General features: G+C 33.6%; 5 protein-coding genes, 3 long non-coding RNA genes and 3 other non-coding genes across 13 annotated transcripts; 5 read left to right on the top strand and 6 right to left on the bottom strand.

The window, feature by feature from the left end:
- Nucleotides 1-940: 940 nt before the first annotated feature.
- On the bottom strand, nucleotides 941-6,707 carry LOC144855580 (putative G-protein coupled receptor 85). Of its 2 annotated transcripts, XR_013614839.1 has the most exons (3): nucleotides 6,568-6,707; nucleotides 1,133-6,032; nucleotides 1,079-1,101 (listed from the first exon to the last, which is right to left on the bottom strand). XR_013614839.1 is itself a non-coding variant. In XM_078713478.1 (2 exons), exon 2 carries the CDS (start codon nucleotides 5,856-5,858, stop codon nucleotides 4,692-4,694), a length of 1,167 nt encoding a protein of 388 aa, XP_078569604.1. In that variant the 5' UTR covers nucleotides 5,859-6,032; nucleotides 6,568-6,707; the 3' UTR covers nucleotides 941-4,691. The 2 variants fall into 2 exon arrangements, 1 of the variants encoding a protein (XP_078569604.1); XM_078713478.1 differs by having other exon boundaries at nucleotides 941-6,032.
- A 3,736-nt stretch (nucleotides 6,708-10,443) lies between these two features.
- On the top strand, nucleotides 10,444-14,566 carry LOC144855313 (eukaryotic translation initiation factor 4E type 3-like). Its single transcript, XM_078713133.1, has 7 exons — nucleotides 10,444-10,964; nucleotides 11,504-11,576; nucleotides 11,693-11,787; nucleotides 12,110-12,170; nucleotides 12,521-12,587; nucleotides 13,035-13,190; nucleotides 13,832-14,566. Exons 1-7 carry the CDS (start codon nucleotides 10,735-10,737, stop codon nucleotides 13,873-13,875), a joined length of 726 nt encoding a protein of 241 aa, XP_078569259.1. The 5' UTR covers nucleotides 10,444-10,734; the 3' UTR covers nucleotides 13,876-14,566.
- A 1,709-nt stretch (nucleotides 14,567-16,275) lies between these two features.
- Nucleotides 16,276-17,660, top strand: LOC144855947 (uncharacterized). The gene has a single exon (XM_078713909.1). It carries the CDS (start codon nucleotides 16,504-16,506, stop codon nucleotides 17,347-17,349), a length of 846 nt encoding a protein of 281 aa, XP_078570035.1. The 5' UTR covers nucleotides 16,276-16,503; the 3' UTR covers nucleotides 17,350-17,660.
- A 4,300-nt stretch (nucleotides 17,661-21,960) lies between these two features.
- On the top strand, nucleotides 21,961-24,753 carry LOC144855680 (uncharacterized). The gene is made up of 3 exons (XR_013614850.1): nucleotides 21,961-23,339; nucleotides 23,662-23,726; nucleotides 23,864-24,753. It is a non-coding gene; the product is annotated as an uncharacterized LOC144855680 (long non-coding RNA).
- A 20,197-nt stretch (nucleotides 24,754-44,950) lies between these two features.
- Nucleotides 44,951-103,154, bottom strand: LOC144855527 (A disintegrin and metalloproteinase with thrombospondin motifs 9-like). Its single transcript, XM_078713416.1, has 37 exons — nucleotides 102,899-103,154; nucleotides 102,052-102,407; nucleotides 100,676-100,835; nucleotides 81,327-81,441; nucleotides 79,915-80,083; nucleotides 78,619-78,702; nucleotides 77,217-77,329; nucleotides 72,970-73,010; nucleotides 72,078-72,183; nucleotides 67,659-67,817; nucleotides 64,872-65,010; nucleotides 64,340-64,441; nucleotides 63,873-64,082; nucleotides 63,500-63,617; nucleotides 63,119-63,255; nucleotides 62,699-62,816; nucleotides 62,332-62,439; nucleotides 61,821-61,987; nucleotides 61,525-61,648; nucleotides 60,617-60,740; nucleotides 59,954-60,167; nucleotides 58,264-58,425; nucleotides 57,927-58,091; nucleotides 57,305-57,517; nucleotides 57,036-57,203; nucleotides 56,603-56,794; nucleotides 56,294-56,437; nucleotides 55,671-55,841; nucleotides 51,594-51,758; nucleotides 50,689-50,856; nucleotides 49,787-49,972; nucleotides 49,113-49,301; nucleotides 48,728-48,869; nucleotides 48,381-48,564; nucleotides 48,036-48,172; nucleotides 47,605-47,795; nucleotides 44,951-47,154 (listed from the first exon to the last, which is right to left on the bottom strand). Exons 1-37 carry the CDS (start codon nucleotides 102,984-102,986, stop codon nucleotides 47,071-47,073), a joined length of 5,613 nt encoding a protein of 1,870 aa, XP_078569542.1. The 5' UTR covers nucleotides 102,987-103,154; the 3' UTR covers nucleotides 44,951-47,070.
- Nucleotides 103,155-104,830: 1,676 nt separating this feature from the next.
- On the bottom strand, nucleotides 104,831-104,902 carry Trnap-ugg (transfer RNA proline (anticodon UGG)). Its single transcript has one exon. It is a non-coding gene; the product is annotated as a tRNA-Pro (tRNA).
- Nucleotides 104,903-105,342: 440 nt separating this feature from the next.
- On the bottom strand, nucleotides 105,343-105,414 carry Trnap-agg (transfer RNA proline (anticodon AGG)). The gene has a single exon. It is a non-coding gene; the product is annotated as a tRNA-Pro (tRNA).
- A 452-nt stretch (nucleotides 105,415-105,866) lies between these two features.
- On the top strand, nucleotides 105,867-105,938 carry Trnap-ugg (transfer RNA proline (anticodon UGG)). Its single transcript has one exon. It is a non-coding gene; the product is annotated as a tRNA-Pro (tRNA).
- Nucleotides 105,939-106,563: 625 nt separating this feature from the next.
- LOC144855528 (regulator of nonsense transcripts 2-like) lies at nucleotides 106,564-128,252 on the bottom strand. Of its 2 annotated transcripts, none has more exons than XM_078713418.1 (34): nucleotides 127,321-128,252; nucleotides 125,361-126,507; nucleotides 125,129-125,200; nucleotides 124,943-125,027; nucleotides 124,664-124,740; nucleotides 124,205-124,453; nucleotides 123,839-123,886; nucleotides 123,351-123,520; nucleotides 122,737-122,911; nucleotides 122,542-122,634; nucleotides 122,228-122,267; nucleotides 121,942-122,096; nucleotides 121,625-121,700; nucleotides 121,314-121,409; nucleotides 121,088-121,203; nucleotides 120,666-120,751; nucleotides 120,421-120,529; nucleotides 120,070-120,127; nucleotides 119,913-119,968; nucleotides 119,557-119,673; nucleotides 119,256-119,357; nucleotides 118,801-118,926; nucleotides 118,485-118,646; nucleotides 118,076-118,214; nucleotides 117,711-117,847; nucleotides 117,416-117,602; nucleotides 117,119-117,199; nucleotides 116,704-116,828; nucleotides 116,531-116,593; nucleotides 116,221-116,316; nucleotides 115,705-115,944; nucleotides 115,300-115,378; nucleotides 108,665-108,794; nucleotides 106,564-107,539 (listed from the first exon to the last, which is right to left on the bottom strand). In XM_078713418.1, the coding sequence occupies exons 2-34, from the start codon at nucleotides 126,423-126,425 to the stop codon at nucleotides 107,530-107,532; spliced, it is 4,620 nt and encodes a 1,539-aa protein (XP_078569544.1). In that variant the 5' UTR covers nucleotides 126,426-126,507; nucleotides 127,321-128,252; the 3' UTR covers nucleotides 106,564-107,529. The 2 variants fall into 2 exon arrangements, with proteins under 2 accessions (XP_078569544.1, XP_078569543.1); XM_078713417.1 differs by lacking the exon at nucleotides 127,321-128,252 and adding an exon at nucleotides 126,869-127,047.
- Nucleotides 127,450-129,237, top strand: LOC144855535 (uncharacterized). Its single transcript, XR_013614829.1, has 3 exons — nucleotides 127,450-127,536; nucleotides 127,893-127,946; nucleotides 129,145-129,237. It is a non-coding gene; the product is annotated as an uncharacterized LOC144855535 (long non-coding RNA).
- On the bottom strand, nucleotides 128,538-130,353 carry LOC144855536 (uncharacterized). Its single transcript, XR_013614831.1, has 2 exons — nucleotides 130,092-130,353; nucleotides 128,538-129,061 (listed from the first exon to the last, which is right to left on the bottom strand). It is a non-coding gene; the product is annotated as an uncharacterized LOC144855536 (long non-coding RNA).
- Nucleotides 130,354-135,472: the final 5,119 nt, after the last annotated feature.

Below are 135,472 nucleotides of genomic sequence, written 5' to 3'. Positions count from 1 at the left end.
AATTCGCCTAGTGGAAACTAGGCTTTAGGTTACGTTACCGAACCAGCTGAACATTGCAGTTATTACATTATCGTTGAATTATTCAACAATAGGCCTAGAAGGACGCTATGATTATAAATATTTGAAGCCCTTGAATCATGGTTATTCCCCACAAGTCACAAATTACACCACAATAAAAATACCGGTGCGTTTAAACGCTGATGAAACTATACTGTACCTATGCGACGCGCGTGTGCACGTTGCGTTGACATCAAAGCATGGTTAGCTGGATATAATGATAATACCTTTGATTATTATGAATATTTTTCTGGGGTGTTTGATAGAATATTATCATTGTCTATATTAACCTTTTGAAGGTTTTGATAGAGAGATAGGAGGACGAGAAGGTCAACACTTCTTGCTGGTTGTGTTATTCATTGTACTAGTAACAATACGTTCAATAAAATAAACAGGCACTTATGAATTGACATAATGGAACCACACACATACAGTGTAAAGTGTGAAGAACGTATCTTCTTCCTGCTGCCTATGTACCACCATTGAGCAGCATAAAACACAGTCATGTTCAGTCAATATGTAATGTTATAGTGCTACACTTTCTTATTTGCGATAGAATGAATACATAAGTCAGGACATACGTTTTACATAATTATAGCCTAAATTATAAATACCACGACCTAGTAATTAGTTCGTCCATGATTATACTAATTACGTAATAAAGTAGCTGTTGATATTTGTAGGCCTTCTGTAACTTGCATAGGTGTTGATAAATAGGATGAATCCCCATTTATTAAGATATATATTACTGTCTTTTACAATATTTATTTGATCATTACGGGGCGCAGATTCGTGTAGTGTATCGGATGGCGCCCCGTACGAGTTCATGTTCTAGAGGAGTCGGTTAAACTGAAACAAAAACAATGAGACAACAACAATCTAATCACTTTTCATTTAAATAACATTTTAATTTATCATTTCACATATAACATCTTTGCATTGACATAAGATTTTATATACAAACATTGCTTAGTCTTTAATATAATAACTCCGACAGTTGCACACGGGACACAACGGACAATGTTGTAGTCTCTGGGACCAGACCTTGATTATTGTTGTAGTCTCTGGACAAAACCTTGATTGAGAAAATGGAAGAACATGTACTAATCGAGACAGAAAGTAATCTAATGTATTAAGCTCTGTCTACACTATCAAACTTTATGTGATTTGTGATGTGCCTATATATGGGCATGATAATGTCATCACTACCATATTTGGGCACATATTTTTGTCAAAGTAGTTTGATAGTGTAGACAAAGCTTTAGTCCTAAACTGTCATTAAATGCATTATACAGATCTATGCAAACAAACACATGAATGTTTGAGTACGGTAAACACTGGTGCGTTGATAGTCGATTTGTAGGCCTACAGTCATAGTACACACAAGCAAACAAGATATGCATATTATTCCCCTGGTTACAATTGCGATCAATATAACTGTTTCTGTTCTATTGTAGTATTGACACGGAAGTAATTATAAATGTAGCCTTATGCTTGTATAATGTGATGCATAATTATATAAATGCAGGCCCAGATATGGAGTAGTAATCAGTAGAGATTATAGTTTACCAACGGTTGTTATAAAGGCCTACATTATATCTAAACCCACGCAGGCTCGCAATGTGCATTACCTACAAATGAACGCTCAATATTTGTGTTATTATCATCACACTCCATTTTGCGTGAATACTAAAAGCGTTAAGTTATTACTTCAACCATGGAAGAATGATCTAAATAATTCATCCATGGTTCAATCCTATAGGCAATATTCAGTGACGTCACTACGAAAATACACAATATCGACGCGCGCGTTCAAATCCTCGTACCATTTTTATCACAGTTTGAACGCGCGTGTGAAATATCCTACGGTACTGTATATTTTCACGGTGTCAGAATTATTTTAGTGTCAAATACTATGGCATAGACCTGTATATATACATTTAACATTCAAGGTATTGTAGGCCCATTAGGTGCCACGTGCAACAGCTTCGGATTGGAGTCGCCATCCAATATCAGCCAATAAATAAAAAAAAACCTCTTAAGTTAGCATAATAATATTAATTACACATACATAATATGTTTACTCAACTGCACCAAAAATGTTGTAAAAAATATATAAATTATTATAATAAATACATCTGTTTCCTACCATTAGCAATAATGGCTCTTGCTACTACTTATCATAATATCATTGAATAATTCCTTTTTAACCTATTTTATTTAATAATTAATATAAAATGTGTCATTTATCCTTGACACAACAAAGCGCTCGCACAAAACCGTACCATTATCATCAAGTTTTGAACGCGCTCCTCCTAACATTTTATGCCGTTTCGTTGAATTTTAATTTGGCAGACATGATCGCTAATTTATTAAATGCGCCACAGAACAATGATGAAAGTAAAACCGTATTGCTCATGCCATTATAAATATGATGGTACAGCTTGCTAGCGTTTGCTTGCCATAATAGTCTTGCTTTATTAGGCCTACATTAAACAATACAATTCTGACGATGATCAAAAGGTAGCTAACATTATTATAAAGTACATACTGTTTGTTGGACTTACGACATATCACGCATGTCACAATCATTTTCATTTTTTGATTTTTTCAATAACAAAATCATGTGTAATTAGGGCGTGTAACAATTGTGATATTTGTTTAAATAAATATCTAAGTATTTGTGTATGGCCTATTTATGGATGTTTACACCCGAACAAGTCCTGTTAACAGTTGAACACATGATTTATTCCAGTTCAGCAATCGTATTTTGTTTGTCTGCTGTATAGGATGATACTTTCATATTATCTATTTGGACGTTCTTCGTGTTTTATTCATTCTGTGAATACTAACAGTATTAGCATGATCAAACCATATATAAAGAAAAGATGAAGACCCTACCCTTAAGCTCTGTCTACACTGTCAAAAGCGTGATGTGCCAATATGGTAGTGATATGCTCAAATATAGTAGTGATATGTCCATATTTGTGCACATCTTTTGTTTGTCACATAAAGTTTGATATTGTAGACAGAGTTTAAGGAATGAAGGGTCAATTATCAAGATAGAAGGAAATTATTTTAAACTATATAAGACCGTATGCATTCATTACAATGTTAGTTTCAATTTAGTAGGCGCATGGATACCTACGGTGTTGCGTTTGTCAGGAGAAATAAATTATTCTAAAGAAATTAAGCGGATGTATACCGACGTATGTTCTAAAATTGAACTTAGTATGACCCTAGTTGAATTATCACATTTCTTCCTATAGTAACAAAGAGCCTTTCTTCCAATCAGGCGGACTATTATTTCCATGAATTATTTTCATCAACATCATTCTTAAAAAATGACGTCAATTTTTTTGATTTAGTGACATGACTAAATTTTTAAAATAAAAACAATTACAGACTCTATGAGAGATCAGAGGAATGCAATAAAAATGTATTATCCAACTACAATATGACTCAGACTAGCTAGCTACCTTTGACTCAAAGAATATATTATTATTAGTGGATTCATGGAGAAGAAATAATGTTCGCTATGTAACCATTGAGGTATACCCCCGTGGTGTAAAGTGTAACCATTGAGGTATACCCCCATGGTGTGGGTGTAACCATTGAGGTATACCCCCATGGTGTGGGTGTAACCATTGGGGTATACTTCTATGGTTTAATGTGTAACCATTGTGATATACCTCCATGGTATAAAGTGTAACCAAGAAAATATACCTCCATGATGTAAAGTGTAACCATTGAGGTATACCTCCAATGGTGTAAGATACCATCGGGAAATTTACGCGATCGTACCATACCATACCATACCAAAGGTACCGGTATATCATTTCATCAACATGTGAACGCGCGCGTTTTCTGGGCGGTAGGTCTAACATTAACAATGGCTTGTAGCGATATTATACGGTATTACAATGTTAAAAGATAATAGGTTGATCGAATGAAAAGGATCGGAAGATATTTCTTTTGTATGAAGCGTTTCCTGTATTGTCAACGTTTAGATTTGATTGCCGACACATGATGTACATGCACGTTATTTCCTCGTATGGTGGTATGTTGATATAATAACATTGTTATGGACGAATTTATCGATTTCGTCTACAAATATAATTTCGTCAAATTATAATTAATTGCAAGCTATTCATAATAAATGCAAGATTAATAGCGTTTAGCCAATTCACAAAAAAAAAAATACATTTTTCATTTTCTGCCTTCGTATTATTTCCATGACAACGCAGTAATGATGTCACTGTAAACACATCTTAAAATGACAGTAGTAACACGACACGAGGCAAATGATGCGTCTCGTACAAAATAAATTAAAGATTTAGAATTATTACACTGATTTAAAATAGTATTTTTTTTTAAACTTGATATTTTTTTTCATTTATTGGTAGGTTTACAAATTTAATTTGCAGCTATCTATTGGTTGGATGGATACACTGAACAATTTAAAAAATATTCTACTTTTGCTACGCAATGTTTTTACAATGGACTAGTATAATTTCTTCAAGCACTTATTGCAAAATTGTTATTCAGGAGCTAGACCTACAGAAAAAAACTCCAGTAGGCCCGTAATGATTAGTATCTTACTTATTATCTTCATCATCATCTTCTTCTTCCCATCATATAGTTTCGCTATTAATTTCCTCTTGATTCTCAGCTTTTTTGCAAATTACAAAATCGTTTAAAACTGTTCGAACTTCCTTACTAAATAAGACTGATAAGACAGGGACAATGGTGGTTTGGAGACACGTCAACCACGTCGACACTCCAATAAAAATCTGCGGTACGTCACCGGTTCGTTTACTAGTTCTACAAAAACAGCACACAATGTATGGAATCCAAAGAACAACATATGTAACGGATATCAGACACATTAGCTTGGTTGATGCTTCCTCTTTGTGGAAATTCCTTATCTGACTATTTCCCGGATGTCTTCTTCCCGTTGCCGCAGCCATTGGTGTACCTTGTCCTTGTCTAATTCCTAGGCTAGCAGATGTTGCTAGAATCTGGCTGGTAGTAGCTGCACCAGGACCGTAAAAGGTCCAATTATTAGATATTGCTGGGACATATTGCACGGGGGTCATTCGTCTATGTGCGTGCATATAACAGAATATTTTCAGATATGCTACGAGTAAAAACGAAGCTAATGTTGAAAACACGATGACGTAGCCTATAGCGTCTTTACGCGTGTGGATGCTGTATTTCAGATTACATTGGTGTTCATTCTCCACATAGCCATACAAGTCACTGTTAAACACTGGAGGGAAGGCCATAGATACACTTAGTGCCCACATAAACAAAACGCACAGAAGTCCGGTCAATCCACGTATTTTCCGACGGTGAAATTTATGGAAACGTAAAACCATGTAACGTTCTATACTGATGAGTAACAGACTGTATAGAGATCCAAACGTCAAGTAGACGTTAAAGAATGATATAACCTCGCATAGAGAGTTGCTATGAACCCATGTTCGATCGTGTAGTACAGACGAGATGAGGAACGGCAAACAAAGACCAGCTCGAATTGTATCAGCAACGGATAAATTCAACAAAAAGAAAAACGGATGTCTTTTTAATCGTTTGTCAATCGCTACAAGCAAACAAAGCATACCGTTACCGCATACACTGATTACTATTATTATCACCATAGAAACGATCCAGGAATATCTACGAAGCGCGTGCCAATCATGATGAGGTTCATCATTAAACGATATTCCAATATCGTCTGCGCTCAAAGATACACTTGCGGATGTGTTATTATCTGATATATTTCCTTCTGTAGACATGTTCAATTTCACTCCAATTAATATTTAATAGAAAATATATAATTTATTTATAGTTGCACTACGTCGATCTTATGTGTGTATACTCTGTGACCGTCTTAGTATAAATGAGGCAAGGATAGGCTTTGCTGGGATATAATATCCGCCGCACTGGTACACTCCTCTTTTCAGCATTTCCTGTCGGGAAATAAACAAAACAATATCATTTGTCACCCGCATTTAATATATTAATGCGGGCTTCCCGATTCCCTTTAGACCAATTAAATTCTGCTTTCCTTCGTTTCCGCTGCTATCGTAGGAAAACACACTCACATCTGGCCCCGCATGTTAACACCGATCTCTACATGGTTTCATGCCTAAATGAATGAACACAAAGGCCTTTTCGATGTCTGAATCTAAACAAAGGCTATATTCCTAACCAGCAAGGCCATTGTCATATTCCTCGTAATACGAAATAAATTATCTTATTCTAACAGTTGAACAAATTACAGTAAATTTATTTTACATGTGGACACGATGTTAATATAGTACACCAGAGGAGAGTATAATTAAATACATCCTCGTTGAAAGATAAAGCCCTGTCGATATATAGCTCCGACTACTCAACCAATCCTAGGCTCCTGTTTTTACACAATCATAATTACATTTAGATAGCAGAAAATATGCATAGGTAATGGGCACTAACGAATCGACAAAATAAGAACATACTTACGAATAAATGAAGAGTTAAGTCACTACATTGTGCGTGTTTCTTCTATAACTCTTTGCTGCTCGCAGTATATTATTATATATACACACATAGAAGTATAACACAACGTCGGAAGTGTTCTCAGTCTGTTTGCTGAGCGCTCTTTGTCGTTCGCACCAATCCAAAACATAATGTCAATCAAATTCTTTGTATGACCCGATCGACTGCATCGCGCATGTGCAGTTATGAAGATTAATTTTATAGGCAACAACAGATTTGAGAAGATGAATTTACTTAATATATTCATCTATCAAAGTGGACAATATCCAATCCTCATTTTCATGAATTAAACATAATATTTATATCTGAAATACATCGATATTACAAATACGTGGCCATCATAACGCAATACGTGTGTGACGAACAACCCGACGAAAGGCATATTATCATTCACGCGTGCGCGTATACTAGGTATTGCCTTTGTACGCCGCTTGCGTACGTACATTTTAATTATATACCGTATCAGTGTTGTGAAATACGTGAAAAGCCCTCTGTTCAAATATTCTATACGATTCATCAGGCCATGTATTTTGTACTACGTATTCGTTGTATGCATCATGTAGAGTCGGACGAGGTACCAATTTAGGCGAATTGGTGGAGGTAGTTACATTACTACCCGCTAGTCATAATATATTTTCTGAGGCCTAGCAACAGTATTAATACATTACTGAATGCTGTAGGTTATTATGTAAAATTATGTTTATTGTTTTTTTGTTATGAATACAGTAGCTGTAGACGTCGTGTACGTGGCTTTTCAAGGCTACCATCATTACCTGTTTGATCAAATCTTCCCTTTGTGTTTCACAATACATGTACCACCACATTCAGCAATCGAAGATAAACAATAGACCTGCTGTATTCCCTATAGACAAACACTGCCAAGACCTAGAGATTCGTTAAATATAACACTTTATGGTAGGAATAATGAATGTTGCGTTAGAACTTAATTATAGAAAGCCAACCATAGTTATACGTGTTAATCAATGGCACGAAATGATTTAACTATTATATATACCGAGTTGTTTAATTATTTTATCACCATATGACCACAAAACAGTACGCTAAGGGTCCCCACCCGACAGTGATGGGTCCCCACCCGACAGTGATGGGTCCCCACCCGACAGTGATGGGTCCCCACCCGACAGTGATGGGTACCCTATGTCATGTTCTGGCTGTTATTTATTATGTTTGTGTACTGTTTTTTATTTATTTATTTATTTGTTGACCATACACCTTTGAATCAGTGGCACTAACAGTATGCGGTGCGGTCCAAGAAACAACACAGAACAGAACATATTGAAAAATAAAAAGACATTAATAACTAAACTAAAACTTTTTTTTTTATTGTTTTGAGACGATGAAATGAAATGAAAAATGTTGATTCTTCTTATACACAATTTCGAAATTACGGTTATACAAAGGTAATTCGAAACAAAAAATAAAATAATTGAAGTATAAATTATCCGGCAACATTTACGATTTTATTTTAAAAACTTGGTGTTAGTGCTAGGTTGTCGGAGTTTCTCGACGTTGTTTCTGGAGTGTCTCCGGAGATCCCTGCGAAGTTTGATGTAAAAGGAGGGAGTAGTATACAATTAAATGTACAAAACAACCATACTTACTTTATTAGAGGAAAGGCCCACTGATTTTTGCATTAAAACGTTTATTATTTACGTAAGGTCAGGATAATGATTTTAAAATATTAATTACCGAGTTGCGTTTTGTTTTTGATTATTCTATCAGCATGTCGACAAAATGTTCGCGACGGTATACAGAGGTAATTCGAAAAAAGAAAATAAATAATGGAAGTATATTAAGCCTCTCCGTGATTAACTGTACCGTAGTCATTTAGGCCAGGGAGATTACATCTCCCTGGTTAGGCCTACTTACTTTCGAGGAAAGGTGGACGCATTGGGCTTTGACATTAAGACGGTTTATTAAATGAAATCGTTTTTTCGCTGTTATGTCTTATTTGCTACGTAAACGTGCGGGTCTTTGATATTTATATTTATTTTGAAAAAGTTTTAAAACAACACGTCTATATAGAAACTGAAAGAAGCTTGCTTTAAGAAGAGGGCGCTCTATCAAAATCTTGTTAAATATAAGGAACTGTTTTAAGTAAATGTATAAAATTCCAATTTGTTTGGGCATTCATGTACAGTATACGTATATAGTAATTAATATACTTTTGTGTGACAAATATTAATGATGAATATATATGTATACTTTATTTAAATCAATTATATTGATATATTGGAAAAAGAACAAAACCAAAAAGAAATATATAAGGTGATAAGTACATTTTTATTGAATTTTCAAAGTGTAAAAATGCGTAAAAAACATTCAAAATTAAATGAACATATCGTGAAAGATATCAATAAATTTTAGAACGAATTTAATTTGCCTTATTTAAATCATATAATAGTAACAGTTTCTTGCTCAAATATAATCCCACCATACCTAATTTAGGCCCAGTCAGATGGGCACAACCAATAACCTCATGTACCATCATATCTTTGTTAACTGATTTTATCATAAAACTATTAAACATTCTGAATTTTCGAACTTACAACATAAAATATTCGATTATAATAATATATACAGCACTTTAATTTCTCATAAACTATTCTGTGTACAATCATTGTTTAATTTCTCATAAACTATTCTGTGTACAATCATTGTTCAAAATCAACATAAAATCCTTTTTGGAATTGGAAGCATTTCAGGATTAATAACAACAATGTTAAACATTATATATTGAATGAACTTAATTTACTTAAGTACTGTACTTAAGTTTTATCAATAACAAAATCTGTATTGTTGTTTATAAAACAATATGTTTATCATTTTAAAAAAACCTGTTGATATCATTTGATAGATAAATACTTTGATAATTTACAAATCACATTTAATTATAAAAATATCTGTAATGAAATGTATTTAATTTGTATCAGTAACATTAACAAAATTTACAGGTTATGAATTTTATTTGATCTAAAGTTCTTTATGTTAACAGCCACTATAGTTTTCATCCAGGGGTTTCTTTCTTCTTCTCTTTTTCTGTGCTTCTTTCTTCAGCCTTCAGCCTTCTTAACAATTTATTTATCCACATCTGTAAGTAGTAACAAGACATGAAGCCATCCATTGTTAGTCACGTCTAAGTTCCGTCTAAAAACATCCAAAAGGGTTTTTCCTCCATCTTGACAACAAATCAAATGCTCTTTTATTTTAACAGATTCCATCGCTCTGTCACAAGTACGAAGAGGTAGGCCATAAAATAACATGTTTTATTCTGTTTGATTTTTAATCACATCCAATACTGTACTTATATGCCGCCTATATAGGCCCTCTAGTATTATACATATATGTATTATATAGGCCTAGAGACTGACTCTGTTTAAAATAGTTTCTGGTGTTGATTGTTTTCCATACGTACGACGATTTGTAAAGTTAAACACACTAAATCATTAATCTTAAAAAGGAATGTGGCTAAGCCCTAAGCCACTAAGAAAAGCTACTGGCTGGTCTCTCCAGTCACATGCTTTTGAGTAAACATACCGCCTGATCAACAGTCAAAGTTCGAACAATAATTGACCTATGTAGGCCTAGCTCCTACGATTGTCCGGCTCTCTTCCTTGCGTAACAGCCTAAACATGCACATATTCCTAAAATTCCAAATATAAGGCCAAATATCAGTGCAATAGCATCTCCCGCATCAAATGCCGATACTACAGGCAAACAAGTTGCTATTAAAATAGCTATAATTTGTACAAATAGAGAAGACATTTTAAAACCCTGTTTTCCAACAGACTTTACGATAACAGCAACGATCTTTTTGGACCCGGAAGTATAACAAATATCATGTGAGTGAACGACACGTGACTGACCTTTGCGGACTCGACCATTTTTTGTTTTTTCATGACCTAAATAAAAAAAAGTATCAAAAAGTAAAAATTACAAAAGCAAGAACATACAGAGAGTTAGGCCCAGATTTCTTTCTATTTACAATGATAGATAATAATTGATTGCGATTGATTGTAAAATATACGTGGTAATATATTCAATGAAATATCCGTTAGGATCCATGTAGGCCTAGCCTAGGCCCTAGTAGAAATGGAATAGCCTACGTGTATGATAATTGATGACGTGTATTGTTTTTATCACGTGACCAATGAACTTGATCGTTGCTGTTTTGACACCGAAAAAATGGCGGAGTGTGAGAGTAAATATCCTAGCTCTTTAGCAGCCTCAATAAACCAGTTAGACGAATCTGAGCTTACTTCAGAAACAATATCAGAAGTAAAAAGCACAGAGGAAACTGGTGTTCCACTAAATACGCCATGGACGTTTTGGGTAGATCGGTAAGTGACAGCTGAATTTCTAGGCCTAGGCTAGCTAAAGCTCCTAGGAGTAGAGTTCTCAGTTTAGGAAGGTTACTTGTGTCACTGTCAATAATGCAGTGGGTCAAAAAAAAACAAACAATTGATGGACTGGTTGAGGTGGTGGTGCTAGGCTAAGCCCAATGAATGATTTAAGACAAACGTATTACGATCAAATTAAATGCTTAAAATCCTTTTTTAATTGTTGACTTTTGTTTGTGTAATATTAATAAATAAAAATTATAAATTCTATCAAATCTTTAGATGTGTTAGTTAGTGTTGCCCCCCAAAAAACAAATAATTAACTTTGAATAGAACATTTCATATCTTAATAAAGTTAAATTAATCACTTCTGTTGAAAATAAAATAATGTTTTCACTTAATATATTTATAGAAAGACAAAATCATTTGTCAGGTAAATAATTTATTTTCAGATCCAATTTGTTGTATAATTGACATTAAATGGACATATTCAACCAACACAATTTAACAATTTCTTGTTTTATTTCATTGTTTTGTAGATCTGTACCAGGGACAACAGCCGCTGAGTATGAAGCAGAACTCAGAAAAATCTATACATTTCACACAGTTGAGGTAAATTAATAATACCATTTAAGTCTAATTTGAATACATTTTTATTGTATATAATACACAAAATATGAAAGAAATAATGCTTTTTCATGATCGATAATATTTTTTACTTTATTCAGGGTTTTTGGAAAGTATTTAATAATATACCAGATGCCAGTCACCTAGCAACAAGATGCAGTTATCACTTGATGAGAGGGATAAATAAACCAATTTGGTAAATAATTATTTCATTATTTATGATACTATACATGAAGGATGTAATTGTTCTTGAAGAAGAGGTGGTGTGGGTGGTAGACGGAACATCCACCTTTAAATGATTCCACCCTGGAGCCTAAAGTTTATGGTCGGCCTAATTTCAATAGAGCATCCACCCATGGCTACCTAAAAAATACTCTTTTGATTTCATCCTTGGTGAAAAGGAAGGTGACATTTGAATTGTGTATAACCCATAGTAGAATGTTCTAATGTACAACGTAATGGTTCTCTCTTTAGTCTATATTATTTAGTGTCATATTATTATTATTATTTTGTTACAGGGAGGAACCTTGTAATGCACATGGCGGAGACTGGAAACTAAAAGTACCAAAGAATTATAGTGTAAGTTTTATCAATTCTCTCTGACTGATTCACTTTCCTTATAGTACAGTTGTTATTATTATTTACAAATAGCCTATTAATAATAATAAATAAGAATAACTAAGAAAGATATATAATATATTATAAAATGATATTGAAATGTTTACTTGCATTATTTAAGCTCTGTCTACACTATCAAATGTTGTGTGACAAAGACATGTGATGTGGCCATATATGATGTCATATCACTACCATATTTGGACACATCACACTTTTTTTGTCAAACTATTTTGATAGTGTAGACAGAGCTCTATACTTGTACAACAACATCCAGTTTATAATATTAATCAAAACATTAAATCATTTTTTAGTCAATAGTTTGGAAAGAAGTATTACTAGCAGCAATAGGTGAACAGTTTGCAGACTGTTTTGCAAAAGGTAAAATATTTATCAGTTAATTCAAGATATTCTGAGCAGTTAAGACAGTGGAAATGTAATTACTTAGCCTAAACAGCAGCTCACTGGCTCCATGGTTCTGGTTGTAGAACGAGTCATGGTTTCAGTGGAAGAACAAGTATTTTCGGATAAACATTATAAACCAAAGGTCCAGTGTACACACTGTGCACTTGAAAGTAGGGGGTTACCCCGGTGTAAGATAAGATAATAAGATTTATAAAGCGCACATATCCACAAAGTGCTTAAGGCGCACTAGTGTGTGTGCTCAAGGTGTACTAGTATATCACAGCCACTGATCATAACTGGGCCCTCTGGGAGACCAGTCTTTGACTGACCCAGTATAAATAATAACAAACAAACCTGCCACAGCCTGTAATTCTCAAGAGTGTATTGAATGGATTACCCATTTGCTATTATTATATTTAATAGGGGATGATATATGTGGAGTGAGTATCAGTAGGAGGGGAATGGAAGATGTTATTCAAATATGGAATGCAAGTACTTTACTACACGAACAATCCACTGTCATTGAGAAAATAATGAAACTATTACCAGATGTACAGTTTAAAACAGTATTTTATAAATGTAAGTTTCTGTATATTCAAGTTCACTGTATTTATCAGCATTTTTCTCTTATGATGTTAACATAATGGCCGAGTGGGTAATACAGGAGTACTGTACCACAGCCATAGTATCAGCAGCAAAGTACTAACAACCCTACCAGTGAGATCACTTTGTTGCCGAAACCACAATTGAACATTTATTTCAACCAAAAAATCAATATATAACCAAAAACAAAATATAATTTGGTTGAGGTACGACATAGACACTCAAACAAGTCTGTCACCCCTCCTAATAGAAACAATCCACACCAAAAAAAGAATTGTATTAAGTATACGTACACGTGTTAATGGACACTATGGCACTGAACAGCGCAATATCAAATATAAATCTAAACATCCCTTTAATATTCTATGTTGTAAAATGTGTTACAATCTTGTGGGAGTTTGCTAAAAGTATTAAAGAAGAGTTGTTTGAATTTGGATTTTAATGTTGAAAATGTTTTTGCAGATGTTGTTGTGATATCTACAATTGTGGTTGCATAACATTTGGCCATGTATTTTAATAGTGCAGCTATGTCGCAATAAAATGAAAAGAAACTCTCTTTCTCACTTTAATATATTGATATTGCATAATAATTTTAATAATGATTTATATTTTCTCAGCTCATCAACAACACACAGCCTTTGAAGGAGGAGCCAAAAAGTGATTCTGCCCCCTGTAGTCAGTTATGGGATAAATTCAAAAAGAGAGCTGTATGGTAGTGTTGCAGGTCAGTGTGTTTGTGACCCATGTGGAATGTGCAATTAATGTATGTTATATTTAAGACATACAGCTCAGATTTGAAAAAATTAATATTTAAAAGAGTTGCTAGAGCTGCCGAGGCAACTTTCATGGAATTTGTGAAAATACTATTTTTTTTAATGCTAAAACATAGTACTTTTTACATGGCTCAGTATACTATAGGTAAAGCACGGAGGTATAAAAATAATTGTATACCTCCATAGGTAAAGCAATGAATGTTTGGACCAATGAAGTGGTAGTTTGTGATGTCTTGATTTTAAGGTGCTAATTTTAAACGCTGATGTGTTAGGGATGGGCTTCTTTTATAGTGTTTCAGTGTGTTAAATGCTGACGGGTTAGAGAGGCTTCTTTTATAATGTGTCAATTTTGTTAAAAGGGGGTGGGTTAGGGGTGGGCTTCTTTTGTAGTGTTATGTGTGCTGCCATGCAGATTTTAAAATCATAGTTTTAAGTGATTTGCTTTGTATATTGAGAGTACTTACTGATTTATTGGTAAGCCTACTAAACACAGTTGCACCATTGTTTACCACTAGTTGTTACATGCCATGTGTGTTAGTGCCGCCACAACACCAACCTGGTTCCTTGATGCCCAATGTAGTAATATGGTTCGTTGTGAGGTTATAGTATGACAATTTTAAGGGGTCTTTTTTCCTTGTTGACCGAGGTCCCCCTAAATTTGTTTAATTGAAATAAAAAAGATAGGACATAGGTACAGAACTTAATTTAACCATTTAAACCCCTTTCCTTATATCACAATCTTGGATCCTCCACTGGTTATGTCAGCTTACCATGTCTGGCCAAAAACAAAGACTTGTTCAGAACTTAAAATCTGTTAAAACACACATGTATTTTTTTACATTTATCATTCTTTAATCAACTTATTTAAGTATATTTTACAGTATTGTATTAATTTTCATTTAGTATTTTTATTTTATTTTGTTTCCCTATTCAAATAAGTAATTATGGACAATAAAAAATTAAATTAACTAAATCAATTTAGTAGTTGAATTAAAAGAAATTAATTGTAAATTTAAAGAACTAAATAACAATGAACTCATTTGCCTCCTATAGTAATTTTAGTATAAGGTGTTTAAGCAATAAATGATTCATATACACAGTATAGTTTATATTGAATTTAAAGACGTTTCTGGTTACCATAAATGTAATGACTTAAGATGGGCTTACAATGACCACACTAATAACCTGGTAGTTACCCAGACCGTACAGAACCCTGCTGTGACAGATTTCATGTGAATCGTACCACTTTTCCATGATTAGTAGATCATGGCTTGGTACAAACGTTGTAGATGTACCCTAGTAGTCCTCGAGCATTAAACCATTACAAAACGCCGTCTTAATATTTTGTTGTGTGTGCCATTTTAGTGCGCAAATTTTAAACAATTTGTACAATTGAGGCAAAATCCGTTTTAAGGATTATTTTTGTTTGCAGTAATTTTAGAGCTATGCAAAATGCTTGTGTAAATAGACACCTATCTAATAAAATTGTCATTGTAAATTTTATTGTACATTTAGAAAATTCATATTTTATGTGTAAATTAAGCTACTTAAATTTCGATCTTGCCTCTAATATACACCACTAAGTGTTAATTATTGTAAATAATTGTAGTTTCTCAACTCAACTATCTTTTATTTGTTTATTTAGGATTGGTTACTATTAGAAGTAAAGTAAACTGGGTTACTACTAAAAGTATTGGGTAATGTTGTCACACATCACATGTTGTTCCTTGGGGTCAAATTATCCTACAGTTAAGACATTCTCTCCTAAATTAAATGCATAAATACCTTATCCATAGAGTATTGCTCCCAATTATTACCTTGTATTGTGAATCATGGTATTTAGATGCAATGTCAAGGATTGATATGGATATGAGTCTCTCTAGATAGTTTAAACTCTATAGATTGAAGATTTCAATTTTACAAAAGGTGCTGAATGAATACTGTACTGTATTAAGTTAGCCATTCAAACATCGTCTTATTCTTTGTTATTTCTTATCTAATTTACTTCTTGTACAAGACTGTAAACAAAGGGTAACATTTCAAAATTAAATTATACATCAATACTTTTTAAATGTTTTTGAATTGTTGATCTGTTGTTTTTACAAATTGCGAGTTATCATGTTTCCCATAGAGATATCTGATAAAGCTAGAGGGTGAATGTTAGGATTCTTGCGTGTATGTGCATCCGTCCGTCAAGTGTATCTGTGCGTTTCGTAAGTACCTGTAATCTAGGTGAAAGGGATCCAATAGGTAAACATCATGTATCAAAGTCTACGATTGGACAAACTCTCACCTAGTTTACTCACCTTTTTGACCCCTTTATTTGAAGGTCGAATGATAACACAAATATTATATTACAGATTACCTTTTCTACACTTGTACATAAAGTACCACACCCCACTATAATAGTACAGTTATTCTTTGAAACTTGAAAAAGCAAGAACAACTGGTAGAACACCGACGGTATCTGCTGCGATCAACATTTGGAAGACTTAGAATCATTGTGCTGTTAAAAAATGTCTTCTGCTACATCTTCTCCTCAGTCTGTGCGTGTCATCCTTTGGTCTGCACCTCGCTGTATGTCAACCGCTTTCACTCGATCCATAATGACCTGTGAAGAAGCAGAAGTGTTCCATGAGAATTTCGCCGCTGCCTATTTCTTAGGTCCTGAAAGATCTGACCGGTTCGGCAAGTTGTCATCCAGTCCATGTCTTTCACCGTATCATACTTACAACTATGTAAAGGCAATGCTGCAAGAGAACTTGTCTCCTGGCAAGCAATTTGTGTTTGTAAAGGACTTTCCATTTGCCTTGCAAAAGATGTACGATAAGATACCAGAGGGCTTTGTGCATACGTTACTCATTCGTAACCCAACGAAGGTGTTTATGTCTATACGAGAAAGATACAACACTTGTTGGAGAAGAATTCGTTTTGGAACCGAAATACAGACGTACCAGCCTGAGTGTCATCTTTTCTTTGAAGAACTTTGGAACGTATACAACCATTTAAAAAATAATCTTAAGAAACCTGTTCTTGTTATTGATGTTGATGACTTCTTAAAAGACCCGGACGCCATGATGCAACAGTATTGTCAGTTTACTGGCATTCCGTTTAGAAGGTCAATGTTGTCGTGGAAACAGCGCGGAATATTTGAAATGGATTGGACTTGTAGTAAGTCGTTGAACTACCTGGCTTGGTGGTTTGGTTGGTATGATAACGCATTAAATAGTGACGGCTTCCACAAATCAAAAAGAAAAAGCACAATCCCAGACGTATCTATGCTGCCACCAGATATTAGACAAGTTGTTGAAGTTAGTGAACCGTATTACAACCTTCTATATAACGAAAGACTAACCATTTGAAAACAAGAATGTAACACATCATCAGTGACATTATATATATATCGATATTAGGTCTACTATGCTTTTATCTTTCTGTATTTTTATATGTTATAATTTTTCTTTACTTTTAAACTTGTAACTGGACCATTTGGAAAGCAGTACTGCGTTACTGAAAATGCAATCCAAAAAGAAGAATAAATAAGTAAAATAAAATATCACTACTAATGAAGATGTCCATGTATTCCATTAAACAATTCAAACAATATTGGCCAAAACACAAAAAATTAAAACATAGGTAGTACAAGCATCATATTATTAGTAATAACAAGAAAGAAGAACCAGTTAATTATAATGTAATTGAATTAGTACTGCATAATAAATTGAGTGTTGTTAGTAATGAACTATCTTGCCGTAGTATATGTATATATTGTGTTATTCTATAGAGTCGTAGTATAATAATATAATGGGTGAATTTTAACCATGTTGTCATATAATTTTGTCTGCACGTATTACGCACCTCACGCATGGGCAAGCGGTAATCGTAAAAAGTGGCGGTGAACTTGAACCTTTGTAACGTTTTGTTGTATATGATCGGGCGCGATGTTATTAGTACAATGGTGGGTAGACTTAAGTAAGTATGTAGGCCTATCGTAATGTTAATAAATCCGTACAAAGGGACACGGACAAGCAACTGCGTACTTATCACTAGTAACTGTACACGTTTCGGGTGCAAGTTGTACCCTGATATTGAATATTGAGTTTGAAGGAAGAATTTTTAGTAGGCCTAATAATCTGTTGTCCTCCTCTGAATGTATTGTGACGCGCGTAGTGATTGTATGATGATGAATGATGCGGATTGTTACAGAGGGTACCGCCCCATAACTATTGTTATTAGTAAAAACATTTGACTTAGATGTGTGGATGGTTATTAGCGAGGCGACGCATCCACAATTTAATATAGTTTATTATTTATTACATCATGACCGGCCAAATGTAAATGTATTCAATACTCTAAGAAGAAGAGTAGTGTGTAACGTAGCAACATAATATCTATAGTGTATTTCCTACCGCACGTGGATATTCAAGAATACCGCGTCGGGTTGATCATCGATGCACACGTGACAATGACAACAAAACATGGAATATTATTGAACAAGTACGTCTTCGATAACATACTTAAAGCATGAAATCTCGTGAACCTAATAATGTTTTAAAGGTAAGACATTGTTGTTTACAACTGAGTGATTATATGCTTTTATGAAAGCCTAGTAGTAAACTAGGCATATACTAGCCTGGTGCGCTACGAGACCCATGCTATGAACCAAGGAAGAGGTTTTATTAAAAACTTTTAAACTTTATTAAATATACTCTGAACAGGGTCTACTTTGTACATTCATTTAAAATATCATTTGGTAAAACTTGGGGAATGAGTATTATTGACATTCCTTTCCACAATAAAAATACTATTTGTTTTGTCAAACAAATAAATTAATAAATAAAAATAATAACGAGAGCCAGCATGATAATTAAGAGATTGCCGTGGGATTGTCATTATTAGGCACCTCTTCTCTCCCCCTCGCTCTTGGAAAAATTATTGGACACATAAGTTGAATGTGATGAGTAGTAATGGATAACATTGGCCTACAAAATGGCTGTTCGTTAAAAACACTGTCGTTTATCAACACACGCACACACACACCTTGCAAACAAAAATGCCGCACAATTAAAATAGTTGCATATATTAGCGAAGGATCCAATGAAATCGCGAACAATTCAGTTTTTGAATGGCCGCGTGACGTGCACCTGTACTTCATTCACCGGTCTACTGTAGCGGAACGGGTTTTGCAGTGTGGGTAAGTAACAGAACATCATTTTGTACATTTTGATAAATTATATTAATCTAAATAGTCCACTTTTTAATTTTAATAGTCTATATTCACTCTCTGAATCGAATTAAGAATATATTGAAGCCTCTAACCACCTCTATTACTAATAGTAGGCTACACTTCCAGTAGCTAGGCATATTGCTTGTTTTGGAATTCACTCTGTTTGGTCGCCCGTCTTCGTCGGCGGTTATAACAATTCCAGTTATTTGATATCTTATTATAAAAGTTGTATATTGAATGAAATGGTGGACAATTTAGACGCCATTTTGACCACCATTTAATCCAAGAGGCGAATAATTATCAATTTCCGGAATGGGGAGAATCACTCTACTACATTATCAAACTAGTTTGACAAAAAAAAGTGTGATGTGCCCAAATATGGTAGTGATACTGATATTCTAAGTTTTGTAGTGATCATCATGTGGTCCATGAGCACATCACATTTTTTGTCACATAAAGTTTGATATTGTAGGCAGAGCTTTACCAAATTACATGTAGGCCTATTTAAACATTATTTAGATTTTAAGTGAATCCATTATTTTGATGATTAAGTAATTCTTAAGCCACAGTCACACGTGTTCGGTACACTAACAATAAATATTCTTTTTAAGGGTAATCAATGTATTTTTGTCTTTCCAGAGATTGAAGATAATTGTTTTTCTTTAGCAAATTTAGACTTTGTAACTTTTAAAAACTCAAAATATAAACGCAGCGTGACTTGAATGGCTTCCGTGCCCTTTTTTCAGTTTCCAATCATTTAGTTAACATTACCACAACCTACAAAGTAATAGCCGGCCTAACATTCATCAATCATGACGTCATCTAATAATATTGGTTTGTTTTTTTTCAGGTTCAGAAGAGGTGCACCGCGCGCGTTCATTCTTTTTATTCACATTTTTACATAATATAATAATTATTAACAAACTCAAAGGGGTATGGAAGCCATCAATCTTAAATAAATGATCATTTTTTAGCGTAAATTAAAAACATTAACCTACTACATTGAGTGATTATTTTATTCTTGTTTGTGTCTACGTCATCGTAGTCTACGTCAGCGTACGTCATCGTAGTCTACGTCATCGTAATACTGTACAGCATAAACGATACAGAGACTAAAACACGATAATGTCGAGGTAAGGTATTTATGTTTTTTGATTTTACGTGATTTTCTTTTAATACCTTTCGATAAATAACTATTATAAGAACGCATTTATAAAGTTAGTATTGCGTTACCCTACTTGCAGGTCTATTTACTAGTCGCGTGCAACGCGATTCTACAGCTCACTATGTCGGTCGGTCGGTTGGTTGGTTGTTGGGTCGGTTCGTCGGTCGGTCGGTTGGTTGTTCGGTCGGTTTGTTGGTCGGTAAACACTAACTTGAGCACGCGACTGCAGCCATGTATATGACCTTGTTTTAATAACTGTTAAACGTTTAAAATAAACATAACTGGACCATACAAATATTATTTCCATTTACTGACGAAATTCTACGTAGGCCTAAATCCATTTGATGATGGTGCAAATAAAATTATATTTCATAATTTCCAACCTCAACCAGTTATCATAATGTGCAAATAATAATTGTATATTCTTTTTCAGATTAATCAAATGTATTTTTATTTTTTCAGATTATGGGGTTTTTCTACTTTTTTTTTTCGAGATTTCCTTTTTTTTTATCCTTCAATAAATAACTTATAAAAACGCTATTATAAATTGTCATTATTGGTTACCTTACTTGTAGGCCTATTTATTTTATTAATCGGTAACCGTTTAAAAGAAACATAACTGGACCCATTTTTTATTGTACCATCTATATATTATTTCCATTTACGTAGGCCTAAATCTATTTGATGATGGTGCAAATAAGATTACTGTAATTCTGTTTCATAATTACCAACACAGCCAGTTATCATGTGCAACTAACAATATTTATTCTTTTTTAGGTTAATCAAATGTATTTTTATCTTTTCAGAGATTGGAGTTTTTCTATTTTTCTTTTTATACCTTTAAATAAATAACTTAGTATTGGTTACCTTACTTGTAGGCCAATTTATTTAATAACTGGTATCCGTTTCAAAGAAACACCCATTTTGATTGTACCATACATATTATTTCCATTTACGTAGGCCTAAATCCATTTGATGATGGTATGAATAAAATGAATTCTATTCCATAATTTCCAACCCAACCCAGTTAATATCATAATGTGCAACTAACAATATTTACTCTTTTTCAGGTTAATCAAATGTATTTTTATATTTTCAGAGATTGGAGTTTTTCTATTTTGTTTTGGAGATTTTCTTTTTATATTTGTCAATAAATAACTTAGTATTGGTTACCTTACTTGTAGGCCTATTTATTTTAATAACTGGTAACCATTTAAAAGAAGCATCCATTAATCGTACTATAAATATTATTTCCATTTACGTAGGCCTAAATTCATTTGATGATGGTGTAAATAAAATTAATTCTATTTCATACTTTCTTACTTTTTATCTTTTCAGAAATTGAGTTTTTCTATTTTTCTTTTGTAGATTTCCTTTTTTTATCTTTCAATAAATAACTTATAAAAACACTATTATAAATTTACAATTGTCATGTAGTACAGTATCGGTTACCTTACTTGTAGGCCTATTTATTTTGATAATCGGTAACCGTTTAAAAGAAACATAACTGAACCCACCTAACAATGTTTTTTTTCAGGTTAATCAAAAAATGTATTTTTATCTTTTCAGAGATTGGAGTTTTGCTTTCGGAGATTTTCTTTTATCTTTCAATAAATAACTTATAAAAACGCTATTATAAATTTACAATTCTCATTTAGTATTGGTTATCTTACTTGTAGACCTATTTATTTTAATAAACGGAAACCGTTTAAAGAAACGCAACTGGACCCATTTTGATTGTACCATAACAAATATTATTTCCATTTATGTAGAAATTCTACGTAGCCCTAAATCTATTTGATGATGGTGCAAATAACATTAATTATATTTCATAATTTACAACCCAAACCAGTTATCATAATGTGCAACTAACAATATTTATTCTTTTTCAGGTTAATCAAATGTATTTTTATCTTTTCAGAGATTGGAGTTTTTCTATTTTTCTTTTGGAGATTTTCTTTTTAAATCTTTAAATAAATAACTTAGTATTGGTTACCTTACTTGTAGGCCTATTTATTTAATAACTGGTATCCGTTTAAAAGAAACACAAAAGATTGTACCATAAATATTATTTCCATTTACGTAGGCCTAAATCCATTTGATGATGGTATAAATAAAATGAATTCTATTCCATAATTTCCAACCCAACCCAGTTAATATCATAATGTGCAACTAACAATATTTATTCTTTTTCAGGTTAATCAAATGTATTTTTATATTTTCAGAGATTGGAGTTTTTCTTTTGGAGATATTCTTTTTATACCTTTAAATAAATAACTTATAAAAATGCAATTATACATTTTCATAGTATTAGTTACCTTACTTGTAGGCATATTTATTTTAATCTGGTAACCATTTAAAAGAAACATAACTGGACCCACCTAACAATATTTTATGTTTCAGGTTAATCAAATGTATTTTTATTTTTTCAGAGAGTGGCGTTTTGCTTTCGGCAATTTTCTTTTTTATCTTTCAATAAATAACTTATGAAAACGCTATTATAAATTTACAATTCTCATATAGTATTGGTTACCTTACTTGTAGGCCTATTTATTTAACTGGTAACCATTTAAAAGAAGCACCCATTTTAATCGTACCATAAATATTATTATCATTTACGTAGGCCTAAATCCATTTGATGATGGTGTAAATAAAATTAATTCTATTTCATACTTCCTACCCAAACCAGTTACCATAATGTGCGAATAAAAATATTTATTCTTTTTCAGGTTATCAAATGTATTTTTATCTTTTCAGACTTTTGGAGATTTTCTTTTTTTATCTTTCAATAAATAACTTATAAAAACGTTATTATAAATTTACATTTAGTATTGGTTACCTTATTTTAATAATCGGTAACCGTTTAAAAGAATCAAATGTATTTTTATTTTTTCAGAGATTGGAGATATTTTTTGTACAAATAGAATTTTACGTTTTCACGTAAATACATTATATCATAGGTAGGTATGTCGTATTAAACATTTAATATCCTGCAAAATATGGTATCAAACTAAGACAATATAGAATGACTGTAATAATCTTTGTTTTGTTTCGATTGGTACGTATGCCCAAGACCAACAATTAAATATCCCTGTATTCTAATATTATTTTGTACAGATTACAGATCAGATTACGTATAACTATCTAGAGTATGCCAATACTATATATTTGTTTATATGCCTATTTCTAACCTCAACAGTGACGGAAGCCTCTTACTAAATTAAAAAATCTAAGCAATGTTTAAAATGTAATTTTCAGAATTTCTTTTTGTTTTTTTCCTAGACTGAGTAATGAACGTAGTGTATGCCATCGTTGTATAAAAACTGTATCAAATACATCACGTAAATGTAAGTCCAATAATGTAGAGTCCATTGTTATAACAACAATTTTGCTTTTAATATTTTTGTGACATTTGTGATCTACAATACATAGAAAATGTGGACATTAGGCATATAATTGCTGTATTTTATTATATTTTGTAGAGATTGGGAACGCGCGACAAGAACCGAACAACGCGCGACAAGAACCGAACAACGCGCGACAAGAACCGAACAACGCGCGACAAGAACCGAACAACGCGCAACATGAACCGAACAACGCGCGACATGAACCGGACAACACGCGACAAGAACCGCACGACAAGAACCGCACAACGCACGACAAGAACCGGTAAAAGTACGAGAACCGGACAAAATACGAGACAGCATTGACGGTCAACGAGGCAGACGATGACAAATATATTGTGTTGTGAAATAAAAATGTATCTTATTTTAATCGAAGTAAACACTTTAAAATGTCCATAATTCATCAATACAACTATGCTAACTCTCTTAACCATTTTTCTTCATTTTTTCTAATTCACTAGTTCGTTTGTACTACTTGTTGTTTGTTGGCTTTCATGTAATGGTATCCCTCTTTTATTTTACATCCCTCTCTCCATACCCCCTTTCTTAGCTTGTGGGTAAGGTATGTAAGTAGACTAGATATGGAAATAAGTCCTATGTATGCAAGTTTAAGTAGGTCATGTATGTAAGTAGATCATGTATATAAGTCCTATGTAAGTAAGTTCAGGTATGCAAGTCCTATGTAAGTAAGTCCAGGTATGTAAGTAGGTCATATAATTAAGTCCAGGTATTTAAGTAGGTCATGTATGTAAGTTCTATGTAAGTAAGTCCAGGTAAAGTAGGAGATGATACCATTACATGTCTGCTTATTGTTTAAACTTGTGTGTTACCAGCTAATATTTTACTATCATTTCACTTTATATCTTCTTCATATTAACAGCACTGTAATATTGATAACTATTATAATACCTATTAATCAGGAAAACTAAAAACATAAATATATTTATACTTGTTGATTGATATTATTATGAATAAATATAATCCAATATCATTATACATACTTTATGCCTATTGCTGTTTTTATTTATTAATAAATTAAACATTAATTCTAAAATTATTTATTATATATATATTTTTCTAAATGCTTTCCATTTATAATTGAGATTAAATTGTTGACAATGTTGACGGTGAAGGTTGAAGTTTGTTCAAAAATTGATTTATAAATCAACGTTGTAAAATCACAATATTATTATCATTATTTCATATTTGTAAATTATTTAATAAAAATATCCAATGTGAATGACTGGTAAAAGTTGTCCATTTGTTTAGAACCCAAATTATTTCATATTATAAATAAAGAACCAATTTTAAAAAGTGTCCTTGCTTATTATAGAATTGAACATTATTGTAAGGCCGGTTTGTTTTATTGTATGTACCTCAATTTACCTCTATGTAATATCACATTACATTTATTACTACAGGTAGTAGAGTATTTCCAGAAACTGAAAAGAGCGGTAAATTAAAATATAAGAGCCCTTTTAGTATATAGCGCCTAATATAATGTTTCTAAGTGCTTTACACAAACAAAAATGATCCATAAAATATCCCAACGATAAAAAAGGAAGAAAAGCAGAGCACTTTGAATCTCGCCGAAACAAGTATTCAAAAAGAAGGAAAGAGATGTTGATTAACCACTAAAAAATCGATTGATGTTGCCTCTTTAATTATTATTCCAAAGACGAGCAGATGAAAAGATCTGTTGCCATAGAAGAAAATAATAATACATTCTAATAACTCGTTCATAAACACTTGCTAACGTCAATAAAATAATTCATCTTTTATTGAAATCTCAATTGAGAATTGAATTGTGGTTTTTTCCTTTCATCATCAAAATCATTTAAATCAATGTATCAATGCATACAAAGAAGACAATAACATTGAACACTTTGCAATCCAAAATATTATTTAAATTATTTAAAGAATATTATAGACAATCATCGACATTATTCACGTATAAATTCATACACTTATTTGATTGATTATTTTAAAATGTAAACATCAATTAAGTTTAAAATTAATTAATATCAAGATAAAATAATCATAAATTAAAAGTTCGGAAGCTTGTTTTGTCTTCACAATGAGGCATTCATTCTATTTAAAATGATTAATTGAACGTTTATTTACAGATGATTTTTTCGACGTAGTTAAAGTAACTAATTTAACGTATATTTATGTCTAAATGATGCGATGTTTAACTATAATTTAATATCGTTATTGTCATTATATTACTTTAGTAGTTAATACAAATTAAAAAATAATCCGTTTTTCTGTAATGATATTATGATCACTCTAAATCAAACGCTACAGACAACCGCTTGTACATAATTCTATTCTTATTAAGTAAGTTTTAAAGATCACTTTAAAATCACTGGTTACGATGCTTTATTATTATGTTAAATTCAATCTATTACAAATTAATTTTTCACTATGTCGTTTTAAAGCGAAAATAAATATCGCTCCCGTGCTTTCTGTGTATAGGCCTAGTCAATTCCGGTAAAATTAAATTCTGAATGTATATTTTATTTATACAAGTCTACTAAACAGTTCACACTATTTATTTTATATTTAAAAATGATAAAAATATTAAATTATTCACAATTTGAGTTTATATTTTTCCATGTTTTACCATTTACATGGCGATTTAAATCCATGTACGTTTCGACGCCTGTCCGATTAAAATCGCGCGCTTCCATCATCACCAAGTCCATCTCGTCAGGTACCAGCACAGCTCTCGAACCACCAACCACTACAGCAAACCTACGTACGTCTGACTCTCCGAGCCACATAACAACTTACTGGAAGTCTAAGTTAATTTGTACCCGATAAACATAAGCATCAATCGTTTGACGAATTTTGCCTTCCATTATACTGAATCAATACCTTATTTGACGAATTTTGCCTTCCATAATACTGAATCAATACTTTATTTGACGAATTTTGCCTTCCATAATACTGAATCAATACCTTGTTTCGACGAATTTTGTCTTCCATAATACTGAATCAATACTTTATTTGACGAATTTTGCCTTCCATAATACTGAATCAATACTTTATTTGACGAATTTTGCCTTCCATAATACTGAATCAATACCTTGTTTTGACGAATTTTGCCTTCCATAATACTGAATCAATACTTTATTTTACGAATTGTCTTTTTAAAATGTTTCAAAGAATATACTGTTAGAATTAAGTATAAATTAAATAAAATATTTTCCGTTTTTCAGTGATATTGTACAAAAAACGAATCTTGCATCTTCAAGTGAAATCCAAGAAACATCATTTCTTTTATTTGTCTCCCGATACAAAATGAAAAAAAAACACCAATACATATTTTGTTTATTTTGTTATTTATAAATAACAAATCGAATCGAAATCGAGTCAAAAACAAAACAATGTTTTGCGCAGATAAGAAAATGATTCCATTACAGACCTTTTTTATTTTACCTATCAATTACTGTTTTTACCGAATTTTGTAATGATAAAATAAGATCTTTTGTTTGTTTTGCATTTGTGTGTTTATTTTCTATTATTGAAAGAGTTAATTGTAATGTCAGCAGTCGACCGGTCGACAAGGGATACAAGGCTGGAATTGAAGCGATATCACATTAATATTACACCGGTAATGATGATCGTAATGGTATAGTATTTTCTGCAGCAGCACATGCATATTCAAGATTGCCGCGTCACGTCTGGGAATAGCTCATTTAAATATCAATGCATCACTGCACACAATAACAACAAACATGGAATAATAATTGGCTCTGCACGTCGTCGACAACAGAAATTTAAGGACATTTGCTAGCGTAAATTCTTAGGACGTGAAACAATGATGTTTTAAAGGTAAGCAATAGTTTTAAACAATATAGATTTAGATGTTATTAATAAAAGCCCGGTAGTTGGCTAGGCCTAGCATCGAGTCAAACTAGCCTCAACTCCTCCCAATAGGAAGCACGTGGTTGATATAGCTTAATATTGGGGTAACAAATTGGTATTAATACGGATTTATTTGGAGATTAAACATTGTTTAATTAGACTAACATCTTCTTTAGCAATCTGTCTTTATTTAAGAAGTTTTTTGAGTAGATTTAATGTGTGGATTGCAATTAAATCTCATCAATAAATTAATTTTTAAAGTTTCATATTTCCATAATGCAAAATGGTTTTTAATTGGTACAGTTAACTTATTGCTACAGGTACAGGTAAATTCGTGCAGGAAACTTAATTACATTGTAGGGTAGAGGGAACTGAATCGGTACGGGTCACCTAAGCCACTTTATTTGTACTGCACAGGCAATTAACTATTATTATTATTATTATTATTATTATTATTATTATTATAATTATAATTATTGTTGGTCACATTGAGGCTAGCATTGTGAATTTCATTTAAACAGGGCCCTATTATTAATTCGTACACGTAGTGTTACGGGTAATAGTACAGCTTAATTGGTAAACGTTGTCTTTATTAGTACAGGAGCTAACTTGGTACAACCAACTTTATTAGTACAAGCTTTATTAGTACAGCTTAGTTGATATAGGAGCTTAATTGTTACGGATAGCTCAATTGAGTTCAGGTTTTTAGTACAGCTTAATTGGTGGTAGTGGTACTGCAGGTCTCATCCGTAATTCGTACACGTAGTGATCATACAGATGAATTTGTACAGGGGCTTCATTGGTATAGGTACTCATTGGGTACACTCAACTTTATTGGTACATGAGCTTTGGTACAGGCACCTTCATTGGGTACAAGCAACTTTATTAGTACAAGATCTTAATTGAGTTCAGGCAACTTTATTAGTACAGGAGCTTTATTGGTACAGGTACCTTCGTTGGGTACAAGCAACTTTATTAGTACAGGAGATTTATTGGTACAGGTACCTTCATTGGGTACACGCAACTTTATTAGTACAGGAGCTTTGGTACAGGTACCTTCGTTGAGTACACGCAACTTTATTAGTACAGGAGCTTTGGTACAGGTACCTTCATTGGGTACAAGCAACTTTATTACTACAGGAGCTTTATTGGTACAGGTACCTTCATTGGGTACACGCAACTAATTATGATATTATCATTAACGTTTGGTCTCAGGTACCTTCGTTGAGTACAAGCAACGTTTTTAGTACAGCTTAATTGGTGGTAGTAGTACTGCAGGTTTCATCGGTAATTCGTACACGTAGTGATCATGAATTTGTACAGGGGCTTCATTGGTATAGGTACTCATTGGGTACACTCAACTTTATTGGTACATGAGCTTTGGTACAGGCACCTTGGGTACAAGCAACTTTATTAGTACAGGATCTTAATTGAGTTCAGGCAACTTTATTAGTACAGGAGCTTTATTGGTACAGGTACCTTCATTGGGTACACTCAACTAATTACGATATTATCATTAACGTTTGGTCTCAGGTACCTTCGTTGAGTACAAGCAACGTTTTTAGTACAGCTTAATTGGTGGTAGTAGTACTGCAGGTTTCATCCGTAATTCGTACACGTAATGATCATACAGATGAATTTGTACAGGGGCTTCATTGGTATAGGTACTCATTGGGTACACTCAACTTTATTGTACATGAACTTTGGTACAGGCACCTTGGGTACAAGCAACTTTATTAGTACAGGATCTTAATTGAGTTCAGGCAACTTTATTAGTACAGGATATTTTTAAGAAACTATGTATTAAATAATTTTATGAGCATCTTTTTAACTTGGATTTTTAAGCATAATTTTGTATTTTTAATGTATGGTTCTCACATTTTAGTATTTTTAGACTGTTTAATTTTAGCAATTTTTAAGAAACTATGTATTATATAATTATGTATATTGTTATGTTTTATGCTGGACCTTTTGAAAAACAACAATGTCTCCTTTGTGGGACAACGTTGATATTGTCATCCAGTAGAAATATGTTTATAAATAAATAAATAAAAATTTATTGGTACAGGTACCTTCATTGGGTACACGCAACTTTATTAGTACAGGAGCTTTGGTACAGGTACCTTCGTTGGGTACACGCAACTTTATTAGTACAGGAGCTTTGGTACAGGTACCTTTATTGGGTACAAGCAACTTTATTAGTACAGGAGCTTTATTAGTACAGGTACCTTCGTTGGGTACAAGCAACTTTATTAGTACAGGAGCTTTGGTACAGGTACCTTCGTTGGGTACAAGCAACTTTATTAGTACAGGAGATTTATTGGTACAGGTACCTTCATTGGGTACACGCAACTTTATTAGTACAGGAGCTTTGGTACAGGTACCTTCGTTGGGTACACGCAACTTTATTAGTACAGGAGCTTTATTGGTACAGGTACCTTCGTTGGGTACAAGCAACTTTATTAGTACAGGAGATTTATTGGTACATGTACCTTCATTGGGTACACCAACTAATTACGATATTATCATTAACGTTTGGTCTCAGGTACCTTCGCTGAGTACAAGCAATGTTTTTAGTACAGCTTAATTGGTGGTAGTAGTACTGCAGGTTTCATCCGTAATTCATATACTCATACAGATGAATTTGTACAGGGGCTTCATTGGTATAGGTACTCATTGGGTACACTCAACTTTATTGGTACATGAGCTTTGGTACAAGTACATTCATTGGGTACAAGCAACTTTATTAGTACAGGAGCTTAATTGAGTACAGGCAACTTTTTTGTACAGGAGCTTTGGTACAGGTACCTTCATTGGGTACAAGCAACTTTATTGGTACATGAGCTTTGGTACAAGCAACTTTATTAGTACAGGATCTTAATTGAGTTCAGGCAACTTTATTAGTACAGGAGCTTTATTGGTACAGGTACCTTCGTTGGGTACAAGCAACTTTATTAGTACAGGAGATTTATTGGTACAGGTACCTTCATTGGGTACACGCAACTTTATTAGTACAGGAGCTTTGGTACAGGTACCTTCGTTGGGTACACGCAACTTTATTAGTACAGGAGCTTTGGTACAGGTACCTTCGTTGGGTAAAAGCAACTTTATTAGTACAGGAGATTTATTGGTACAGGTACCTTCATTGGGTACACGCAACTAATTACGATATTATCATTAACGTTTGGTCTGAGGTACCTTCGCGGAGTACAAGCAACGTTTTTAGTACAGCTTAATTGGTGGTAGTAGTACTGCAGGTTTCATCCGTAATTCTTACACGTGGTGATCATACAGATGAATTTGTACAGGGGCTTCATTGGTATAGGTACTCATTGGGTACACTCAACTTTATTGGTACATGAGCTTTGGTACAGGCACCTTCATTGGGTACAAGCAACTTTATTAGTACAGGAGCATTGGTACAGGTACCTTCGTTGGGTACAAGCAACTTTATTAGTACAGGAGCATTGGTACAGGTACCTTCGTTGGGTACAAGCAACTTTATTAGTACAGGAGCTTTGGTACAGGCACCTTCATGGGGTAAACGCAACTTTATTTGTACAGGAGCTTTGGTACAGGTACCTTCATTGGGTACAAGCAACTTTATTAGTACAGGATCTTAATTGAGTACACTGACAGGCAACTTTATTAGTACAGGAGCTTTGGTACAGGTACCTTCATTGTGTACAGGCAACTTTATTAGTACAGGAGTTTTGGTACAGGTACCTTCATTGTGTACAAGCAACTTTATTAGTACAGGAGCTTTATTGAGTACAAGCAACTTTATTAGTACAGGAGCTTTATTGAGTACAGGCAACTTTATTAGTACGGTACAGGTGCTTACTTTAGTTGGGCAACTTTAACTATTATTAATATCATTATTGTTTTGTGACATTGTGGCTATGTCTTATAATGTAAATAGGGCCCTATTAATAATTCGTTCACGCATTTATACAGGTTTATATGGTACAGATAACTTTATTAGCTTACTTGTTGAAAGGGCAACTTAAATATTATTATTAATCATTTTTATTTTGTGACATTGTGGCCCTAGCTGTGTCTTAGAATGTTAAATAGGGCACTATTATTAATTGGTACACGTATACGTGACTTTTTAGCAACTTAATTAATACAGACATTATTCAGCTTAATTTGTAGGTCAGGAAACTGATTGACATCTTCTTTAGCAATCTGTCTTTATTTAAGCAGTTTTTTGAGTAGATTTAATTTGTGGATTTAAATTAAATCGATAATAGTTTATTTACTCAAAATCAAATAGCCTTGTATATAAATTTCATCAATCAATCAATTTTTAAAGTTTCATATTTCCATAATGCAAAATGGTTTTTAATTGGTACAGTTAACTTATTGGTACAGGTACAGGTAAATTCGTGCAGGCAACTTAATTACATTGTAGGGTAGAGGGAACTGAATTGGTACGGGTCACCTAAGCCACTTTATTTGTACTGCACAGGCAAATATTATTATTATAATTATGGTTGGTCACATTGAGGCTAGCATTGTGAATTTCATGTAAACAGAGCCATATTATTAATTCGTACACGTAGTGTTACGGGTATTAGTACAGCTTAATTGGTAAACGTTGTCTTTATTAGTACAGGAGCTAACTTGGTACAACCAACTTTATTAGTACAAGCTTTATTAGTACAGCTTATTTGATATAGGAGCTTAATTGGTACAAGCAATTTTATTAGTACAGGATCTTAATTGAGTTCAGGCAACTGTATTAGTACAGGAGCTTTATTGGTACAGGTACCTTCATTGGGTACACGCAACTGTATTAGTACAGGAGCTTTGGTACAGGTACCTTCATTGGGTACACGTAACTAAATACGATATTATCATTAACGTTTGGTCTCAGGTACCTTCGTTGAGTACAAGCAACGTTTTTAGTACAGCTTAATTGGTGGTAGTAGTACTGCAGGTTTCATCCGTAATTCTTACACGTAGTGATCATACAGATGAATTTGTACAGGGACTTCATTGGTATAGGTACTCATTGGGTACACTCAACTTTATTGGTACAGGAGCTTTGGTACAGGTAACTTCATTGGGTACACTCAACTTTATTAGTACAGAATCTTAATTGAGTTCAGGCAACTTTATTAGTACAGGAGCTTTGGTACAGGTACCTTCATTGGGTACACGCAACTTTATTAGTACATGATCCTAATTGAAGTACAGGCAACTTTATTAGTACAGGAGCTTTGGTACAGGTACCTTCTTTGGGTACACGCAACTTTATTAGTACAGGAGCTTTGGTACAGGTACCTTCGTTGGGTACATCAACTTTATTAGTACAGGAGCTTTGGTACAGGTACCTTCATTGGGTACAAGCAACTTTATTAGTAAAGGATCTTAATTGAGTTCAGGCAACTTTATTAGTACAGGAGCTTTATTGGTACAGGTACCTTCATTGGGTACACGCAACTAATTACGATATTATCATTAACGTTTAGTCTCAGGTACCTTCGTTTAGTACAAGCAACGTTTTTAGTACAGCTTAATTGGTGGTAGTAGTACTGCAGGTTTCATCCGTAATTCGTACACGTAGTGATCATACAGATGAATTTGTACAGGGGCTTCATTGGTATAAGCAACTTTATTAGTACAGGAGCTTTGGTACAGGCACCTTCATTGGGTAATCGCAACTTTATTAGTACAGGAGCTTTGGTACAGGTACCTTCGTTGGGTACAAGCAACTTTATTAGTACAGGAGGAGCTTTGGTACAGGCACTTTCATTAGGTAAACGCAACTTTATTTGTACAGGAGCTTTGGTACAGGTACCTTCATTGGGTACAAGCAACTTTATTAGTACAGGATCTTAATTGAGTACAGGCAACGTTATTAGTACAGGAGCTTTGGTATAGGTACCTTCATTGTGTACAAGCAACTTTATTAGTACAGGAGCTTTATTGAGTACAAGCAACTTTATTAGTACAGGAGCTTCATTGGGTACAAGCAACTTTATTAGTACAGGATCTTAATTGAATACAGGCAACTTTATTAGTACAGGAGCTTTGGTACAGGTACCTTCATTGTGTACAGGCAACTTTATTAGTACAGGAGCTTTGGTACAGGTACCTTCATTGTGTACAAGCAACTTTATTAGTACAGGATCTTAATTGAGTTCAGGCAACTTTGTTAGTACAGGAGCTTTGGTATAGGTACCTTCATTTGGTACACGCAACTAATTACGATATTATCATTAACGTTTAGTCTCAGGTACGTTTAGTACAAGCAACGTTTTTAGTACAGCTTAATTGGTGGTAGTAGTACTGCAGGTTTCATCCGTAATTCGTACACGTAGTGATCATACAGATGAATTTGTACAGGGGCTTCATTGGTATAAGCAACTTTATTAGTACAGAAGCTTTGGTACGTACAGGTACCTTCATTGAATACAGGCAACTTTATTAGTACAGGATCTTAATTGAGTACAGGCAACTTTGTTAGTACAGGAGCTTTGGTACAGTACCTTCATTGGGTACAACCAACTTTATTAGTACAGGAGCTTTGGTACAGGTACCTTCGTTGAGTACAAGCAATTTATTAGTACAAGAGCTTTGGTACAAGCAACTAATTACGATATTATCATTAACGTTTGGTCTCATTGTGACTAGTTTTGCCTTTGAATTACATACAGGACCCTATTAATAATTCGCACACGTCCTTTTCTACAGGTTTATAGGGTACAGGCAACTTTATTAGTACGGTACAGGTGCTTACTTTAGTTGGGCAACTTAACTATTATTAATATCATTATTGTTTTGTGACAGTGTGGCTCTAGCTGTGTCTTAGAATGTAAATAGGACCCTATTAATAATTCGTTCACGCATTTATACAGGTTTATATGGTACAGGCAACTTTATTAGCTTACTTAGTTGTAAGGGCAACTTAAATATTATTATTAATCATTTTTATTTTGTGACATTGTGGCCCTAGCTGTGTCTTAGAATGTTAAATAGGGCACTATTATTAATTCGTAGACGTATACGTGACTTTATAGCAACTTTATTAATACAGACATTAATCAGCTTAATTTGTAGGAAACTGATTTATTATCTCTGTTTGGTCGCGACATTGTGTCCCCATTGTGCCTATTTTTAATTCGTTCACGTAGTATAACTTTGTATAGTGTACAGGCACCTTTACTGGTAGGCTACAGGGGCTTAATTGGTACCTTCATTGGGTACAAGCACTAGTAATTACAAAAACTTATTATCATTATTGTTTGGTCATTGTGGCTTGCTTTTCCTAGGATTGCATGTAAATTTATTTATAATTCGCACTTTATTTTGTAGGACTTTATTAACTACTGACAAATTGTTAAAGAAGATAGGCCACAATATATTTTAAATACACATTTTCAAATTATTTAGATTTCAAACGTAGAATATTAAACTAGTAACTAATTTAACATTTAATAGGCTACATATAATAATGTTTCTCCTCCCCCATTACTCTGGCCCTACTCCGTCCCATTTGAAATTGACATATATTTAATACTTTTTGATTTAAATTGAAAATTAAATACAAATTAATGTCCAAATGTTAGTCTAAATCGTTGTCTTTGCCTGATTAATCAAAACTTTTGAAAATATGTCAGTCTAAACCGCCGTTTTTCTGTGTTTTACCATTTATATGTCGTTCCAAACCGTTGATATTCCGTGTTTTACCATTTTCTCATTTTAAAAACATGTCAGTCCAAACCGCCTATTTTCCGTGTTTTACCATTTACATGTCGGTCCAAACCGCAAATTTTCCATGTTTTACCAAAATGAGATGGTAAAACATGGAAAATTGGCGGTTTGGACCGACATTTTAAAAAATTTCTGATTTTTGACCGAAGGTTTAACACTTCGAAAATTTTTTTTTTTTCTTCCAGGTTGATTTTTGGCTTAACGTGCTATGCTACCTGCTATGGATCTAGAGATCGCGGGATCGATTCCCGCTATGGGCAAAAAAAAAAAATAAATAAAAAAAAAATAAATAAAAATTTGAATAAAATTATTTTCTCATCTTCTTTCAAATCCTCCTCCGCTTCTCCTCCTCCGCTTCTCCTCCACCACACTTCTCCTCCACCACACTTCTCCTCCACCACTATCCGTTTCCCTGTCCGTTTCCGTTTCCCTGTCCGTTTTCGATGCCTGTCCGTATCCGATGCCTGTCCGATTGCCTGTCCGTATCCGATTCCCTGTCCGTTTTCGATGCCTGTCCGTATCCGATGCCTGTCCGATTGCCTGTCCGTATCCGATTCCCTGTCCGTATCCGATGCCTGTCCGATTGCCTGTCCGATTGCCTGTCCGATTGCCTGTCCGTATCCGATTCCCTGTCCGTATCCGATGCCTGTCCGATTGCCTGTCCGTATCCGATTCCCTGTCCGTTTTCGATGCCTGTCCGTATCCGATGCCTGTCCGTATCGATTGCCTGTCCGAGTCAATTCCAAGTGCACCTTCAGGTCCACCTCCAGTCACAGCTCTCAAACCACCGACCACGTCAGCCATACGTCTGTCCCTCTGAGCTACCTAGGAACTTACTGAAAGTGTAAGGTAATTTGTACGCCATAAACTTATATAAGCATCAATCGAAACACGAAGGTTCTTATTTTTTTTTTTTTTTAAGTTAATAAGTTCACTTGTGTAGCGCAGCGGTTAGTGCTACTGTATAGTGATCAGAGGTTCACGGGTTCGAGTCCCAGTGATACCACACTATTTACTTTTATTGTTGTAAATTAAATTCAATTTATATTAAAAAAAATGTACTTTGTCGGGTTTGAACCCTCGCCAAAGCACACATGTTCAGATCCAATTACATTAGTACTCTCCAACGAGCTACTTGAGGATTTGATGACCAACTAAAGATTCTAAAATACTTTATATTTTATACATTTAAATTAATACAAAGGTTCTTAATTTTTTTTTTTTAATAGTTTAAAAGTTAACTTGTGTGGTGCAACGGGTAGTGCCATAGTCTAACGACTAAAGGGTTGCTGGTTCGAACCACAGTATTTTTATATTTTTAATTGAATTCAATTCAATATAATAAAAATGTACCTGGTTGGATTCGAACCCTTTCTAAACGGGCAAAGGTTTAGATCCAAGTGCAGTGGTCTTAACCACCTGAGCCACTTGGAATTTCGATGGATCGCCGCAAATTCTAAGATACTTTATACATTGTAATTGACACAATTTATATATAAATTTAAATGTACCTAGTAGGATTCGAACCCCTTCTAAACGGACAAAGGTTTAGGTCCAAGTGCAGTGGTCTTAACCACCTGAGCCACTTGGGATTTCGATGGATCGCCGCAAATTCTAAGATACTTTATACATTGTAATTGACACAATTTATATATAAATTTAAATGTACCTGGTTGGATTCGAACCCCTTCTAAACGGACAAAGGTTTAGATCCAAGTGCAGTGGTCTTAACCACCTGAGCCACTTGGGATTTCGATGGATCGCCGCAAATTCTAAGATACTTTATACATTGTAATTGACACAATTTTTATATAAATTTAAATGTACCTGGTTGGATTCGAACCCCTTCTAAACGGACAAAGTTTTAGATCCAAGTGCAGTGGTCTTAACCACCTGAGCCACTTGGAATTTCGATGGATCGCCGCAAATTCTAAGATACTTTATACATTGTAATTGACACAATTTCTATATAAATTTAAATGTACCTGGTTGGATTCGAACCCCTTCTAAACGGAAAAAGGATCAGATCCAAGTGCAGTGGTCTTAACCACCTGAGCCACTTGGAATTTTGATGGATCACCGCAAATTCTAAGATACTTTATACATTGTAATTGACACAATTTTTATATAAATTTAAATGTACATGGTGGGATTCGAACCCCTTCTAAACGGACAAAGGTTTAGATCCAAGTGCAGTGGTCTTAACCACCTGAGCCACTTGGAATTTCGATGGATCGCCGCAAATTCTAAGATACTTTATACATTGTAATTGACACAATTTTTATATAAATTTAAATGTACATGGTGGGATTCGAACCCCTTCTAAACGGACAAAGGTTTAGATCCAAGTGCAGTGGTCTTAACCACCTGAGCCACTTGGGATTTCGATGGATCGCCTCGAATTCTAAGATACTTTATACATTGTAATTGACACAATTTTTATATAAATTTAAATGTATCTGGTTGGATTCGAACCCCTTCTAAACGGACAAAGTTTTAGATCCAAGTGCAGTGGTCTTAACCACCTGAGCCACTTGGGATTTCGATGGATCGCCGCAAATTCTAAGATACTTCATACATTGTAATTGACCCAATTTATATATAAATTTAAATGTACCTGGTTGGATTCGAACCCCTTCTAAACGGACAAAGGTTTAGATCCAAGTGCAGTGGTCTTAACCACCTGAGCCACTTGGAATTTCGATGGATCGCCGCAAATTCTAAGATACTTTATACATTGTAATTGACACAATTTATATATAAATTTAAATGTACCTAGTAGGATTTGAACCCCTTCTAAACGGACAAAGGTTTAGGTCCAAGTGCAGTGGTCTTAACCACCTGAGCCACTTGAGATTTCAATGGACCGCAACAAATTCTAAGATACTTTATACATTGTAATTGACCCAATTTATATATAAATTGAAATGTACCTAGTAGGATTCGAACCCCTTCTAAATGGACAAAGGTTAGGTCCAAGTGCAGTGGTCTTAACCACCTGAGCCACTTGGGATTTCGATGAATCGCCGCAAATTCTAAGATACTTTATACATTGTAATTGACACAATTTATATATAAATTTAAATGTACCTAGTAGGATTCGAACCCCTTCTAAACGGACAAAAGTTTAGGTCCAAGTGCAGTGGTCTTAACCACCTGAGCCACTTGAGATTTCGATGGATCGCCGCAAATTCTAAGATACTTTATACATTGTAATTGACACAATTTATATATAAATTTAAATGTACCTGGTTGGATTCGAACCCCTTCTAAACGGACAAAGGTTTAGATCCAAGTGCAGTGGTCTTAACCACCTGAGCCACTTGGAATTTCGATGGATCGCCGCAAATTCTAAGATACTTTATACATTGTAATTGACACAATTTCTATATAAATTTAAATGTACCTGGTTGGATTCGAACCCCTTCTAAACGGACAAAGGATCAGATCCAAGTGCAGTGGTCTTAACCACCTGAGCCACTTGGAATTTTGATGGATCACCGCAAATTCTAAGATACTTTATACATTGTAATTGACACAATTTTTATATAAATTTAAATGTACCTGGTGGGATTCGAACCCCTTCTAAACGGACAAAGTTTTAGATCCAAGTGCAGTGGCCTTAACCACCTGAGCCACTTGGAATTTCGATGGATCGCCGCAAATTCTAAGATACTTTATACATTGTAATTGACACAATTTCTATATAAATTTAAATGTACCTGGTTGGATTCGAACCCCTTCTAAACGGAAAAAGGATCAGATCCAAGTGCAGTGGTCTTAACCACCTGAGCCACTTGGAATTTCGATGGATCACCGCAAATTCTAAGATACTTTATACATTGTAATTGACACAATTTTTATATAAATTTAAATGTACATGGTGGGATTCGAACCCCTTCTAAACGGACAAAGGTTTAGATCCAAGTGCAGTGGTCTTAACCACCTGAGCCACTTGGAATTTCGATGGATCGCCGCAAATTCTAAGATACTTTATACATTGTAATTGACACAATTTATATATAAATTGAAATGTACCTAGTAGGATTCGAACCCCTTCTAAACGGACAAAGGTTTAGGTCCAAGTGCAGTGGTCTTAACCACCTGAGCCACTTGGGATTTCGATGGATCGCCGCAAATTCTAAGATACTTTATACATTGTAATTGACACAATTTATATATAAATTTAAATGTACCTAGTAGGATTTGAACCCCTTCTAAACGGACAAAGGTTTAGGTCCAAGTGCAGTGGTCTTAACCACCTGAGCCACTTGGGATTTCGATGGATCGCCGCAAATTCTAAGATACTTTATACATTGTAATTGACCCAATTCATATATAAATTTAAATGTACCTAGTATGATTCGAACCCCTTCTAAACGGGCAAAGGTTTAGATCCAAGTACAGTGGTCTTAACCACCTGAGCCACTTGGGATTTCAATGGATCGCCGCAAATTCTAAGATACTTTATACCTTGTAATTGTCTAAATTTATATATAATTAACCAACTGTACCTGGTTGGATTCGAACCCCTTCTAAACAGGTAAAGGTTTAGATCCAAGTGCAGTGGTCTTAACCACCTGAGCCACTTGAGATTTCGATGGATCGCCGCAAATTCTAAGATACTTTATACCTTGTAATTGTCTAAATTTATATATAATTAACCAACTGTACCTGGTTGGATTCGAACCCCTTCTAAACAGGTAAAGGTTTAGATCCAAGTGCAGTGGTCTTAACCACCTGAGCCACTTGGGATTTCGATGGATCGCCGCAAATTCTAAGATACTTTATACCTTGTAATTGTCTAAATTTATATATAAATTTAAATGTACCTAGTATGATTCGAACCCCTTCTAAACGGGCAAAGGTTTAGATCCAAGTACAGTGGTCTTAACCACCTGAGCCACTTGGGATTTCAATGGATCGCCGCAAATTCTAAGATACTTTATACCTTGTAATTGTCTAAATTTATATATAATTAACCAACTGTACCTGGTTGGATTCGAACCCCTTCTAAACAGGTAAAGGTTTAGATCCAAGTGCAGTGGTCTTAACCACCTGAGCCACTTGGGATTTCGATGGATCGCCGCAAATTCTAAGATACTTTATACCTTGTAATTGTCTAAATTTATATATAAATTTAAACAACTGTACCTGGTTGGATTCGAACCCCTTCTAAACGGGCAAAGGTTTAGATCCGAGTGCAGTGGTCTTAACCACCTGAGCCACTTGGGATTTCGATGGATCGCCGCAAATTCTAAGATACTTTATACATTGTAATTGTCTAAATTTATATATAATTAAACAACTGTACCTGGTTGGATTCGAACCCCTTCTAAACGGGCAAAGGTTTAGATCCAAGTGCAGTGGTATTAACCACCTGAGCCACTTGGAATTTCGATGGATCGCCGCAATTTCTAAGATACTTTATACCTTGTAATTGTCTAAATTTATATAATATATAAATTATAATTAACCAACTGTACCTGGTTGGATTCGAACCCCTTCTAAACGGGTAAAGGTTTAGATCCAAGTGCAGTGGTCTTAACCACCTGAGCCACTTGGAATTTCGATGGATCGCCGCAAATTCTAAGATACTTTATACCTTGTAATTGTCTAAATTGATATATAAATTTAAACAACTGTACTTGGTTGGATTCGAACCCCTTCTAAACGGGCAAAGGTTTAGATCCGAGTGCAGTGGTCTTAACCACCTGAGCCACTTGGGATTTCGATGGATCGCCGCAAATTCTAAGATACTTTATACATTGTAATTGTCAAAATTTATATATAATTAAACAACTGTACCTGGTTGGATTCGAACCCCTTCTAAACGGGCAAAGGTTTAGATCCAAGTGCAGTGGTCTTAACCACCTGAGCCACTTGGGATTTCGATGGATCGCCGCAAATTCCAAGATACTTTATACCTTGTAATTGTCTAAATTTATATATAATTAACCAACTGTACCTGATTGGATTCGAACCCCTTCTAAACGGGTAAAGGTTTAGATCCAAGTGCAGTGGTCTTAACCACCTGAGCCACTTGGGATTTCGATGGTAGCGCACATCCAACATCAGGTAGCGCACGTCCAACATCAGGTAGCGCACGTCCAACATCAGGTAGCGCACGTCCAACATCAGGTAGCGCACGTCCAACATCAGGTAGCGCACGTCCAACATCAGATAGCGCACGTCCAACATCAGGTAGCGCACGTCCAACATCAGGTAGCGCACGTCCAACATCAGGTAGCGCACGTCCAACATCAGGTAGCGCACGTCCAACATCAGGTAGCGCACGTCCAACATCAGTTAGCGCACGTCCAACATCAGGTAGCGCAAGTCCAACATCAGGTAGCGCACGTCCAACATCATGTAGCGCACGTCCAACATCAGGTAGCGCACGTCCAACATCAGTTAGCGCACGTCCAACATCAGGTAGCGTACGTCCAACATCAGGTAGCGCACGTCCAACATCAGGTAGCGCACGTCCACTTTAAGGTAGCGCACGTCCAACATCAGGTAGCGCACGTCCACTTTAAGGTAGCGCACATCCAACATCAGGTAGCGCACGTCCACTTTAAGGTAGCGCACGTCCACTTTTAGGTAGCGCACGTCCAATTTTAAGTAGCGCAAATCCAATTTTAGGTAGCGCAAGTCCAATTTTAAGTAGCGCAAGTCCACTTTTAGGTAGCACACGTCCACTTTTAGGTAGCGCACGTCCACTTTTAGGTAGCGCACGTCCACTTTTAGGTAGCGCACGTCCACTTTTAGGTAGCGCACGTCCACTTTTAGGTAGCGCACGTCCACTTTTAGGTAGCGCACGTCCAATTTTAAGTAGCGCAAGTCCACTTTTAGGTAGCACACGTCCAATTTTAGGTAACACACGTCCACTTTTAGGTAGCACACGTCCAGTTTTAGGTAGCACACGTCCACTTTTAGGTAGCCCACGTCCAATTTTAAGTAGTGCACGTCCAATTTTAGGTAGCCCACGTCCAATTTTAGGTAGCGCACGTCCACTTTTAGGTAGCGCAAGTCCACTTTTAGGTAGCGCACGTCCAGTTTTAGGTAGCGCACGTCCACTTTTAGGTAGTGCAAGTCAAATTTTAGATAGCGCAAATCCACTTTCAGGTAGCGCACGTCCAATTTTAAGTAGCGCAAGTCCACTTTAATAGTCACTTGTGACGTAATAATAATAATAATAGACACTTGCGACGTAATAATAATAATAACAGACACTTGCGACGTAATAATAATAACAGACACTTGCGACGTAATAATAATAATAGACACTTGCGACGTAATAATAATAATAGACACTTGTGACGTAATAATAATAATAATAGACACTTGTGACGTAATAATAATAACAGACACTTGCGACGTAATAATAATAATAACAGACACTTGCGAAGTAATAAAAATAATAACAGACACTTGCGACGAAAGTCATACCGCCCCTGTAGCCAAGCCTAAGTCATACTGCCTAAGTCACACTGCCTAAGTCATACTGCCTAAGTCACACTGCCTAAGTCACACTGCCTCAGTCACACTGCCTCAGGCACACTGCCTCAGTCACACTGCCTAAGTCACACTGCCTAAGTCACACTGCATAAGTCACACTGCATAAGTCACACTGCATAAGTCACACTGCCTCAGTCACACTGCCTCAGTCACACTGCCTAAGTCACACTGCCTGCCACTGTGGCGAAATAATAACAACAGACACTTGCGGCCTAAGTCATACCGCCCCTGTAGCCAAGCCTAAGTCATACTGCCTAAGTCATACTGCCTAAGTCATACTGCCTAAGTCATACTGCCTAAGTCATACTGCCTAAGTCACACTGCCTAAGTCACACTGCATAAGTCACACTGCATAAGTCACACTGCCTCAGTCACACTGCCTAAGTAACAGTGCCTAAGTCACACTGCCTGCCACTGTGGCGAAATAATAACAACAGACACTTGCGGCCTAAGTCATACCGCCCCTGTAGCCAAGCCTAAGTCATACTGCCTAAGTCACACTGCCTAAGTCACACTGCCTAAGTCACACTGCCTCAGTCACACTGCCTAAGTCACACTGCCTAAGTCACACTGCCTAAGTCACACTGCCTACGTCACACTGCCTAAGTCACACTGCATAAGTCACACTGCATAAGTCACACTGCCTCAGTCACACTGCATAAGTCACACTGCCTCAGTCACACTGCCTCAGTCACACTGTCTCAGTCACACTGCCTGCCACTGTGGCGAAATAATAACAACAGACACTTGCGGCCTAAGTCATACTGCCTAAGTCACACTGCCTAAGTCACACTGCCTAAGTTACACTGCCTCAGTCACACTGCCTAAGTCACACTGCCTCAGTCACACTGCCTCAGTCACACTGCCTAAGTCACACTGCCTAAGTCACACTGCCTAAGTCACACTGCCTAAGTCACACTGCCTAAGTCACACTGCATAAGTCGCACTGCCTCAGGCACACTGCCTAAGTCACACTGCCTAAGTCACACTGCCTCAGTCACACTGCCTCAGTCACACGGCCTCAGTCACACTGCCTCAGTCACACGGCCTCAGTCACACGGCCTCAGTCACACGGCCTCAGTCACACGGCCTCAGTCACACTGCCTAAGTCACACTGCCTAAGTCACACTGCCTCAGTCACACTGCCTAAGTCACACTGCCTCAGTCACACTGCCTCAGTCACACTGCCTAAGTCACACTGCCTCAGTCACACTGCCTCAGTTAAGTCACATTGCCTAAGTCACATTGCCTAAGTCACACTGCCTAAGTCACACTGCCTAAGTCACACTGCCTAAGTCACACTGCCTCAGTCACACGGCCTCAGTCACACTGCCTCAGTCACACGGCCTCAGTCACACGGCCTCAGTCACACTGCCTAAGTCACACTGCCTAAGTCACACTGCCTCAGTCACACTGCCTAAGTCACACTGCCTCAGTCACACTGCCTCAGTTACACTGCCTAAGTCACACTGCCTAAGTCACATTGCCTAAGTCACATTGCCTAAGTCACACTGCCTAAGTCACACTGCCTCAGTCACACTGCCTCAGTCACAGGGCCTCAGTCACACTGCCTCAGTCACACTGCCTAAGTCACACTGCCTCAGTCACACGGCCTTAGTCACACGGCCTCAGTCACAGGGCCTCAGTCACACTGCCTAAGTCACACTGCCTCAGTCACACGGCCTCAGTCACAGGGCCTCAGTCACACGGCCTCATTTGCTAATTAACCCACAGGTTTCATTGACTTGCCGCGATGACTCAATGGAGTAAACGTGTGCTTACGGCCCAGAGGGTTGTGGGTTCGAATCTCTCCCAATGCAACTTCTTTCCATTTGTTTTTGTTTTTTTCAACCAAAAAAATTATCTTTAACAATTGCAATGCACAAAACGAATAATTAAATATCCAAATTGTAACATGTATTTTACTACATTTATACTGTAATAATAATAATAATAATAGATGTTACAGTTCCGGCTGTAAATTTTAATTTTGGTTGTTTGCATAGAAATAGACGGTAATTGTACAAAATGACTTTACTGTTTACTCATTAAGTTTTTTAATAACAATTAAACATACACCCATCAATAACAAATCAAGTAATCTTCTATGGATATTATCATTTAAAACTCTCAACAAATTAACAACATTGCTCAAATTTTATAAAATATATTAAAACCATAAATTACAGCTGTCTAGCATCAGTATATTTTTGTACTTTTAACTTTTTAATTGATTTTGAAGAATATATGTCTTAACATTTGTAACTATTTTATAGAATTAAGCATTTATTTTTGATACAAATCGGTTGAAGCTAAGCTGACAGATACTATGGCACGCATCTGCTCAAAGAGCATGCTTTAACTCGTCAATGTGCCAACATCTCATAAAACTATCTATGGTAGAAAATTAATTGATGGTTTATCAGAAAAAAAGTAATTATTAGAAAGGAAGATTGTTTACGGCGACATTAGAAAGACTATTCAACTGAGGTAATGAATGATAGACCAACTCTAATCAACTAAGGACGTCAATATAAAAAAACATACTATTTCACTGTTGTTTCCATAAATTTACATTTTGCAATAAAATATTTTTAGTTGTTTTTAAAATTATTATACGCGTTTTTAACATATACAGTATATATAAAGTATATCTATACATATAGTATATATACAGTATATATACAGTATATATACAGTATATATATATTCCAAAGCACCATTTGAAATACCTTGAATTTGGTTTTAAAACAATTTAAACCAAAACCTCTTACATTGAAACAAATGAAACTTCATTTTAATAATTCATCTTCATCACTAGACAACTGCAGGATGAGAACCTCTCCACTCTCTGTTACAATCTTAATCTATGACACACCTATTTAGCACCCTATTTTATAAATATAATAAATTATTTAAACAAAAAGGCAGCATACGCAGACTCGGAGAACACAGAATCACATTGGCGGCCTATTTATGTCCGACAAACATCCTGTTGGTAGCACTCAAGTGCTAGTGTAAGGGGTCACTCACACATATAGGCAATTGATGCTTAACTCTGAACACCATGTATAACTAACCATTAAAACAGACATCCATGTACACTATTATACATTGATGTTATTTCTGAAATCTCAAGACCATCCCACAAATTACTTATACATAATCTGAAATCTCAAGACCATCCCCAAATTACTTATACATAATCTGAAATCTCAAGACCATTCCTAAATTACATAACATAACATAACATAACTTTATCTTTAAAACTTATATAGATGATCGTCATTGGTTTTTCTATGTACCAAGTAACTTAATTTTTACCAAGTAACTTAATTCTAAAGTTTTGACAAACACTTTGCCAACATTGCACCAATCTGTATTTAAATAAATATGTAAACAAGAGCAGCAGTAGGCCACCAGCTAACAAAAAATAGTGACTTAAGTATACAGCTATACGTTTACTCCAATTACCCTCTCCTCCCTAGTGTCCTGTATGGCCCAAAAAACATATTCTTAATAATGAATAATTTGCTTTTAGGAGAAAAACAATGAAGTACTGAAATCTAGCATAGTGAAAATAGCAACCACACTAAACATCTAAAAACAGATAGATTTATAAAAATAAATTATTAAATGCAGTGTTTTTAATTTACAATAAGTTATTGAAGAAATTGTACCATGTGTACAATTTGAAATGGTTGCAGCTTTATGAAGTTAGAGCTCTATAAAGTTACAGATCTCACAAGTTACAGCTCTATGACGTTGCAGATCATACAAGTTGAAGCTCATGAAGTTGCAAATCTCGCAAACTGCAGCTCTATGATGTTGCAGATCATACAAGTTGAAGATGTATGAAGTTGCAGATCTCACAAGTTACAGCTCTATGACGTTGCAGATCTTACAATTTGCCACAAGTTGGAGCTCTTTGAAGTTACCGATCACACAAGTTGCAGCTCTATAATGTCGCAGATCTCGCAGGTTGTCACTCTATGATGTTGCAGATCTCACAAATTGCAGCTCTTTAATGTTACAGATTTCACAAATTGCAGCTCTATGAAGTTGCATATCTCGCAAGTTGCACAATCAACGTCATTCACAGTGTTATACCGGTAATAAAAATCTGCACAATTTTTGATCAAATGTTCTGGTAATAACATTACATATGTCATGATACATATTCTAATGTAATTGTCACTGGTATACATTTACCGCAAAATCCTCCGCATTTCCCACGCTTTATAGATGAATCCTGACAAAAAAAAAGAGATTTGCATTTATTTTATATTATTATTCTTGATATTCTTTTATTATAATGTGCATATTTGCTAACGTTAGGGGAAGCATAGACAGGAGGTATAGAAGGAATTGACATTACGTTAGGGGAAGCATAGACAGGAGGTATAGAAGGAATTGACAATACGTTAGGGGAAGCATAGACAGGAGGTATAGAAGGAATTGACATTACGTTAGGGGAAGCATAGACAGGAGGTATAGAAGGAATTGACATTACGTTAGGGGAAGCATAGACAGGAGGTATAGAAGGAATTGACATTACGTTAGGGGAAGAATAGACAGGAGGTATAGAAGGAATTGACATTACGTTAGGGGAAGCATAGACAGGAGGTATAGAAGGAATTGACATTAAGGGGCATTAATATTGTTAAAGCATCATTTTTAACAAAAACAGATTTTCACTTACTAAATCTAACGTTAAACTGACAAAATGTCCCTGAGTAGTCCAGCTTGATGAGTTGGCTAACTGTAAGCCGGTGCCATCAAAGTTCATACTAAAGTGACCCTGTGGACATTGTCGCTCACTGTAGCAGTCACCGGCTGTGCCAAAAGGTACAAACTGACCCTGTGTTGTTCTAGAAAATGTGGCATCATCAACTGCAGTAACAAAACAAAAGTTTAATGTTTTTGTAATGGGTTGTATTGAATGAATAATATATAGTAAAAATTAAACTGCTTCCACATCTCCCTGATAAAAATATCGTAGAAAATGGGTTCAGTGGTTTAATTTTAATCCGTACCTGATTTGGACTCTGAATCTGATCCGGGCGTAATGTGAAAGCAGCTTTAGAAGACATGAGAAGTTGATGATTTGTTATGAAAGGAACCATTACTCACCTATAATCTGCATATTTGTAATATTGAATCGTATTTTACTGAACGTAGTATAGCCTGCTTCTTCATGCCCCCGACTCGTACATTGGCAGTTGTCATCTCTTCTGCCTTGGTTAGGGCAACTTTTAGGATTTAATAACCTACAACAAATACAAATCATTTGGAATAAATGCTTAAAATTCAGTGAGAAATTAAACTGCAATAAAAGAAATAGTTTCTCTCTGAACAATGCTATCGAGAATGTTATCAAGAATTTTATCGAGAATTTTATCAAGAATGTTATTCAGAATTTTATCAAGAATGTTATCGAGAATGTTATCAACAATGTTCTATCAAGAATATTATTACCTTTTTGAATATATTTCAGAATAGTTTTCATCTTCATTATTTAATGACAAGAACTCTTGGGGATAATTTGAATTCATTTGATGACAATAAACTCTAAGTTGTTTTCCTTGTACTCTGATTGTGTAGTGCTGATCTGTTGTAGACCCTAATAAATGTTTTACTTCAGAACAACTGGATGGACTACCTATAAGAACAAGTGATTATGATTTATTTGTGAAAATAGCTAACAAGTGTAAAGTGTAAATAACTAACAAGTGTAAATAGCTAACAAGTGTAAAGTGTAAATAACTAACAAGTGTAAATAGTTAACAAGTGTAAAGTGTAAATAGCTTTACTCAAAAACTTACATGAAACACTATTGCACTTTCTCTCGGTTTCTGGCATAATAGAGGGCGCCACATTGCAATTGGATATAGGTAGCCTTACGCCATCGTGTCCTCTACATTGAACCTTCCTACTTTGAATACCCTCTCCACATTCCTTAGAACACTGCAAAGAAAAAAAAGAAAAACAACCATCTTTTATTTCTTTTCTTATTATTGTTTATTTTTGTTATATCCAAAATTTGGAGTTACCCACATAAATATTTTATTTTTTATTTTATTTTATTTCACATACATCCAACAGCGATATCACCAATTAGATTTCCTTAAAGACTCAAATATAAATACATAAGATTAAAGTATATATGTATAAATAATGTTAGTATTAAAAGAAACTCTTATAATATACCTCACTCCATGGGCCTGTTCTCCATTGGTGGGTCCAGTGACATTCGCCAGCATTGCAGCGTCTTCTGGTAGAGGGGCGTGTTTGTGGGTGACATCTATTGCCCATATTTGGGAGAGGTAACCCTCTTGGGTCCATCATGTGACACTTTACATCTCTTAGACTCACTCCTTCTCCACAAGTTGTCGAACACTAAAGACAAACAAAGCCAATTAAGTATCATATTTCTGCAATGTTATATGAAAAAATTAACAATATATACCGTATATCCTTTGGTATAATCCCACCCCCACTAGAACATGAAATTGGGCCAACTTTGGGGGGTGGGACTATACTCGGTGAAAGCCTGGTTCAGGAAGAAAAAAATGATTGGTAAGCATTCATGTAAAAACTCATCTGAACTGGCTAGAGAGAGGCCTAGGCCTACATCCACACAAAAAGTCAATAAATAGGATATGCCTGTTTGTGAAATCAGACATAAAGTAGGGGTGGGATAATTCCAGAGGATATACTGTATAAATTTGCTGTTTACAAATTAATTTCATTTATTTATTTGACTAAACATATGTTGTATATGACCATGTGTGCAGTATTGAACAAAACCACACAACAAAACAATTTAAGCAACAAAAAATCTAGAAAACTGGCAGACATTATCAAATAAAAATTGCACCAACCTCTTGCCACGCACCAGCAACCCAAGCATGCGGTAACCTAGATACCGGACATGCCTCACGGTTACACTTCTTAGTCAGACGTGGTTTGGTGTCAACGTTACAATGACCTTCACTGACCTCGATACCACGTCTGTTTTGACACACGGCTCGACGTGTTCTTGTTCCGCTGCCACATGTCTTGGAACACTGTCGTAAATTACAAATCAAAAGTTGGTATAAATAAGCATAGAATGCAATGTATTTATTTGTGTTTTATTTGCAAGATTAAATAGATTGAAATTTAAAAAAACATTAATGTAAAGAAACACAAAAGTAGCCTTTTCAAGGATTTAATTAGCACAAAGAAAATAAAGGGGAAAAATACAGAAATATAGAAATTGAATAAAAATACAGACACAAAAACAAAAGAAATATATACTAAAGTATTCAACAAAAAATAACTCTAAAACTTGGAAAAATAAAATCATGAATTAGTAAAAGTGCGTGCAGTTAGAAATAATAAGAATTAACATGTTTGCAGTTTGGTTAAAATAAATATGATTATTAAAGCCCAAAATTAATTATGAATATTATGTACCGTATATTGTTTTTATGTCTTAAAATTGACATTCCTATTCAACAGTAACTAGTAGAAACATTTATATTATTGTCTTTTCAAACAATACAACAGGTCTTCCAAGAAATAGAAATTAATTTAACAGTTTTAGATTTAGTCATCAAATAAATGATTGTTTGAAATGTATTGCATCTACAAAACAAAGAATTAATATTAAACAAGATGGCTGCCTTGTTTCACCGTTATTTGGTGTTATAACATACAGATAATATCTCTATGGTTATATTTATCATGTTGAATAGTTTATTCAGGGAAGACCTGTATCATGTACTGTTCTTCTACACACCTTAGTCCACGAATCAGTTCTCCATTTAAATGCTTCGCAATGCTTACGATGGCAGCTTTTAACGTTTGTAGGCTTGTCAGTTTTACATACGGACAGGGGTGCAACAGAACTACCGTTCATGCAGCGTACGACACGTGTACGAACGCCAGTACCGCATGAACTAGAGCACTAGGGAAATAAGAGAAAGGGATACTTATAGGGTCAAAGATTAGTGAGGAGTGGGATGTGGTGGTGTGTTAAGTGCATGGGGTTGAGAAGGTTTGATATAATGGGAAAGGGGATAGAAGGTGTTTTCTTTTATTACATTGTACAGAGCTCATAATCCTGTACTATGATTATGAAATGTGTTAATTAATGGAATGGCAAATTTCCAGGTTACATGGCCAACGTTTTCATAAGTCCACTACACACATTAGTATAGTTAATGCTGCTTTTACTGACTGACGGTCATGTCAATAAATTAGCATAATTAATCATTAGCTATAAAACAATTACACATTCTCAATTAATATTAACTGTTTTTTACGTTTCAATGTGTTATATACAAATACAATAAATACACAAGGTCAACAAAAGCATTTATTGCAGATAAAACCAAATTATCTGAAAAAACATTTGCAGACTGACATTTGTACCTACCAGCTAGGATATTAAGCGGTTTAAATGTTCATGCTACTTAAGTTTAGGAATAATTGGAAACCTAACATCAATTTTAGCCAATCACAGCACACCATGCAAAAATGAGTTATATATTATCTATAATATTTTAACTATACAACTACTTTCACAATACCATACACCTTTAGATTGATTGAATTATTTGATTCAATTGTTAGTTATATTAGACTGTTTGTGAACTGGAAATCCATTGTAATGTTACTGAATGTTATAAACATTAATGTTACCTGGCTCCAAGGCCCTGTTTCCCATCCTATACACTGCTCCTTCCTGCAGGACTTTCTCTCTTCTGGTTTGTCTACTCCACATGACGCATCGGAAAGGACTTGTCCGGTTCCAGACTGGCAAGTAACAGTTCGCACACGGTAACCAGTACCGCAGGTAACCGAGCACTGTCAATTAAATGATAAACAACATTTATAATATATATTAAGTGAACTCACACACAAGCAACAGTACAATCATAGATAATTGTATACATATCACTGATGAAGGGCTAGTCTTGCCCTAAAGCTCTGCTAACCTTTCTGGCTGTTTACATTATCGTTTTCATTTAGCTTTTCGCTTTTTTTTTTGTATCTCCATTAAAATCCAGCCACTGATACCACAGCATTATCATTTTTTCAGTAATTTGCCTGTGGATTCATATAAAATATATACTACATAATGGTTTCATATTTCATAATGTCCAATTTTTCATTGCAGCCATATAATATTTAATAATTCTAGTTAAGAGAAAAATGGAATTTTTAGCAAATTCCTAAGTTATACAATCATCTGGATTTAATTTGCAAAACAGTAAGAAGCTGAAATTATTCATAATTTCTACCAATAGCTAGCGAGTCGTTGAAGCATGGAGAACGAATACACAACATATTTTATGATTTACAGCTCAATACCATACCTAATACTAACAATTTAAGAATCACTGATACTGGCATTATCTCCCATTGAGATCCCATCACCAAAACACATTCCATGAAATAATAATAATCTAGTGTTACCACGGTAACATAAAGGTTTGATAATAAGAATCTTCCAAAAGGTCAAATTTATGACAACAATTTTATTTTAGAATAATTATATTGCGATGACAAAAGAACTTTGTTTTGGCTGGTTACTTTTCATTTAGCTTTCTGTTTATTTTATTTGTATCTCCAGCATTGTCATTTTTTCAGAGGTCAGCCTTTGGATATCTACTATAATGTAATATATATATAATCATATTAGTATAGCTGATGTTCGCCTCAATACTATGAACTCCTAAAAAAGCAAACTTTACTGAAAGTAAAGAAACAAATCCAGGAGAGTGAGACCGTGATAAACTCTTACAACAACAAACGAACCAGACAGATACCCAAACAACCGCTATAATAAATTTCAATGATCATCAATTCTTAGTTTGACATGAGAGAGAAGAAAAAAGTTATATTAAAAAGAAATTAACTTACTTTACATTTAGTTAAAAAATATGATCCTTAGATGATAAGAATGACTAAGCATACATTAGTGTTTTCATGATGACATCAGAGTCAGACATTTAAACAGTTAAAATATCATAAGGGAGTTTGCGGTGGTGACCACCAATTTATCATGACCCCATCAGATTTGGAGCAGGATGAAACCAGGCTATCAGTTCCAGCCAATCAAAATGCTTGAAAAGTATAAAGCAGACTATAGACTGGAAGAAAGGTTGTGATAGGCTGTAGGTAGAGGCCATGGGAGGAGACAGGGGCCAATTCAGCCAATCATTAATTGTTCTGTAATTTGATTTTAGTTAATTTGCATAGTTCAAAGGTCATCCAAATTGAATTTTAAAAAATTATGTATGACTCCCGAAGGAGCCACACAGAGTAAATATGTCTGATGACATCACAGTTTATTCAACAAATCATGAGGTGATAAATAATTTTGACCAATGAAATTACCGATAGCATAATATATTATCTTCTAACAAAGTTTTTCTAACAAAGCCTTGAGGTGTAAACTTTCTATACTGTAACTTGTAATACATTGAAGCAGTGTTACAGCCATCTCAATATAAAGTTATGTTACCCAACTTAACACTGTACAGTAGGCCTACACATTCACCTATTATAACATACATTTAAGTCTTTTAGCACCATACAGCAATGGTTTTTTTTCCTCAATAATTACAAAATTAACAATAATATACTCTAGACCAATTATTCATCAATGGTCTGAACGTTTAGACAGACTGTGGCTATCTTTCTAATAGTTACAGTAACAAATTAAATCTCTAATAAGGTATTTTACATAATTCTTAATAAGTAACCAGAAATGTTCAATACAATAAATATACAAAGGTGTTGACTGACTAATACATACATTAGTAAATGCTTCAAAATATACAAATCATCTAAATTTGAACTGAAGATATTATATATTAATAAACTGCAGCAGCGCCAGAATTAGGAAGTAGGGTCGTTGATCCTAATTGTGTCCCCTTCTCAATCTGTTCCTGGAAAACTGTATTCCAAATATAATATGTTACATCTCATACTACACATAATCTAACACAACTCATTAATTATCATCATAATTTTATATTAAAATAATAATTAATATATCCTGAGTGAATTACTTAGTTTAATTTAAGTTTCATAATTAATATAGTAATTAAATCATACATGTTTACCTATGTTTTCAATATATAGTTCCAAATGATCCCAACAACTAAGTATCCACCCAGCACAACTTATCTACTTTCCCATAGACAATCTGTCTTACAGACCTCTTAGGCTAACAGAGTCATACCCTGTAAGCTAACTGATCAATTAATTTAGCTCCCTTTTATAAAGAAGAAAATTAAGTCTGTCGCACGGACCCAAACTCTAAGGATATGGAGGTAATTTCTTCCTCCTAGAAAATAACTAATGAATGAATAGAGTATGAGCTGCACAGATGCAACGTTGAAATGTTAACCTTTTAACTAGACATATGCAGGTGTTAAGCAAACTGTGCTAAACTTTACCTCACTTTATGAGTAGCAGAGTTTATACAAGCAGCACCACCCAGTGAGAACAGCATAATTCATGATGACCTTTCACTATACTTCTTATGATATCATCTATCACTTACAATATTAAGTTATTACAGTCAGACGATCAGATCACAAAGATGTAATCGTAACGATTGGTAATTCATAGGCCCGCACCCATAAATGTTATGGGCAAAGGTGCGACACATGAATGTTATGGGCAAAGGTGGGGCACATGAATGTTATGGGCAAAGATGGGACACATGAATGTTATGGGCAAAGGTGGGACACATGAATGTTATGGGCAAAGGTGGGACACATGAATGTTATGGGCAAAGGTGCGACACATGAATGTTATAGGCAAAGGTGCGACACATGAATGTTATGGGCAAAGGTGCAACACATGAATGTTATGGGCAAAGGTGGGACACATGAATGTTATGGGAGAACATGTTTCGGGTGATTTCTTCCACCTAGTATAGAACATATTTTTCGGCCGCACCTTCAATTGCAATTAAGAGTTGAGTATACAGATACATAGGCCTTATAGCATACTAATAATTAGGAGTAACCTTCTGAAACAAACAAAACAGACTATGTACACTACTGGACACATTAATGTGAATATTGGCAATGTTACAGTAAACTTTTAAATTACATAACAAACTACTTTCACTCTACTGCAGCTAGGAATGTTTTTTTATTTATTTCATTATATTTATTATTATTTTCTGAATGAAATGAAAAATTGTTTGGGGTATCAGTGGCTGGATTTCACTGCACTGGAGATACAAATAAAATAAGTAAACAAAATCTAAATCAAAAATAAAGTAAAACAGCTTGGGGTAACACTAGCTCTAGTAACAGTGTATTCTTAGGAGCAAGTTGGCTGGTCGTTTATCGCTATTATACAGAGGTTAATTGCTAGCAAAATAATGATACAGTTAAGTAAATAAGTAATAACATTTTAAATAATTAATAAATAAAGCTATTTCATTGTAGCACCATTTTTCATGAAATTAAGATTTGATTTATATAAATCCAATAAATAAGATAAATATATCAAAATAAAGAATCAAAGTTTAGGTATTTATTGCCTACCTCCATGATTTAACCAATCAGCACAAAATGTTTCTTAAAATCAGAACAGACAAGATAGAGGGCTCACTTTTAATTTATCTAACTTTATCAAATTTTCTGACACAACTAATTAATGTTATTTCAATTTAATATACATACATAGAAAACAACTAATTCTTAAATTCACATAATAACAAATAAATAAATTAATTGGCTATCCTACCGAAGACCATGGATCCCTCCTCCAGGAGTTAGTACAAGGCAGTCTGTTGCAGTGTATTGTGTCAGCTGGACGCTGGCTACTATCGCATCTATCCATATCTATTGTGCTACCATCTTCTGCTACACAGGCTATTACACGTGACTGTTGTCCAGTTCCACAACTCACAGAACACTGAAAATATAATAAATTAACAATGTCTTACATAAAATTTTAAAAATCCTCAATTTAGGCATATTGCTAAGCAGGCCCATTGGGGGATGGGGGATAGCTTTACGGTTCGAGAAAACCCCTTAACCTAGAGTGACCAGGCTCTGCTAAAAATAACCATAAGTGATTACGATTACATTCATTGTCCTTTTTAAAAACTTAGTATATAAGCATGATAAATTATAATTGCCGAGTTTCTCTCTGTTGGATGCATATGAAATAAAAAATTAAAAGATGGCAACCCTGTTCATCGAACAAACATTAGGTCTATACACAAGAGGCTCTACATAAACAAAGTTTTAGACAGACAAGTTTTTGGGAGTGGACTTGTTCTTTGTCATGAGTGTGTCTTAAAACGTAAATGTTATAAAGTGAATACAGTGATTTTGGTTAATAAAAAGAATGTCATTTTTTACCTCTCCCCACTCTCCATAATTCCAGGTAGCACATGCATCTGTGTTGCATTTTTGAAGTGTAGTAGGTTTAGTGTTTTGATCACATGATCTTGAATCGCATTTCACTAAGCGTTCTTGGACACCGCCCCCACACGTCCTGGAACACTTCATGAGAAAGAAAACGGTTTAACTTTTAATATTTTGTTTTCTTATAGAGGGCAGCATACACATTAAACAACAAGTCAGAAGACAGAATTATAAGGTCTCCTCTTTTGCCAAAGATGCACATTTTGTTTTGCACCGATTACAAAATAAAACATTTCAACGTACCTCTCCCCATGGTGCAGTCCTCCACTGTGCACTTCCATGTTTCCTCGTCGCCACACAATGTGACAGATGGCACGTTTTCTCTTCTGCTGGTTTGTCATTAATGTTGCACTCGTTGCCGGGCGTTTCTTGGTTGTCACTGTACATACACGCTACATCTCGTCTTTGTGTCCCAGAGCCACACGATACCGAGCACTGAAAGAAGATTAATAGAAAATGCATTTTTATTATTAATAAATTTTATAGTTAGCATTGTAATGTGGTTTTAGTAAATTTTGATTGTAGAGCGCACATTCATATCAAAGTGTGCCACTCTTACAAAAGTGCATATTCAAATAAATTATTATTATTATTATAATAAGTAAATTAATATTTACCAGAGGCTAGGCCTACTGATTATTTTGGAAATGTGTATACTGAGGTAGAGACTACTCACTGGTTGCCATGGTCTTGTTCTCCACTGAGGGCACTCTCTCCTATTGCATTCTTCTTGTGATTCTGGTTGGGCATCTGAGTTGCATGATGATTCAGGTACTGGATTGTTTTGGTTGTCAAGGCAACTTACTAGACGTGCCCTGGTACCAGTTCCACATGTCACTGAACACTAGATAGAAAATAAATGGTTCATTTTTAGCCATGCCATTGGTTGGTTATCCATTGATGTTGTAAAATACAGTAAAAAACAATTAATAAAAAATGACTTACAGAGGTCCAGCCTCCAGTTCTCCAGTTGGCATTTTGTCTAATGACAGGCTTAGTGGTTGTTGTTACAACGATGCATTCTTGGAGACTACATGATCGAGTGTCGATAGGTTTCATGGCAGCGTTGCATTCAGATTCGTGCGTTGTGCGTCTTGATTCGCCATCTTTACAGCTTACGTGTCTGCGTTTATATCCACTGCCACATGATACCGAACACTAAGTGAAAACATTTGTTTTTGTTTGTTTTATTCGTATAATGTTAAGCTTATATTCAACATGTTATGGGTGGTTTGAAATAAAGAAAAAAACATTCCAACTTGATTATCTATACGCATAAAAAGATATAGATTATAACAATAATGATAACAATAGAAATAACAATAATAATTACTGTGAATAATGTATTTCGCAAATTATTTTTAGATACTTTTGAACTGCTTGGTGGCACGCAGCCATGCCTTCAATTACCAATAAAATAAATAGAAATATAATCTTCCTCTTCTTCAATTTTAAGGAGCAAACTTCATAGTTGAAGGCTACTGCTCCACTAAGGGTCCCATTGTGACATCGGCAGCCAACTACGGCGCCAATTATTATAATAATATAAATAGAATTATCTGCTTACCTGCGACCATTCCTGGGCTTCCCATTCTGGGCAAGCGGACTCTTGGCACGCTTCTGTATCCACAGGTCGTTGACTTTGGGGACATTGATTGTGACGTACTCGTACCGAGTCATGTTTACAGATCACATGACGCCGTTTAATCCCTGAACCACATGTCACAGAACACTGTAAATATATTTAAAAGTAAAACTTTATCGTTTTGATTTAGCTTTTTGCTTATTTTATTTTGTATCTCCATTGAGATCCAGCCACTTGGATTAATATTAAAAAGTGAATAAACACAATAACACTATATTATCTTCGATTTGATGTTGTTTTAATTATAGGTTAAACTTACCGAACTCCAAGCTGCAGGTACCCATTCTGCACACGGTCCTACGTTGCATGTTTGCACCACAACCCGCTTTGAACTATCACACCTACTCCCCCTAGAACCTCTGGAAGAGTCACTACAATATGCACTTCGTCTCTGCGTACCACGTCCGCAGGTTCGTGAACACTAAATATTAAAAAATATGTAAAATGTGTTTGTTTTAAATAAGAGACAAGTTAATTTCTAATGAGCATCTTGAAATTTTTTAAGAAATTAGACAAATAAATTATCTAAATAACCACCGGACATTTACAAATTAACACAATTTACACACACAAAAACAATACTGAATAAAAAAACAAATACACCCAATTTAAAATTAGTGAATATATAGCCCAGCACCCATTTAAAGAAAACATAAGAACACAAAAAAATTCTGAATAGATATTATCATGTGGAAAACCCCAAAACAATGTGGAAAATCCCATTTGCATTACTCTACAGTGCGTTATGTGGAAAACCCCACTTATGATACCATGTGGAAAATGTTCAACATAGTGTCACTTATAATGTGGAAAACCCCAATAACATCTCACAATACAAAAGAAAAACTAAGCAAAAAACAATAACACAGAAAACCAAGTAAAAAACAGAAAAAAACAAGCAAAAAGCAGAAAAACCAAGCAAAAAACAGAAATAGCAAGTAAAACGCAAAAACACGGACAAAAAATGAAGGATGTTCATACAGAAGCATATAAAGCACAAATGAAAGCTATACTTACAATTGGGTCCTAAATGAAGCATTCTTATGCACAAGCAGATATATAAATGTTAGTTATTAAAAACCTTTCTTTTAAAAATTAATTTTAGCAAATATAGTTTAAATATTATGTTGAAGCATACAGAAAGACAACGCAATATGACATTTAAGATCATTGCTTGTGTGATATCAGGGCTAGTTTAGTAAAGCATGGTTCCCACTAGAATGCAACACAACAACGTAAAGTGCTGTATTGCATAATTACACATGGAAACCAATGACGCAACAGTGCTGCAAACATCGCGGGTTTGATTTCAAGCAGGCGAGGTTAAACATAATGATTGGAAGGGCATTTTCTTACGTTGCGTAGGTTGCATTACGTTGCGTAGGTTGCATTACGTTGCGTAGGTTGCATTACGTTGCGTAGGTTGCATTACGTTGCGTAGGTTGCATTACGTTGCGTAGGTTGCATTACGTTGCGTAGGTTGCATTACGTTGCGTAGGTTGCATTACGTTGCGTAGGTTGCATTACGTTGCGTAGGTTGCATTACGTTGCGTAGGTTGCATTACGTTGCGTAGGTTGCATTACGTTGCGTAGGTTGCATTACGTTGCGTAGGTTGCATTACGTTGCGTAGGTTGCATTACGTTGCGTAGGTTGCATTACGTTGCGTAGGTTGCATTACGTTGCGTAGGTTGCATTACGTTGCGTAGGTTGCATTACGTTGCGTAGGTTGCATTACGTTGCGTAGGTTGCATTACGTTGCGTAGGTTGCATTACGTTGCGTAGGTTGCATTACGTTGCGTAGGTTGCATTACGTTGCGTAGGTTGCATTACGTTGCGTAGGTTGCATTACGTTGCGTAGGTTGCATTACGTTGCGTCGCTAGTGGGAACCAAGCTTAAGCAAATTTCTACTAAGTATAAACAATCAAACAAAATAAATCGAAAGCCTACCTCAGACCAACGTGAGTAAATCCACGTAGCAGTTTGAACGCATTCTCCATAACACCCGACTCTCTCCGGTGGTTTTGGTAGATGTGTACAGTTACCGTTGCCAACGATGCTGCCAGAGCTGCGATGTTTCTGCATCTTGATGCATTTTATTGTTCTCATCTTCTCTCCTGAACCGCATGACGCTGAGCACTCGCTCTCCCAAGTCTTCTCCCAGCTGAAAAATTAAATAATTATGTTAATTAATGATGATGTTTCCATCTTTTAATTTATTTTAAAGCAATCTATATTTGAATAAACACACCAGCCCATCTCTTACCCCAATGTTACATGGGACCTGCTGTTCACATCAGGATTCACCTTTACCCAATCCCAGTATAGCTTAAGTAGAGGTGCAAATGGATTGCCGCACCTCACAACCAGCTATTAAAAACTAATATATGCTTTAAGCTCTGTCTACACTATCAAACTAGTTGACAAAAAAATTGTGATGCGCTAATATGGTAGTGATATGCCCAAATATAGTAGTGATATGACATCATCATGTCCATATATGAGCATTTCACATTTTTTTGTCACATGAAGCAATGTAGACAAGGCTTTAGATTACAATGTAAAATACATACATAGACCAATGCAATAGTTTTACTATAACAACCATCATACCTTAAAGTACACTTTGAATTACAGTTGGACGTGATTGGTTGAGGCTTGTTGCCTGAGCAATAGGATAAGTTCACTTGTTTTCTATCTACTTGACGTAGACAACGAATCCGTCTACTTTTTTTACCTGAAATGATGAAAGTGTAAGAAAAGAAATTAAAGAGATGTATTTTTAAAATGTACCTACACAGACTATGATCCAGCAATGCACAAGGTGACTATGTGAACTATATATCTTTGTCTTCAAATGAGGTTTAAAATATGAGCATTTTGGGTATTATTTCAAAAAAACAGACCATTCATAAACAAATTGAATTCCATTTTAGACGAGACATGGAAATGATATCATGTAATCTGTATGCCCTATGGATAATACAGGATTGTGTTTTAATATCCTATTCAGATTGATATCAGTGCTGGTATCATAGGGTATACATTAGCAAGTAACCTACATTGTATGATGTAGGTCTAGTGATAACTGTACTACTAAGCATGGTTGACAAGCAGGTCGGTGACAAAAATGGGCCTAGCTTGGGTGTTTATAAAGAACTTCTGAGGGTACAGTGGGCTCTGGTGTAAAGACCTTTAATTATACTTCAGGATGCCTTTTGGGAAGATTAATTGTACACAAATAATTAATGTTTATGAGTTGAATGGTGAGAATATTTCATGAGTTGAAAAATTGACTGTTCTATTTAATGAGGTGGAGCCTTGGCGTGTCCAAAATTCTCAAAATGTTTACAGAAAGCTGAATGTGCATTAGTACCGTTCATTATCACCATAAGATATCACTTTTCCATGAGATAGGGCTAATTCCTTCTTGATGCCTAATTGACCAATCAAATTGCAAGAATACAATCAGGTGTGTTGTGATATATTATATAATATGTATTCCACTATTTGATACTTACCTTTACACAAACTAGTACATGGATTCCACGGACCATATGCATCCCACACATAAACAGATCTACCCTCAACAGGTAATTTGTATTTATAATTTATGTTGGGATCTTTGTTACTAATAGTCAAAAGCTACAAGAAAAAATGTATCAATAGTTAATACTTCTGGTGTGTGGAATAACATTTATATTTATAAAAAGAAATTGCAATTGTTAAGTGGATTTGTGACTGGTGGGAATATAAGTTCAGGGCTTAAACAACCAGTCACAATAAATAGAAAAGGATTATATAGTTAAGTACTTACATAAAGGTTGAGGGGTTGAGGTAATGGTTTGTCACATGTCAGATTCTCAACAGCCATTCCAGCTCCACTGTATGTGATGAATGTATTACCAAATGGTATAGTACGTTTGGCTGTGCTGATGATGGAGTTACCATTCAGGATCCAGTGATCCGTGCTGTTCTTTAAGGCTGCCAAATTAATCAAATTTTAAGTGATTGGAAAGATACATGTTGATTTGAATACCATATACACAAAATAAGTCTACTCTCCTAATATCGAACACTCTTGGGCTGGGCTAACATGTCAGGTTGTCCAGAAATTCTGGTACTCTGAATGTGATTTTAATGGTAAAATGTACATTTTGGCAAAGTTTCTGGCTTTCCGGAGAGAGTCCAGAATTGGGAGAGTTAACTGTAGTACATATTTACCTATGTTGATTTTGGTTGAAATAAATTTTCAATTGAAAAATATACATAAAATATAAATATTATACACACTGCAACAAAATAGGAAATTTCAATAAAAGACTTACCTAGATAAATTTCATCGTCCATGATTGTGCCGTACCTCACTGCTAAAGCTGATTGCGTAATCTCTAACTTTAATGCTCCAGCAGGAAACTGGGTCACAAAATTATAACCTGAGAAATTAGCAATCATAAAAAAAAAAAACCGATTATGAAAAATAGAGAATGATGACAAAACTGAGAGACGTTTATACGGCCTGCTACGGCGCCTGGACTATTGGGAATAATGGCATATGTAGATCCCAAATGACAAAACTGATGAGGAAGGAACAACGAGGGTGGAATGAGGAGAAGAAAAATGGTTATGATAATGATGATGATATCAACAATAATGAAAGGAATGTGTTGAATGATTTTTTATTTGAATACTTACCATATATATTAACATTATACTGGCCTGTCACAGTTCTACACGAGTTGTTATCCCCACCACAAACACCGCAATCATCACGTTTGGTTTTAGATCCCAAAATATGGTCACATCCTGCTTTCTACATAACGAAGAATACAATGACAAGAGGACGCATTATTAGAGGGCAGCAGATTATCCTATACAGCAAACTCTTAAAAATGAGTAACAAAGTTAGTTTAAGGACATTAAAGGTTTTAAAAACAAAGAAGTAGTAAGGCTTCTGGGTTTTAGTTAAGAAAGTATACTTATCTAAATGTTGCCAACTTTTAAGCGAAAAAAAATGCAAACATTTGAAAACAAATGGAAAAATTTAAATTGTTTTTTTGCTTGACTGTATACTATACTTTTAATCTACTTTGCGCAAATGTTTTTCAAACTAACCCAGCACATGCCCTCTACACATATATCATCTGTATCAGGTCCACAGGATGTGCCATCTATCACCATTCTTGCTAGTTGGTAGTAATGAGATCGACCTGCTACTTGGCAATACAGACGACATCGGTCTTTAGCAAGAACTAAAAAGAATTACATTTTGTTATTTCCTCCGAGTTTTGAAAGCATAAAAATGTGATGTGCCCATATATGGACACGTTGATGTCATATCACTACTATATTTTGGAATATCATTACCATATTTGGGCACATCACACAATTTTTGTCAAATTAGTTTGATAGTGTAGACAGAGCTTAATACAACGGTTATGGGTTTTCTGGGACTAGTTTAGTCTCCAGTAAATAGATGCTTAAAAGGTAACTTACTACCAGTGTATTTAGGTACCCATCTAACAGCACTGTTTAAGCCATTCACATTGAGATGTCTTCCATTATATGTGGCACACTGTTGGGCTCTGAAATCATCCTGACCATTTCCACAAGGCTAAGGATAGTTGAACAAATAAATGATGATATTGATAAAAGCCAGTACCTCATGGTACTAAATACTTTTTATATTATCATACATTGTTCAAATTAGTATTAATTTGTAAAGAAATGGCTAGTAAACATATATTCTGTGCTTGGTGGGCTAGTGAGAAGCGACAGCTCTCTAACAATTATGTAATGTTTTGTCCAGCAAATATCAAAACTTAAGCAGTCCATTTCATTGAGATGAAAAAAACAATTAATAACATACCTTGGTGTTACAAGAGCGATAGCGAGTCCTTCGTCCAATGCAGTATTTACCACCATATTGCGGTGATGGATTATTACATAAACGGCTAGCCTTCTTCACGCCCCCACCACATGATCGGGAACAGTTTCCGTACGGTTCCCACTTTCCCCACCCGCCATCAATTGGGTTTGGTTCTGGAATCTTTCTTACACATCTTCCTTGGTCACACCACTAAAAAAAAAATGATGTAGAGTGGTTGGTTATATATACAGTATAAAGCTCTGTCTACACTACCAAACTTTATGTAAAAACATATGATGTGCCCATATATGTACATGATGATGTCATATCATTACCATATTTAAGCATTTCACTACCATATTAGGGCACATCACACTTTTTTTGTCATATTAGTTTGATAGTGTAGACAGAGCTTAAGATTGATAATTTGTGAAAGATGTAATCAAAAGAACATTCCTCCTTCTTACCGAGTTATAATTACAGGGTGAACCGTCAGCCCAGGCCATGTGTTGTGTCCGACAATGGTCAGTGCTTCGGCCAACTGTACACCACAGCTTGTCACAATGACTCTAATGGAAGGAAAACAATTAAACTAATTAGTTATTTAATTTAATTTATAGTAGACTCTGCAAGGCACCGTGCTGAATTTAATTTTCATTAATATCCATCGTCATCAAAATCATCCTCGTCCAATCGTCATCATCATCAGGTTTCAACCTCAAGCTCTGTCTACACTATTAAACTAGTTTGACAAAAAAAGTGTTATGTGCCCAAATATGGTAGTGATATGACATCATCATATATGGGCATATCACTTTTTTTTTGTCACATAAAGTTTGATAGTGTAGATAAGTTTAAGAAGCTATTGTTCAGTTTGAAGTTCCCATGTAATTCTTGAAGTTGTCTTTCCATTTTTGATTTTGTCATCTCCACATTCTTCCAGTAATTATGATACCTTAATTTAGACACATTTTCCTAGTCTCTATAAGGGAGACTCACCAAGTATGGACAAACAATGGAACCTGGTCCATATATCAGCTCGCATTGTTTTGTGATACTGTACATCTGTCCCGGCTTCTTTGTTGGCAAAGTTTGTATATCTGTTGGTTTGTTTAGTAGACACTGACCATACCCACGACTAGAAAGAACAAGATTTGTCATAAATACAATTTAAAAAGATAAGATTTGGTGTAAAAAACGAGGGCAAAAGCGTGAAATACTTTCTCCTGAAAGTGCAAACTGTCAGGTGACATGAGAACTGGGTCATGAGGCATGCATGCTGTACCAATGTTGTGATACCGGAGCTGCTGTGCCGATGGGGGAAAGGAACATCTTATTTATCATGTCTGAACCCTGCAGATATACATTTATGAGATTCCAATGATTGTCTACCAAACGTAAACTAACCATCATTTCAAAGTTCAAATATCGGTAATAATCAAAAGCTAGAACAATTCGTTACTAGAAATCCATGACCTTTTGAATTAAGGTCACAATCTGTGAAAACTAAACTAGATAATTATTATTACAATGAAGTATCATAGAATTCTTCTAATTTAAGAATAATTGTAATTTAGATCATTACTGAAAATTAAAATTTATTTAAATTAAATTGTTTAATGATCAACATGAATGATAAATGAACACATTCAGGAATGAATTGATCACTAGATGGGCATAGATTGTGAATGTGCAAAAACAAAGAAGGGGAACAACCGCAATTCTTGCAGAAAAAATATGTTAATGGTAAATTTCTCAAGTAAGTTAGTTAGTTATTAATGTTGTAAGGTAACCCAGAATCAACATTGATGGATACGTCCCTGGCGTGACGTGGGTCAAATGTCATTTACACTATTTATGTTTAATGGAATAGATTGTAGATACAACCGACTTTGTAAAAATATATAAATGATCTTGTATAGCGTCTAGCGACTTAACTATTCCATATCCACTTGTGTGGCTTCTTACCAAGATTCAATAATTTCAATCGTGATGCCATTAAAAATAAACATAAAATTTGCTGAAAAAATGTTAAAACTCAATCGATTTAAAAAAAATGTATTACTGTGTTAAAAGACATAACACTGACATCAAATTTTCTGATTTCAAAGAAATTGCTGTCCGGCATCATAGAGCTCCATGGCTTTAGCCCAAGGCTGGTTTTCTTAGCTTGGTATGAGTAAGGCAACAAAGAGCCTAAACTGTATTTCAAAGACCACCTCAAACTCTGAAAACCTTGGGAAAACTAATAGATATCTGTGAGGCCATTATGGCCAGGTGTGTATTGTTGTGTAAGATACAGCCTGAGGTGTTGGGGGATGGAACAAGGAATGACACCTTACACCGAATCGGGTCAAATAAGTATTACAAGGTCACCAAAAATGAAATCACAAAATCAATTATCTAATAGATTATTAAGATAAAATAGAGGAACATGCAATCTTCATTCTGTCATATTGGAGTATCAATATTTAATATTAGTAATAAAGTTATCACTTCAATTAAGACCAACAAGAATTATTAAAAAAAGGTGAGATTTTAAAAGCTGGTTCCAAACCAATGGTGCTTGTGTGCAAAACACACCTTAAGTAAAGATTAAAGATCATATCAGTGCAAACTTAATATGCATTTTACTGGTGTGTGTATTACAGAAAAAATGATATTTGTTAATTAAATTTAAATTATGGGAATAAATTTTTAGATTTGGTTTAAAGTTTCCCAATATTCTACAGTGAAGTACTTGAACATGATACAGTTCATAGTGGCAAGTTTAAAGAATTTCTAGGATGCGAACAAGAAATAAAAAATAAACAATGAAAAAGTAGGTTTGCCAGTGAAAACAAGTATACGCAATAAATGAGTATAGCAACTTACAAGCTGTCTGTCTGGTAAAGTGTGGACAGACAAGTTAGCTCCAACCTAACCTACTTCTAAAGTATAATGCAACAGAACTTGGAGTAACCTACATTTAACTGGCAGAGAATCTCACAGAATGCCCCTGGAAAAATTACAGAATGCAACAAAAGGCACACACTACTGACTCAATAAATGAAAGAAATAACATAACTTGGCTTGCTTTCTTTATAAGTTAATTATTTTGATGGTTAGCTGTGTGTCACATATTTCCCTCTAATGACCTAATAAGCAGTATTAAGTAGGGCGTAATGCAGGTATTATTATAACTTTTAAAACTACCTCTGGGCTTGAAAGAATGTAACAAAACATGTTGTTTATAAAATGAAGTTTCCTTTTTTACAAAACCCTGGATGTTCATTGAGGCCTATTATACTTTTCAATTTCACCTTTCTTATATTCTGCTATTCACCTCATTGTAGTCTGATCTAAACCAATACATTAATGTTACCCTGGTATCTTTGATACATTAATGTCACCTTTATAACTCATTCTTTATGTTATATACTGTCCTATGCAACTATTTCATACAATTAATGTATCTCTCTTATCATGTTCTCTTTATACAATCGTATATCTCTCATCTTTAACACTCTGTCTGACCTATTCCATTACTTAACAATTTTTCAAAACAGTGATGTTTTGTTTTTTGCTCTTAAATTATTTAAGTAGTGTCTTTATTTATTTAGATAATCTTTTCTTTACATTTAAGTATTTAAGTAGTATATTTATTATTTTTACATTCTTCTACTTGAAGTAAGTCACGCTAGAGTGTATAAATGTTTCTATAGACTAAACAACATTGTTAGCCTATTTAAATCTATAACCCAGTTTTTATTAATCGAAAAGCATTAAATAAACATTATGACTTACTCAAGGAAGTCAGTGATAAGTTTCCTGCTACACCTCGACCACGTCCACGGGCTATTGTCATCGGAGTTTAGTGTTGGCGCCATCATGTTGTATTTCCCCGCCATGTGCTCGGGGAATTCTTTTTTACACTTAAAACTATCATCATGAGGTAGATTAAATCTGAAAAAAAACCAAGAATTTGTAAATTAAGATATTTGTAAATCAAGAAAAACGCTTTTTATGAATTTGAATTTTAACTTGACCGAATACTTATAAAGGGCAGAGGTTATATACATGAGTATATAGTTAAGTATACAATTCACAAATTGTTCAAATTAGAAACTGACATATTGTGATGCAGGAACTGGCTAAAATAACATGTAAAATTAGGACATCTGCCAGCAACGGTCAGCTGGTCAAAGTGTATGGCACAACCTGATAATTGTCAGCTGGACAAGCAGTGACCGATAGACCAGCACTCACACAGCATGCACATTAAAATGTTAGAAGCTGCCTACATGTTTTTCAGCTGTAGTGTACGGTCAAGCCTACACATATCCTAAACTGACCAGTGTAGTAACAGCAGGAACATTAAAGTATAGGAACTACCCTACAAGCTTTTCAGCTGTTACGGGGTGTGAACACGTTAGCACACCTGAGCAATCTAGTGCTCCCTCATAGCGGAACAGGGCTCCCTCTTGAGATCAAGCAGCTAGGTCAATCAGGGAAAAATGATGTGGGTCAAATCCAAGACTCACTGTAGTAGTTACTACTACTACTGTCTGTATCTCTTATTTAATGTACCTGATGATATTAATCTTTATGGTCAAAAGTGCTAGTACTAAACATTTGTATTTAAGATTCCTTAGATAATAAATAAAAAACATCATCTGCTAACCTACCTTGACCTAGAAGGCTCTAATGTTTTAATGAGTTAATAAGCGATTAAATGTTAATTAGAGCATAAAGACGCCGAATGTGGCACGCAGTGCGACAAACATTATTATCATCTACCTTCAATTGACTCAATGTGTGAAGTGGTCAAACCCCTACTGGCCAGTAAGGACATTATCATCATTGATTTTACCATTAGCATTGACCATTACATCATGTTTTGTTCTAGGACTCTAAAAGGAAATATGTTTAAAAAACAAAATGTCTACTCATCCATTTATCTAAGGCTAATTAGAACAGTTTAAAGTATTTAGATAATTAATAAGTAAATGCCTCTTCTTTGATCTCTTCCCTTAAGCTATATGACTTAGACATGACTTACACGCCTTGAGCACTCTTCAGTGGTATGTGCGCTATATAAATCTATATTATTATTATTATAGACATCCTACAACTAAAACCAATAATTACTCTTAAATCAAAATGGTCTAAATTACTTGTAATGTTTACTCATATACAAACTTGTTTATTTAAAAATTATTCCCAAGAATAGAAGGATTTTCATTAAAAGTTTTTTGATGAATATAAAATGGTTTGAATTAAGTTTGGCAATGGCAACAGACATCCCACTATTAAGAAAGATCCATGGAGTCAAGCAATAAAATAAACCCTGATCTCATAATAATAAACTTTACATTAAGTTTGGACTCAGAGTTTGGCCATGGACAATTAGATGTTATTCATTATCAATTTTAACCTTCATGTAAATTTATAAATAAGCAATTTTCCTTGATTCTAGATCTACTCTGAAGGTGGTATTATGAGAATTAATAATAAACATACTAGGTTGTACAAACATAGCAAATCAATCAATTGCACAAGAAAGATGGTGTAATATGTAAAGATGATATACTAATGATATGACATTATTTATGTATTTTATTCTTATTCTTATTCTTTTATTGCCAAATATAAAATACATGAAGAACACGAAATACACAAAAACAAAAGAACCAACTGAGTGATCTGGCAGGGGACACAAAAGCGAACCTAATCACTGTGACTTCAAGCCTGTGTTCCCCACTCACCCAGTTTCACAAGCAATGAAAATATCTTCAAAATGTATTTTATGTTAGTGATATTATAACAAATAATTTAAATAACTTTGAGGTAGTAGTAGGCTCTGCATAATTGACCATGGTATAGCCTTAAATTTAATTCTACTAATACTACTACCAAAATTGTTCCCAATTGTTTGAATTTCTTGGCAACATTATCACGCATGGAATTTTACAATTAAAAGAAATATGTTTAACTGGTTTTAAATCCATACCCTATGCCAAAAACAAACGTACAACAGTATGAGTTGAATCACTTGTTTTTTAATTAGTCTGATAAAATGGGAGGATACTTGTATAGAATTACTGAAAGGAAATCCAATCGCCAAGTTGGTTTGTTTATTTCAATTTAGTACATTTTAAGTGTTTTCTCTTTTCCTGAAGAGAAAATTTGAAGGACAAATTACGCCCAACAGAACAAATTTCTCATCATTCAGATAAAAAAAAACATTTAGATTCATAAAAATGAGAAAAACAGGAAACATGAAAGAAATGCAATGTTGACAGTTAAAACCCATATATTGTACTTTCATTGGAATTAATTTCTTGTGAAAGTTCACGACTTTAGTTTCATTTTATACCCAATAGTAAAACTTTCAACCACACAAAAAAACTTCCATCAAATTATGATTTAGTTTACTTGTTTTATTACTTTGACTACTGTAATTTCAGAAATAATAGCCAAATAACATTTCTTATAATTTTTTTTTATGTTGTGAACACCATTGTTTAATTTATCGCTTGATAAAACTTTTACCAAACAAAGCCATAAACTGTGAGATATGACATGAAAAATGTCCACAGTCTGAATGGTTTAGTTTACTTTGTGTTTATGCCAAGTTTAATTGAGCTATGAATATCACCTAATAACTTCGTCAATATATTTCATTTAATGTTGAGGTTATTGTTTGAATAAAAAGTTTATTCTATAGAAAAACAAAAGGTAGACTAACAGAATATATCCCTAGTAGAGATGGATTAATGAAATAGATCCCTAGTAGAGGTGGATTAATGGAATATATCCCTAGTAGAGGTGGATTAATGGAATAGATTCCGAGTAGAAGTGGATTAATGAAATAGATCACTAGTAGAGGTGGATTAATGGAATAGATCCCTAGTAGAGGTGGATTAATGGAATAGATCCCTAGGAGGAAAGGTGGATTAATGGAATAGATCCCCAGTAGAAGTGGACTAATGGAGTAGATAACTAGTAGATCTGGATTAATGTTATAGATCCCTAGGAGGAGAGGTGGATTAATGGAATAGATCCCTAGTAGAGGTGGATTAATGGAATAGATCCTTAGTAGAAATGGATTAATATAGATCCCTAGTTTAGTGGAGTACTAATGGAATATATCCATTGTACGATGTCAGCAATGGTGTACTGTAGACTGCATTAAAAATTAATACCCTGATAGTTCAGATTTTCTCATGCCACATGAACACAAGGGCATTATATGGAGATTAATAAAACTTGTTATTTTGTTGGCAAAGAGAATTCAGGGTGGCAAACCACAATGTATATTCTTGTACCTTCATGTGTGTGCATTATTCCATTGAAAACAAACAGTTACTCTTCGTTCTATAAATCTAATTCTAACAGATCTGTAAGGTTAATTCTAGTATGAGAACGTTTTACCAGTAATGGGTGTAACCGCTAACTAATATCCAGGGGCGTATGAAATATATTAAGATAGAGGGGTGCAAGCCTAGATGGATTTGGGATTACCTAGAGCTCAGACACCAGCATGGGGTAACATCTCAGTGGAATATAACACTCATCTGTACTAACAATTCTCCCAAAACTAATCTTTTTCTTATTATTATTCATATGTTTTACCAATTTATGTGATATATATATTATTTTTGTAATATGATTTGACATACTACAAGTTTAAGAATGTATTTACAGCCAACTTGGAATCAAATGTCTTTAAAAAAAATTATTTACAACTAAAAAAGATAATTTATAAAAGACAACCGGCTACTATGGCATTTTTTGGAAATCTACCAAATAAAAATGTCTCCTGAAGTTTCTTTTCTCTAAAAGAAACACATATTTAATGTTGCCAAATTTTTTAGAATTAGATCCCACAACATATATTTGTTTAGTAATAAATATACTACAACAAATGTCAACAACAAAAAAATGAAGAAGTTGAATAACACACTGTGACTTTGTGATTCTACAATGATTGTAATCTATGTCCAAGTTTGTGAACTAAATGCTGAACTAATACTTAAACATGTCCCAATTCGTGAGCTATAGTAAATACTGAACTAATACTTACACATGTCCAAGTTCGCGAGCTATAGTAAAATGCTGAACTAAATCTTACATATGTCCAAGTTTGTAAGCTTTGGTAAATGCTGAACTAATACTTACACATGTCCAAGTGTGTGAAATAAATGCTGAACTAATACTTACACATGTCCAAGTTCGTGAGCTATAGTAAATGCTGAACTAAGCCCGTTGTCTTCCACTATAGAGCAGCTTCTCTCTGGATCACATACAGTGCCTAACTCGGCTAGACCTGTCATTGGCAATATACAAACAGTTATAATATATATAATGATTGGAATTACTATATAAAATATTTAGTTTTACTGTTTATATTGCAAGAAGTGACCCATAGATATTGTGTTATTGTTTCTACCCAAATTCTACCAAAAATGTTGAGGAATCAAGTGAGGAAACACATGCTCCACATATGCTGTAACTACTGTTGCTTCCTATTATTGGCAAGCTAGAACAGTGTTATACACAGACCAAGCTAGAACAGTGTTATACACAGACCAAGCTAGAACAGTGTTATACACAGACCAAGCTAGAACAGTGTTATACACAGACCAAGCTAGAACAGTGTTATACACAGTTCAATTAAATTGATATAGAAAGAAGAACAACTCAATATTTTATGGCAGTACAGTACACCTTCCCCATTGCCTAACAAGATTCAGAAGTTTACACACACTGGGTGTAACACCAGAAGTTTACACACTGGGTATAACACCAGAAGTTTACACACACTGGGTGTAACACCAGAAGTTTACACACACTGGGTGTAACACCAGAAGTTTACACACACTGGGTATAACACCAGAAGTTTACACACACTGGGTGTAACACCAGAAGTTTACACACACTGGGTGTAACACCAGAAGTTTACACACACTGGGTGTAACACTAGTGTTTTATATTGAGTGTGCTCCAGTGTGTGTATACTGAATCCAGACAATGTGAAAGGAGTCTTGTAAGAATGTAGGCAGAGGTCCAATAAATACATTTTTCTAAATTTCTAATTTAAAAATGTTTTTACCAAGTGTTGCACAATCAGATGAAGAGCGACAAATATCAAGTCTGAAAAAATAAAAGGATTAAAAATCAAATAGAAAATAAATTATAAGGAATGAGAGACTACATAAAGATACATTAATGATATATAAAACATAATTATTATATTAAAGCAATTAAAAATATGCAGCTTACTGATGATAAATTAATGATATAAGATATTCTAATATAATACCAGTAATTCAATAAAATTGAATGAATTAGAAAGAAATAAAGAGCAGTACAGGTGTATATATTTATTGGTACAATATTTTTTAAAGCATAATACTATCAACAATTACTTTATATTTGTTTACAATATTTGAATACAATAAAATAATTAGTTTTAATTAATTACACAGAACTTGGGTTATTAGTAAAATATTTTGACAATTGGTGTCTTTTATTGAACGATGTTAAATGTCAAGTTCATTAATTTAAATTTAGATTATGAGATCATTTGTTACACTGTTTGGTAGTTAAGTATGAACTTAACATCATTAATAAAGGTAAAATCACAATTTTAAAGGCAATTAATGGGACATTAGATTCACTACCAAAGCAAGACACATACATCATTAGCATCCATTTTTTGTTGGTATTGTAAAAAGTATATTTTTAAAACTACAAAACATTTATCATTATTAAATATTAAAAACACAATTATTATCTCTATATGATTAGTACTGCAATAATTTATTAACATTAGTTGTTAAAGTTGTGATCAACTTTAAAGAAGCAAATTATTAAATATTATTAAAAAATTGGTTAAAATATGTCACATAAATTACAAAATAATGGACATTCTAAACAGTAATTATTAGATTTCATATGATTATTGATTAAATATAAATCTTATATATTGTCTTTCCCTTTCTCCTGATCTTTTCGATGTGCGACGACCGGCTTACATTATATGGTAGGTGTCTGAGAGCGCCAACTTTAACACTTTCATAAAACCATACATTAATTGATTGATGTATTGATCCGCATCAAGAATTTATTTATGATATACAATACCATTTTTTTTCAATAACTTTTAGGCTTTCTCTCTGTAATGTTGATGTGTACATTATTTAAATACTAAACACCCATCTTTACCCTTTCAGCTAGTATTTTTACACCTTACAATTTTGTAACTCCCTGGTGGAATCACTAACTTATATGGAACTCTCTGGTGCCATATCGGTGTAATAAATTGCATTTAATCTGTCAGCTGGAAGTTGACAGCTGGGGAAGGGGGGATGGGCAAGCTATTGATCAAATAAAGATTCTTAATCTTTTGAAGTAAACCATTAAATTATCTTAAGGCCTCTATTTGCCTTAAAGGAATTTCTTAAAAAGAGTTCTTTAAAAGCAATCAAAACTACTACTGACTAGTGACTACAATCCTGAAGCTTGATATGCAAGGAAAAGTGATCAGTATTTTTATGGGTTAAATTCTGGATGGTGGCCAGGTTTGATAGCCTGCCTACCGCTGTTATTCATTCATAATATATGCTGATAGCAGACAGAGGAAGGCATACCAGTTACCTGCAGTTTAGCATTAAATTTTATCTAATTGTAGTTTAAAGCTCTGCCTATACTATCAAACTTTATGTAACAAAAAAGAGTGATGATGTGCCAAAATATAGTGATGGTATGCCCAAATATGGTAGTGATATGACATCATCATGTGCATATATGGGCACATGACATTTTTTTTGTGACATAAAGTTTGATAGTGTAGACAGAGCTTAAGCTGCATAATGACATTTTATCTAATTGTCGTCTAAAGCTACATTATGACATTTTACTTAGGTACAGTGCATCATTGTCAACGTTCTCTACAAAGTGTTCTTTATTCTTTCACTATCTTTTGAGTTAATTTATCTTACAAACATTGTAAAGCATTATATAATAAAAGCAGTATTCTGATTTGACATTACGTACACAAGATTTGACTAAAAAATCAATCATCAAACATACATTATATACAACCGCAATTTTGCTTAAATTTTTCTCACAACTGAGATCCGGGATAACTCTAAGTTCACATAGAGTGAAAACAGAATGCCATTAATGTTCAGTATAAACAACATTTAAAAAACCAAGTCTTGTCCTCCTAAACCCCACACATCGTATCTAACTGCTGGTCTGTACTTAGTATACCTCAACTTCGTATCAATTTTAATAGAATCTGACACTAAGATGGTCATCAAGTACCCTTAAGCAATCGGCCAAATGTGACCTTTGACCTAGTATTATGGGATAATATTGCACCTTAGCAAAGAGGTTGACCTATGTGACTGATGTGTGTTATGATATGATTGAATGAAAAAGATCATCTTATGTGCAGTAGCCTGGGGGTCTGATGAAGCAGTGAGAGGTATCGTAGGTTCCTCGTGGGACTTGCCTAAAAAGTAAATTCAAACCATTATTTGGAACGTATTACTTGAAATGTAAGCCTATTGATGCATGCTACCACATTATTCTAAGTAAAGACCATATCAAAAATGCTATCCGATATTAAAGACCACATCACAATGAAGAGCAAATCAAAGTCCTCCTAACCTCAAAATGAACTATCATTTGGAATGTAAGCCTATAAATGCCACATTATTCTAAGTAAAGACCACATTAAAAATGCTATTCAATATGCAATAAATCAATCAATCTTCCTTCACTTTTTTTCTGTATCTTGTTATGTACATGTTTTGAAATGAAATTAAAAAAAAAATCATTCTTCAATTTCTTTTAAAGACCACATCAAAGTAAAGACTCCTGTGTGTTAACCACAAAAATGGATAATGTCCTAACCAAGAATTCAGGCCGCATCTAAATGGTTACATTTTTTTTTTTAAAAGAAGAATTTCAGGCTGGAATGAAACATGAATAAAAGACAATTTGAACATTGTAGACAACATTCTTCTTTAGAAAATTGTTTAAATTTAAATTATAAAATGAGAAACATAAAAACATTAACATTTTACAGAAATCTGTCAAATATTGGTTTGCTGTTAAAGCAATAACACAGAACTTGCTAGTGACCCACTTAAATGTAGAATGAATATAAAATGGTGTGATGGCAGCAGATGTCATATTGCCTTTATGATTTATCCCCAGAGAGAAGTTAACTATTCCTCTAGAAAAGGACTAGTAGGTCAATCTGGAGCAAATCGGAGTGAGAGGAGAGAGAAAGAGTAAAAAGCGTAAGAATGCAGTTTGGAAAAAGAAGGGATAATGTGTGTGAAGGGGTGTTTAAATTTTATGATCTATCACGATTTATTTTAAACCTTCTATTGAAAATGTTTCTGGGTCTAGAATTAAATGCATACTGTACTATAATTGCAATTTCATTAAATTTAATGAACAATTTAGAGTTTTAGTAATAACACTGACAAGAATTAAATACCTTACTATTGAGAGTTTTTACTGTAAGAGATTGCCAATATGATGTGCAAATATGAACTTTTTTTAATGCAAGCATCCACTAATATTGCTATGATGTAAAACACGCTGAATGAAATATGACATTCAGTGATTAGGTTGTCTTAGATACTATAGCTGTGTATATTAACATATACAGTGCTATGACATCCCAGGTAAGCCGTCAGAGGTTATCAAAAGGTCACCAGTAGGAGTGGGATACTTAGCATCACTTTACAATTTATCAGTTTATATTTTGTAGAAAATATTACATAAAAATCTGAAATTCATTAAAAAAAATACATATTGTAACTTAGATTTTAAAAGACTCTCCGAAATTTGCTATACTATGATGATGAATATAACCTTACTGAAAGAGTTCTTTATGCGAGTTATTGTGGTTCCTCAAGAAGTAAGTTATATAAGCGTTTGTATATAAGGATATAACTAAGCATCTTAAACTTAAATTACATCTACACATGCAAAGTACATAATATTATATTTTGTATTATAAAGCACAACATAATAAATACACAATTATACTTGATTATTAACATTGTAACAATTTTTATTGAAGCATTATTTTATTAGCTAAAACGCAAATTATTTAAAACTTACAGTTGAATTATCAAATACAATAAAGCGTAAAAAAGACATTTAATACACGTACCTGCTTCGGTTAAAACATAAAGCATTTCTAGGTTAAATCCAGAAAGCAGGGAGGGTGGTACACTGGCTTCATGCGTAGGAAAATTAACGCATTTTCTCTACGAATTCTCCTACATAATTTAAATAGAGATTGCCTACCTGCTAGCGAAGACTGACCTTGTCAAGAGAACCGCAGTGTCATGGTTCGAGTCCACCTTAAGTTCACGATTTTGCCATTCACAAAATGTGTTTAAGGTTGCCGGCGCATTTGATGAAACTGCTGGACCAAGCTGAGACAGAAAAAAAAAAAGGAGATAACATAAACGTCATGTAAAATGGTATGATATGATAATTATTAGTAAAAAATATATGTAAATATCTTTCATTTTTTATTAAATCTCAATACACAGATTATTTTTTAGCCTTCTCGTTCACTGAAAATTGTGTTCCCCACCCAACAAAAGTGATCATTATTACTGATATTCAATATACTATATAGACACAGGTCTGTAATTCTTCCATACATTAATTTTGAAGGTTAGCCTGAGTATAGGTCAAATCATTAACAAATTTCCTGATATGATATAACTGCAAATGAGCCTAGTAATTAGTTTGTCTCCATTATGTCTTGGGAGTGGAACATTCCAGTAATCATGTGTCAATTTGTTATAAAAAGAAATTTAAAGTAATCAATTCAAATCATTTGTCTAACATAGAAGTGTACAAAGGTTATTTACTTAAAGGAGAAGGCGAGCTTCTTTTCATCTTTTAATCTCTCTCCCTCACCACTGTACTTATAGTGCAAAATTGATCAACTATATGTTTAGGCAGAGGTGGGTTGTACAATGCACCACTTAAAAATCATATAAGAAAGGGAGTCATTTAGGCCTACAATGCAAATAAACTACCCACTTTTTAACCCTTCATTGAACTTGATTTATCCCTCCTACAACAATGTGATGCAAGTTCTGTAGAATCTTGTTTTTACGCATTTACAATGATTACACCCCAGTCTCCCTCTTTTAAACATCAGAACTAAATGTTAACTTAACTTTACCTCTATACCAATTCCACATCTAACCTTTTGACCCAGCAACTACGAGATTAATGAATTATACTCCTATTAACAATATGTGACTATCATTCCAAAATATATCTTAAATTATTGTAAATTACAGTTTGTATCTGTCTAACAGGAATGCAGTGTGTTAGTTTCCGATATCCAAATCCTTTGGATTTAGTAGCAATAAAATAGCTTCCTAAATAATTGCATTTTAACATTTTTGAGTTAATACTTGGCTTGATGTCACCTGTGAGTTGTAGTAACAAATTCTGTTCCGTGCGGACGGTTAAAGTTTTAGAAAGGTTGTCAAACATCTTTCTTTCTTTATTATCCATACAGAACAAACAAAACAATACAATATTGTAAATATATAAATACAATGGATAATTGGAGCTGGAGATGAATGAAATGGTGCGTCAAAGATATTCTGACAGTGTGAACACTTTACAAACATGGTGCGTCAAATATATTCTGGGGGTGTGAACACTTTACAGTTAAGAAATCAATGACACTTACTCTCTCATTTAATAAAACTGTTAACTTTACAACCACAACATTTATATTGTTTCCAATTGTAGGATGACGAAAAACACGATTCACCTGGAAAACAAAAAGAAATCAATAAAGATTTTATTTCTTTAAAGTTGCGATTGATGATTTAAATGTGACATCATAAAACTGCCATGTACTGGGTTCATCAAAGTATGCCACAGTGGACTTGTGTAATCAGTTATCGCCAGTCATGCATATTAATCAAAAAGTTATAATATAATGATTACAAATTTTAATGACAAAAATAGGCTGTAAGTGGAAAACGGAGATAAACAATCTGTTTCATCGTCGGAAACTTTCACTCAGAAAACAAAAATGATTACGTATCTCTCATCAGCACCGCAGGCAGCCACTTTTATAATTTTATTTATTAATAGCATAAATACAAGGCACGAGACTTTGAACAAGATAAGATATAATTGTATTATGATAACGACATGTTTAATGTAACTTATCCTTAAATTATGCCAATTATAAGTTTTAAGTAAAACTTTTTAAAAAAAGAGAAAAAGTGAGTGAATTTATATTTTTAGAGCTGCATGATCAACCAAGTGGGGCAGGTTGAGATGGGGTTACAAGTTTATTTTGATCAAACTTGTAGATACTAATAATGATGTTATCTTGTATCTAAAAAAGTCTCCTGGGATAAAAGGTACTAGGAAAGCAATCGTTAAACCAACCCCACTCTATTCAGATTCGGTATGATGTTAAATCGAACCAGTATTATATTTGTGTTTTTTTAACTTTATATAATTATATACTTAAATAAGGTGTATTGTAATTATTATTTTAAAAGAACTTTATAGATTAGAGATTATATTAGGTTAATTCCAATATCTGATAGATTAGACAGATAACCTGGTAATAACCCGTAAATGCAATGAACTATGATACTTTTAAAATTGTTGTTGTAGACCCTGGTTCAATTCCAACACTAAGTAAACAACAAAATAGCAATCAAACCCTTCTCCCTCTCCTCCTTACTTTATGACTCTAGTACGGACAGTTTTAAAAGTTACTGTACATTTCTGACAGTTATCAAAGAATTATTGTTATATCATCCCTATTATTAAAGTGTTTATTGTAAAATGTAGTAATTAATGTGAAGAGAAACGGTACCGTTCTACATTTATGTTTATCCGCATGGAATGTTAGTAAACTCCAGCGCTACACTCATAATAATCTCTATGGATCCAGTGATCTGAGACTGTTGAAGATGTTTTGGAAAAATTTTAAACAAAATTACGATTTAATACTTACAACAGCCATAAGGGTCAGGATGTAAAGCTGTAAGTTGTCGCCATGGTAATGATACATTTTTGTGTCTGCGACAACATTTACTTCTAAAAAACGTTCATAGGATATTGACCTTCTGTTTCTGATGTGGTTGTCTTCCTCTGTTTCGTTAACACGTTCACTTTTTCCTGCTCTGAAACACATGATACAATTTTAATAAGTTAATGAAAGGATCACACTCGTGATTGTCAGCAATAATCTCAGTAAGGGCTGCTATATCCTACAAGTTGTCATTAATTAAGATGGTCATTATTGTAAGCTATTAACTAAATCCTTCCTCAATAAAGGATGACTGAAGGACTGGACAACACTAGACAAGATATGAAGGAAGCAATTGCATTTCCTCTATTCACTTTTCAAAAGGTAAACTTCAATCCAATAAATTGCTGATAAAACCATTTATATACTTGGAATAATTTTCAAAAGGTAAACTTCAATCTAATAAACTGCTGATAAAACGATATATATACTTGGAATAATGAGGAAACAATTTCCAACAATTAGAGCCTCTTATTACCAGGTCAACACCCATTCCTATGACATTCCCATGAAAGTTCAAAGATAAATGAACATCATTCTCCTTTCTTGAATTTGAGGAAGAAAAGTAGATTATGAAAACCAATTTTTTTATTTTTCAATATGTAACTTTATTCGCACAAATCAAATGTTTCCCCAAGTTTTCCCCTCGAGTTCTGTCTGGTTGCATATTTGTGTCATGAAACAATGAATATTAAATATAAACACAAGTTTATGCATTTGAATAGATGACATACACACAAAAACTTGTAATAGAACATAGAAAAATGAAAGACTAGTGGAAAGCAGACTTAACATTGATAGTTTAAACTAGTTGTTTACGTCCAACTGATTAGCCTAGTAAAAGAACAAGTAAATGGCTAAGTAAATGATAGCTTGGTCAAGGTATTTAACTGTTTGTTGTTGAGATAATTCATTCAACAAATCCTAAGGATTAGTGCAAGCCATTTTAAGCCTCGTTTTGATCCTTTAATCCAATTTTAATCTTGATAAAATTCTTCTACCACATAAAGCTACTGACAACCATTAGTTAATTTTGATTTCAATCTATCGATGTTTTGACAATTTAATATTCTTAAAAATTAAATTAGGAACCATAACATAAGTTCTATGTTGAATTTGTTACAAATCTGTTTCAATTTTTATTTTCGTTTGAAGTTGTGGTATTGCCTTTAAAGGAAAGACAATTGGTAACATATTAATTCAATGTCTTCTAAAGCTCTGTCTACACTTTCAAACTTTATGTGACAACATTTCTGATATGCCCATATGTGACACACGCTGATGTTATATTACTACTACAATATTTGGGCACATCACACTACTTTTGTCAAACTTACTTTTTTGCTAAAGTTTGATGAAGTTTGTTAATCTGACTTGCAAAACCACCAAGGCCATCATCTAATTTTAAATCTTCGCTCTCAGAAGTTGAATCTAAATTTTCATCATCGTGATCTAAAAAAACAAATTTAAAACGTTGATGCACAAATGATAAAAGTAATAGAAATACTGTATAATAATAGTCTTATAAAGCGCTTAATACAATGTTTCTAAGCGCTTTATACACAAAAATGATCCATAAAATAACCTAAGATAACCAAAAAAGGAGGAAAGGAACATTAGGCATATGAAATTGGAAGCTAGTCATGGGTGTATCCTATGGGAATTGACACCTCTTCCTCAGCTTTTTATAAGTGCATGCCTGGATCCACATAAGTACCCCTTCTCACCCTGATCTTTGCATACCCCCTACAATAACTGCAACATATGATATATATAATATAATATTATGACTGAAATCAGATAATTGAAAAGGAAGGGAATAGTCAAGGCTAAGATCATTTGTGAAGTCAAATTCATGTCCCCTGGCACAACTAACAACAGGCTGTATTTTGTATTCAACTGTACCATAAATCAACCTGATAGATTTTTAAATTATGTTCTAATAAAATATATAAAAGAATAAGCATTGTTTGTACAATAATAATTCATTGTCCTTGCAATCATTAGGGAATGTTAGTAATATGAGCCAAATGTAACTTGATCTCATAAGCTATATAACAATTATATTAATGTGCTTATGATTTGTGAATGTTTATTATGCTAATGAATGGGGCTGTTGAAAGGCAATACTGTCCACAGTCCTTCTACTCTTATTGCTTATCCTCTCCCCTAAATAATATCATTTGGAAAACCTTCTCAAAACAAGAAATTAAAAACTTTCCCAATACAACTTATGTACCTAATTATTTTACTGAACAAATTTGGCGTATTTGAATAGGGACTAATTCAACATTGATTATGTTTTTTTCATTGAGAATTTAGTTATAGAGAAATTAGTTTCAGGCATTAAATTCTCAATGAACAAGCTAGTTTCCTTTTCTGTTGAGCAGAAAGATTTGATTAGATTTTGATGATTTGAATTTATTTGGAAAAAACAAATTCATAACATTACTACTGAAATTAATGACAAATATTTATTATATAGTACTGTAGTAGCATAGTAGTATGCTGCTGTATATATGAGAAATATTTATTTATGATTGAATGTGTGAAATCACAACACAATTATAGAATGTTCATTTAATTGGATCAAGGCTTTATCTAGACCTTCACTACAGTTCTTACATAATAAGCAAATATCATTCAATATAACTTGTTATTAGGCAGATTAAATAAGTCAAACAAATGAACACATTTCAAAGAATTAAGAAAAAGCCTTGATTCATATTAAAACTGTTTACAATTCTAGAAAAGTCTTTCAATTTATTAAAAACATTGTTAATTGTATAGGCCTAAGTGTTATATTCTATAGATTTAAGACACTCAACATTATGTGGTCAATCTTCCCCTGTGGGGACTATCAGGGTCAAGGCTAGTGAGAGGAAACTTTTTTTAGAAACCCACAATCTCTGGCAGAGTTTGGACAGAATTTAGAATTTCCCTAATTGACAGAATTTAAAACTTGCCCAAATTGACAGAAAAATGAAAATGAAAAAGCTGAAAACAGTCTCCAAAATAGAAGCTATGCTTATTTAAAGATCGAGAAAAGTAAAAAAAAAAAGTTAATCACATAAAAGGTTGTGTATGATGATCAAAAAATAAGTTTAAAAACAAACTTTCAGTTAATAATTAATAAAAAGCCAGTCTACCTTGCAAGTACCGCATTAGTATTATGGCGCCTAAGTATTGGCGTTAATGAAGTTTCCAACACAGTTGAATAGTTGAACTTAGTCTGACCTTGAGGTACCTATACAAAATAGTGCATGCCTTATGAAATAGAAGCTGGCTTAATTCAAGATCAGGGTGATAATGCCTTGATCAGGGTTAACTTTCATACAAGCTTCCTATACAACACTACAGTAGTAGTAGTATATATATGAGATATTATCAGAAACACTCATGTAATGATTCAAGATTTTCAGGTGACAACGCGTCTATTAAATAAAAAATTAATTAATGGTGTTGTTATTTTCAATGTCAATGGAATATTGACAATAACATGATGACAATGTCTGACAATGAGTTTGTGTTGATTAATAATTTGTTATAGTGCTCATAATTAGTTTCTTTCTGCATAACAGGATAATTATGACCGTACCATCAGATTTCCATGATTTAAGATGAAATGTTGCATTTTAAAAGGGTGATTTATATAATGATTTGGAAAAACTATCAAAGTACAATCACAATCATCAGGTAAATTACTGTTGATGACTCAATTTGGCGCCATCAGCATTTTGTTGATGGAGATTGGCGTCATAATTTGACATACATTTGGAACAAACATGTTTTTTACATTTGCGTCGTTCCCTGACGCTCTAGTATGCTAACATGATGAAAGTTGCAACCCTACTCTTGAAGACACTGTTGGATGTTTGCAGAGATAGAGTTTGAATGGCACCTTACAAGAGATTACATCACTAATGATTTAAAGTCCAATGTAAACTAGCCCTAAAGATAGGAGCCTAGAGGCTTCAAACATTTCCAACAAAAACCAAATTCCAGCGTTACCAGAAAGAACCGATCAAATGTTTCCAATAAACATCAATATAGAAGAATTCCAATGTTACAAGCCCTCAGGATGCGGGCTTAAGACAGAACCCAGCCTAAAGGAGTGCACATCAAAAGTACTAAAAAACAGGGCTTCAAAGGGCGCACATCAAAAGTGCCAAAAAACATCAACAAAATGAAATTCCATTGTTGTGATCCTGTGACAGCACCCAGCCTAAAGGTGCACAAACTTTTCTAAACATTTGTCCCAGAAAAACAAGCAACCTAGCCTGGGGAGGCTGACTTGGGGCAAGATAATTCCACGAATGTTACCCTGTAAAATTCCACAGTAAAATAATTGACTTATTACTAAGCTTACATTCAGTGGGAACAAACACAATGCCATTCTTCTTCTTCAGCAGTGTGATAAAAAAAGTTTGGCAAAACGATGACAGCAACACAAGTTACGCAAATAATTTGACCAATCAGAAGTGATGGATTATCAAAACTGATTGGTTAAATTAGTTGCGTAGCAGCATTGCGTCTCTAGTTTAAACCAAACTTTACCATAATAATTGTGTATTTATACCTAGTTTGTAAGCCAAGAAATGAATGCTTTACTTTACTCAATAAGCATTTTACAAACACAATGACTTAACACCTATTTTCCTTTAGGGTAACACTTACATACTAATCTGTTTCAAGATCTACTCAAATGCAATTAGCTAGTACAAGTCAAGTTTAAAAACCTAGGTTGAAGTGAAGAAATATGACTAGCAAAATGTCACTTATCACAAACACAACCTTTTCAAGTAAAAGTATTAAATAACCAATGTGAAACCTAACTACTTCATCAAAAGCAAAAAGCATATTATTAAAGAATTGATAAATGAGAATAAAAGTTGGAAAAAAAGTTTGCAACACAAAGAAGCTATTATTATAAGTAAAGTTCGGCTGACTTTAGATGTTGTGTTAAGTTTCATCTTAACCCCTATAGGCACATCCCAGTTTCTTTAGTAGAAGTTGTTTTAGATACTTTTATCCTGGTATTATACCAAAGTTCAACTACTTCAAATATAAATCTATAAATGCCATTAACTTTAGGTTGTGAATGTCATAAAAGAAACAAATTTATAATTTTGACAGGTATACACAATTATCAAAAATAGTTTGAAGTGAATCAAACGTATTTGAATAAATTGAACAAATTGCTAAGTTGCTAAGGTAAACTATACTTATTTACTGGTTTCACATAAAAGCAAAAAATTACATGACAAATCAAATTCATTTTGCTATATTCCCAACATGTTTTCAGGCTACCCTATAGTAGCAAATCAGTCGGCAGGAAACGGTTTGAGTTATCCCCAAAAGTGACATCTAAGCCTCTCTATTGAATGATTTTCTAAAGACTCCATTATTTCTCCAAAATATAAATGAATGGTGCCTAGAGCATAACAACCAAATTAACAATATCCAGGAGAAATGGGATAGGAATTAGTTTGGATCATCAACCTCAACAATTTAAAAATTAGACTTCTAAATCTACCTAGATACTCTACTAGACAGGGAAACCACATCATGGACGTTGTCTATACACACTCAAAATAGATAGACCCACAAATGACTAACATGACCAAAAAGAAATTTAAATCATCCGTACAAACTTCTATGTACAATTTATAAGAATGAGACAATATAAAGACCGCAGAATCACACTTGTCCATTCAGTCATTAACCCGCGATACCTGACATTATATGTTTTGTTTTATGTTCCTGTTGCTAGTACTTATTATTTTTCTTATGAGCAATATTAGGAAATCATTAAAACAATTGTATCAAGTTATATAAAACCCATTAATAAACCACTATATGGTTGACCAGTACCACCTACTAACACTTAAGTGAGTACTTATTATTTTTCTTATGAGCAATATTAGGAAATCGTTAAAACAATTGTATCAAGTTATATAAAACCCATTAATAAACCACTATATGGTTGACCAGTACCACCTACTAACACTTAAGTGAGTACTTATTATTTTTCTTATGAGCAATATTAGGAAATCATTAAAACAATTGTATCAAGTTATATAAAACCCATTAATAAACCACTATATGGTTGACCAGTACCACCTACTAACACTTAAGTGAGTACTTATTATTTTTCTTATGAGCAATATTAGGAAATCGTTAAAACAATTGTATTAAGTTATATAAAACCCATTAATAAACCACTATATGGTTGACCAGTACCACCTACTAACACTTAAGTGAGTACTTATTATTTTTCTTATGAGCAATATTAGAAAATCATTAAAACAATGTATCAAGTTATATAAAACCCATTAATAAACCACTATATGGTTGATCAGTACCACCTACTAACACTTAAGTGAGTACTTATTATTTTTCTTATGAGCAATATTAGGAAATCGTTAAAACAATTGTATCAAGTTATATAAAACCCATTAATAAACCACTATATGGTTGACCAGTACCACCTACTAACACTTAAGTGAGTACTTATTATTTTTCTTATGAGCAATATTAGGAAATCGTTAAAACAATTGTATCAAGTTATATAAAACCCATTAATAAACCACTATATGGTTGACCAGTACCACCTACTAACCACTTAAGTGAGTACTTATTATTTTTCTTATGAGCAATATTAGGAAATCATTAAAACAATTGTATCAAGTTAAATAAAACCCATTAATAAACCACTATATGGTTGACCAGTACCACCTACTAACACTTAAGTGAGTACTTATTATTTTTCTTATGAGCAATATTAGGAAATCATTAAAACAATTGTATCAAGTTATATAAAATCCAGTAATAAACCACTATATGGTTGACCAGTACCACCTACTAACCACTTAAGTGAGTACTTATTATTTTTCTTATGAGCAATATTAGGAAATCATTAAAACAATTGTATCAAGTTAAATAAAACCCATTAATAAACCACTATATGGTTGACCAGTACCACCTACTAACACTTAAGTGAGTACTTATTATTTTTCTTATGAGCAATATTAGGAAATCATTAAAACAATTGTATCAAGTTATATAAAATCCAGTAATAACCACTATATGGTTGACCAGTACCACCTACTAACACTTAAGTGAGTACTTATTATTTTTCTTATGAGCAATATTACGAAATCGTTAAAACTATTGTATTAAGTAAAATAAAATCCATTAATAGCCACTATATGGTTGACCAATACCACCTACTAACACTTAGTACTTTACATCTTCTAAAAAGTTGGTTACTTAATTCTAAAGTCATTTTTCCCCTTGTGTTTTGAACGACAAGCTACAAAATTTTATTTTGCACTTCTCTTTTTCAAATGTTGATCGAGTTCATCACAATAAACAATGCTTTTTGATATCATCAAACAATAATCAACTGTTAACAGGGAACAGAATCAATTTGTTGATTTTTATCAATTTTGTTACAACATTTCTTTTGTCATGGACAAGTTCTTTGTTGATTGTATTCTACCGAAAATGACAAAAACAGCAATCCAGGAATTTGATTGAGAAAATCTTCTGTATTGTCACTAAACCTTGGTAATGAGAAAGCATGTTTCACTTAATCTAATTGTATGAATTATATTACCAAATAATGGGCCGTTCCAATGAACACAATACCATCATTGATAGATCTATTACAAAGTTAGCAAGGAACTTAAAATAGCTTTTATCCATCCATACTAGGTAACACCGGAGGCTTGAAGTTAGCGTCTACCCAGATATTTAAGGGAACTCCTTTAGTTACTCAGTATGAAATCGGCTATTTATAGTGCAAATCTGAATGAAGAAGACTTGTGCAAGTGCCAACACTGTTGGGAATGCTATATTCTCACCAGATCCTTATGAATGAATGTAATGTTACCTTCAGTATTCACTAATAAGCCACCTAGTCGAAATAACTTGCAATAAAATTTGAAACCAAGTCAATTGAAATGCAAACGTATGTTTAAAATAGAAAATAATAATAATTGCCGACATTTTTATGAACTAGGGATTTCGTCCGAAGTTTATAGTTTTTATCCTGGGAAGTAATAGGCTTATTGTAAGATTATCCAGGTAAGCTATAGCCACAAAAGTGACAATAATAGGAGAAACTATGAAACGGTTGCAAGATGGGTTACTGTGAAATGGTTGCAAGATGGGTTACTGTGAAATGGTTGCAAGATGGGTTGCTGTGAAATGGTTGCAAGATGGGTTACTGTGAAATGGTTGCAAGATGGGTTGCTGTGAAATGGTTGCAAGATGGGTTACTGTGAAATGGTTGCAAGATGGGTTACTGTGAAATGGTTGCAAGATGGGTTACTGTGAAATGGTTGCAAGATGGGTTGCTGTGAAATGGTTGCAAGATGGGTTACTGTGAAATGGTTGCAAGATGGGTTACTGTGAAATGGTTGCAAGATGGGTTACTGTGAAATGGTTGCAAGATGGGTTACTGTGAAATGGTTGCAAGATGGGTTACTGTGAAATGGTTGCAAGATGGGTTACTGTGAAATGGTTGCAAGATGGGTTACTGTGAAATGGTTGCAAGATGGGTTGCTGTGAAATGGTTGCAAGATGGGTTGATCTGAAATGGTTGCAAGATGGGTTACTGTGAAATGGTTGCAAGATGGGTTACTGTGAAATGGTTGCAAGATGGGTTACTGTGAAATGGTTGCAAGATGGGTTGCTGTGAAATGGTTGCAAGATGGGTTGCTAAGAATCTACCACTGTGGTATTCACAATCTTGATCATAACGTGTTCAGGAAATGAATACGTGAATTTAGACCGCCAAGCATTTGATAATTCTTCATTTGACCTTTTGGGATATGGTTTCAGCTTGTATTAATTTGATCAGGGTTGTTTTCTGTGACACAATCTCCAGACTCCCCCACCTATCAACACAAACGCACTTCATATAAATTAGCTAGTATAGTGCAACGAATGAAATTTTAAAAGCATAGGTTCTAAAAAAAAAGTTACTAAAACATTACTATTTCATTTTATGTTTACAGTACATGACAATAAATTTAATTTTAATCTGAAATAAAAAGATGATTTAAAAAAATAGACTAATAAATAACAAGTTTAATCTATCGAATATTTAGCAGGTTTTATCATATTGAAGTAATAACAGTAATGTACATGACAGCAACAGGAAATTCAGCCAAATACAAAATATGCAGAAAACTTTATCATCAAGGTCAGTTTTGCATTCAATGTTAATTATGCAGTAATCATTATTATGTTTATTTGGAATGTGATATACATGCTGATCAATATTAAGTAAGATTAATTAAAGTCTTGTTTGCCATTCACCATTGTTCTGTATCTTCAAGGGTTTGTTACTTAGATAAGAGGTTCCACTTTGAAATCATCGATCTTGAATGGAGGTATTTGGACTTTGGATATCATCACACATATATGTTGCACATGTCTCTCTTTTGATGCAATACTCCTCTACTAATGAACCCTCCCATTTGATGAGGAACCCGGCCTCCTCTATTTTGATGCACCTTTCTCTCTTCTAACACACCTCTTCTCTGATGACAATGCCTCCCTTCTAATGATGCACCTCTCCCTTTTAATTATGCACTATCCATTGTGTGAAGGTAATAACAGTATTTAGTGTACCCTACACACTAAATGTGTTAAAGTTCAATGAAGAACAGTGAAAGATTTAAAACAAAAGACTGCAGAGTCACCACACAGACATTGTACAGATACCAATTGTTGGTAATTTGTAAACGCACCCGACTTGGTTGATTTAATAAAGCCTAATGGAGTAGAAAAACCGCCTTGGTAAGGAAATGATTGCCAGATAATATGACGTCTTTTACCCTTAAATCATTTAATAAAAAACTAATAGAAAGTGTGGAACAACATTTGATCATTTTATACCTCCATATAGTTTGATCAGGTTTCAATCATTTTTTTTCCGCCATAATACCTTGAAAGAAGGCAAATGTTTCTACTTTACTACTTATTTAACAAATTAGTAAGAAAAAAAGATGGGTTAAGAAGTATCTTAATCTTTTAATTAGCTTGAATACCAGCAGATTCAGGTCAATACTAGGTAAACTAAGACTTCCCTTCAGATGTTTCCACAGAGGAGGAAGTCGGAATTAAATTGACCGTAATAATGGTGATAGACATGTGATTGACACTTGTACTATTTAACTTGGCAACCAAAATACAAGCAGAAGATCTTCTATATTTCAAGCAACAACAAAGTTAAACAATTATTAACAGATGAAAAAGCATGTCCATCAAATATATATAACTTTCAATATAATCAATTGAAGTGAATATCATTGTGATAGTATGTAGTTATTAGGCCTACTTAGCAATCATTATTTAATATAGACATATTGGTATGATATGGGTAAGATAAGGCTATACATATACTTATTGCATAAAAGTTTTTCGAAAGCAAAAATTTGTGTAATACAATCAAAATGAATGTGTACTAAAGTTCAAACAACCCAATTCCCAAGTATCTTTTGACCCTGTGTTGACCTAGTTAGTGTCACTGACTGCCATTAATAAAATACTGATTGCTACTGAAAGAACAACGAGTAAAAACTCTGCATACAAATCTGACAACAGAGGATGAACCTATCCCTAACCATACATCTTTCATCTATCAACAGCAGTTTAACATAACAAGTTTTGAACGTTAACAATATAAAAGATTAAATCTTATCATCATTGATTAATGAATTATAATAGAATGTCATTTTTGACTCAGGTTATCACAACGTTTCCATTAACCTTACAATCTCAGGCCAGATTCACGTCCCCAGCGCTTTAATTGTGGAACCTCGTAACGAGGAGTCTATGGTTACAAGCAAAGCCCAACTCAGCAGGAATTCTTCTAGCCTGGATTACACAGCCTTGTCACGTATCGTTTACACATCTTAATCGAGTAGCCAATTCGTTATGAATTTGTATTTGTGTATCTTAAGATATGCAACTACGATACGTCATTGTTGCTTTGAAATGAGCTAAAGGTCATTTGAAAATTTAAATAATCTTAATTATGATTACAGTGATTGAGTGATGGAATAAAAAGTAAACTGAAATTACCGATTTACTTGAATGGCAAATATACTACAGAACTTATAAAACAGCAAGGTTATGCTAAGTATATATATATTACAGTATGTTACTACAGAAATATCTATCAATATCTATCTATCTATTAACTTTTTTCGCCGCGCCTTTAGGCAGTTCAATTCAAGAGGACTGAAGCGTTAGGAAACTGTATCATGCAGAATCTTTATAGTTTACTAATAAGCTGAAAGAATGGGAATTTGTAAACTTGTTCTTGTTTAAGTTGGTATAAAGAATTTTAGAAGCTGCAGAACAAAGTAATCTCATGAAGTTCTGGATGAGCCAACTATCTACTATCCTCTCAAAAGGTATTCCAAGTTGATGAAGTCTAGTTGATCTCAAAAGGGTCAGACATGTTTTCATAGCCATGATAACAAGGGGCATGTTAGTTTGTGTGTAAATTTCAACAACATATGAAATTCTAAGTGAATTATTGAGGTACTAAACCTGTCTATTTTCTATCTGACAAAACTATTTCAACTTTATGTTTAGGGATTCTACCACCCACTGTGTTCCATATCTTTATCAGAAAAGTAGTTCATTAAAACAGACAAATGCAAAGTTTAAAGATTCAAATTGATGAATATTATCTTTAAAAGTGACATTTATAATAGATTATTAAACTGCTACCTACAAGGATGAACATGTATTAGCAAACTACAGATACTGTCAATAGACTCTATATTTATTTAATATCAGATCTTCATTTAAGTGCTCCTAACAAGGAGGAGTACAACAAATACTACTTCCTAATTTTTCCAGACATGGGAAGACTAACAACAATATAAAATAAATGTCGCATCTATTACTAATAGCTGGGAAATATTAGTATTAGTAGCTCTCCTCTTATTTCTTTAAATGAAGGTCTGATGACTTTCAAGAAAAGAGAGTTGGGCAGGGAAACCCACATTCAATGTCTTCTTTCCAGTTAATTTAAGGCGTTCCACATCCAGCATAATTTCAACACAGCACTCGCGCAAGATGTTTTTATAGCTTTTTGTTATCCATCCATAGAATTCTCTTCATCCTGCAATATTTTAGGTCTTAAAATTCCTCACAATACTGAAAAAAAAGTGTGTAGAGTACACATGACAAGTATGGTTGATCCATCTTGGACTTGGCCCAATAGTAATAAGTGTTTATGAATGAAAGCCACGTCACAGGTGAGATGGTGCTACCTGAAGCCATCAGCATACCTGCTGGCTCAGGTGTTTAAACAAGTCATACACAGGTGAGAGAAAATCTTAAAGATACAATCCACTGATAATGAAACCTTTATATTTTTTAAATACCCAAACAAACGAAATAGACTTTTTAACATTTGAGGACAATTGACAACAAATTTATATAATTTTGGACAGTACTATAACTTATAAACCGTTTGATATCTTTAATGTTTAAAGATATGGCAAAACATTTTACAATTGCAACTTTGTAGACACAGTAGATTAATCTTGCATTTTAAAGAGCAACGCAAATATTTTCATAGAAAGCTATCAGCCTTCCTTTCATATTATACAATACTCAAAGTATGTAGCTTTACTCGCATCGTTTAAAAACTTTATTATAATTTCTAGTTATCTGCTTCCTTCATGAGTGTGTTTCCGATACTGTCGCAATGATGATGTCATCAACGACCCGCACATTCTCACAATATCCTAAATGAATTAAATCCATCAGTTGGTTTTCGTGTATGAAATTTTGCATAATTTCCTATGCTACCAGCAGTTGCCTAACTTTCTAACTTTAAAATCATTTTTTATGTTATGATATGAAATCGCTTATCTCTGCAAAACGATAAGATAAGATTGGTATATCGCTCAATAGGTCCAATATTCTGATATATCAAGATATATTTATTATCTGTACATTCAAATTACAACACAGCCTTTATTGTCACTGGCCTTCTTGTGAAAATGTGCATTTCAACTAATGGTACAGCATTTTCTATGAACTTGGAACGATGGAAGTTAATACCATTAGACATTCATTTTGAGTCAAATGAGAGGAAGGTGATGCAGTTCTTGTTCAGATAGTATACTAATCTTTTCCTAAATAAGTAACAAAATGCAGTTTCTCAACCACTATTAATTTATTATTAAGGGAGAGGAGTGGTGGCTTCACTTCAATATGTCATTGTCAAGTCATGAACTTAATAGAGAGTTGGGAATAAGTACGAGATTGAATTCAAGTCCATACTCATGAACTTTGACCTCAATATGGTATAATAGCTGTATTCACTGCTGAAACTATCAAAGAAAAATACCTAGAAGGGGTTTTCAACAGATACTTAGACCAATCGATTCCCTTGTGAGCTAAGTTAACTAAAACAAACTTAAACGACATGGGTAGTTTGACATTCGTTGATGGTAGAGCACGCCTCTTGATGGTCATATTTCGGCTCTCTTTCTATCTTACCTATTAGCTACCCATCAAGCATGACTTGACCTATCTCAGTTAGATATCCCAGTAACTGTTTGACCTCATTAAAGGGGGTTTGAAGCCCAACGAATAGAATTCATTTTCTTATATTCAACAACAATACAAAGATATTATATTTAATTAGCATACTCATCTACTGCTTAATTTTGCTTGAATCATCTTTATAATTTCAACTGTGTTTTATATAACAAAACAAGTCTGAAATTATTGTAATACATATAATAAAAAGTTAAACATTACAGAAAAAAAAATCAGATTCATGACGAAAAAAATACAGAAAAATTTACAATATGGATAAAAAATAAATCTAATGATTATACTGTCTATTCTATACTGTATCATATTCAATAATAATTCTGTTGAAATCAGTAAAATAATAGTGTGTACGTAAGTGTACGTTATATATCCATTATGATGTTTAATGTATTTGACAATGTGACTACATCGCCCTAACATTAATAACATTAATCTGAGATCAAGAACATCAGAACTACCACATGACCATGGGCACCACTCATTAATGTCGTTCTGCAAAATAAAACGCTATTTTTGGTTCAGCAAATGTCAAAATGAATCAAATCTTAATTCACGAGATAAAGATGCTTACATTACACTGAAAAATCACAATAAAGAAACCTTGGTTTTGCAAGTCACCTCCTTTCATTCACACATTAGAAGAGACTGCGATGTACATGACCAAATTAATTTCAATGAATGTCATAAACTTCTAATTATCTTATTAAAATTCTCTGTCTATTTCCCTAGTCTATTTCCCTAGTCTATTTCCCCTTAGAATTAGATTCACAAATAAATCTACTACAGTACTTTTCGTTTTATTTAGCTCGTTGAGGAGAATAGTCTATTGTTGGTGCATCCAAGTTAGATAGGCACGAAATAGGCACAAATAAACCTAGCATTTTGAACTAGAAAAATACAACATTTCAATAATTCTAATATTATTTTACAGATTGGCAGATATGTTTGAGTGCCATTATATAAATGGATCGCAAAAACATTTTTCTTCAGAGCAAGTTGGTGAAATATTGCAAACTTTTTGTCACAATCTCAATTAAAATCTTACTTCAACCTCAGAAATCATGATTGTTTAGGGGTATTTAAACACACCCTTTTACCCAAATTCTACATCTGGCCAAGAAATATAAAACCAAATTTGTATTTCCTATAAAAACAGATCTGTAAAATGGATTGAAAGAAAATAAAGTGAGCAAAGTTTACACAAAGTGGCTAATAGATTGAATGTAGAAATACTATCCAGGGTTTTGTCACAAGAGACCTATGGTGTCAAGTGATACACAATGAATTACTTTTTCTTTCTTTATTTCCAGTAGTTGTATGTATCACAAAGGTCTATTTAACTGTGTCAGTAGGGATAGTGTTCCTATTTTAATACCACCACAAAACAAATAGATAATTGTTATATGAATGTATTAACAGTAATAACAGAATATATATGTGTATTTACAGCTGAGGTATTATGTTGTTGGATTGGGTCTTTCGTAGACCTACACAGACCGCCCACCCCCACCATAATTCACCCACCACCACTTGTTTTTCCTTTTTAAAAAAATTTCAAACGCATTCCAACAGAGATTAACTCACCAATTACAGGATGGATCTGTTTAATCATTTATTATGCTTATAAAAACTAAGTCTCATATGAGGCTTAGGGAATGGAGTTGAACGAGTCGTGAGTTACAACCCTGGCACTACTGTAGGTCAGGATTGAACCCCGGACCTTTGGATTGGAAGGCAAGCATGTTAACCACCAAGCTACAGCTCCATTACAAATGAGTATTTTGTGTTTATCAATGAGCAATAATTTATTAATTTTTATAGTTTGAATTATAGCCACCTTGTTGTCTTAGAACAAGTACAATACTCAGTGATTAAACGATGGCATCGTTATCAAAGGCTAAACAGTTGAGTTAATTGCGGAATGTTAAATTGTGGCCTAGATCTGAATGATGGGTACAACAGAGTGACCATTGTCTCAGGATGGGTATATCGCATTGCACTCACAAGAGAACTAGCCAATAAACATGGAGCTAGTCGATGCAACTAACTGCGATTTAACAGTGCCGTGTAAAAATTAAGACTATTCAACTGACCTATCCTGTACATATGCACTCTCCGCCAATTACACTCATTGAGATCAAATTTCATAAAACACACAGAAAATATTGTTATGGGAACATGAAATATCACAGCTTGGAGTCGTATTGTACAACGCAAGACTCAATGCCTCATGGAATGCATTGCCATTTGTTTTTAATAATTGGGACAAGTATAGCGGTTGACACCCTTTTACAGTATGTTCAACATCTAGTTTAAGTCAAAACTTTAATACATAAAAGTTACTTTGTGACCCATTTTTGTGTTTGTATTTCACATAGTGTTATACTTCAGACACAATTGTTAGGTTGTTGGGTTCAAATTTTAGCCTTGTTATACCAAGTCTTGTGGCGTAAACAGAATGTTTTCAAAGCAAAATTAAGGTTTATAAAAATGTTGATTACAAGCAAGTCATACAGACTGAGACATACAATTTTAGGAGGAAATTAAAAATGCATTTACAAATTTAATTAATTTTTCTGGCTAAACATGATTAAACTAATTCATGTAAACATTAAAGCTTAAATCATATCCAGTATATATATCAATATAGTACAATTAATTGCCAGTGACTTTACTCATTAGGCGTGTCCAACGGATCTAACTCTTCCAACTATTTGCTGTTTCTATACGAGCAGTACGAGTAGATCTTTAGCAAGCTGTTTGAGGAACTCGTAAGCAACCAGTTGATTACGCCACTGTCAGGGTAACAAAGAAATAATAATTACAAGTGTTTAAAAAATTATTATTAAATTTTCAATTTTCCTCGTCTCAACATAATTTATAATGTTAAAGTTATGACTCATCTAGTGAGCGAAACCTTTCTATTTGTCTGTTTTCAGACATATTAATAAAGCACTACATCCTACCAAACCTATCCAGGGAATTAAAAGATTTCTTACGGTAAAACTTAAAAGCTTACGATTTCCCTGTGTAAATTAATTACCCAAAATGTTAACCTTACTATTTCAGAATCAGAATCACATTTATTTGAGTATAGAAAATGAAGAGGACAGAATTTGTTTTTAAGTGGGGGCATAATCTCTCTTTAAGAAAGAGTGGGTACAAGATCTCTCTTTGAGGGACGAGCTCTGTCTTAAGAGTGGAGAAGATCGCCTCTTTAAGGGGACAAGCTCTGTCTTAAGAGGAAAATTGCTCAGAACCAGTGAACAATTTACAATTAATATAATAGATCAACAACATGAGGTTATTCACAGAAAAGGAATTCCCCTTGAGTCATAGAAGAACAGATGTAGCAATTGTCTTGTAATGAAATTCCTAATGATAATAGTACCCTGGATATCATATAACCCTCAAACACTAAACAAGACAACTTCTGTTCATACAAAGACTAGTAGTAGTAGTGCAGTGTGGTACATGCTAAAGTTTGGTTGCAACTTGGATGCAATACTAGGACGTAAGACCACTTTTATTTTGACCAATCACAACATGATGGGTCATCTTGTAATTGGTCACTGTCTACATTACGTCTGTGCGATGCTCCAAAGTAGGAACCAAGCATTACCCAGCTTCAATCTGATCTTTTAAGAAAAGGAAATTGGTCAAAACTCAACAATTCAGAACCTTCTCATTTTTACCATATCGTATTAATCTGCCAAACATTCAATCCAAAATAAATATTATTAACAAATTGAAAAGTCAAAAAGTTTAGATGAAGATAAAGTCTAGAAATGAAACTAACATTATCCCATGATTCAGGATATATTATTGAGTTAGGTAAAGTCTTAAAGTGAACAAAAAAAGGCAAAACAAAATTACCTTTAATTTAGAGTCCCTTTAAGAACATTTCAGCAAGGTACTTGGTGTAGACTATTTATTTTCTTAACCACTGACCCACTGGAAATTGGAAAACTATCATGCAAAAAAAATTAGCTGGATCTTCTTCATAAGTTTAAGCAAATTTTTAGAGAGTAAACTGCAAAACTTTGGTTTGGTACTGTAAATATTATTTAACAAATACCAAATTATTTATTTATTTCGGTATAGTTTTAAAATGTGCATCGGAAGCCTGCATTTCATCAAGACTTGCTTTATACTGTAGCTACTGTAGTTTACATACACTATCATGACAAATTTTGTTATACAAGATTTGGCTGTATAAGCAAACACAATACATTTTCCAGATCTTAATCTGATCCCAACAATTCACAATGAAATTATGCCAAAAACTATCTTGTATTGTTTCTATTCAATATCTGTTACGCCACACAATCTCTTTAAAAATCTACAATAATCACTTTTTGTTAATAAATTTTAACTATTTTGTTTCTTCTCAATCTCTTCAACAATCTAAAAGAATCAGTTTGTTTCAATCTTGATAGCTCATAGGCCAGCTGCCCGAGGCAACCCGGTGATGGTGTGGGTTTACATGTCCAGTCTGCATGTGTTCCCAACTTGACCCCTTGATATACCTTCATCAGTACGGTTCCCAATTATTGGATAAACATAATTGGTTACAGAAATTGGTAACAATTTCACTATGAACTTCCTAACAGGGTGCCTATTATTCGTGACTTGTGTAGAATATAAGTAAACCACTAGCGATTAGGTTTGTTTTATAAAGAATTATTTCTACAACTTGCAAGACTTAAGTCTGTGAATACCACCTACCAAACAAGACAGATACTTGAACTAAACTTTTAATTTGATAATATCTAAGAAATTAGTAGTTTAAAATAATAAGTTTGAAATAATATTGTTAAAAAATCTTATAAGGTTTGGCTATAACTATACGGCAGATTTCTAAATTGTACAACTTACAAGACTTAAAGTCTGTGAATACCACCAGCCAAACAGATACTTGGACTAAACTTTTAACTTAATATAATATAAGAAATAGTAGTTTAAATTTGATATAATATAAATAATAATCTTCTAAGGTTTGGCAATAACTATACGTCAGAAACATTCATCCCTTTATAGAATGTTGATCAAACTTAAAAACGTGACCAGGTTTATTCCGTTTAACCGCCATCATTTTGAATATATACAAACCATTGAAGGTGGCATCCATTAAAACTATTTATACAAAGACTATTAAATATTGGACTATATTCAACAAGGATTTAGTGGAATAATAGCAATTGTAGAAGTGGTAAAAAGGATTCCTGCGGTCCATTGTCACTGAACCAGTAAACTTTTAACATATACAATATTTTATTGGAAAATCAATAATGGAATTAACAGTAATTTAAAGAAAAATAACAATTAATAAAGACATGCTCTGGTATGTAAACCAAATATAATAATGATGAGCTGTCCGGGTGACATATCATTTTTTGTGCTTAGAAATGTTGAAAAAGTGGGATAATCATTGCATGTGGGTTTGAAAGAATAGAACTAAGGATACGGAACCTCCGAAAAATGCCATTAAAACACGTTTATCTATCTTTCTTTGTTAATTGTAAGCAGCACGTGCTGTGAATCAAATAAAACTATCCACATCCGACTATTAATCAACTATTTTTTTAAATATAGTTAAGTCTTTGAAGGTAATTCTAATGAATGAAACATCTTTCCGGTCAAAAACCACAATTTGCCGGAACATCAATATTTTAGCAATTTACAAAACGCAAAGAAAATTTTGAGAAACTACAGTAATGATTTTTGTTTTGTATTTTGAACCAATACTATTTACTACATGATTAAGTTAGATTCAAGTCACTATTATTCATTTTTGTGATGACATCATTCATATTTATTTGGCCCATGGGAGGAATAAAGCTTATGTTTTATTAACAATTTTTGGTAAAAATGAAGTCAGTGACTGGTAATGTGTAAATCGTTTTCATATTTGCTGCTCCATGTCATATTTCAAAATATTGTTATTGTTATAATCACACGCGAACTTCCAAAAATCTACATAATGGATATAATAGTGTTGGCTAATTTTAATACACGCTTACAATTTTTCTCAAAAGAATATTAAGCATTGTAAGTTAAGTGCTTTTAAAAAAATATTTCATGGTTGATCAATAAAATATATACATTTGTTTAGAACAAAATATGGCATTTTGCAGACTAAAGTATCATTTTATTTTTCTGCACTTACAAAACAGAATAAATTTGAAAGAAAAGACTTCTGCTTTAAAAAAGTCTGCTTTATTGTATAAATGTTCAAAATGATTGGCATAATAAAGATATAAATTGATACTATTTTGGTTATCTCCATTTTTAAAAATAAATTATAGAGTCTAAAAAGAGTTTGTACAGCTTTTTGTTCTTTCAAATTGTTGACTATTGCACGCATCGATGGCACGGACATGGAGAAGTTATTTCTCCATGAAATGCTGTATTAAAATAACCTGAATGGTCCTGGAAAGGTTTTATACTACATTTACTAAGTACAAGACGATTAATAATTCTAAAAATGTCTCGTAATTATGTCATGTCATTAATTTCTTGTACAACTGTGAATCATAAATTATCTCTTCTTACTCATCTAAAAAATATTTAAGTTGAAAACTTTGCACTTATACCAGCCAGCCATTTGAGTATAAAACTCCATTGCTCCATGACCTACATAGACCGCCTTTTCAGTGCTTACATTTAGTACTACTGTACTGTATATGGTTATTAGTTTTTCTCATTAAAGCTAGGCTGGCCTACTGTTGAGCAGAGCCAATTACTGAAGGTCAAATACGCGAAAGTTGACAGGAAGGCTAAATGACTAACTCCACTCAAACACATTTATACTTAACATTACAAACACACAGTACTTACTTGATTCAATTGGGAATTTACGGCCAAAAGAAAATCTACAAAAGTACTTTTTATATTTGAATGGTACGCTAAAATATAAGGTTGTTTATTTTGTGAATATACAAAAACAATATTCAACAGAAAAATTCTTGAGACAAATAGTCCAAGTTTAAAGAGAAGACAGAGAAAGCTATATTAGTATTCCACCACAATTAAGAAAATGGCTCTGCAGTGAAAATAGTAATAGAAAAAAAACACCTACCTTTAACTCCACATAAATTCTTGGTTTTATCTCGTTTTTTTGGTAAGTTATGATATATAATATGCGATTTAGTGTCCATTTCACCAGATATATCAACGTTTGATTGGTTTTTAATTGGTTCAACGTAAAAGTCGCCATCAATTGTTTTAAAAGACCCAAACTATAATGAACAAAAAAACAAAAACATTATACAATCAAAATGTTATATCTATCATTAAAAAAATGAAGTGAAGTAGGCCCTACAGGTTGTGAATACAGCATACTAATATAAAGTGAAGGGATTAAGGCGAACTTAAGTGCTAATGTCCTATCTTTTGCATTGCAATTTTTTTAATTTAGTGGAGGAGGGAGGAAGCATGGCCTACTGTATGCTATATTACAACATTTTCTCATTTTCTTCATAAGACAATTATTAGTATTTTTAATATCAATTATTAATTTTAAAGTACTGTCTTAAACTATAAGCACATCTTCTGATGCACTGATAATGGAAGCAATTCTCTTGAGGTTTAATGTAGAAAGGTGATTTTTTATATAATTTATGCCCATACCACTCTGTCAGTAGACCTATCCAATTCTGTGTTTTTATTATCTTACACACTGACCTAGTAATAAAACTGAAAACTTATATCCAGGGATAATTGGTTGTCATGACAAACATTAAATGCTGACCTTGGAATCTTGAGATTTTGCAAATCCAATTTTTCAAATACACTATGTACAAAGTTTAGTATATTATATGTAGGGCAGTTACTGTAATAGTCCCAGGGGGCTTGAGAATGAAATTTGGAGACAATTATAGAGTAGGATTACACTCAGAATTTATTAACAATTGAATATGTTTATCAAGTGTTGCGGATTATAATTGTACATGTGACTACTATACTATATTTTGACATACTTATTGTAAACATCACAGTACAAAAAATAGTTTTCAATAGACATTAATGCTTTTATTAAAAATCCTTGGAAATAAGTCATAAATTCGCGCCGTTTAACTTAAAATAGGAAGGATTGATCCGACAGCTTCTGTTACAGCTGGATGCAATTACACTATCCCGTCAGCCAGTCTAAACATTTAGGCCAAATCAGAAGAACATAGAGTGCTTTTTAAGAAATAATTTTAAAGGAGGAAAGAAGAATTAGAAATGTTAAGTTCTTGAAAGTGTGAGTATGTATTAGTTCATTTTATGTATTTATACTTTTTTTTACTTCTTTCTTTTTTTTTTCTTTGTGATAACATTTGTTTTTTTCTAAATGGTCTACAGACAATTACTTGTCTCTTTAAAATCCTTGTAATGTAAATATTTAATTGATGAATATTATTATTAATATTTTATTTTATTAACTTAGGAAAATAAGTGCAATGATCTTACCATGCCACTACATAGACTAATGACAGCAGTGGAGTCTGGATGGCTATTAACATTCCCAGAATAAAAGCAATGATGTGGCGCGTCCATTTGTAACGTGTTGTATATATCATCACCGTTGGAACCTATCGCATCTACTACAAAATTCGAAGCAATAAAGGAATCGTCGTGAGATAACGTTAAATGAAATTCATGTCCGAATGCTTCAATTAAATACATAGTTTCATTTGAGTCTTTGTGAAAATCTTCTTCTTCCTCCGGTGTCGGAACACTCCGTTTTCTAAAATGATGTCCATTTTTTATTGATTCATGATTGCTATTTATACGAATTGGAGTGACAACTTCATAGTTCATGTTATCTAAAATAAACAAACATAAAGAATGTTAATATTTATTAAAAACACAAAAATAAATATTTAGAATATTAGAATATTCTTATCTACCAGTAACAAATCATAATTTATAATTAGGGACTAAAAAGTATGTAATTACAACAAGTATGTGTCTTTTACTAGCCTACTATGAACTGTTTGTAGACCTACCCTAATCATGTAGTCTGGTCGTGGGAGAAAGTTGTGGGTTACACACTAATCTAATGGTCTCAGGAGCATATCTACTACCCTACAACTACTAGTACTACTAAATGCAGTTTATGGCCAAACCCAGTGCTATCAGTTATATAGTTTACAAAGATTACTTGATTTTAGGCCTAGACCCCTTAGTGTATGAGGCTGTTTAAGGTTAATATTTAAGTCAGCCCTATAATTTAAGCACAAGCCGTCTGACACTGTACTGAGCGAGTCGACCCGGTCCCTGGACAACAACAAGACCATGTGATGTGTGTACTTACCGGACAGGCTTGGAATTACTGCTCCTTGAGAAAAATGAAAACAATTGAGTATGGCAAAAAGAAAGACGGACAGCAAAGAAGAGTCCATGATAAATGTTTGATTTAACTAAACGAATGAATAAAGCACATGCTAACTTAAAAAATCAGCTGTTTATAGTCGGCTCAGGGCCAAAACACTCGTAGGTGGCACAAATCCAAACGTACGTTTGTATATAGCGCAGACGGCAGAGGAGTTCATACATTAATGCTTACAATCGTAACTCCGCCTACCCAAACTAATATTCAACCAATCAGCGGTCTAGGAAGTTAAAACAAAATTAAACCGGAAGTACGGCGGTCGATCAAACAACAAAATTGACAAATTAATAAAATAAAGGTATTTTAATTGCGGTAATGAGAAAAAAGGTAAAATAAACTTTCCAAACGGTGCGGATGAATTTTGACAATGAGCCTTATTACTTAAGTATGCGTACTCAACCAATCCATGTCTTGAAATTTCATAAATTATTGTACGAGATATAATAACACTTTTTTAAAAACTTTTTTGAAATTATTTATTACAATAATGTATATGTAATTAAAGAAATACAGAGAATACACTAGCCAGGCATCTTTACATTATTTCTATTTATTTTGTTCCTAATTTTCTGACATAGCTTAGGTGTTCTTAAAATTGAGGGCGCCAAACATACAATTTACGAGATCGAAAGGAGGCCACACAGAAGAAAAAAAAATATGATGTGCTCCCTTGCCTCTAGCACGGTAAGGCCCTCTCACAGCCTTGGGGTTACCACGACATCAGATGCTTTGATGTTATCGCCTCATAATGCCGTGGTGGAAAGGGGGACGTTTAAATCTGTGAACCCCAAACACAGAAGCTCGCATAGCTTTAACTCTTTTCCACCGACCGGCATGGGGTTTGAACCCACGATAATCGTGTTCCACGACGCTCTACCAACTGAGCTATCCGGCCCTCTGGTTTACATCAACGTTAAAACTAGATTCGTTTCCTCAAATTGACGTCATGCAAATTTATGACGTAACGATTAGAATGACGTAATATGAAGCGGGTATAAGAATACTATTGTCACCCTTAGTTACTCGTGTACATCGTGGAATAACGTGTAGTGCTCTAGTAACTATCGTTTGAATTCTCTTAGCTCTATTAGCTGGGGTTCGAATCTCTACGGAATTCTTTTTTTTTAATAATTAATATAAAATATTTTTTTTTTATTTTGAAAGATATTTAGAGAGTCAAGTTAATTTAGGATAGGTAGGGGCTGGTTCTGGAGGCTTATAATATTCTTTCCATATTTCGTTTCCATATTTCGAAGTCTAATTTCCGGGCACCTAACATACGTGCAATTAGTTTCTTTAACTAAATCTTATCACACACCCTTTGTCAATGATGATTGTTTATGTTCATGCCTTTTTTTGTTGGAAATTTCTCAGCTCAGCCCCAACCATGGTGGGGCTGAGGTCCTATTAGTCTTATATATTTTGCTTCATATTTCAACAAATCAATCAAATTAGGAAACAAACCAAGATAATCTTTTCGTTGTTTTATATTTGTATGGCTTTATGGCTCAGCAGTGGGTGCAAACTGGCGATTTGTATTCAGAAAGGTTTAATAAATTATTTGCCTGAGGTCCATGGTGATTATTTTGTATCTGTTTTTTTTTTCTTTATTTTTTTTTCATTAATTTATAGATTTGTTATATTTTCACATGTACAATAATTATGAAATAAAGAATAACTTGAATGAATTTTCAGAAAATATAGTGCTGGTTGACGAGGTGTATTTTTGTTTCAATTTTTAAAAATAAAATAAACTACGCCGAGTAATTTTAAATAACTAATACTGCACATAAAACTTTTGGCATCATATTAATATGTTGAAGAGAGGCAAAGAAAAAACAAACAAAAAATAAGGGGCTCGTCCGGGAATTGAACCCGGGGCCTCTCGCACCCAAAGCGAGAATCATGCCACTAGACCAACGAGCCTTGTTGAATTTAGGAAATAATTTTATGAATTTATCCCTAAAGAATGATTATATCAGCAGCTTGTGACAGGAAAACTTCCGTAACCTTGACAGCACCATGCGCCGCCACGTCAACAACATTATATGCGCTAACTTATCGAATTAAATGGCAACAAAATTAACTTTAATTACTGTAAAACCAGGGAAAAGTAATTTCACTCTTCCTTGGTTCAAGCTAATGAATTTTATTTTTAAACTTATAATTATTCACATACTGTACTTGGTTAAATTCAATCATATTAACCATTGGAGATAGAATAATATCCTAAACTCAATAGAAAATAAGAAAAATATATTAGTATATTTAAAATGAAAAACAAAACATAATTTAAAACAAAGAATAGAAAATATATTATTTTGAAAGCAAAAAAAAATCGTTGAAGAAAAAAAACCAAAAAAACGGGGGTCATCCGGGAATTGAACCCGGGACCTCTCGCACCCTAAGCGAGAATCATGCCACTAGACCAACGACCCACACATGCTCGAATGGGTGTTTCGTATGACTATATAGAGTAAACCTCCACTAATATTATGTTATTTGTTCAAACGGTTAATTTTAAAGCAGTTTTAGCTATATCAATGTTTGTTAACATTATTATTCTATTTTTGTATTTCAGAGAATCATAAATGCAGCTGGAAACTGATGAATCAAATCCCATTGTGACGTCACACGATCGATGGGGAATTACCCCTTACGTCATACAACGCCACGTAAACAAAAACACATGTTGGCCGCCGTCGACCGTTCAGTAATTCATTATTTTAATGTAGTTATTATTAATGTAGTTAATGATTATAGTTCGATCTGACCGGCATATTCTGATATTACATTTAAATGTTATTTATTAATAACACAGTATTAACATAACGTGTCCATTTTCAATAGAAGGATTACAGTTTAGTGATAATCTCTCACAACCACTGAAGGCTCGTTGGTCTAGTGGCATGATTCTCGCTTTGGGTGCGAGAGGCCCCGGGTTCAATTCCCGGACGAGCCCCTTATTTTTTTAAACAAATATTTTTGTATTAAACTAAAATATTCTAACATATATTTCTTTGTAAAACAATGTTTATTATATGAAAATATTGTATGATGATTTTATTCCTTATGACATTAAAAATAAACTTAGGTGAAGTGTGTAAGTATTGGCCGAATAAATATACAATTACTGAATGATGAATGTTACCTAATGCAGGAAAAAAATTTAATTATTAAAATTAAATATATCCTCCCCACTTTACTTTTGATGGCTAAAAATTATAAACTAGGCCTAGGCCTACTTATTGGTAATATTTTATTACAATTATGTTAGTGTTTTCCATAGTATGCTCCTGGATTTGCTCCTGGGGTACTCAGAAGGCAAGTTCATCTTCAATAAAACGAACAAAATGATCTTATCACAGCCAAGTTTTATCTATTAGGGGACACCTAAGGATGTAAATCCCATTTCGGGGATTTAGAGGGCTATCCCTGGCACCATAAAAAATGAATGGTTGTTTTTATCTGTATTTGCTTACTTTGTATGGTATAAAAATTAATTAAATCAGATTATGCAAATAGAATATGACAATTGGAGAACAAATAAACCATGACTTCGACCAAAAGTTTTCTGGAAATTATGATAGATTTTCAGATTTATTGACAGGCAACAGTATACTAAAATAAGAAACAGGGTGAGACAGTATTAAAGCCTCTAGAACTCCCATTAGAAAGAATACTCAAAAAATCCTATATAATATTATGCATGTTCAGGTCCACATTCATTTGTGCCCTTTTTTCTTATTTCTTATACGTATATTATTTTTTTTAGTAAAAAAGAATGAATTATTTTTCATACTGAAAAATCAAAATGTTTTAATTGATAAATGAAATTAAAAAATATGATGGCAACCTTGTACGTAAACTTGGCAGCAATGCCATATAACAGGACTGTGTATTTATTACGATTGGTTGTCAGAAGTATTAAAAATAGATAATTCTACCTCCATTTTCAGTCACATCTACAATTGTCTAGCCTTTAAATATTGAATACACTTTTTTATGACATATCCAAGATTTTAAGTGGGTTCTTAGTGACACATGCTTAAGGCTCAAACTGTTACTTCCTTGAATACAGACGACAGCAGGCTAACCTAAGTCTGTGGTGCTACTGGTAAACTTAACCATCAATAGTCATGCAAACCGATTTCTTTTATTGACAAATATTACAACATTAACTTTTTTTTATTTGGTCGATGTTAAAATTGGAACTCAATTGTAAAACTGACACGGCCACATTTATAAACAACACACATTACAGTGTGATAGTTTGTCATTCTGGATCTTATAACAATATCTCTTAAGTTGGTTCTCAACATTTTTTTCAATCCCTTCATTTCAACTATTTTCAACTCTTTTCTCTCACGTTGATACTCATCTACCGAACTTCTGGTTTCATGCCGAACAACGCCCTCTGTAGACACATGGAGCTACTACGATGACGTTCATATGACTGCATTTTGAACCAAAGAACTTGCTTCAAGTGAGCATGCATGGTTCCTAGCATGTACAGTATCTTCATCAGATTCCTTCATAGTGCTCTTTCCACACTACCATTTTCTATAAACAAAACAAAAAAGTAAAAACATTATATATATTTTTTTTTCCTTTACTAAATTACAGTAATGTACATTATGAGGGCCTCTAGATTGTCAGCATACACTGTTTAGGGTCACTCTCTATAAATAAGGTTAAATAAAAAGGTTTAAAAAAAAGTACAATGGCACTATTATTAAGCCTAAAAACATAATTATTTTACTATAATTAAAATTATTAGCTAGATGGACAACAATGATGAATATCATTCCATAACATAATCTTTAAAATCTATTAAAAAAAAAATATATGAATGTGATATGTAGCGATCAAGCTGAGATGAATAAAGCCACATGACACTCTGCCAAGAAAACATCAGGATACATGACCAGATTTTAAATTAAATCTTAAAATATAATTAAGGAGGAAGAAAGATAGACTTTACTAGAAGTTAAGACAACATTGCCGAATTAGAGGTTTTGTTGAGTCACATCTAATAATGTTGAAATAAAAATGAAATGTTTATGATCAAATTAATGAGAGAAAAGAGATTATTTTGATCAAGATAACATTGACATTGACGATGATGATGATTTCATTATTGTCAGATAATTAGGACACATTATAAAATTAATGATGATGATGTCATTATTCTACTGTATTCGTTTTATTTTTCCATTGAATAACTTCTAATATTTCTAAACAAAAATTTGTGTTCTCTCTTTCTATTTGAAAATGTATATCATTCATTATAATAATGATTTACTATTAACCTGTGTGTCTTATCTGGCCTACTACAATAATTAATAGTGCGCATATGGGTCATTTACAGTCTAGGAACAATACAGTACTTCAATGCAATTCTCATGGGCATCAGGAATCAACCTGTTGTACTAACTCCAGGCATGGTGCATCTAGGTATGCACATCCTTAACCATTTATGCACACGGATGCTGAGTTGTTAATGGGCCGGATATGGGGTGCAAATATGTAGTTCTAAGGTGATTATGTGAATGGAATTTGAGTTTGGTACCATAACATTGTCAATGCCCTCGTATACTACTACTTCATTAATTTTCAATTCAATTCAAAATTTAATTTCAGTAACCCACAAAATACAGCAATTGACACGCCAAATTGTGACTTTACCGATTTCCAGTTGAGTTGAATATTTGGTCCGAGTCAGGAGCGCCCTTAGGATGATAAAACCTTGGCTTCCTGTCTCTTGTTGGCGTAGCAACCGCTACTGTTGAAACCCTCGTCATCTGCGACATTGTCTCTGTAAAAGATAAATTAATATTTTACATCAGAATAACATTTATTGCTACAAAACATTTTCTGGTTATGAACTAATGAAGCCATAGGTCCATACAGCGATGAACAATAGAAAAACGGGCCAAAAATGAAAGTGATCTCATAATAGAAGCTTGTTACTTTATTTTTTAATGTAATACTGTACAAATCCTCAATTTACAAGTACAAATCTGTTAACACACCTCAGCTTGAATACAGCCTTTCATTACAAACTAAATAGTTTATTTATTCAACATAAACCACAGTAGCACCTGTAGTCATTGATATGCCCAGCAGGGAACCCTCGTTCACACCTACCAGCATTTGTCATATCACTGCAAAATACACCGCAACAAACAAGTGTAATTTCAAATCTATTACACCTGTGTTGGTTAAGAACCTGTTTAAACGTAATTATTCGTATATACGGGGTGCCATAATCATCTAAATAATACAGATAAATTAATTGATGTTTAAAGAATCAGGATGTGCATTTTACAATTTGTATTTTGTACTTTGGCGCCCCATACTAACCAAAACACTAACATGGAGAAAGTACTTTTTTGGTAAGGCAATTAGTGTGGTTTACTCTGTAAACACCATGCAGATAAAAATATCTGAAGATACTTTGTTACAATAAAGTTACTAGGAAATTGATTTGGGTAGATTTGTTTAGACTAGGCAAGCCACAAACCAACCCTGTGAATCATAAGAACAGCTTGATGAGGGTACTTTCAATTTAACAATTGATTTCTCTCTAAAGCTCTGTCTACACTATCAAACTATTTTGACAAAAAAAGTGTGATGTGCCCAATATGGTAGTGATATGATGTCATCATGTCCATATATGGAAAGTTTTTGATAGTGTAGACATAACTTTAGAATAAACTCAAAACTTAACAGAAAATATTATCTTTTTAAAAATAAGTTGTTACTATTAAATAGTAAAAGTATTGTGTGAAGCGATATTCTCAATAAAAAAACTGGTACAGCGACCAACCTGATAAGTAGGTCTACAAGAAAGGCACAAAATGACTACAACATTGATATTAAAGTTATCCCACCTGTTTGTTTGGTGAATACAGTATCAATATTTTACCTGTTCTACTTTTTATAGAGACCCCACACGGCCTTATAAGAGGTATATTGTGGGTAAAACACACTAATAAATAGGCTATTACCTGTCAGGTAAAATTATAGTACAAAATACAGACTGTTAGATACTACTGTAACCTTTAAACCGATGACATCTTTTTTTTAAAAGGTTACAGTATATGTTACCACACTACATGGCCCTATATTACAGTGTATTGATTTAATATTAATAGGCCTTATACTACAGCTCATACTATTCTAGAATCTGAATATGAGCATGGATTAATAATAATTAGTAATAATTACTCCATGATATGAGTTAAGATTTACTGTTTTACTTTTGAAAATTATAAGATTTTGAAAATGATAAGTGTGTGAAAATATAATTTACAAAAAAATTTTTCCTTAATAAAATTAAACAATATTTTGAATTGAGACAATATAGAATCAATCAAATGTCAGGATACACATCAAATATTTTGATTTATTATTATTTAATTATACTATCTTGAAATATTAGCTTATTCTTGATGATATAAAGCACATGGATGTTGAAATCCCTTGATAAATTTAACTTTTTTATATAAATAGACTGCTTAGTGTCAATACAATTATCCAAGTATGTGATTGATTATTCTTTCTCTCTTTTTTATCTAATTTTTAAACATTACTAATTTGTTTATGACCCTGTTAGGCATGTCCCCTGAATAGTGGTTAGCCATAGTGTTAAAAAATAATTCCCCTTGTTTGTTTCACTGAAAAGTGTCCCTTTGAAAGTTGTTGGTCTTAGTTTTAGAACATTTTATCCCCACTTGTTAGCTACAGTGGGAAAATGTCCCCTTAATATGGATGTCCAAAGGAGAGGATTGTACAGGGGCTAGAATGTAGATATGAATTCATAATGTTTAATATGGCATATGATGGGTAGAAATTGAAAACCCAACTACTACCAACTACACCTACAGTATAAATCATCGGACAACAAAAACAATACAGCACCTCCATAATAAATCACTCCACCCATAGAGTATAAAATGTCTATGCTCTACCAGACAACAATGCATAGTAAATGCTTATCTAACAGCTATGACTAATTCATTGTCTAATAGGTAGGCCTTCTATGACTAATGTATTATTATGTAATATCAAGATATGCTACAATTCATACACACCTCCGTCTGACCAGCTGAACCAACCAATCAGAAAGATAAACATTGTTTGCAAGTTGTGGTTAATGAAAAGACAGTAGGGGTGATTATAGCGACGCAGACTCATGTCATTTTGCACTAGGGTGTAGCAATTAAAGTCTTTATGAGGTACTTTACTGCAGTACTCAAGTTGCAACAACAAGGTGAATGACCAGTACTGTGATCAAGTTACTACATTATTTGACATACTTTAACATTACTGGGAAATGTTGTAAATGAAGGGAAAAGACTAGAAAATATATTCAATTAGTACATAACATTTGTTTTACAATTGGTAAAGTACTGTTCAACTTGTTTGGCAACATTGTTATAGGTGGTGTTGTACTTAAGGTGTTGTACTTAAATGGAGCATTTACATACCACTACGCTATCACTCATCACATGTTCTTTTTAATTGCACCTGGCATTATAAATTGAGCTTCACAATCTGCAATTATTATTCATGTTGAACACATTCTCTGTTAGCAAACACAAAGAAAATCATTTTCTGGTTCGTGAAAAACCACATTTGTAAAAAAGAATCTATCCATGTTCACCACAAAAAGGAATTAAGCAGCAAGTTTAAATACAGTTAACAACTGTTGAAATGACAGAACTTCGGCAACAAAAAAGGGTTGCAAGAGGTTGACAGACAGTTGCGGTAGAACAAGAAAGGGTTGCAGAAGGTTACAGACAGTATCGGTAAACTTCTATGGGAACATTCAGGTAGATTCTGGGTGTGAAATGACATGGATCAGGAGGTAGAAACAAACAAACGGGGATGGTTTTTAAAAGGTCGCCTATCAAGAGAGTACTAAAACAGTTTATTACCCCAAACAGGGATGCCAGTGTGTATGCATATGTACTTTTACAGTTTAAAGGATCTTTTAGAAGGATTCAACTCCAGGATTTTATTTTATTTATTTTTTTCTTTGTGCCCCTATATCTTAGAACCTTAATTTATGGGGACCCTGCCAACATATTTTATCAAATTTAATATTGATGAGATCTCAGGTATAAGGTGATGTGTCAAAAGCCAAACCCATTCAGACTTGCAGATCAACACCCTGTAAATCAAGTGCACAAGTACAGCACATAGAAGGAGTGAGAGGGGTGGAAAAGAGTAAAAAGTACCAGTGAAAGCTAAATACAGTGTGGACAAATTAAAATTTAAACAACAAAATAAACATTTGTGTATATTTCTACGACCCTTAACCTCTGTCTACACTATCAAACGTTATGTGACAAAAAAATGTGATATGCCCATATATAGACATGATGATGTCAACAGTCATATCACTACCATATTTGGGAATATCACTACCCTATTTGGGCACATCATACTTATTTTTTTAGTCAAATGGCTAATAAGAACAAATGAAATCTTAAATGGTCACAGACTAATTAATTCCTGATGGTACAAGAACATACTATGTTCAGTTTTAATGTTCTAACAACATAGATCCTGCCAACATTCAAAACACATTTAATCTAACTGTATTCCGAACCTCAAGAGAAGTAAAACTGCAAAAATCATTGTGTCCATCAAAATCAAGACAACACACAGGGGGGTAAATCCAATCACCACGGGGCAACAAAGTGTAAAAATAATGGAGGAAACGGGAAATACTTAATTATAAGAAAACAAGAAAATTAAAAGAGAAAGTGAAAATAATGTAAAAAAAGTGATGGAGATGAGAAGATTTAAGCAGCAGTAAACTTTAAGTTATTCAACTTTGTATCTTTGTGCCTTATGATGTTGAATGATGAGTAAAATCCTTCCTGAGGCTCTGGCTGGTGGCGACGTTCTTAATGAGAATAACTTGTCATTAACTAGTAGTAGCAACCCGTAGTCTTTTTGCATATTTTCATGGAAATTCACAAACATTCTAGACACAATTAACAGATTTTCTGTATTTTGTTTTTTTATATTCATTTAAACACAATTTTGATGCTGTCAAATAAAAACTAAAAAAGAACTAAAACGAATAAATTTAACTAAGTAAAAATGAATATACAGTAAAATAAAGTGCTATCTCTATGGCTTAACCGATTTTCAAAATTTACAAGACCCGGGGCAGGATGTTCCCCCATGTTCCTCCCTATAGTAATAGTATGACCTGTATTACAACTCTATGAAATGAGTATTGTAATTTGATTGATTGGGTAGGAAATGAAATCTATACGTTGCCTTGGTATTATGATTTCACTGACCAGGGACCATCATTAACATCAGAAAGCAATAGCAATAGATTGAATCAACATTGGCAAGTTGAGGTGAGCTCTGTGGTATTAAAGCCACGTTTCTATATGTCATAAATTTGTAGTTGATCTGGTAGACATGTCTTCTCCAATTATTAAATATATATTATACATGGATACAGTGTTTGAAATATCTGTTCTCCTGGACAGCTAATAAAAGTCAACAATCACACAGCAGTCACCAAAGACCTATCTATCACCAATAGCTAGCTTTATTAGGGTCAGAGTGTACAAAGGCCAGGTAATATGGTGTATATAAATTTAACAGCTTTCTGACCACAGTAAACTAAAATCATTAAATAGGACAACATAACATAGGTATGAGATATTAGTATTTTGAGGTAAAGATTTGTCTACACTATCAAACTAGTTTGACAAAAAAAGTGTGAAATGTGATGTGCCTAAATATGGTAGTGATACGACGTCATCGTGTCAATATGGGTACATCACATAGAGTTTGATAGTGTAGACAGAGCTTAACATTTTTTTTTTCAATTTTTGATCAAGTGAATAAATACTAAAATGGCATTAAAATGGCATATTCAACAACAAAATATATTTTTTTTCAGGGGGGAAATTTATCTTCTGGTAAAAGTGATATCAAATTTATTTTGCTGGAGAATCTCAGTGTACCATCAAGGGTCCACTTCCTTTAAGTAAGACAGTTACTTATTATTAGTCATATTGTAAAAAGTGGTAACTAGCAAGTTCAAGGTTTTGGCGTTTTAGATTTTACCATGTTGCTCGTGTGACAGATTTAAACTTTTTTTGGGTAGGCACAGGCACACATCAAGAAAGTCAGGCACCTTATAGGAAGCTTATAGTAGTAAATGTCTGTTAGTCACCAGATAAAAAGTTAGTTCAGTGGTAAGATTTGAACGAAGATCGTGGAAAGCATGTTAACCACAACAATGAATGCTATGCTGGTACGTTTTCACCAAGTACAGTACTGTAAAATGAACTGAGAACTATGCAATAAAAGGCCAGCATGTTAACTGCTAATATATCATCCAAGGACTGGAATTGGATTTGAACTAGTAACTTCAATAACTGGCCAGCATGTTAACTGCTAATATATCATCCAAGGACTGGAATTGCATTTGAACTAGTAACTTCAATAACTGGCCAGCATGTTAACAGCTAATAGTTTACTACCATTTCACCCAAAGACTGTGGAAGTGGATTTGAATTGACAGTGCAAAAAAAAGAAAGCATGTTAACTGCTAAAATATCATCCAAGGACTGGAATTGGATTTGAACTAGGAACTTCAATAACAGACCAGCATGTTTACTGCCAATCTACAATTCCACAGAGATAAAAATAGCAACAGTAGATATGCCCCTTACAAGATAATTGAGATTGACATCTTATGACAACTTCAGCATCTGCAGTGCAGTAGTTGGTCATGCTTGAATGAACTCACATGCCCTTGGGTTTATAGTTTTGCTGGAACAAAAGAACACCCTGGGGATTCTAGTCTTTCCAATCACTGAATGATTTAATGCCCTACTTTTCTGAAAAGATTTTTCATATACTGTAGCAATAAATTAGTTTCTTCAGTTTTAAAATATATTTTTGTAACATTAAAATCTTCAATGAGTTTATTTTCCAGCATAATTTTTCTGCGCAGTTTAGGCAGTTATACTCAAAAGAACGGAAGCATTAGGAAACAGTTACCATGCATTAGTTTAAAGTTTACTACAGCGGAAAAAATTGGGTATTTGGAAACGCGGACTGGGCATGCGCACACCCCAAAGCACGTATGGGAAAAGAGAGTCGTATTTGGAAACGCGGACTGGGCATACGCACACCCAAAGCACGTCTGGGAAAAGAGAGTCTATAAAAACATTTGCTGACAAATATTGAGTTGCATGTAGACGGTAGCTATGAGATGAGCGGCGTTATTTGTAAGAAAATAAAATGAAAAATATAAGCTTGTACATTACCTTGGTATTCCTCCTCTTCTTGTCGTTCAGTTATATCAAGTGTAATTTGTTTTACTCGCTGTTTTTCTGCAAGTTCAGCCTAAAATAATAATGATAAGAAATAAAAGAATCTTGGTACAGTATATCAAACATTGGTTTCATCTTTTGTTTAAAAAAATTAATCAATTTCATACGCATCGCAAGAAACTCACCAACTACAGAATGAATAAACTATAATTTATCATGCTTATAAACTAAGTCTTATTTGAGGCTTAGAGAGTTGAGGGTCATTTAAAAGAATTCTGTAATTATAGAAAGTTAAATCCATTCCTGATATTGAATGATATGGTATGCATACACAGTCTACTACCATCCTAAACAAAACCTCGCTACTAGTGATTGAATAAATAAAAAACTTCCACCAACCTGTTCTCTATTTTTTAAATTAGCCACAAGATGCGATGTAAGGGGAACCTCAAATCCTTTGAACTGTTGTTTATTTCCTTTACGAACCACAAGTGTAAAGTTGATCATATCGGTCTTGTCCGGTTCTTCGTCTTCCAACTGGTCTTCCTGAAGAAATGTGAAGCTCTTTGGGTTCCGTTTCATGTGCATAGGTACGCTTACGTCAAACTGGGGTACTTTAATTACTTCGTTATTGCGGTGCTGTCAAACAAATAAGAAAATAGAGTGTTATAATCAACTTTATCAATTGGTCAGATGTTTTGCCATACTCTGATGTAATTTGTACTTTATACTAAATACATTGAGAATACCCCAAGCCCAATTAAGCAGCGGGTACTGTACCAAAAGAACCGTAACAACCTGAAGCAAAGCTACTCCACAGAAGTTACAAACATCTACAACTTTATCAATATAATATTAAATAACATTTAACACAATGTAGTAAAACATTAGTGTAAGAAGGAAAGATTTTCAAACCTGGTTTGTTTCTGCCATCATTTTATCAAATGCTGATGTGAAATCTTCGTCCTCCTGACAGTTGATAACTCTTGACCTCTTGTTTAATAATGTGACCTACAAATGTATTTAATGTATTATAATGTAGTCATTGCAATGTAGGGAAAAAACTAGTTAAAGGAGCAAGATTGAGAGTAACATTTTAAATGGTTTATTGCTTGTTGGCATTATACATTATTATAATTATTTGAATAGCTCTGTCGGTGCAATATTGTTCTGATCTTTAACCAACAACTTCATATTGTATGTATTATTATTCTCATTTACTTACACTATCATCATCTTCATCTTCACCGGCCGAGTCCAGTGTAATGTCAGTGTCATCATATTCAACCTAAAAAAAAAAAACAAATCGGAAAATTAAAAATTATTATTCGATCAATAAAATTCTAATAAAAAGAAAAAAATTAAAAATGGTAGTGGAAGATTTACAAAAATACTAACCCCAGTTTCAGGCTGATGCTGTGATAAACTTTGACCTTGACTTCCGCCAGTACTCGCTCTGTCCATACGGTCCGAGAAATCAATGTCAGAATCGTCATCATCATCATCTTCAAGTATGTTGGATCCTGTGAGTGATAAGGAACGGTTAATATATATTGGTAGTTTAGACACTCAGTAGTATGTATGAAGTAATCAAATCAAATAGCCTCTATCCTAACAAACTAATCAAAACTTTCTATTATTTAAAGTCGAAGATAGTCAGGTCTCAGGTCCATTCTATTGTCACCACAGATTGACTTCTTCATCAGTACTGAATGGATTGGGAACATGAACACTTGTTGATCATACCCAGTACCGTTTTGATCTTGCGATCATTTGGTAAAACACCTCACAAATATAATTTTAACATAATTACCTGTTGCATCAGTTTCACGACTTTCTAAAATAGGTGCCAAACCCTGTCCATGCTGATAGCTAGCAGCAGTACTTACTGGTGCTGGAAAAAGATTAAAATATCAAATAAAGATTTTACAGGGTTGTTGTTGTTGTTGCTTTGTAGTTGTTTGTTGTTATCTTTTTTCTTTGACAAGAAACTTTTACAGGATCCTCAATAATGTCTTAAATTTATTATGTATATTATTGTTAATTTGCCATTATTGTTTTTAGATACCCAGTCTCAGACACTCTGAAAACCTAAGCACGGATTTCATACCCAATTTCTGCACATATTCATTCTGTAGTGCCAGGACCTCATCATTTGCCTCCTCTAACGTGGCAGCCATCTTCATTTTAGGCCTGAGTGCTTCTAGGGTGTCTGACAACATGTTATCAACATCCATTGGAAAGGGCCTTGTATCAGCATCCCAAATAGCTAGACTCCTCTTATACAAAATATATTGCTGAATAAATAAAAGTAGTATAGTTTGTTATTCATATATTTTTCTTCAAGCAAATTTGTTTGATTTTAGTAAGTAAAATTTTGTAAACGTTTCAGTAATTAGTTTTACCTGAAAGTAGACAAGAAAGCAGTCTAGCTTTTTTTTGGTGCTACCACGGTCAAAGAACTGACCGCAAGTGTCCAGTAGCGTGCATACAAGCCGGATACGAAACAAATGCTCTGGCGGGTCAAATGGTGTTGGAGTTCCTATAAAAATAAAATGTGAAGTAAATAATTGGCACTGTGACTTAAGTGTCTGATCCTGGGTTGAAATTGGTACTACTTTAATTTCAATATGTGACTTAGGTTATTTATTTATAAGTTTTTATTCCTTTATTCTTTATACTGTTCTCCCAGTGCCCAGTATACGCATATATAGTGTGGGTGAATTATCTGTCTGTAATTTGTTGAATAAAAGAAAATGTTAATACCAACCATCAAGAGATATTCCAAACTTAATAAGTGTGTAGAGAGTCTTGAAGATGACGGCCGACTCCACCATCCTGTAGTTGTACAATTCACCAAGGTATTTCACCATACTTACACGTCGTTGGTTGAACTCGGCAAGGTTGATCTAAAACAAAGTATACAGATTTGTAATATTGGGATTAGAGAGGGATTTGAACCCAAAACGTTATGGTTTGGTGACAGGAGCACAACCCAAATACAGGGAATTTCTATTTAAATAACACTTAATGTAAATTTCTTTGATAGTTGTTATCGATATAATTATAATACAGTAACAATGTGTTGGTTTGATTGATTTAAATCTTTATGATAATTAGTATCTTACAATCGATGGGTTAAAGCATTTGCTAAAATCAAAGTGAGTGCATACAATTACCTCCATTCCGAGTCTGATATCTTCCATAACATTATCAACCACCATTATACCAGCATCATCATGATATGCAACAAGACCAGCTACTAGGTTAGCTAAGCAATGGATATTGCTGTACTTAACATTCCAAACCAATGCTAGACACTTAGTAGTGTATGCGTGGATCTAAAAAAATAAATAGTATATCAATAATCTAGTGAGAAAAAGTCTGTACATTGGTTTACAAAGGGGCATGTTTAGTTTAAAACTCCCTCCTGCGTATGCAAATGTTAACATCACAGATTCAATTGACCCTCCTGTGTATGTAAATGTTTATTACCTCTGGATCAGACCATGGTAACTTGCGAATCTGTCTCAAAGTCTTCTCAACTGTTAATTTAGTTAGATCTTTAAACAACAACTTTCTGATATACTGATGCATCGGAGGACGGATTTTGATTTCAGCCTGCAAAATAAAAACAAAATTCCTTATTAATAATTTTGTATATAATATTGGAGGATTTGAGAGTTTTTTTTTCTTAATTTTTTAAAATCTTAATACGACACAAATTTAAAGAGAAAAGAAAAAAAATCTTAAGAAATTACCCAATAAAAAAAGAAGAGCTTAACTAAAATATTCATCATCAGAATTTGAGAGTTAATAAAAGAAAATAGTTTATGATCAAAAGCAGAATGAAATCTCCAGAATGTCAAAGTCTGGTTATGGCAATTTTCTTTATAAAATTTCATTCAAGAATTTTAGTATTTTTATAATAAAAATTGCATAATATCTACCTTCTGTGTGTCTGGAGGGTTACAGAAGAAGAAAGCGTTTTCAACCATAGTTGAATACCGATCACTCAAATGTAGTCGCGTCTTCTTTCGCATCATTTGCTCCTACAAAAAAATGTAATTAGATTGATGGAAATTTAACAAATCAATTGTATAACACTGTTTAATAAACAATGAACTAGAAGTTTTTACCTAACACACCTAAATAAATTCCTGTCATTTGATTAGATGATTGTGGGCGATATGGTATGCAATAGTACGCACTTGAATGGTCATTCAATAATACTTTTAAAATATCACTTACCAGCAAGGCATTAGTACGAACATAAGAGTCGGCTGAGCGATACAGAAAGCGACCACAAACTTCCAGCAAAGCACAAGTCATGTCAATATTATGATGCCGAAAATCTGACAGTAATATCTGTATGAAAAGAATGATTGATTTATTTAGAGTTTGGTTTTACTGATTTGCAAAATTGTAAAATCTAAAGCTCTGTCTACACAATCAAATTGTATGGGACAAAAAATGTAATGTGCCCATATATGGACATGATGATGTCATATCACTACCATATTTGGGCACATCACACTTTTTTTGTCAAACTAGTTTGATAGTGTAGACAGATCTTTATATAAAAATTTTTAGAACATTTCAGTTACCTTAAGACACTGTAGAGTATCGGCCTTTGGGCACATCTTAAACTTGGTCAATTCACCTAATTAACAAAAACAAGACATTATAAAATAAATATACTGGTGCAGGTCACATGCAAATCAATGTATCTAAAAAAACATTATAAAAAAGTATTGTACTTACCTAAGAAACGAACCGTTTTAATCTTGGATTCAATGTTAATCTGATCTTTTTTTTTAACCTGTTAAAATGAAAATGATAATTTCCTCTCTGGTATTTTTAAGTAATAAATATAAAATCATGTCTGGTTAACTAGACATGATATAATAAAGAGTGATTGAAATAACACTAAAACATCATATAACTCTATTTTAGTATAGTCATGTGTCAAGACCATTCCATAGTCACTTTCTTTATCAATACTATGAATCATGAACATTATTTGATCAAACTATTTATTCAACGACTATTCAGAAAATGATAATAGTAATTAATATTGTTTGGTTAAGTAAAAAACAAAAGAGTAATATTTACATGGTACTTAAAGTCTCCTTTAAGTCTGTCAACTAAGTCAGTTGCAACATCCGGCATACAGGGAAAGAGAGTGGCAACTAACCGGGAATAAAACGACAACAGATCAAGCCTGCAACAAAAGTATATACTAGGAATTATGAACAGAAAATGTTGATATAAAGAAATTTCTACAATTGATCACATGTCACCAAGGTCAATGTACATTTTTTATGAAAAAGACAAATTTATATTTTGGCATTCTTTACCTTGTTCTAGGAACACTGAATAAGGTTTTCACTAATTTCTTTCGGTTTGATTTTGTGTTGTAAGTCATCACAAATTCCACAGCCGCCTAAATGTAAAACAGAAACATTAAAATGAAATTTCAGTAGTAGACACCAATTGACTTTGTCTACCCAGGTCTCTGCAGTTAACTGCAATCTTTGGTCTTTAGCCTTGTCTACACTATCAAACTAGTTTGATAAAAAGGTGTGATTTGCCCAAATATGGTAGTGATATGCCCAAATATGGTAGTGATATGACATAATCATGTCCATATATGGGCACATCACATTTTTTTATCACAAAGTTTGATAGTATAGACAGAGCTTTATAGCCCAGTTTAAGGGTGTTTTATTCAGTAATATTATACCCACGATTGGCAAAAAGTTCAAAAGTTTCAACATACTGAGTCAATAAATTCCCTGTTGACACACGTGTGTAGTCTTTGTAAGAAGCTGTCTAATTGCATCTTCATGTTCACATTTATCGTCGTCACTTCTTCTTCTTCAGGTTCAACTGGTTCTAAAATTTACAGGAAAGGGTTTTAATTGAACAATCAGATTCCATTTCAGTGTAAATTTACTTCAATTATTCTTTCCAAATTGTCAGGAAAAGACGACAGGCGGACTTACCTTCAACTTCAACCTCGAGATCATCCACTAATTCATTGGTCTCTTCTGTTGTTTCATCCTTCCCTTCATTCACTATTTCTTCTTCTGGTAGTTCAACTAAAAGACAGTGGGAATGAGATGAATAGAAGAATGCCTATACTAATAGATGAACTATTAAGCTCTGTCTACACTATCAAACTAGTTTGACAAAAAAATGTGATGTTCCAAAATATGGTAGTGATATAACATCATCACATCAAATTTTTTTCTCACGTAAAGTTTGATAGTTTTCGACAGAGCTTTATGATGATTAAGATTTAAATCTATTTTACCTGATTCAACCTTATCAATTTCCTCTTCATTCTGATCTCCTGGTGCAACCTGTTTCGAATTGTCCTTAAAAAGTATCTAAAAAAATGAGAAAATTCTTGTTTTAGTAATGCTTTTGGAATAAAGCACACATATGGGTACAAAATATCAGATCATATCCGAAAGATGTACTAGGTTCTTTAAAGTGCAAATGAGCTAATGGCTAATAGTCCTTATCCAAGAAGACTTGTTAACCCTTGCAGATGTTATGGCTTCGTAATTACGGTTCCACTTTCTTAACCGCTGATTGTAAAGGTTCTTTCCGTGTCTCTGTACTTACTGCAGGAACGATAGTTCGAAGGTCAGTCAAGTTTTCATGGAATGTTCTCGTCTCCTCATCTTCCCACAACGATGTCTCAAAATCAAATTCTCCGTTGGATCTCATTCCACCAAGCATACCAATTAAATCATTTTCTCGTTCTTCTCTCAATTTCTCTGAAATAAAAACATTTAAAACATCATAACTAACTTAGTGGTGCATGTTTTCTGGATGTTACTGTAACTTAAGCTACATTCATGCTTAAACAACCATTTATCATATTCCAACTATGAATAAAATTAATTACCATCTTCTGGAAGGTCAGGCATCTCAAGGTCAAGCAGATCCTAAATATAAAAACAAATATAACTGTAATACTGTAGAACTCTTCCAACACCAGACACCTTTGGGCTGGGCTAATTTTCCAGAAATTCTGGTATTTTAAATGTGTGTTTCTAATGGTTGAAAGTATTTGAGAACTTTGGACCTCAAGACATGTCTGGTTTTGAGTTGGGAGAGTCAACTGTATTTAAAATACAGCAGAGTGTCCTAATACAAACAGCCCATGAATAAATATAAATTATTACAGGACTTTATGTACTGTTCATGTTGAATACATACCGAGAGATTAGTGGTATTCACCAACAGTTTCTGATAAATCACCTGAGCCTCTTCTAAGTTTTTCCTTCTTTCCTCACTAAGCTCACCCTTAGTCTGAAATAAAGTATAAGTGTACAGGTGGTGAACTATGCGTCGGTTAAAGATCATTGTATATCAAAAGCTCTATTAGTACAGTTTGTGTTGACTTCTTCTTACCTGTAATATCTTTCTGTTCTGCTTTTCTCTATTTTGTAAATCCTTATGTTGTCTAACTAGGTGCTTAGCTAGTATAGTATAGTGGTCTTTCAACAAATTACGATACAATGATTGCACCTGACTTGAAAACACCTCACTTGTTGGTAATTTTAAACCAAACTTCTCCACTAACATTCTGCAATGGGAAAAGAATAAAAACTGATTAAATGATTTAATACAAAACTGAGAAGTGACTGTAGTTGAATGGGTGAAATCATGCATCCAAAATTTACCTGAGAATATAAATATATAAGACATTTATTAATGTACATTTTTTAACAGCTCATAGTATACATTGTATAGTACAGTATATTTAGAGTGTGGTGCTTTGTACCATCAATAGATAACACTGTAATTTCACTGTCTAAATTGACTTATATGGGTATAACATTTTATTCAAATATATAGTATATTTAAATCTAGTACAGGTAATCTGTCTACACTTTCAGGCTTATGTGATAAAAAAATGTAATGTGCCATATATGGACACGGTCATATCACTACCATATTTGGGCACATCACATTTTGTTTTGCTTATAAACATGATAATATTACTTTATAGAGTTGTATCTAACCTGTTTTTTCTTGGTACTAATCCAGCATAGTCCTCACCACAGTGTTTTACAAAGCTGATGATGATGGAGATATGTGCATGATTCTCACGATCTGATTTCAGGATTGATGAAAGTAAAATGTTTAGGACCGGTAACCCTTCCTTGTCTGTGAATATTCCATGCACAATCAACTAAAATAAAGACAAAAGTTAAGAAATGTTAATTTACCTTATTTAGGGTGATTATGGTTTAATAATGCAGTGTGTACTGAACTGAAAGGCGTTATTTCTCCATTATCATAATAAATTAACAATAGAAATTCATCTTAAAGATTGGCAAATTACGATAAAAAACAGATAAGTATATAAAACAAAAATTCATACAGAGTACACACACAATTATTGCACAAAATGCGGTAGGTAGGTTTCAAGTAGTAATACAGTAGATTTAAAACATTAAAAACAATATTAAATTTTGTAGAGAATTAAAAAGACTTTAATTGTTATTACCTCAGACAGTAGACGAATCTCAACTCGTACTTTGCTGTCAAAAATAACCTAAAAAAGATAAGAATATGTTTATTTATTTACAAAAAAAGATTATTGTAATAAAAAATTGTTCACTGTGGGAGACACATTCAATTTTACAAACAAACGGTAACACATACATCACACATACTAGACGCAGGGACTCCAACAGAGAACTCAACTGCTTTTGATGTGACGTCCCAACCAGCAATGATATTAAGTTTGGTCCTCCAAAATATTTATTACAACATGTTTTACAAAGTATAACAGTTTTATTTAGAGCAGAATTTTTCAACTTGTTAATTAAATAACAATACAAACATTGAAAGATTGTTCAATGATACGTACAGGTTGGGAATCTTTTTCCTCTTTCTTTGGCGTCTGCGGTAAGTTCTTCTGAAAGTTCTGAAGAAGCTGTGGTGCGAAATCTGCAAATCGTTGATGAAGCGTTGACGAGATGCTAATTGCTAACGGAACGTCAGACATCTTAAGTTTAGCTTCATAAATGGCGCTTGCAACCTCTCCAATGTACTTGGTCAAATTCAACCCCTTCAGTTCATTCACTAAAGAATCACGATTCTGATCTCCCATCATTTTCTATCAAATATAATTGTTTAATATTTTAAAGTGTAGTGGAACGTACTTAAGTATTTTGCTGCATGTTCTTAGCAAGATCTTCTCCTGAAGGCGTACTAAACTATACCAACATGACATAAGAACTAAGATACTAAAACTAATATTGAATATATTTCAACTAAGCATTTAATACAGATGATTTTTTTAGATTTAAACAAAAATAGATCTTACAAGCTTTTTAATGAAAGCAGTGTTCTTCTTAAGACTTGAGTCCAATTTATGGAACACATCCTCATCTGGCCGACTACCTGAAAAATAAATCAGAAGTATTGAGTAACAGGTAAATATAGTACACATAGACAGTGCTAATCATCTTTATAACTTTTATGAAAACAGTGAATAAGATACAGTATGTCTTTTGTCAGGATTTGACCAGTGCCAGCTAAGGAAGGAAGGAAATGCACCTGCAGTAACAATCAAAGCTTACTGCAGTAATCAGTTTACACCTACCTGCTGCCTTCAAGTTTTCTTCTCTCATTCTCATTTTATTTTTAATCCTTTCTTTTACTTCTGTTTCAATTTCTTTAGCTTGTTTCTAACAAGAGAAAACAAACATGACTGTATTACCTAACAAGTTTTCCATCTAATGGTAAACAATTATTACAAAACTGCTTATCCCTCCTGAGAACAACCTACCTGTTCTTCCTCTTCTCTTAATCTGGCATCTTCTTCTTCTTTCTTTTTTGCATCTACAGGTTCTTCCTCTTCCTACACAAATAATTAAATTAGACTGTTAATTAATCATTAATTAACCAAATACACTTGTGCATAATTTTATTTATATTTATTTATTCAAATTGAAACAGAAAATTAAGAAACCAACCCAACAAACTGAAATTAATTCAAAATTGAATGCTACACAACTTACTTTAATTTCTTCATTTGGTGGAGGTTTGGTTTGGCTGGCAATCTTGTCAACTGGTTCATTCTTATCCTTGTTTCCTTCTTTTCTTCCTACCACCTTAGTATCAGATTTACTAGATGTTTGCTTTGTTTGTTTAATATCACTTTTCTTTTTCTCATTCTCCTCTTTCATAGCAACATCTTTTTTTCTGTTATCACTTCTTCTGTTTTCTTTACTGAATACTTCGGTCTTCTTTCCGGTATCTTTTGCGAGATCTCTTGAAGGACTTTTATCCTTTCTTCCAAAATGTTTAGTCTTATATTCTTGCTTGCTAGCTAAGCCCGCTTTATCGGCATCTCCCTTAGCTGGTCCTTTATCGTCATCGTTACGAGTGCTGCGACTCCCCCGTGCAGGCCTCTCAGATCTTTGAGCTGAATAGCTTTTAGGGCTCTTTCCCTTGGTGTCTTTACCAAGTGAAGCTTTGATTTCACTAACAGGTTGAGTAACGGGTAAACTTCTAGGAACTATGACTGTTTTCACTGGTTCTATAACTGTGGTCTGGTTCTGGCGAAACTTAGCATTGTTGTTTGCGTTCAGTGTATCTGGTGAGTTTGAAGGTATGGGTGAGGGTTCATCACTAAAAGAACTCAATTCTGATGGGCTGATAGGGGTTGCACTCTTTAGTGGAATATATACTTCAGCACCCCCCTCTTCACACAATCCAGAGGATATGTTGTCATCTATTGTTTTCTCATCTGCTGGTATTGTTACAGCCTCATGTTGTTCTCCAACATCATTGGTACTGTTAATGTCTTTTTTGTCAATGACATCATTGACAACATCTTTTGGAGTACTCTTTGTGCTGCATTCTACTTCAGAATCTTTGACATGAGTCAGAATTATTGGGTCTTTTGTCATCACAGTTTCATCTTCCTTTTTACTTCCATCATCTACAAGCTCTGTCGTGTTTTCGGTCACCTGCACTTCTTTATTTTCTTTTTGATCTGGACCTCTACAAGGTTTTTCACTTTCGTGCTCAACAACTAGGCCCAAGTCATCTTCAACCTTTTCTTTTTCATCCTTATCCATGTTTCAGTACATTTTTCCTTTTTCATTCATTAAAAATCTTTCACCTTAGTCTTTACACTGTTCTTTCTCTTTTTTTGTCATTCTGCAATTAAAAAATTGTCAAGAAAACTTTTTAACAAAATAATGATTTATAAACCCCTAGTAGGGCCTAGCTAGGCTATCTAGGCTATCCCCTGTCTACTGGTGGAGGGAGATAGGCCAGCAGCAGGTTACTCCTCCTCCTACTTGTTGTAACCTCTAGGCCTAGCTAGGCTAAGTTTAAAGTAGGCCTAGTAGGCTAGGTAGGCCCTACTACTAAAAATATAGGCCTAGTCCTAGGGCCTAGGCTAGAGGGCCTAGCTAGGTTAGAGAGGGCCAGCCTAACTAGGCTAGTACATGTAAATATTAACATGCTCTAGGCCTAGACGTAGTGGGAAATTTAACTCTTATCTATGCTTTCTTACCAGAAACAACTTAAAATCAGTTATTTATAAATAAATATTATTGTTAAACTTTTTATTCGTCACTCCACAAAACATCACTTATCACAGAGGGCGGTCTTCAATATTGGAATAATAAACCGAATACTGTTAGTATTTTGACAGTTTTTAACATTAAACATTTATAAAACGTACAATTAAATATCACAATAAAATCAAATTAAATGTTAGCATGTACCTGATAACATTTTATATCATAAATACCTACCGGGCGATACCGGGCGTAAATTAATATGACCCGTACCTGTTCACGCGTCAGTAGTCACAATAATAAATAAAAAAGAGCGCCATCAACGTCAATATTTTGACATCTAAGTTCCGACAAAAATTCATTTTTGGAAGATGTAATGCATTTTATTTTTTAATAAAAATAGTACAAAAACACACAAACTTATTAATAACCAAAAGAACCTTACTTTAAAACAAAAACAAACAAGAAAATGATAACACGTATTGCGCGTGCGCAACTCCGACAAAAATCGGATCGGATACTAAACGAGTGGATCCGAAGTCTCTTTCTGACTATTGACCAATCAGATCACGGGATTTTTCTGATTTTCGATCGTCTGCGCTGATTTCGTTTCTTCTTCTCTGCTGCTTGACTTTTTTCCACCATCAAAAAGATAATAAAAGTAAGTATATAAGCCTACTAATTTGAGACTACACATAGTATATATATAATATACGTCTTTAAGAGTCCTGAAAAATTATTGTGACATAAGTAGACTCAGTTTAATTAAAATAAAACAGGTGCTTTGCTAGGCCCTTGCATTTTCGATAGCATGCAGTGTGTGTAGTCCTAGTCTACTACTACGCCCATCGAATGGGTGTCATTATTTTCAAATGAGGGCGCCGACGGTACAAGTTTGTATAAAAATCATTTAAATAATGAATGCGACCAAACATATTACATTTTCATATAGTGCCAATGATTTATTTACTGGTAAATTATGAATTCTAGCATTCATTTATCCGTTTTTTCTTCTAGATACTGGACAGTCACGTGACACTTTTTCTGCGTGGTAAATACGAGATGGCGTTGGTGAGATTATTTCTATTTTAAAATCCATTAAAATCGGACATTTTTAATTTGAAATTTGTAAATTAATCATAGTTTTATATAAAAATAACAGTTAAATATAATTTTCTATTGATCATATATAAAAGAAAGCGATTATTTCTGTGAAAATTCGGTGCTATCTTTAGCCTAGGGCTAACAGAATTCCTTATATTTTAGCAGTAGCGAATCCATTTTTTAAGTGGTTTTTAATTTGTACTTGATTGGTTCCGTATATTTTCATATAGGATTAATCCATTATAAAAAGTAGGGGTGCTGGCACTACTGTACTTTCACACCTAACTTCGCGGTCACTCAACATCACCGCCGCTCAGCGGGTGAATGCTAGTTAGGCTACCTACTAGGCCTAGAACTAGTAGGTAGCCTAACTAACATTCACCCACCATGTACATGCATAAGTTTAAAATAAATGTCTTAAATATTTATATTACACATTTTATATTTATAGGCCTAGCCTACCCTACAATCCTCAACATAAACATTTGAAAAATCATTTTATCATCCTTATTATTTTTTTATTAATTTTAAAAATAAATTTTACTTAATAATAAAAAATTAAAATACAAATTATTATTAATTTATTAATAAACATTAAAATGATTTAAACTTGATACATTTCGGTGATATCATCAAGCAATGCTTGATTAAAGTTTTTCCCAAAATAATAATATCCTGGATTTATATAGCGTCTAATATTGTGAAAACTCCACATGAGTTCATCCAGATATTCACTGAGCCACCATTCTCTTTCACTCCCCTCATTGCCTTTAGCTTGGCCATCACTTTGTTCCAAAATAAGACTCCACATTTTAGGTGTGGGTCCTGTCTCCTGGATTTAACAAATGACGGGAATGGTTCATGGTTCGATGATCCGCAATCCTGGGAAGATCCCCATCACTCTTATATGCAGCCCATTTGTCAGAATAGATAGATGATGGTACCAACCAGAGTGTGGTCTATGATGGGCACAGGTGTCGCTGCAGAGCGGTCTGGTACGTCATATTTATTGAGGTATCCACATGCTGGCCTTGTACTAATTGCTACCCGCCCACTTACTGCGGTGCTTGACCATGTCCATTCTATTTTTTAAAAAAACATAATGATATTAGTAACATGACAATTAGATACATGTTCTGATTTCTATTTTCTCTTTATCTTGCAGGAACTATGTCGACATTCAACCTCAGTTTTTGACCTAAATATTTTCGAATCACCGTTTATAGAAAAAAGAAATTGCAGAAACTTAAAATCAATGGTAAGTTGAATTTTATAAAATATAGTTTACAATTTGTTTTGTTTTTTTAATTAAAAATGTTGTTCCACAGCAATTTAGCAAGTTGTTTTAATCAACATGATTAATTACAAACCCTCCAATACTAGTGCACAGGCCATTAAAACTGCCAACATTTTCAGTGGCCAATATAGCACCCTCTATTTCATAATCAGGGAATAGTGTTCCTGTGCTATATCGCATAGGATAACTTGTGTTATATATATATAGTAAATTATTTAATAACATAGGTCTATGTTATTGTTTCTTTAAAAATGTGGTTAATTTTTTTCTGAACATCTGTATGATGCGCAAGATTTGCCCTCTGTGTTGGATGTGCCAGATGTAGAATTTATACAATTTTTTTTATATAAATTAAATTCTTTGTGAATAAAATTGCTGCATTGCAGATTCACAGCAAACAGAATGTATACAATTATTTTCCTCTATATTTTGCAGAAACTCCATCTAAAGAATTGATGATAACTTCACAAGTTAGCTGTTGCAGGTACACATTAAGGTAATTTACAGTTCAATGATTTACCATTAGGCCTGCGACACTTGATAATTATTACAACACATTTTCCACCCAGCCTAAGTTTGTCAAAAACACAACGTGTCCGACAGTGCCCGCTGCATTTGACGCAAATTGTGTGATTAGTATCATTATTCTGCAATTTTTAACTAATGAAATTGCAGAAAAAATTACATGATGCTAGCATGTGCTTGAAGTATATCACAAAATCTTACTGGGGTAAAAATAAATCCCTATAGATCTCTAAAAGTTTACTAGCTATAGTAAACTACTACAGTCTACTACATTTCTTATTTTGACTCACCTTCTGTCTCTCATTGCTGGAATCAACTGTAGACAAGCTTCTAAGTAAGACTAGACTTGAGTCAGCTCCAGGCTCAGTAAGCCCCTCAATGCAGGCTTGAGTCAGCACCAGGTTCAGTAAGCCCCACAATGCAGGCTTGTGTCAGCTCTAAGCTTAGTAACTTAGCCTCTCTCCATGCAGGCTTGAGTCAGCTCCAGGCTTAGTAACTTAGCCTCTCTCCATGCAGGCTTGAGTCAGCTCCTGTAAAACATTGTACTAGGCTTCCATGCTGTGGAACAACAAGAAATAAATGCCAAATGAACTAACAATGCTCAAGTATGCAAAGTTACAATTTACATACAATTTGCATAAAACATCTGGTGATGTATGCATGGCTGTACTTTAAATAAAGTATTAAAAATACTATATTGCTGACACTAAAAAAAAAATTAGGTGTGAATATACAAAGTAAAACAAAAGGAGCAGAAAAACAAAAAATTATCTAATATTTCACTAAATTATTATATTTTATATCTTTCAGTTGAAACAGAAATGGAAACTTGATTTCATATCCTTTGAAGTGAAAGATACATTTTCGCGATCATGTATAAAAAATGTCGCTAGCTGCGCCAGAATATAGCTTTCTTTGACCGAGTTTAAACTTCATGTGACAGTTGGAAAACCTGTACTTTAGTACAGGGTGTTTCACTGAATATTGTATACTGTATATATCCATTATTATCATCCGCGATCCAGCTGCTCGGTCTGATTGCCATTATATTTATAACTAGTCCCAACCTCAATAAAGTTGATCTCTGTGTTGTGTCTATTTTTTCACTTTATTTAAGTTATAGTATAGGCATATATTAGTGATAGGCATATGAATTTCAGCATTGCATCAATTTTGCATTTATTTTTTGTTCAATAATGATTTGTATTTTATAAGTAGGCATATATATATACCTGTACTTTATTTTATCATCTGATTTCACATTTATTATTTTCTATGCTGTATTTTAATTAGTCTGGTAGGCATATATATACTTTATTTTATCTGATTTCACATTTTATTATTTTCTAAATAATCTATTAAAACTGTTTAATCTTGTTAGCATAATATATTTTAAGATATTTCTAGGATTTAGTTAATGTTAGTGGTAGGCATATTGTTATTAATTATGATAGAGTGATAGGCGTATTTGTAAAGGTAAGTTTTTAAAAAGTTACTGTACTGGCAGCCAGAAAGAAGGCTAAGATACAGGTATGTGGATTGATTACTTTTTCCTCCACTGGACGCCCTCTATACTACTAGTTTAAAAAGCGCCCTCATTTGATCTTTAAAAAAAAAAAGTGATACTATCGTTTGTGTTAACTGAGGGCGTTCTGTATCAAGTGCGCCCTCATTTAATGGGAAACTGACCGCTGCGGCAATTATTTTTTTTAGATTATGAGGGCGTTTTTCTAGTGCGCCCTCTATATTGTTGTTGGCATGGAGAGCGCCCTCATCTGGTTGGAAATGGCTTCTGTAAGGGACTTCTACGCAAATTTTTTTTTTTGCTTGGTGAGGCCGCTTTCAGAATACTGGCTACAATATAGAGGGCGTTTTTATTCCGAGTGCGCCCTCTATATTGTTTGCATAAAGAGCGCCCTCATCTGGTTGAAATTGCTTCTGTAAGGGACTCCTACGCAAATTTTTTTTGATTGATGAGGGCGTCTTCAGACTACCTGCTACAATATAGAGGGCGTTTTTATTCCGAGTGCGCCCTCTATATTGTTTGGATGGAGAGCGCCCTCATCTGGTTTTAAATGGCCTCTGTAAGGGGCCCCTACGCCAATTTTTTTATTTGATGAGGGCGCCCTTCAAACTGCTATCTACAACATAGAGGGCGCTTTTGAAAAGTGAAGGGCGCCCTCTGGCGGTTGGAGGTCAGCCACTTTAATAAAAGACAAACAAATATACGTTGTGTGTTGGTGTTTATTTGTTCGAGCCAAAAAAAAAATGCACCTCTCTGCAACACCCCCTATGTGCCCCACTACGCCAATGAGTTAACCCACTCAACTACACAGTGAATATGTCCCCCAAGTCATGTCAGCCACAATCGCCAAGCAACAAGAATGCTCTAAGACATCTAGAAAGTCATAGACACAAGTTTCAATCGACATGATTAAAGTTCAATGTAAACTACAGAAAGACCAAACACAAGTGAGAACCCAATACTCCAATGCAGGGACGCTGACACATGAGGGAATCGCCCTGGGCACACCGGACGTCCTCAGGAGTGGAGTGATATGCTATTTGAGCATAGGAATTAATAGTTGAATATATGTTTATATTAAAATTTGGATATTAAAAAAATATATTTAACAAACTTGATTACAGACATGATTAATAAAAGAATTTTGACATTAAAAAATCTATGAATAATAAAGAAATTTGACCAATTTTGGAATACATTCAACTATATTATTTTAAACATAAAAAGAAGGTTACATTGCATATTAATATTTACAGTTCAAAAGGTAAGAGGTCCTAAGACTAAATTCCCAAAACATCAAACTAGACGCATTTATGTTGAACGAAGCTTGACATAGCTTCGCACGACACAAACGCACCCATTCTTTTGTTGTGGAAAATAAAGCCAAACTGGTGTCAGAAAATTAGACAATAATTTTTATGCCTATATTAGCTCAAGAAAACAAATTGTGCAGTACATAAATTTGGATTAAATAATTTAATAAGGTTGACTCTCTGGTAATACCAAACCCAACGACTTCGTTTTCAGGACAGCACAGTGTAATTGTTATACTGCCCGACTTATTACCCTTCAGATAAGGTACCAACTATTCCTATCTTAAATTAAGAGAAGCCATTTTTTTATTTTAGTGCAAGTTTGTTTATTTTTTTCTAATTCTTAATGTTTGTAGTAACAAAACTGTGTGTATGTTGTGTTCACTGTGTAGATTATTGTATGTATAAACTCAACCAAAACAAACTATTAAGTGACACTTAATATTAGATGCAATGTAATTAATTATGTATACATTAAGTTGTACACAAATACTAAGTCTAAATGATTAAATTATATTAATTAATTAATTAGTAAAATAGCTTTATCTCTATTGTTTACAAAGACACTTTTTTAAAGGAATATTAAATTGTACACACAACTACTAAGTTTAGTGTTAATACTACAAATTATTTTGATATATTAAATACAGTAATTTATTATTTATTACTATTAATTTACTAAGTTTTACATATATTTATAAAATTTACCAAATAAAAATAATTGGGAAATATTACAATTACCTAACTTGCAAAATATACTTGTTTATGAGTAAACAAAATTAAATAGACCTAAAGTTTGTATTATTTATATTTTACCTATTATGAAGATATCTTAAATGAAGTTATAGTACATTGGGAGGGTTAAGTTAGGAGTATCTATGCCGATAGGTTAGACAACCACATACAACAGCATTGCTTAAAATTCTGATTAATATTAATAAATATCAAAACAATATTAGAAGACTTCTATTTAAATACCTAACATTAAAAATACATCTAAATGTATTTAGTTATTAAATTGAACTAGCAAAAAAACAGTAAGTTTGTTTAAATTGTGTATAAATTGCATTACTTAGCTTGAGTTTACATTTTCTGCCTATCTGGCGTATCCTAATTAAATCTTCAATTAAATTCAAGGAAAATAAAATCTGTATTAATATATTTCTTTAATATTACTTAAATATAAAGGCGTTTTACAATAATTATTCCTAGCTATTTAATTTATTATTGTTTGTTTTGGTAGAAAATATACTTGAATGATGAATGATGCTTTATATTATACTCTATTAATAATTATTTATATTTAATGTTTAATTACATTATTGGCTTCTCCTTGAATTTGTGTTGACCAAAATAAATTAAAATATGCATTTATATAATATATTTATAAATTGTTTTTATTATATTTGCAACAAAAAATGTAACATTATCTAATCTTTAGTTTAAGTTAATAAAAAGAGATAAAACTCAAATCAGCCACTAAAAAGGTTTTTAAATTTCCCCTTACAGGCACCTAAGTTTTAAATTTTCCCTTACAGGCAGCTAAGTTTTAAATTACCCCATACAGACAGCTAAGTTTTAAATTTCCCATTACAGGCACCTAAGTTTTAAATTTTCCCTTACAGGCAGCTAGGTTCTAAATTGCCCCTTACAGGCAGCTCAGTTTTAAATTGCCCCTTACAGGCAGCTAGGTTTTAAATTGGCCCTTACAGGCAGCTAAGTTTTAAATTGCCCCTTACAGGCAGCTCAGTTTTTAATTGCCCCTTACAGGCAGCTAAGTTCTAAATTGCCCCTTATAGGCAGCTAAGTTCTAAATTGCCCCTTATAGGCAGCTAAGTTCTAAATTGCCCCTTATAGGCAGCTAAGTTCTAAATTGCCACTTACAGGCAGCTAAGTTCTAAATTGCCCCTCATAGGCAGCTAAGTTCTAAATTGCCCCTCATAGGCAGCTAAGTTTTAAATTGCTCCTTACAGGCAGCTAAGTTTTAAATTTCCCCTTACAGACACCTAAGTTTTAAATTACCCCTTATAGGCAGCTAAGTTTTAAATTACCCCTTACAGGCAGCTAAGTTTTAAATTGCTCCTTACAGGCAGCTAAGTTTTAAATTTCCCCTTACAGACACCTAAGTTTTAAATTACCCCTTATAGGCAGCTAAGTTTTAAATTACCCCTTACAGGCAGCTAAGTTTTAAATTGCTCCTTACAGGCACCTAAGTTTTAAATTACTGTAATGGATCGGAAAGCTTCCGAAGTTTCTTATACCTACATTATTGGTGGCGCAATATATTGCATTGCATTGCTATTGTTCACTACTGGTATTCGCGGGCGTATTTGCATATCAGGTGAATGATTATATCGAATAGGCTGCGTGAGCGTTGGTTCTGCAGAAGTTGTTTTAGTTGTTGTCTGAGTAAGACATGTTATATACTGTATTTCTTTTAAGTGTGGATTCTCGCCAATACTGTGAGTAGATAATTATTTTCTATACAACCATAATGTTTTACAGTATTACTCCATGTGCATAACCGAGTTAAGTTGTTATCGTTCATTATTTGTAACGACAATGAATTCACTGTTTTTAATTTCTCTTTGATATACAGCTTTGTCTTATTAGATAGCATACATGTTGAAGTTAGTTGTATCACATACCATGTTGAAGTTAGTTGTATCACATACCATGTTGAAGTTAATTGGATAACTTACCAGGTTGATGTGATTAGTAGTATGAAATTGGTGTATTGGATCCAGGTATAAGTTCGTTAAATGTTATATACAGTAATACTAATGTTATATACAGTAATACTAATTGATAATTAGTGAAGTGACCATATTAT

Source organism: Antedon bifida, chromosome 11, assembly GCF_963402885.1.
Source record: "Antedon bifida chromosome 11, ecAntBifi1.1, whole genome shotgun sequence".
Taxonomy (NCBI): Eukaryota; Metazoa; Echinodermata; class Crinoidea; order Comatulida; family Antedonidae; genus Antedon; species Antedon bifida.
The sequence above is the reverse complement of the archived record's forward strand: the minus strand, read 5'-3'. Positions and strand labels throughout refer to the sequence as shown.

Excerpts from the sequence above, each read along its gene's own strand:
- LOC144855527 (XM_078713416.1), bottom strand. The coding sequence starts at position 102,986 with ATGGACTCTTCTTTGCTGTCCGTCTTTCTTTTTGCCATACTCAATTGT. Across the intron at positions 73,011-77,216 it reads ACTGCGGTTCTCTTGACAAG|ACTTGATATTTGTCGCTCTT; the intron begins GTCAGTCTTCGC and ends TTATTTTTTCAG. Across the intron at positions 47,796-48,035 it reads TACAAATATGCAGATTATAG|TTGATGATGCCACATTTTCT; the intron begins GTGAGTAATGGT and ends TTGTTACTGCAG.
- LOC144855947 (XM_078713909.1), top strand. The coding sequence starts at position 16,504 with ATGTCTTCTGCTACATCTTCTCCTCAGTCTGTGCGTGTCATCCTTTGG.
- LOC144855528 (XM_078713418.1), bottom strand. The coding sequence starts at position 126,425 with ATGGATAAGGATGAAAAAGAAAAGGTTGAAGATGACTTGGGCCTAGTT. Across the intron at positions 121,701-121,941 it reads TTCGAACTATCGTTCCTGCA|ATACTTTTTAAGGACAATTC; the intron begins GTAAGTACAGAG and ends TCATTTTTTTAG. Across the intron at positions 118,647-118,800 it reads TACCATGGTCTGATCCAGAG|ATCCACGCATACACTACTAA; the intron begins GTAATAAACATT and ends TTATTTTTTTAG.
- LOC144855580 (XM_078713478.1), bottom strand. The coding sequence starts at position 5,858 with ATGTCTACAGAAGGAAATATATCAGATAATAACACATCCGCAAGTGTA.
- LOC144855313 (XM_078713133.1), top strand. The coding sequence starts at position 10,735 with ATGATAATTGATGACGTGTATTGTTTTTATCACGTGACCAATGAACTT. Across the intron at positions 10,965-11,503 it reads TGGACGTTTTGGGTAGATCG|ATCTGTACCAGGGACAACAG; the intron begins GTAAGTGACAGC and ends ATTGTTTTGTAG. Across the intron at positions 12,588-13,034 it reads TGCAGACTGTTTTGCAAAAG|GGGATGATATATGTGGAGTG; the intron begins GTAAAATATTTA and ends TATATTTAATAG.